General features: G+C 38.5%; 3 protein-coding genes across 7 annotated transcripts in view; 1 reads left to right on the top strand and 2 right to left on the bottom strand.

Annotated features, from left to right (window-relative positions):
* Positions 1 to 800: 800 nt before the first annotated feature.
* On the bottom strand, positions 801 to 91621 carry zdhhc8b (zinc finger DHHC-type palmitoyltransferase 8b). Its single transcript, XM_057831179.1, has 11 exons — positions 91263 to 91621; positions 22429 to 22550; positions 16434 to 16591; positions 12468 to 12640; positions 12261 to 12363; positions 10951 to 11042; positions 6989 to 7121; positions 6392 to 6497; positions 3517 to 3623; positions 2359 to 3431; positions 801 to 1109 (listed from the first exon to the last, which is right to left on the bottom strand). Exons 1-11 carry the CDS (start codon positions 91364 to 91366, stop codon positions 977 to 979), a joined length of 2304 nt encoding a protein of 767 aa, XP_057687162.1. The 5' UTR covers positions 91367 to 91621; the 3' UTR covers positions 801 to 976.
* Positions 91622 to 103191: 11570 nt separating this feature from the next.
* On the top strand, positions 103192 to 113202 carry pgam5 (PGAM family member 5, serine/threonine protein phosphatase, mitochondrial). 2 transcript variants are annotated; one of them, XM_057830901.1, is made up of 6 exons: positions 103192 to 103676; positions 109692 to 109864; positions 109955 to 110080; positions 110180 to 110268; positions 110424 to 110554; positions 112535 to 113202. In XM_057830901.1, the coding sequence occupies exons 1-6, from the start codon at positions 103447 to 103449 to the stop codon at positions 112683 to 112685; spliced, it is 900 nt and encodes a 299-aa protein (XP_057686884.1). In that variant the 5' UTR covers positions 103192 to 103446; the 3' UTR covers positions 112686 to 113202. The 2 variants fall into 2 exon arrangements, with proteins under 2 accessions (XP_057686884.1, XP_057686883.1); XM_057830900.1 differs by having other exon boundaries at positions 110421 to 110554.
* A 4293-nt stretch (positions 113203 to 117495) lies between these two features.
* ankle2 (ankyrin repeat and LEM domain containing 2) overlaps positions 117496 to 121896 on the bottom strand; it is an 18123-nt gene continuing 13722 nt past the window's right edge. For all 4 annotated transcript variants that reach the window (XM_057832134.1, XM_057832133.1, XM_057832135.1 and 1 more), the window contains 2 exons: positions 120963 to 121094; positions 117496 to 119265 (listed from right to left, as the gene is read on the bottom strand). In XM_057832134.1, the coding sequence (XP_057688117.1) occupies positions 119055 to 119265; positions 120963 to 121094 (343 nt within the window). In that variant the 3' untranslated portion in view covers positions 117496 to 119054. The remainder of the gene's footprint in view (positions 119266 to 120962; positions 121095 to 121896) is intronic.

Below are 121896 nucleotides of genomic sequence, written 5' to 3'. Positions count from 1 at the left end.
GAAATACAGTACCGACCTTCATCACGATTCGCATTCATATGATTCCACTACAAGCAAACACAAAATCAGCTAGATATTAAATTCAAACAAGTTGGTGCAATGTTGGATTTCTAAATGTGTTGAGTACTTTATGAGGTAATTGTGTGGTCCAGAAGAAGCCTGCTAACTTCCTGAGTCCAATGGAAGGCAAGCAGAATACTTAAGTCTTTGAACTCAAAGCCACTGAGGGTAAACATTGCATCCAAACCCCTTAAAGCCTATTCTTGTTTATTTGAATGAAAGATACAATTAGAACAATTTTCTTTTATAGTTATGTATTTTAAGTGCTAAACTTAATTTAGCATCTCCCTGGGAGCAAAAAATATATATATAATAAGTTTCAATTTTTTATTCTTTTGGGTTCAGGGGCTATACATCTGCCTGGTTGGGCCCAATCCTGTAAAATTTAAAATTCTTAACACTGTGAAATCTACCAAGGAACTGGCATTAAATTTGTTCTAAGTCTATTTAAAAAGTCTGATATTTCACATGTTGAACCCTGTAGTAACCCTGTTTGAAGCATTGTTTACTTGTTAAATTCTTACCCAAGTAACAAGGTTCTTATACTTGTAAAAATATTGTTCTTAGGCTATAGATGTGTTTGGTTTCTTCAGTGGTATTTGTTCTATAGATTCTTGCCTTGCCTTACAGTATAGGCCATTTCAAAAAGGTCACACGACTATAGCTAAAGAAGACAATCTTTTGGTCCAATCAAACTAGCAAGATGAGCCCCCCCCCCCCCCCTCCTCCTGCCACTAAATTATGACCCTTACCCATACAAAGGGTCAGTTGATAACAGGACACTGAACCACATACAAGCAAAGTGATCCTTTGATTGGACAATATCAACCAAATTGAGCACTTGGTTCTCTATTCTACAGTCCACAAAAATACTAAATGTGGTTCTTGTCACTGAAGGTACACTGAGCATTCCTGCTCACACTGAAATCTCATAGGTGGTGCCTCCCACCCCAGTCACCTTTTTGACGTTACCATGGCGATTGGGACTGGCTGTGACACCCTTGGCACTTGGGTGGCAATCCATCTGGCCATTAACTTTGATAGCCTCTCTGGATGAAAAGAGAAAAGCAACAAATGGGGATCAACTCACAAATTCAACAGAAAATTACCGTAATTTTCGGACTTTAAGGCGCACCTGACTATTAAGCCGCCACCCACCAAATTTGACACTAAAATGGCATTTGTATCAATAAGCAGCAGTTGTCCTCACTGTATTATGGGATATTTCACCAAAGGATATTAACCGGTAACACTTCGACAGCTGCATCATAAAACCAAATTAACCACCGCGAAGCTTTGAACCAATCGACTGCAAAGCTTCATTGCTTCAAGAAGCTTCATTTGGCCATCACTGCTCGTTTGGGGAAGACAACCTATGCTGCCACCTGCTGTCAACACATCAAACATGCCTCCTAGCATGCATTGTGGCACTACAGATGTAACATTCCATGTTCTGTGGTAATTATTTCTTCAGTTACTGTTCCAGTTGTTTCATTAATTGCTATTTACGATATTTGGTAACACTTTATTTGACAGTGGCCCCATAAGACACCGACATGAGCATTAATGAATACTTATAACAGATGTCGTCCGGCAAATTATCTCACTTTTGAATGGATGTAAAAGATCCTAGCCGGACATAAATGAAGCTAGTGACATAATATGCCAAATCACACTTAATGACATAAGCATTCAGTAATGTCTATGATAGTTTCATGTCATAATTATGACAGTCTTATGACACCGCTGTCAAATACAGTGCTACCTATCAACCCAAATCAACAAATAAACCGTACTGCACTTTAAGCCACTGGATTCAAAATGAGGGGAAAATGTACCGACTTATAGTCCGAAAATTAATGTATTCATCTATGGACAGTAAAGAATAATAGATGAAGGGGTGGAGTGACATGCCTCACTTGTCCAGAAAGATTGGGAAAAAATGATTTCTGAAAATGACCAAGAATGTGGAATGAGTATGTAAAAGCATGCAAAAAGAAGAAAGAGGAATGGAAAGTCAAACAATTTTATTAATCTGACAGTGATGGAAGTATATAAAACTTTTTTTTCTAAGGCAAAAAATAATCCATTCATGGAACACACATGGATTTAGACAGATCTTGAGGACAAACAGTATGACAAACACTGTATGCTTATTAATGCTACAGTACATGCTAAAAAAGTACAGACTAGCAGTCATGAAATCAATGGGAGCAGGGCCTCGGGGGTATAGATGTGTCAACTTCCAGGCCTAGCGGCTCCAGGTATGCATGCAGTACCAGAGGCTAGGATTCATACCTTGCCCCACCCAGACGAGGCGAGTCCATCCTCTCCTGGGCACTCATGTATGAATGTTTCTGATGGGAGTAAGATGAGGGAGATCGGGGCAATGCAGGGGAGTGGGGGTGATGGGCAGGGGAGCGATATAGGCCTTCAGTGCCCGAGACCCTTCCGTGGTGGTTGTTGTTGCTAACGTGATCTGTGTGTAAAGAGCTGGATGAAGTCCTGGGTGCTCGACCCAGAGTGGAGCCGGACTGGCACAGTACAGGGGTTCTCTGCCCGTACGTCAGCCCGACCCCCATCAGGTTGTCCCTAGAGCCTCCGTAAGCCGGAGGTGTCGGGCCTCTTGAACCGGCACAGCGAGGCCCATCTGGATAGCAGAGGTTGGGCGGGAGGCCGTATCCCCCCGAGCCTTCAAACACACCTGAGTCCTGGGCATAGATATGCGTCTGGGAATGCCCATGCAGCATGTGTCTTTTTTCTCTCGCCTCCATTTCCTTGCGCTCTTGGATGGAGGCCATGATTGTTTGAGATAGGTTGTCGTAGCGCACTGGAGATGGGTCCCTGTCCCGTAGGTGAGGGGATTGACGGCCCACCCCTCGAGATGACATCACTGGACTGTAGGTGGCGGCAACCTGTTGTCTCTGCATATCAGGTTCCCGCACGTGGCACATTTTGGTGGGCAGGTACGGCGAGTGGAACCCCATTGGAGGCATACCACGGTGGGCTAAGCACTCACTGGCAGTTGGTGGGGTGCCACTGGGGTTTAGCAGGCTGTCATAAGATAGACTTCCATTACGGTTGGAGAGCGTGCTGGGAGAGAAGACATTCTTATACGGGGTAGAGGTGACCGTCTGGGGCTGCAGACCCACAAGCTGCCCTTTTTCTGGTCGTTGGTGAGCCTGCTTTAGGCTGAGGGTCCGAGAGTTTACCGGGTCAGAGTCAAGATGGAATGGGGAAGACTTAAAAGTGCGGTGAATAGGAGCATTAGTGTATTCTGGCAGATCTAAATTTGGCTCGGAACGGTAGTCATGGCCACGAACACCCTCTTCCAAGATGGGAGAGGAATTTTGGTCATCGGGCATGACAATCTGGAAACGGAAGACACAACCAATAAGTGCCTTTATTTTATACAGTTTTGAGAACAATAACATTACAGCTGACTCATCATTTTACCTTGTCCCCTGCAGTATGATAGTGAACTTTTGGCATGGTGCCAAAGGATGGTCTGAATTTGTACATGGCCGGAGTGGAAGGGTGGGTCTTACCAGACAGAGAGCTTTCTATTGATTGGAAGAAAAAAGAGTCAATATAGAAGAATTAATAGGATTTATAAAATAGTTGTAACAATTCTAGTTATATTACAGGGTGACTAGGGATGTCCTGATCACATATTTCTGCACCCGAGTGAGTCACGCGATTTTCAGAATCTTCCAGAGTCCTGATCCAATACCAAGATTTTTTTATTTTATTATTTTTTAAAAATTTAAAATTAACAAAAGTTCCAATCATATTACAGCACAGTGGTTCCTCTACATACGAAGTTAATTCGTTGCAGGACCTTGTTTGTAAATCAAAATGGTCGTATGTCGAGCAGGATTTTTCCCATAAGAATACATTAGAATTCCATTAATTCGTTCCACAGCCTGAAAACCTACACTAAATCTTTAATAAATGCAGCTGGTACTATTGCAAATGGCAATTACACAGAGCAAAACAAATAAATTATGAATAAAAATAGGAATAATATTACCTGTATTAATGTCACGAATCGGGTTCTAATATGGCGGATGTGTTTTGCGAGGCACCGCGTGGCTGACTTGACAGAGTGAAGTGAAGTACTTTTATTTTGTTCAGCTGAGGCGGACAGTAGGCATGTTGTGTAGCACAAGTTCTAAAATAAATGATAAAAACCTGACGAAGCTGGCGATTTTACCACAATAATAACTGTCACTTTAACTTAGAAAGACTGGCGAACGGAGGAGGACCTTCGAGATCGTAGACATTCTACTGCCCAGCCAGTTCACGGACGTGCACACCACGCTCATATTTTTCTATCGTTTCCATCTTTAGTTCAATTGTAAGCGTCATCTTTTCCCTTTTTTCTCCACCTGCACTAACATTTTTGGAACCCATATTGATTTCTCTCACAAGAAATTCCGCTGTGCGTCAGTCTTGAAACTGTGGCGCTGTCATAAGTCGTCGTATTTTGAGCATGTCGTCGGATGTAGAAACAAACGGCGAGTCAAATTTTACGTTGGATGTCAAAAAGGTCGTGTGTCGAAGCGTTCGTATGTTAAGGTACCACTGTACTTCCGCTTTTCTCGGGTGTGTTGCAGAGTATAAAATGTATATACTGTATTTTTGTTTCTTTTAGCAATGCATTAGTATTTCTCGATTATTTTGTTACTTTTTAGCTGTTAAAAAATAAAAAATATAATATTTTTAAAAAATAATAACAGATTCCTTTTTGCCCGATCGGCCCGATCACGTGATCGGCTTGAGGGCATCACTAAAGGTGACCCCCCCCCCCCACAAAAAAAAAAAAAAACGGACCCAAATTTGGATGGGTGTGATTTTTGGATTTTTTTTTTCCCCCCCCGAATAAAACGAGACTAGCTATAACTACTGTATTTAATTTTCTTTGGAGAACAACAAACATTCATTCATTCATTAAAAATAAAACCGTTTTAGCTGCAGCCTCTTTTTATAATGAAAAACGAAAATTAAGATGACAAATTTAGGGCCTATATGAAACCAATTCCTGAAAATAAGAGGTGAATAGAAGCTAATACATCCTGTTTTATTCTTATAGACCTATGTATATAATGTATATTTTGTACCTTATTAATTTTTGTCTTTCATTTTTCATTAGCACTGGAATTTTGTTAAATTCAGTTTGAGTGCCCTTTTTCACTTGTTTATATACCGGTATTTAATTCTATCAACGTTTGTCCCCGTTGTCAGTACAAGAAGCTACCAGCAGGTTGTGATGTTGCTCCATGAAGCAGGGCAAAACGTTCCCTCCCTGACATAATGCAGCAAGTGGAAAAATGATTAATGACGTTGACTGTTAAATGATTTAAAAGCAACAGATCATAACTGCACAATGAAATGTGCATATAAATATTGGCAGGTAAAGAGGTTGTGATGCAGACTCAACAGATACCTCTTGAAGTACATTTGCATAATCTAATGTGATCTGGCACTACGACTTCATTTAAAAAAAACTGCTATTATAAACAGAATTTAATTTACCAGGGATTATTTTGGTGATGGTTATTTTTTCAGTGCTGTGAAATTGAACTGTGCTGTGCAGTTATTTATAAACCTGTTGGTTAAATCTTACAGTACATCTTTCTAGTGTTGTAACAATTAATCGATTAACTCAAGTAATTCGATTAGAAAAAAGATTCAAAATAAATGTTGCTGCTTCGAGTATTTGTTTATTTAAAGTGGCGTTGTAATGGGTTTTTTTTTTTTTTTTTTGGAAAGGGTTTGCATTTAGTTTTATTGCTTTGAGTGGATACACTGCCCTCTAGTGGCAACAGTGAAAATGACAACTCATTTCACATGGCTGAATCCAGCTGCTCCCCTGTTAAAACCAGCATAAACTAAGCTTTTGTTTGAACTAATGGTTTTTTATGCAGTCGTAATTTAGTTGATAGGTACTATATATTTAGCCGTTTTTTTTGTGTGTGTGTGTTTGAACAATTTGTTAACAGCATTGTAAAGGGGGGGGAAAGTGAGCATTTTATTATAGCATTTAAGTTAGCTGACTTTTGCTTTGTAAGTTAGCCAATTGTTCTTTTATACCGTTTGAGGTTCAGCTCAGGTATTTTAATTTTTGATGTTCCTTATCTGATTACCCGATAATTCCAACTAATTTATAGATTAAATGACTACTAAAATATTCCATAGCTGCAGCCCTACATCTTTCAGTTCTTGTTAGTGTAGTAGACAGTTGTTCCAGTATGAGTCCAAATGGTAAATGATGAGTGACAGAGAAGCTGAGTGGAGGAATGAGATGTGATATTTTTGTGGTTCTTACCCTCACTGGAGGTCAGATGGGTTTTCAGCTGGTTGTACCTGTCAGCTTTCGGTGGCAACGGGGGCTGCGTTTCTTTGTCATCCAGGCCATCGAGGCTGCTTTTGGACTATGTGGATAGGAGAAGAGTATCAAGAACATCCTGAACAAGTGGCTAAACACAAGGTAAGAATAGAATACCATTTGCCAGGGTGCAATGCTTTAAGTGAACAAGACAGTGACCCTGAAGGAAGTTCTAGAATCCAGGTGACACGATTGCAGTCACTAACATACCACACTAACTATTACACTCACAAGTCAACTGTTAGAATTACTATGCAGTTGTAATTAAGTGTGATGATAGGCTGATCACACTATTGCAGTATTAAAAGTACCTGAATATTGATTCCTTACATTGTACAATGAGCACTCTGATTATTTTTTGTTATTGCATCCTAATCTGTTCTGTGTACTACAGCTGCCTCCAATGCGATAAAACAGTCTAGTAGTAGAGAAGCATTGAAATGCAAAGCATACAGTAGTGAGTATCTGGGAGGTTACTGCTGCAGTAATGTGAAAATAACAACAAAACAATAAAATAAACTGAGTACAAAAAGTCACCTTGGAGCTTATAATGGTGCTATGGATGCCATTGTCATTGACTTTGATGGTGATTTGCTTTTCTGAGACGTCTGGTCTGATGAATGGAGGTTTTATTTTGATTTGGGGCTTCTTCCGCAGGTCCAATATGTACCTGCATGGGAAGAGAAGTTATGCATGATGATAACATAATATTTAACAATCATTGGAGAAATATACAGTACATACTATATACAATGGTACCTCGACATACGAGCCTTTCGGCATCGGACGTAAAATTTGACTCATTTGTCTCGACATATGACGACATGCTCAAAATATGACGATTTATGACAGCGTTGCAATTTCAATGTTTTCCCGAAAGACGGACGCACAGTGGATTTTCTCGTGAGAGAAATCAACATGAGTCCCAAGAAGGTTAGTGCAGGTGGTGAAAAAAATGATAACGGTTACCATCGAAATTAAGAAGGAAATGATAGAAAAATATGAACGTGGTGTGCGCGTCAGTGAACTGGCTCGATAACACGGCCGAAATATGTCTATGATCCCGAAGATGACTGTCATTATTATTGTAACATTGGCAAGGTAGTCGCCAGCTTCATCAGGTTTTTAATCATTTATTTCAGAACTTGTGCAACACAACACGGTCACTGTCTGCCGTAACCGACTCTAACAACAACACAACACGAAAAGAGAAAATAAATACTACACGGTACGTTCACGAATAGCATGCAAAACACAACCGCCAAATTAGAACCCGATTCGTTACATTATTATTATTATATTTTTCTGATTTGTATTTATAATTTGTTTTGTTACGTGTAATTGATATATGTAACAAATAATACAACCCTTAGCAAAAAGTAGTGAATCACCAGTCTCGGACGAGCACTCACTCAGACATTTTTTATGTAGAACAAATTCAGATAAAAAGCTTGTAAAAATAACGAATTAGTTCAAAAGTGCAACTCCTTGGCATTCAGAAACACTAAAAGAAGTGAATAAAAAACATTGTGGTGGTCAGTAAATGTTACTTTTATCGAGCAAGTGCAAGGAAATATAGAATCACTCCATTCTGAAGAAAAATATATGGAATCACTCCATTTTGAGTAGAAAATATAGACACACGCAGTCAATTTCCTTTTCTTAATTGGGCCCCTTCCTCAGATTAGATCTGCTTGTTAGTCAGCAGTTAAAAACTGCAGTTTTCACACCTTGGAGGGCTGCTGGACCAAGTGGATTCACAAGAATCATGGCTCCAACAAGAGAGATGTCTCTTGAGACCAAGGAGAGGATTATCAAACTTCTTGAAGAAAGTAACGCTACACATATGGTTGCCAAAGATGTAAGCTGTTCACAGTCAGCTGTATCGAAAGTCTGGACCAAGTACAAACAGTATGGCAAGGTTGTTAAAGTTAAGCGTACTGGTAGACCGAGGAAGACATCCAAACGTCATGACAAACAACTAAAGGCCATATGTCTTGAAAACAAAAGATGTACAGCAAGACAAATGAAGAAGAAATGGGAGAAAGCTGGAGTCAAGGTATGTGACAGAACTGTGCAAAATCGCCTAAAGGAAATGGGATTTTCATACAGGAAAGCTAAAAGGAAAGCATCTTTGACACTTAAACAGAAAAGAACAAGACTGCAATGGGCTAGGGAGAGGCAATCATGGACTGTGAATGACTGGATGAAGGTTATTTTCAGTGATGAGTCAAGAATCTGCATTGGACAAGTTGATGATGCTGGAACTTTTGTTTGGTGCCGTTCCAGTGAGATTTACAAAGATGACTGCCTGAAAAAAACATCATGGGGCTGCATGTCAGGCAGTTGTACTGGGGATATGGCTGTAGTTAAGTCTTCAATAAATGCACAAGTTTACATTGAAATTATAGACAGCTTTCTTACCCCTTCAATTGAAAATATTTTTGGGGATAATGAAATCATGTTACAAGATGACGATGCATCATGCCACAGAGCTAAAACTGTTAAAGCATTCTTTGGAGAAAGAGTCATCCAGTCAATGTCATGGCCTGCCAAGTGCCCAGATCTCAACCCTATTGAAAACCTGTGGAGGAAATTGAAAAAAAAATGGTCCACAGCAATGCTCCAACCTGCAAGTATGATCTGGCAACTGCAATCTAAGAGAGTTGGCACCAAATTGATGAAGAATACTGTTTGTCACTCATCAAGTCCATGCCTCAGAGATTGCAAGCTGTCATAAAAGCCAGAGGTGGTGCAACTAAATACTAGAGATATGTTTTAATTGTTATTTCTTTGTTTATTTCTCATGATTGCATATATTTTTTCTCAGAATAGAGTGATTTTATATTTATTTCCTTGCACTTGCTCTATAAAAGTAACATTTACGGAACACCACAATGTTTTTTATTCATTTATTTTAGTGTTTCTGAATGCTAAAGAGTTGTTGCCTGGCACCGCCAGACGATTCTCCCTGTATTTTTCAAACACTGTGAGAATAGTCTGGGAACCAGCCCATTAACGACCTCTCGAGCAAGCACAAAATCAACCGTCCAATCAGATTCGTTTATTTGCGTGACGTGTTCTTAACGAGTAACGTCACTCTTGCGCGCCGAAAGTCGTCTCTACAACAACACAGATGGCGAACGGGAGAGCCGAGACTATGTTCCAATTCGCGGTAAAATCAGTTTTGAATTACCAAAAACACATCGACACAAGTCATTGACAACAGTCAACATGGCTCGCGCTGTGATGTTGAATAAACTTCTCCATTCTCTGCTCACGCTAGTTACTTGTCGCTTTAAGAACGTCACGTCTGCCATGTTTTATGCGCGCAATGGACGCTCGGGGTGATGACGTATCGGTAGTTTGTCACTGTCACTAGACGAACACTAAGGGCAATTCCTTCTACGCGGCGAGATGTCCAACACATGCGCACATTGTTCTAAGCTGCGACTACTTACCATTTGCGTTTTTGAGTCTTTAATTACCTTTTTATTGCCTCAAATTACTTTTTGGATGTGTTTCTCCCTCATACTTTTAAGCTTTGTGTTTTCTAGTGGTAGCTTTAAAGCAGATTGTTGATCTGTAGACCGTATTACTCATGCAGCGTATTTAAACCACCCTTATTTGATATCACTACATTTAAGTATTTTCTTAAGGGATCTTTAGTATGTTCTGTCTGTATGCATCTATACAAAACAAGCTGAAAGCGCACGGTAGTACCTTGGGTGTCAAATTCGCCTCATGTAGCACGTTTCGGCGGTGTAGCACATTTTGGCAGAACATTGTTTTTTTTTTCCTACTCTCGTTTCGTCTCATCCCGTCTTTCCTGTTCATTTTGCTTTTGCTGCTCGTTTTGTGAAATATCGACAATGCTGACATACTCATTAATGTTCCTCTCCAGTTCAAATTGAAAGGGTTGAAAAGATGACATATTTATGTTGCTAGAGTCCTACTCTGGAAGCCAAGCAGCGTAACCATGTGATGTCACCACCCAGCGACATCAACAACAATGGCGACCTATCAGTTAAACTAATATTACAAATTGTATAAAAACAAAAAAATCAAGAGAGGTTTTGATATCAAATTATTTATATTTATCTTTTAAGAACACAAGTCTTTCTATCTGATCCTTTTAATCGAATTACTATATAATGTATTCTATTGGGAAAATCCCGCTCAACATTCGACCATTTTGACTTACAAACTAGGGCCTTGAACAACTTTAATTCGTATGTAGAGGCCACTGTACTAATGTTTATAATGGAGCTGAATTCAGGCAAAAGGCAAATTACATTATCAGTTAGGTACCAATCCCCCACTACACTCAAATTTAAACAATCACGTAAGTTAGAACCAAACACTTGCTTCCTGCAAAGAAGTCGAGCGAGTGAACAATTACACCTCCAGAGACCAATAATACGTATGTATTGTCAACAATTCAACACTCACATGTAGAGGCACACACAAAAAAAGCCAAACAACGCAGCGCATCTTACCTTGGCCCCAAAGGACTACATAAGACATACTCCACGTTGCCGCCACAACCTTTAGTAAAGGGATTCACTCCTCCACGAAACTTGCCTGTTACCTGAAGAACACAAGACCATGTTCAGAGTTTCGACAGATGGTCAAAATTCACACGCACGCATTTAGGGCTGCAACTTATCGAATAAATTGATTAAAACTGATAAATAAATTAGTTGCCAACTCATTTGTTAATCAATTTTTGCCGTCAGCTATGAGCAGTCCCGCTTGGGTCCTTGTTTGTGTGTAATGTGAGGCTGCTCATGCGCCAGTGGTTAAGACGAGAGAGAGTTCACTGCTGCAGCTGTTGCTGTATCAATGATAATATTGAGTGTCAAGAGTTTGATTGTCTTTTGTGTTGTTAGATTCATTGTGCCCCGTTAGAGGTGAGTAAAAGACGCCAATTGTATTGTTTGTATTCTTTGTTGATAAGACATTACTACTTAGCACGGAGCACTAAGCTAGTTAGCGATGATTGTAATTAGTGTCTTAAGTGTCCGTTTGTTTTGTGTTTTGGAGAAGTATATTAGCACTTTAGTGATTGTTAGATAGTAAAGTTGTCTCATTTCTTTTCATACAGAAACCCATTCATATAACAGCTTAGAGTCTGCTTTCAACACAAACTCCCATTCAAACTGTAAACTGTCATACAAGAGAGTGTTCTTTGACATTGGATTAGGATTGTAGTATCTATGAACAACTGCTCAATAAAGAAAACTGATTCATCAAAGTCCTTATTTGATTTGTTGTGGAGTTTGTTCAAAGAAAATACAGTAGTCATTGACACAATATATATCAGCGGTTTGCTCACAAGAAAAAAACTTCAATAAGCAGCACTTTTTTATTTGAATGAACAGGACTTTTTTCTGATTTGTGTACTGAGGAATTCATGTTTTATAATCAGAACCTTTATTAAAAACTTAAGTTTAATGTACTTCAAACAGTACAGTTGGAGACTACTGTACAGTTAATTAAGGAAGCTGTAATAAAATATTATTTTTGAAGGAAATAGTCATCCATTTTGTTTCATTGTTACTTACAACATGCCTAAAACAACTTCAGGTTAAATTGTGAAGGTATTTGAAAAAAGTGACATTTATCCAATTAATCCATTAATTAATCATCCGATTAATCAATTGTAAACAAGTTGTAAGTTAGTTGCAGCCCTACACACATTGGCCCACATGCTTTACTACAGAAAGATAACATTGATAAGAAGGTTTGTGTTCCTTAATTTCGTGGTGGCATGTAAGAGGCCGATTCAACTACTATCTCTCCTCACTTGTTCATTTGTAGTTCGACCTCGAGCCACAAGCACCATGTGGAAACCTGTGAGACCCATGACAGGAATAAAGAAAAGTCCCGCAATACACATCACCACCAATCTGGGAATTTAAGGGTTAAGGCAAAAAAAATATCCACTCACTAAACATTCACGAAATGTTGACAACTGTTTGCTAAATTGCGAAGAAGAGCGTTGAAAGGATACGTGACGGTTGTGTGCAGCGCTCCCAGTCTCTCTCTATGGTGGAGCACAAAGATGAGGCCGAAGGTGAAAACTCCCACCATATGGACGCTTAAAGAGAGCAGGAAGAGGAAGAAGTAACGGTAATTTCTCCGTCCGATGCAGTTGTTGACCCAAGGGCAGTGATGGTCAAAGTCCTGAAAATAAGGAAGCAGATTTTTAAAAATTTCTATTGGTATTTATTATCAAACACTCAACACATTCTGTTAAAAAAGAACGTTGAATGTAGAAACAGCTCTGTAAGCCTTAAAACCTACCCAATGACATAATGTGGTACTGTTACTTACGAATGTCTTAACAAATGGAATTTTCAGGTTAAGACACGCCTCAATTGGAAAATATTGCCTCATGTTAAGTAAGAAATTTCAAGTTACGAGAAGCAAACACACTATGCAGTACTATAAGATACGCATGTACAGTACTTCCTGATTTTAAATGTCGCGCCATAAAATCCTGCTGCACTATTGGTCATAATCTTTCTTATCATGCTTCAGTAACGCGATTCTGCTCTCCTATTGGCCTATTGTTGATGACGTTTCAATTTGGGTGTCGCAGTATGATGACGTGCACAGGTGCAAAGTTGTTGTTGTAGCAGGTCGACGTCCTCGCTAAAAGAACACAAGTCTCCTCGAATTTTTGTCTCACAAAGTTTTTTTTAAGGCTACTCGTGGTTGACTGCATTAGAGCACAGGTCTCCTCGCGTTTTTGTGTCACAAAGTGTGAGATAGGCATCATCTTGAAAGTGAAGGAAGCCATCAAAGCAGTAATACCTTCGAAGAGCGGGACTATCCTTTCATGCAAGCGTCAGTTTCATGATAAGATGGAGAGACACTTGTCCTCTGGATTAAGGAAGAGGAAAACACTGGAAACACAATCACCAAGACGGTAGTCTACCATGAAGCCAACGCCGTTTTCGATCTCATGAAAGAAGAGGACATTGCCACACTCGAATGTTTTTTCCTTTTCATTATGTTCTATTATTTACTTCATTACAGGTACTCACGGTTAGGTTAGGTATATGGAATGATTCAAATGTGTTTGTCTATTGTTTTATTCCGCTTTTACCCCAATTATGAAATTTAATGTAGCGTTTTAGTAGTGCTTGGAACTGATTAGGGCATATACATGGAAAACGCGTCTCTACTTATGGAATTTTCAGGTTACGAGACTACTTTAACAACCAATTATTTCGTAAGTAGAGGTCACAACTGTACATATTTCACATTAAATGGTAGTTAGAAAAATCTGTACATTAAACCAGTTGTAGATTCTGTACATAAAGTCTACAGCATGGGTGTCAAACCGGTCCTCAAAGGGCCGAGGTGGGTGCTGGATTTCATTCCAACCCAAGATGAATACTTTTTCACCAATCTGGTGATTTACAAGTGTAATCAGTTGATTGCAGTCAAGTGTTGCTTGTTTTAGCAGAAACTTCATTGGTTGAACTGTCTGTGCTGGAACAGACCAGGACCCACTGTGGCCCTTTGTGGAATACGTTTGACACCCCCGAGCTTCCAATCCTTAATATAGATTATTTAGAACATTTCATTACTCCTGGGTAAAAAAAACAAAACATGGTACACAGCCAAAGAAAGGTGTCACCCCAAAAAGAACTGCATATATACTGTGTATATACGTGTATATATATCTATACATGTATACATACATACATATACACATACGTGTATACATACATACATATACACATACGTGTATACATACATACACACATATATATATATATACATATCTCAGGTGACTTGAAGTTTCGCTCTGAGACCCCCAATTTAGCCAAATTTCCAAATTGTACGATATGCATGTGTGGTACATCATTGGAAAGCTTAAAATTTATATTTTTGGGGGGGGGAAGAACATTTTTTAACAGGAAGGCATTTTTTAAAAAAAATGTTTTTTAAACAGCAAAACCCTATCTGGAGGTGAGAGCACGCGAGAGCAGAATTACAGACGCCTTGACTTTAACGAGATATTATCATATACTTACCTTGTTTCGATCCAAAAACTCCATGTAGCATTTATCACTGAGTGCCAAGACACAGCTGTGAATGGCCACAGCTGGATTTTTTTAGGGATTTTATGGGTGAAACATGGTAATATAACAAGGGTCGCGACGCAGAAATCGCAGACATCAAGGAGTGGTCGAGATTTTCTTTTTCATATATTTACCCTTTAAAATTTTTTTTTTTTTTTCCCCTTCAATTTTTCGGTAACACTTTATAATAACTATCCGTTTTAGTAGTTAATAGATCATTAGTAAACTGTTGATAAATGATTTATTGTTGATTTGTGAAGTATTTGTTAACAGTTTGTTAAGCATTTACAGAATGTGTTCTTAACCTGAAACACAGTTTGTGTAGAAACGTTTCAAGTTTTTGTGTGTAACGTTTGGCATTTCTATCTTTTCAGGTTAAGAAATGCCGTTCACTTCAAAAGAAAAGGCATTTTGATAAGGCATTTTGCAGGAAGCGCTCATGTTGCACATTTATGAAAATCTGCCATAGAACCAAAAAATATTTGTGCTTTTCTTTGTATATTTAACCAATAAAACTTATGACCCTCAACATAAAGTGTATATAGTTTTATTAAGATCCATCAACTAGCATGGGCATTTAGAATGGGGTCAACCATGTTGGAACACCCTGTAAATGCTTAACAAACTGTTAACAAATACTTCACAAATCAACAATAAATCATTTATCAACAGTTTACTAATGATCTATTAACTAGTAAAACAGATAGTTATTATAAAGTGTTACCAATTTTTCTTTCTTGGATCGACTATTTATCATCTAACACAGGGGTCTCCAAACTGGTCCTCAAGGGCCGCCGTGGGTCCTGATTTTTGTTCATACCGATGAAGCACAGACCTTTTAACCAATGTGGTTTCTCCTAAAAAAAAAAAAAAAAAAAAAAAAAAAAAAAAAAAAAAAAAACAGCACCTGACTGCAATCAACTGATTACACTTACAAAACACCAGATTGGTGAAAAGGTGTGGTCTTGTTTTGTTGGAGTGAAATCCTGTACCCACTGCGGCCCTATGTGGAATAGTTTGGAGACCACAGATCTAACAAATCAGAGAAAATGCGACAGTAACAAAAACAAAAAAATACAATTAAGCGATAATTATGAGGTACATATCCGAGACTTTTTTACAGACGCCATTTTTTTCATTGTGGCATAATTTGTTTAAAAGTTTAAAATATGTGAGTGAATAATTTTTCAAAGTCGATTTTTTTTTGTTTTTTCGTTTTTTTTTAATATGAGACATCAATTAATGAGTCCAAGCAAAAAAACACAGACATTTCGAATAATTTATATAATTAATTACCTTTGTTTTATGTCTGGTCTGAAACAAAAATCGGTTGCGCGACGTCTGTAAACGGGGTTTTTCAGGGTAAAACGGTCAAATTAAAAATAGTTTGGGGGCTTAATGCCCCATAAATCTGCTATGGCAGCATATAGACATATGGTTCTATCAAATACAACAGTTGTTTTGGCTTAAAATACAGCAGTTTCTTTTATAGAGGAGTGCGAGAGCAGAAACTGCTTTTTCAGTCTAATAGTATATACAGTATAATTCCATATCTGACTGAATGCAAATCTATAGTTTCGTTGTATAAAACGCAACAACTCAATATTAATTGTATTTTTTGCCATCAAGTGAAAGAGCATTTAATTTTTATGGTTGTCACTATCCATCAATGGCTTAGATGTACAAATATGAAATATTTTTAGTGAATTATACATTTTCAAACCAATTATGTGACTTTGAATAGTTTCGTAAGGTACACCCGGTGATGCTTCACAGCGCAAGTTTTAGGAATCATTCTATGTCATAACATACTATAATTGATTCTAAATGTGCATAAAAATGCATTCATATTCTCACACATAATACTTATGGACACTCACCTCCACACAATTGTCACAGACACTGCAGTGTGAGCAGCGAGGCGGCCTGTAGAAGTGACAGGTGGCACACCACTTCATCCGGACCTGAATGCCTTTGATCTCCACGTTCTTGTAGAGAGGCGCTCGGAAGTCATCGTCTTTGTCTTCATCCTCGTCCGCTGTGCACAAATGATCACACAATAAGGCAAAACCTGGTTGAGCTGTTTTTTAAATCAAGAATCAGAATCTAAATAAAAGTAATTTTAAAAGAGACATACAGGAATCACATTTCAATTATTCATGAGTTGGCCCTAATATTTGAAGACAATAAAGAGATGTTTTTTTGGAAATACTTTAACAATAGTTTCTCAATAGTTAAGCCTACATTTTCCCATTTTAAAAGTCGATACTCAGCCCATTTTAGTTGTTATTCTTTTGATTCTGTGTTTACAACACACCCTCTACCAATCAGCTGTTCTGTGTCTGCGTCCAGTTTGCTAGCGTTCTATAAGGCTGCTACAACTTTTAAAGTCTGAATTAACTATGTCGTCTACTACTAGCCCCTTAAAACACTAATTGCAAATCTCAAATGAGTCGTGACAAAATGAAGAAATAAGAATATGTATTAAAGTTGCCTTCGATCAATAGAGACAACTGGAAACAAAGAAAATTTTGATGACAGACGTCAAAGTTGCCTATGACTGAATGGAGACCAGTTTAGCATTCTGTCCGCCTTTAGCCTGAAGTCAGCTTGGATAGGCTCCAGCACCCTGTGACCCTGACAAAGATAAGTGGCGTTGAAAATGGATGGATGAACGCGAAAGTTGCACTTTTAGCCTTGATAGGTGATACTTGTATCTTGGTGGTACTTTCTTACTTTATTACATTCATGTATGGTAAACTGACATCCGTAATATGAACAAATATTGGCATGATTGTGTCACGCAGTCAAAGTGGGTACGACAGGATAAAAAAAGGTCTTCAATAGCATATTTTGATTTTTGAGATGATTAGACTATATACAACAATTTGGCAAAGCGCATATGGCGAGAAATTAGTCTTTTAATTTTAGTCGGGCACATGAAGAGGAAAATAAGCCGAGTATAGCACTCTCCCGGCGGGGGTGTGTGTGTGACAAGCCGCTGGTCATCGGATGAGTGGCATTTTCGGTAGACAATGAGCCACAAAATGCGAGCCACCTCCGTATTAAAACGTGTGCCCTGATCCCAGTATTTGACATCATACAAAATACAATGTTTACTCACTTCGTCGTACGGCCAATGGTCCCACAGTAGTAGGGTTTGTTTTGACCTACATCCGTGGTGAACGGGAACCTTTTGAAACCCAAAAAGGCTCACATGCCTCTCCCTGGTGCAGCAAAAATTTTCTGCAGCCGTTTGGCTGGCGTGATGTGAAAAATAAACAAATTAATCCGCAAAATCAGCTGAATCCCCAGTCCATCTACACGCTATAAAGCAATACTATATTGTGAGATGCTGACCTGGGTGACGTCACATTCACATTCATCCTAAACCCGAGACTGATGCCGGAAGTCACTCATTTTCATGACGCGGGATTCAAAAATTGAATATATAAAACGATCGCTTCCACACACATCCAAGCGGTCAATTTCATTTAGGAGCATAAAACACCGCGTGAAATATGAAATAAACATGCTTTTTGCTGTCATACGCACTTTAAGTATGTCTTTAAGCAGGTTGTAGTAAGAGCCCATCTTAAAAAAAAGACCTCACACTTGACTTTCCTTTGTAAAGTTTTAGAAAAAGTTGTTTTTATTCAATTGCAAATGTTCTTAGAGACAAATTCCACCCTTGACAAGTTTCAATCAGGCTTCAGATCCAGACACAGCACTGAGTCAGTACTGTTAAAAGTGTACTACGACATAGCCCTTTCTGTGGATAGTGGAAATCCAGCTGTCCTTGATTTACTAGACCTCGCAGCAGCATTTGATACAGTGCATGGAGCAAATGGTTCACCATACAGTCCTTGTATTTCGTTTAGAGCACATCATAGGTATCTGTGGTAACGCTCTACAATGGTTTAGGTCGTACCCGGAACAGTCTTGCGGGGTGCCACAAGGCTCTATTTTAGGGCCTGTTCTGTTTGCACTTTATCTGCTACCTATAGAATAAATTATAGGAAAAAAAAAACAATATCTCTTTTCGTTTTTATGCCGATGACCTGCAGCTGTATTTGCCCTCGAGACCCAACGAACGAACTTCTCTCTAGAAATTGATGGAATGCATTTCCTAGGTGAAGCGGTGGCTAGCAAAAAAACTTTATATCTTTACGAGAGCAAAACTGAATTTTTTACTTTTGGCACACCTTCCATGATGAATGCCTTTGAGCCCAGCTCTGGCGCTCTAGCTCCCTTTTTTTAAAAACACACAATAAAAATCTCAGAGTGATGTTAGATAGCAGGCTCAACTTTAAAAAACATCAAATTTATGGTCTGCAACTTCTTCAAAATGCTGCTGCTCGATTTTTAACCGGTACACCCAGACGTGAACATATTACCCCTGTTCTGTCCATCGCACCACTGGCTTCCAGTTAATTTTAGAATTGATTTCAAACTTTTACTGTTTGTTTTTAATTCTATTAATGGCCTGGCCCCTCATTTGTCAGAGATTTTAACCCTCCGTAACTCTGGCAGGGTTTTTTGTTCTACCGGCCAGCTTCTTTTGCAAGTTCCAAGGTGGAGACTTAAACAGTGGGGTGATTGATCTTTAGAAATTGCTGCCCCCAGATTGTGGAACAGCCTGCCTCCTGAAATCCACACCATTAACAATCTAGGCCTTTTTAAATCACGTTTAAAGACCCACTTTTTTAGACCCGCCTTTTATCCAGACTAGGGTAGCCTGGTATAATTGTATAATACTTTCCTGCCTTTTATTTATTATGAACTATATCGTTGTTGTAAAGCACTTTGTGGACCTTTTGGGTTTTTGTAAAGGGCTATAGAAATACATTTGATTTTGATTTGAAGTATGTGGGTCCACTGATTAGAGCACAGATAGCATCTTTTACCCAGGTGGATAAGTTAGTAGGTAGTTGAAATAAAAATGGATTAGGAATAAAATCATCTCTGTGGATGCTGCCAATACATTACCAAATGAGATCTTTCTTTGCCAGTGAGTTTATATGTTGAGAAAAGTATGGTAGTTCCCCTCCTGTCAAGGCGTTAGAAACTAACCTGGACCTCCTAACTGGGCACGTTTAACCTACCTCGCTAGAAATCATTACAATACAGTGGTATGAAAAAGTATCTGAACCTTTTGGAATTTCTCACATCTCTGCATAAAATCACCATCAAATGTGATCTGATCTTTGTCAAAATCACACAGATGAAAAAAACTGTCTGCCTTAACTAAAACCACCCAAACGTTTTTAGGTTTTCATATTTTAGTGTGGATAGTATTCAAATAATGACATAAGGGGGAAAATAAGTAAGTGAACCATCACATTTAATATTTTGTGGCACCCCGTGGCAGCAATAACTTCAACCAGACACTTCCTGTAGATGCAGATCAATCTGGCACATCGATCAGGGCTAATCTTGGCTCATTCTTCTCTACAAAACTGCTGTAGTTCAGGCAGATTCCTGGGATGTCTGGCCTGAATCACTGTCTTTAGGTCATAGCATCTCGATGGGGTTCAAGTCTAGACTTTGACTTGGCCACTCCAGAACGTGTATTTTGTTCTTCTGAAACCATTCTGAAGTTGATTTACTTCTATGTTTTGGATCATTGTCTTGCTGCAACATTCATCCTCTTTTTACCTTCAACTTTCTGACAGACGGCCTCAGGTTTTCCTGCAAAACATCCTGATAAATTTTTGAATTCATTCTTCCATTAATGATTGGAAGATGTCCAGGCCCTGAGGCTAAACAGCCCCAAATCATGATGATCCCTCCACCATGCTACACGGTGGGGATGAGGTGTTGATGATGGTGAGCTGTTCCATTTTTCCTCCACACATGACGTTGTGTGTTACTCCCAAACAATTCAACTTTTCATCAGTCGACAAAATATTTTGCCAAAACTTCTGTGGAGTGCCCAAGTGGCTTTTTGCGAACATTAAACGGGCAACAATGTTTTTCTTAGACAGCAGGGGCTTCCTCTGTGGACTCCTCCCGTGAACACCACTCTTGGCCATTGTTTTACATACAGTTGATGTGTGCACAGAGATATTGGGCTGTGCCAGTGATTTCTATAAGTCTTTAGCAGACACTCTAGGGTTATTTTTTACTTCTCTGAGTATTCTGCGCTGAACTCTTGGCATAATCTTTGGAGGATGGCCACTCCTTGGGAGAGAAGCAGTGCCAAACTCTCTCCATTTGTAGACAACTTCTCTGACTGTCGACTGATGAACATCCAGACTTTTAGAGAGGGTTTTGTATCCTTTCCCAGCTTCATACAAATCAACAATCCTTGATCGCAGGTCTTCAGACAGCTCTTTTGATCGAGCCATGATGCACATCAGACAACGCTTCTCATCAAGACCTTTCTTACCAGGTGTGTGGTTTATAGTGGGCAGGGCAGCTTTAAACCACTCATCAGTGATTGGACACACACCTGACTTAAAATGTTTGGTAAAAATTGGTTTCAATTGCCCTTTGAGTCTCCTTAGGCAGAGGGTTCACTTACTTACTTTCCCCCTTGTGTCATTGTTTGCATGCTATCCTCATTAAAATATGAAAACCTATAAATATTTTGGTGGTTTTAGTTAAAGCAGACACTGTATTTTCACCTCTGTGATTTTGACAAAGATGCAGAAATGTGACAAATTCCAAAAGGTTCCGATACTTTTTCATACCACTGTATTTATTTGATAGTTTAATTTTTCATTTATCCTAGAGTGTCAACACTCTGATGAAGCCGGAAGTCGCCGCCAAAACATGTCAGGTAAATAAAACAACCTAAAACAATTGTCTGGAATAAAAGAAAAAATCAACTAATCTATAAGTGAAGACAAAATGAACTCAATACAACATATTTATTTGTGCACCAAGTTAACCCCAGTGCAATTTGAAACCCTTCCATTTGTAGACTGTAGCATATGCTCATTTCATTTAAGTAGACATAGGTTATGTTTATGTGATCATTGCCATCTTTAGTGTGTAGTTTGTTAGCATGTTTTTTTTTCTGATTTAAATGCAACAATAGTAGGATAACCATTTGTAATACAGAACGGACACCAGCAGCATTTTCAACAAAGAGTAGGGGTTGTAGCGCAGGTCAATATTTTGATCCTGGTTGCATACATATGACTATTTGAGCATGCTGTCAAATTTGTGCTACTGTAACTCTAGTACAGGTTGAAGCATTGTTGACAAAGATTGCATTTGATATAATCAGTTTGTGGCATTTTACAATGCCACTAACTGATTAAACGGGTTTGGCTTAGACAACATACAGTGTAATGAAAACTGCTTGTAGAAATTAACCATGCAGATCCGACATGACATCTTGCAATCACTAAGGCAACAATCCCCTCAGTCATTGTGTGAAGCATAAAAGTGTCATCAAATATTTCTCATGTGAACAAATGACAAATGTGTGTGTCATGTTGATAACATAAAATCAATAGCATCCATTTTCCTAATATGTGTATGTCATCAGTGACTCTCCTCACAAGCATTACATTATTAGTGACATGAAATTCCACCATTTGTAATGTGTCTTGCATAAAAGGATAGACAATAATGGCACAACCTCATCTGTGGCCAAGAAGACAATGTAAACTAAAGAACCTAATAGTAATTACTGCTGTGCAGGAAGAGGAAATTGTTCATCTAGACAGATGCTTATCATTTATAAGCTCATTAAACACCCGCTGGGTAAAGTTCAACCACCACTCTTTAGATAGAAGTTAGTCCAGTCTGTTTCTCCATACAGCGAGCAGGTTAAGGAAAACATCTACACAAAATAACCTCTGCATCATCGCCAGATTAAAAAGTAGCATAGTAGAAACAGATGCAGAGCTGATTACAAACCTCTGGGGTAGACACCGGGATCCATGAATGTTGCCATGCTGAAGTTGGCCAAGACAAAGAGGAAGATGAGGCCATTGTAGAGAGGCACGATAGGGGAGATCACCTTGGTCAACCAGGGGCACCTGAAAAAAACAATATAAAGCTCAGTGTTCTTGGTTTTTCATCCAAACACACACACACACACACATACTGTAGACATTTTATGTTTCCTTCTTATGAGTCTCTGAGTGGCCTGCACTCGCAAATGCACTGAAAGTGAGCACTTGTTTTTGTTTTGAAACAATCAATAACCATCATAGGTAACACGATTCCATGGAGTGAAAGAGTAAAGTGGCAGAACACAAACATAAAACAGCAATGATAAAATATACAGAAATGGTCTCATATGACCTCTGTTCAGTCCTACTTAGTGACATGAATGATTGTCCGACTGATTTCAGTTTCTCTGTGTACCCTGTGATTGACATACAGCACTGTTGGCTGTTGGTGTAGTCTACTTTTCACCTGAGATTAGGCCAAAGTATATTCAACTTTAACAGGACTCAATTGATCTTCATCATCAGTAATTTAACTGTACAGTGCAAATCAGCTGCTCAAAATCATGTGACTCGAATTCAGGTGTAAAAAAATATGTGATCGGGAATGGCCTATTTAATATACCGTATAATAATGCAGCACAACTTCAAAATGCATCATCCAAATGACCTCTAATTTTACAGAGCTATGCTGCAACAACAAGTGAGCAAGCTTAAAAAGCTACAGTAATTTCCTTGCTGCCAAAGATTATGTATTGGTGTCTGAAGCAGTGTTGTTTTCATCAACAATGACGGCAACGAAAATATTTTGTCAACGAAAACTTTTTCATGACAATGACGAGACGATAACGAGGGAGACTAAAACCTGACGAGACGAGGCCCGTTTTCGTCTGACGAGACGGAGCCGAAAATGCGCAATAGTTGCAGCATATGTTCACAATGTGTGATGTTTATGTGTAGTTAGCCTGCATCGCTGCAGTGTCTGGTTGTATCACTCGTGACGTGGTGTGCCCCCCCCCCGACTCACCAGTGTGTTGTCTCCAGTCCTCATGCAGGCTTGCACACACGGTATGATTTGTTTTCTTGGCAGCAGGGAATATTTAATGTTGCTCTAGCCCTTAAAGATCTGTGCTGGGGTTGGGCATCGATGGGATCCGGTTCTAACACTCCGATGCTCTCGGAACCGTTCAAATTTTTAAATTTCGATTCCATGTTAGGATGCCCTGACCCCCAAGCAATTAAAAATTGCTGCTGAAAACCACGAAGAAGAACCCACAAGAAGCGTGTGTTTGTGCATTGCAACTTGATTACAACCATGGACACGGTGCGGCGCTCAAAGTTTGGCTCAACTTTCCCCCAAAAAATGACCAGCCAGCTCAGTGCAACATTTGCAACACAACTATATCATGCAAAGGTGGCTACACGACCAATATGATTAAACACCTCCGGCTTCATGGAATACAAGTGCCGAGTAGCATAGCAGAGTACCGCGCCGGTCCTCTAACCAATCAGAACCAGGTAAGTAAAACAACAAATGATGTCTGTCTTCTGCTGTCCCCGCCACCTGACCCCGAATTAAGCATGGATGGATGGACGGACGGACGGACGGAATAGTACCAGAAGTCGTTTTATTACATCGGGTTACGGTAGATGTCACATGTATAGAGAACTAGATGCGAAATGACAGACTCGCCGGTGTTTGTAAACAGCCGCCATCTTAAAGCAGTAGACTTCTCGGTCTATATAGCCTATATAAGCAGCTACTTTATGTAGTGCATTGCCGCCTCTGTTAAAATCAACAGTATTAAAAAATCATCAAATTATAATCAATAGAAAAATTTATACTAATGCTTCGTCGTAGCGCCCCGCTAAGGTATATGTGTGGCAAAAAGAATATGTGTAAATATTTTCTCCATGAGCTTTTGAAAAACAAACATCTTTGTGAAAGTGCTCTCCTGTGGAAATAAACTTCCATCACGTTCAGGTTCAAAGACTGCTATTTACATACAAGTTAAGAATAGCCCTGTGAGAAGTTCATATAATTTAGAAAATCATTGAGAAGTTGAGAAAGTAATATAAACTATGCAATTTTTTTTAACCCCGCCTTTTTTTTTTTGGACCCTGCCTCTTAAAAGAATCGGAATCGAGAATCGTTCGGAACCAGAATCGAAACGGGGAATCGGAATAGTTCAATTCCAAACGATGCCCAACCCTAGGGCTGAGTGATCATTACACACTAAATAACTCGTACCGTTAGCATAGTGTTCACGTTAGCATTAGGCCGGTGAGCGTCCTCTTACACTCTCGGACAACTTTTTTTTACTTACAGTTCGTGGTCTCCAGGTGGGTATAATTAATTGAAAATAATGTACTTTTTCCCCACTGGGTGTGTCCACCAAATCGGCGTTTTCCTTGAAAATAGAAACTAAAATATGTACTCGTCTGTCAATGTTCATTTAAAATAGTTGGAAACTTTTATTTTTTTGTGTAAATTAAAAAAAATAATTTAAACAACATTTTTAGGAAACGTCGACTAAAACTAGACGGAATTGGTCTTGAGTTTTCGTCAAAATCTAGACAGAGAAAAACACATTTTGAGATGACTAAAATATGACTAAGACCAAAATTAAAAGGGCTGCCAAAAAAAAAAAAAAAAAAAACACTGCTAGGAAATTACTTGAATCATTCGGTAACCAATATTTTGTGGAACACTTGACAAATATTCTGTATTATGAAACACGATTCAAGAGGGAGCTGTGATGTCAGTCAGTGATATCAATGATCATCTGACTTTCATTTAGCTCGGGACTTAAACATGAGGCAAAGACCCTGATGTCCAACTTTGTAGTCTGAGTCAGCACCATGGGAGTTGACGGGACATTTTACAAACATTAGTAATATAAACAAGTCGGCCTATATGTGGGGATAATGTGTGCAAGCTTACGAACGTCTCCCATGTTTGTGCAGCTCGAGGAAGTTATCAATCTATTTTCCAATTCAATCATTAAAAGAGGACAGAGTTGAGTTTGTTGAGCATAGTATAATATACCGACAGGGAAAAGATGCATGTGGTGCCTGTTTTTATTGCTCCCAAAATTGGACTAGAGCACATCCGTGGGTCAGCTGGAATAAATCAGGCCAATAAACCAAAGACTCGAGGGTTTACTGGAGGTGTACAGCTACTATGTTCAGGTATTTGAACCCCAGTAGTGAGGCCACTCAACACTGTCGAAGCGCAGCTGGTGCTGGAACATGTGTGTAAATGTAAAGCTCTCCCAGCTAGAAATATGTAACTGTGTGAAACCCAAACTAGGAATTGGATTTGAGAGGGGATGAGAGGCCGGATTGTGACTAGCTGCACAAGCAGTGCTTAGACACGGCTGCTCAGGGAAGTAAATCCAACAGAAGTTGTCTTGTGTCGCATTCCTAAGCTCTCATTCAATAGAGGACTGCAACCTGTATATGTGGTCGCTGCCAACTATTTGGACAGCGAGCCCCCAAAGCGTATTTCAGTGAGCATGTTGTACAATGTGACTTAGACATAAGGTATTTTCTTCGATGGCTTCTGCATATAAAGTAGGGTGACTAAACCCCCTCTTTTGTCCGGACATGTCCACTTTTTACATCCTGTCCGGTGTCGGTACACGATCTGCTCGGGTGCGCAATCTGCTCGGGGGGCCTGCATTTTACAGTGACGTTCGGTTATTCTCGCGATATGATTGGCCGAGGAGTTGAAATGCACGCCTAGAGCCATGCTCTCCTGTAGAATGCCTGTTTAACTTATTCACCCCCAGCCATTTTTACCGGAGTAAGGCCCTTCGCTCCCGGCCGTTTTACTGGATTTTGACTGATTTTGCAAGGCCCACAGAAAATTCTGTTCTATTGCTATATGAACATGGAACCCACCAAAAGAAAGACTAGGCTCTCTTCTTTCAGCAGAAAAATACATATCTTTTTCCATTCTTTCAATCCTGATTGAATCCTGATCGTTCTCCACATTTTTCTGAAAGTCTCTCGCGTCTTCACAAGATCCCTCCAACTTCCGTTTCCTGACTATTTTTCTTCACTTCCTTTCTTGGCCCGAGATGAGTTCTTACCAAATGCGCTACTGACCTCCAGTGGCCAGTTTTATTGCTTTCAAATTGGTTTGAGCTTTGTGCATTATATTTTAGATAGATCGGAACCTATAGATGCGTCTTGTGAAAAAACAAAAAAAACAAAACACGTATAAATGTTTTTGGGGACACTGAAACAATTAAAAATAGAACGTATTTATACGTTTTTGGGAGCATATGAGTTAAAAGTGTGACAGTTGTTCTTGAGAGTCGTAGTAATGCGTTCGCTAAAAAGTGCCTGTTTAAAAATGCGTATGTAAAGCGATTGATGATATCACGCACAGAGAAGATTATTAACAATTAAATGTGAAAGATGCGCACACCTGTCTCTCAGACATTAAATATCAGGGCCCATCACTGGCCATCTCTAAAACTAGTTTTTAAAAAAAAAATCTGTTTTATTCTCTGGTTTTTAACCCTGCGTCAGACTCAACCCTTTTAATGTCTTATGGTTTCTTATTTCATTTTATATTTATTTATTTATTTACTTGGTTGCTTTTGACATCAGTACTGATGTTTTATGTTCCTTCCTTTAAATAATTACAACTTTCTTAATATAAATTGTCCATGATTGACACAATAGAAAAACCAACCCGAACACTTTTGCTACGTTTAAGGAAGTTGGGAAGTCCCACTTGGATGGTCCCAGTTCCGACCTCAAAGCGTTCCAAGCGAATGTAACCAATAAAGATGGTTGATGGCGACAATTAGTTGTTTTATGTTTCTTCCTTTAAATAATGACAACTTTCTTCATATAAATCGTCCATTATTGACCCAATAGAAAAACCAACCCGAACACTTTTACTCCATTTGAGGAATGTGGGAAGTCAGACTTGTCCCACTTGGATGGTTCCAGTTCCAACCTAAAAGCGTTCCAAGCGAATGTAAACAATAAAGATGGTTGATGGCAACATTTAGTTGTTTTTTATTTTGGCCATTTAAGGGCATTTTGACCTCCAGCAAACCTTCCTTTCATAAGCAATCGAAAAGTGGAGGGAAAATTACGGTTGAGATGAATTGCACAAACTGTAACTGGCTTCTTTAGTTACATCCTTGCTGAAAGAAAAAAAATATACATTCATTAAGCTAATTTACTGTATGAGAGAACATACACGGCGCCTCAAATAAACTTAATTTAACTTCATTATTGTGTCATCAATATTTTGTCTCGAGCGCCATTTTGTCGAGTGACGTCAGATTACTTTTTTCCCCCCGACTTCGCGACAAGGATCTTCCAGTTCGAGTGGCGTCCCAATTATATTTTTCCTGGTCAGGGGTTGGAAAAGGCAGACTTCCAACATTCCCCGAATCCTACACAAGCGTTGTTGTGACGTCATCAGCAGTTGCAGGCCCCCCGAGCAGATTTTGCAACCCGAGCGAATCGTGCACCTACACCGGCGGGGCTTGAATAAATACATGAAAATGTCTGGTATTTATTATTTTTCATGGGACCAGTTAGCGTGTGTTGAAATTGACTGATGCTTTGCACAGAATACTATGGTGCTATGCTGCCTGTGACATCAAGAGAGCCTGCCAAATGGTTTGTTCTGCTGTGCTCAGTAACAGAGAAAACAGACGTCGGAGCAGTGTTCCATCATCCCTTAGAGTGCTAAAACAAACACAAAATAAAACTAAAGACTAAAGTGATATTTTTTGTTGTTGTTGTTAAATTAGTATTTTTGTGAGTAGGCATGTGCCGGTTGCCGGTTTCAAGGTATACCGTGGTATGAAAACGTCAAGGTTTCAAAACCACAAACATTTTCCATCATACCGTCCTTAAGGTATTAGCTATTTTTTATGTCCCAAAAATGCAGGGCTCATCCCTCCCCCTCAAGTTGTTCCTCAATGTCAGTAAATCAGCTGTGCTACACGTTGGCTGGAGGACATGAAACACCTGAACTTTTCCCACATCGAAGAAAACTAAGTCGCTCGTATGGGAATACTTGGAGAGTTACAGACAGCTGTGGCTTAGGTGGGCCAACCGACATGTAAAACATTTTTGCGGGTGGCTACCAGAGAAGGCAATATCTCCAGAATGATTTTGCATTTATACAAAATTGATGGTTCGTAAACGCTGTCATGATGGTTTCCCACTAGTTACATGAGTTAACTCCAGAGTGGGAAGTGTGTCTCGCAGTGGTAAAATATACTTTAACGTAAGTTGTTAACAAGGTAGATAACATGGCTAATTATCATGCCAATTTAATTTTATTTTGAATATTTCATTTATTTTTTTGTTATTTTTTATTTATTTATTTTACTTAACATTTTACTTATAATCCAATTTGCTATTAAGTTATTTTGAAAAATCAAAATCCTGTTCAATGCAAAAAATTAAAAAACATTTTTTGTAACCCAGAAATCTCAAAATAAAATATTTTAAAGTTGTAATTGCAATACCGTGATACTGTGAAACAGTGATATTTTCGCTTAAGGTTATCATGCTGTCAGAATCTCATGCCAGCACATGCCTAGTTTGCTTGACATTATTTCACTGGAAAGAGAAAAGAGCTTATTGTTAAAGATGGATTTTCAACAGAATAGGTATTATTTAGAACATTATTTCCGATAATTTATTTGTACTGTAAGAATTGAAAAGAGATATTACAGTATAGAGCAGAGCAGTAAACCGAAAATTTACCGTCACCGAAATTCTTCACGATGACCGACGTAATTTTGACCATGTCGGTAAATTCGGTAATTTAATAAAACAAGAAAATATAGTCTTTTCATCCCGCTTTGACTCTGTGTTGTTCGGCTATGTTCATTCCCCTTTAAGAAAGCAGACAGTTTGCTTTGCATGTGGTTTTCAGGAAGCCAAACAAACAGAAGCCCGGTAGGCTAACGCTAGCGGCTAATGCTACAAGTAAATGAGATGGAGTTGGGCTTAAGTTAGCTTCGCCAAACTTTCAACCGACATTAAGTCAACTCTTGGCAAGTTCCAGACGGGCTCTCACCCGCTGCCCTCCCTGGTTCTTACAATTTCAGGAGAGGATGCTTTCAGTGCTTTCTTCTGGTAGCCAAGCCACAGGCTAACGCTAGCGGCTAACAGCGGCTACAAATGAACATGAAAGAGTCGGATAGCGACTCTAACCTTGTCGAAACGGCTGAAATTAATGAGTGGACTGGGCACGGACTTCATGTAGCAATCATTATGTCGCGTTATTTGCCATCTCTGTGTGATTTCTCTGAAGGCTTTCATGATGGTAAAGCACTCAGCATAAAGTATAATCCAACAATGAAGCCTATATATAATATGACAGTTTAATGGCCACTGCTATTTCTCTGTATGTGTTTGCTTATGCAGATTATACGGATCTACACTGCCACCTTATGTATCGAGTGCACATAAAAATTAGCCAATGCTTCAGGCGTCAATCTATTATCTGAGATCGACTAGTTAAGCCTTGCTTTGCTGAACAACCAATCAGACGTTAGAAACTTTGACGAGCAAACGTGACAGATAAAATTATTTCATGGTTGCACCTCCGGAGGAACAAGAGTGCAAGAAGGAAATAAATAAAAAGTGAAATAAATAAATGTTGAAATAAATAAATGATGAAATAAATAAAAATCGAAATAAATTTTGAAATAAATATAAATCGAAATAAATTTTGAAATATAAATTGAAATAAATAAATAAAAACTGAAATAAATATAAATTGAAATAAATAAATAAAAATTGAAATAAATATGAATTGAAATAAATAAATAAAAATTGAAATAAATATAAATTGAAATAAAAATTGAAATAAATATAAATTGAAGTAAATAAATAAAAATTTAAATAAATATTGAAATAAATAAATATTGAATTAAAAGAATTTAATGACACTTTTAATTATTTATTTAATTGTGTATTTATTTATTGAATTTTTGCACTCCTGGTCCTCCATAGAGGCACACTTTAAATATGTTAAAGTGATAAAGGCATCTGTAAGTAAAATTTAACTATCTCGAGGCCGGGACGAATATGGCCACCCACATATAAAGTAGTGTTCATATACATTCAACTGGTTTAGGTGCAGGCAGCGTGGGGTGAATTCCCAGTCACTGAATGTGTGTAAGAATGGTTGACCTGCGACTGACTGGCGAAAAGTTGAGGGTGATGTCAACCTTTAGCCTGATGTCAGCTGGGAATCGGGTCCTGCACACTTTGACCCTGAGCAGGATATTTGGTCTTGAAAATGAATAGATGGTTGAAAGTTGTGGCAGTGGTTCTGGCATAAATGACTCCCCATTTGCCAGAATGTAACATGACACGTTTTCATGTTGATGGGTGCTTAATTATCCTGTTCAAAATAACGTATGAAAGTGTTTTTTATTCATTTATTTTTTTCATACTCATGCATCAGCAGCCCCAATGAGAATGCAGCCAGTATTAAATACATCCACTGTATAAGAGAAGAGATGAGATTTTTTCAGCATCAAACAAAGGCTACTGTTTTCTGTTTGTTGCAAATACTGTAATTAAAAGAAACAGTAGCAACATTTTTATTCTAAAATTTACATGTGCTTATTTCTAGAGCAAATACAGCAGTACCTCGACACACGATCTTTTCGACATCCGACGTAAAGTTTGACTCGCCATTTGTTCCTAGATCTGACGACATGCTCGAAATAAGACGATTTATGACAGCCAGCGCCACAGTTTGTCTTCCCTCAAGACGGACGCGCGGCAAATTTTCTTGTGAGAGTAATAAACACGGGTTCCAAGAAGGTTAATGCAGGTGGTAAAAAATGGTGATGCTTACCATTGAAATGAAGTCGGAAATGAAAGAAAAATATAAGCAAGGTGCGCATCCGTGAACTGACTCGACAATACGGCCGTAGAAAGGCTAAGATTTTGACGGTCCTTCCCCAACCTCTGTTCACCAGTCTTTATATGTTCAGGTGGCAATTATAACTGTGGTAACATCGCCAAAAAAAATCGACAGCTTCGTCAGGTTATTAAACATTTATTTCAGAACTTGTGCAACACAACACTCCTACTGTCCGCTGCAGTTGACACCACCAACAGCAGAACATTAAAATAGAAATTAAAATCTCTACTGCACCTTTCTCACTCTGTCACGTCAGCCCCGCAGTGCGTTCAGGTACAGCACGCAAAACGCATTCGCCACATTAAAACCCGATTTGTTACATAATTACAGGAATTATAAATATTATTATTATTCAGATTTTTATTCATAATTTATTTGTTTTGCTATGTGTAATTGCCATTTGTAATAGTACCAGCAGTATTTATTAAGGATTTAGTGTAGGTTTTCGGGCTGTATAACGAATTAATGGAATTAGTACGTATTCTTATGGGAAAATAATGCTCGACATACGACCATTTTGACTTACAAACATGGTCCTGGAACAAATTAACTTTGTATGTAAAAGTACCACTGCATTTTAAACTGCCTTTTCGTTGTTCATTAAGACACGGCTGTTCTTGAAAGACGTGGCAGCAAATGAGCTGAAACTCAGACGACATAGTCAAGAAAGATACAGTTACAATTTGAATGATACACAAAGTGACTGAAATTACTGAGCATAAAATTTGAAGAGTCATAGAACTTAAGCCTGAACTGGGACAAGTCCATGACCTAATCCATCCAATCCTCTTCATCTCAATGCAAAACTGTTTTGTTGTCAACTAGTGCCATCTGCAAGCGGTTCAATCCCAACCAGTGACCTCACAGTCGACTGCTCTTCACACCTCCCACGGGAAACTGAGATTGAGCTTGGACCGAATACAGAGTCAGACACGCACACACAGCTCTCCAGAGAATAGAGCAATCCTCTCAGCCCAAAGCTGACACCATGTGGGATGTTGTTGGGTTTTAATAAGGCTGAGCATGCTGTTTGTAAGAGCTGATGAGCACTGAAGTGACTTGTGGTAAAATATGAATGGGACAAAGAGGAACTCAAAGTTATCGTACAAAATGTTTGTTTGTTATTCCTTTTTCACACAAATATAAACAGAAATTGCAACTAAAAAGACAATGTACAGCCACATGATGCTTTATAGACATCTATCACCTCGTCAAGGCCAAGGGTTTGCATAGTGACGGTAGGGACATAACACTACTCAGGATGGTCAAATTGTCCCACCAACTTTTAAGCGAATTTATTGGCATTATATTATGAGTTCAGTTATATGTAGGGGTGTAACGGTACACAAAAATCTCGGTTCGGTACATACCTCGGTTTTGAGGTCACGGTTCGGTTCATTTTCGGTACAGTAAGAAAACAAAATGCAAAATATAAATGTGCTAGTTGTTTATAACACCCTTTATTGCTTTCAACAATAGGAACATTAGCCTATACAAAGCTAGAATTCTGCTCAAAAAGTAGCGGGTATTTAAAGATAATCCAACAACAATTTGCCTTTCAAACCCCGCGTATTGGTCAGCTTTCTTTCTGAAAAAAAGAAGAAAAAAGAAGTCTTGTGCTAAAGAGAAAAGCAATCCCAATGACAAAGACTTTAACATGTATTTTACAAATGAAATGCCTCAATAATTTAAAAAAAAAAAATTTATTAATGGTTTTCAAAAGCTTTATTGGTGGAGTTTTTCAAGTTATAGCGCCACACAGAAATTAATAATTTTAATTGTGTAAGCAGGATGTGTGTATTATTCTTATTATTTAATTAGAGGTGTTTTAGCTCATTTGAATTTATTTTATTTGAATGGGCTATTATTATTATTTTATTTTTTTTTACAAATGTGATGTAGTATTTATTTATATTGTATATTTTATGTTGTATAACTTTAGTTCCTATGTGAAAATTAGTTCCTACTTGTTTTGTTGTGGTAGAAGGGTTTTGTATTGAACACGGGGCCATGTTGGTTATTATTATAGCAGAGAAGACAGCAGTAAATCAACAAAGACAAGTCAACTGTGCCCCGATCTACAACTCAAGAGTTCTGATGGACTCAAAAAGTAGGTTACGATTGCAAATTAGTTTGAAAATCGACCGGATCAACCATATTTTTACACGAGTGACTTCCGGCCCGATCCTAGCCACCGGTAGTAGTATTGACGCAGGAGGGCCGCGTCTCGCGTCAAATAATAAACTCTGCCGTTCTTTTCACGTGCGTCGCGTTGAGCCGCTTCAGGGACGCATCTAACACACGGCCGCACTGCGACTGGTGTGCATTGGCTGATTGACTCTAACGCCCGCGTTTCATTGCGTTCTCGCGGCAGCCACGTTGTCGCGCCGTTGACGTTTCTGGGTTATACTGTCCTACCGTGTTGGTCCTCATTATTGTAGAGAAGACGGAGTAAATATACTGTAATCTACACAATGAAACTGTAACCCGAACGACTCACAGCCTCGAAAAGTAAGGGTTATATTACGTCAGAAACTCGTTCGGTACGCGTCTGTTCTGAATCGAGCACCATGTGCCGAAACGGTTCAATACTATTACATGTACCATTACACCCTTAGTTATATGGGTTATTTAGATTGTCTTCCCCTATGTTGTAAGGATAGAATAGACAGTACCGTTATCAAGTCAATTATTTTCATATTGTTCAGACTCACATTTATCCGTATTGACTTGCTGAATGTGCCCGTCCATTTTCTTCCCCCTCAAACGCACGTTTGATTGGCTGATGACTTGCCCCCCTGCCACCTCCTCCAGCTACACAGACGCACATGCACACTCAACCCGCCGACAGAAATACAACATGTCGCCTCCTCCACTCCCTTCAAACAGGAGAGATATTAGAAGTTTTTTTTCGGCCAGCACAAGCCACTGTAAGTAATGTAAAAAGACGTCAATGTTTGTGCTACTAAAAGTCTGACCTGTATCAGAGTTAGCATTACATTAATCTGTGTGAACTTGCTAACTTGCAAAACTGCTGTGGCCAAGCCAGCCTCCACAAGGAAAAAACAAAGTCAAGCTAGCTGTCACTCATTTGAATCATTGTTTGAATTATGTGCATTACCGTAATGCAACGCAGTGGCTTGCCAAGAATAGGTCCACTTCAGAGGGACACTGACATGAAAAAATAATCTGTGAAATGAAATCACACATCAGAACATCATGAGAGTACTTTGGTTCGAATCTTGGGGTAGTCTGGGATAGCTCAGTTTTTTTTTCATGATTTTTTTTTTTTTTTTTTTTTTACCTCAAAACACTTTTATATTACAATACTTTAGTCTGAGTCTAGTGGTGCTCCAGTGTCCCCCAGAAGTAGACCCATTCTTGGATGGCGCCCCAGTTTTTTTTAATGAAGGGACTTGCACTTCAAAATGTTTCTTTAGCAGTTTTTGATAACAAAGGTTTGAATCGAACGTTGTATCACATGAACCAATTCACATAAAAGTTAGTATAAGTCAATACAGATTTATTTTGCTTTGATCATTTCACCTATCAATTAATTCCGTTCATATTCGTGAGAAATGTGGCCCTGACTCCCGTTCAATAATCTGTTTGGTCTTATTAATGTCCCGTACCCAGCAAAAAGTGTATAGGCACTTTATGCTGTTATATCATCGCTACCAATGTTGAGACCAAACCTACGCCCTTGGTAAAAGCTATTAGTTTTTTTTTTTAGATTTATTCACTACAGTAAGAACCACCCAAAGCAAATAAATCCTTTTAATTTAACATCTCCTTTAATTGAATAACTCGCTTTTCTGCCACCTCTTTCGATAGTGATACATTTGAAGATTTTTCAGCTAATCAGCTTTATGAACAATTCATCAGTCAGTTTAAAGCACACATCAATAAAAGCTGTCGCAAATAGATCAACAATGAAATAGCCGCAGGTGTAAATAATGGTTTAAAGTCAGACTTGAAGCAGATGATCAGAATTAAGTGTAAAAGTCTTGTGCTTCAATTGAGTCAACTGTTGCAACCACTGCAATGTAGTTGAAACTGGAGGTTAGGCCTGTCGCGATAACAAATTTTAGTAGGCAATATATTGTCTCATAAATTATTGCCGATATGAGATATCATATTATTGTCATTTTTTAAACAATTCAACTACTAATGTAGTGACAATACATCCTAACAAATGACCCATTCAAATGCAATAAAATGTTATTCTTAAATAAAAAAACAAACTATATTAGAAATAATATTAAAAACACACACATTGCATAATGAGTGATTTGAAAGCTAGCTAAATGCAGAATATGAAATAGATGACAAACCTAATGCCATTTTTGTTCTCAGCCAATTAGAGTCAATCAAAAGTGTTTACACAGTATTTGATCCAAAATGACTGCCATCTTGTACTGCAAAGTGCATATGTTCGCAAATTTGAAGCCCAATTATTCATTGCCAATCAGATTTTTCATAAAGGATGTAATTTAAAAGCTATTCTTAGTGTAGAATCTGAAGTACCATATTGGTCCGAATATAAGACGGCCCTGATTATAAGACGACACCCTCTTTTCAAGACTCAAGTTTGGGGGAAAAAAAAATACTTTTGACACCAAATTAATTTTTATACAGAAAATAATTACAGTACATCTGAAACAAATGATTATAACAATATATTTGAGAGAAAAAGCATGTTATTTTGCCTCATTCAAATCTTAATATCTGAACATTTAAATATGTAAACTGAAGTGCAATCACATTCGTAAATGAATGACTTCTGTTTTTTTAAATAAACCAATCTATTGTGATAAAACAACACAATTGCAATAACTGCTTTAACCATCAAAGTGAGGTCTAACTGTAACTGTAGTCTTGAAACAAATCTGAATAAGGAAAAACATTGCAATAAAATAATGCAAACTGGTTAAACTTGAGAGTAGCTGAGATCTGTCAAGACAGAACATTACTCCTCAAGTTCAGCATTCGCTTCAATGATAACTGGCGCCATCTAGCGTCGTGAATGGGTATAATGTCTAGACCCCGTATATAAGAGGACTCCCACTTTTTCAGTCTTATTTCAATGCAAAAAACACCGTCTTATATTCGGGCCAATATGGTATGTGTGATTAACTCCAGAAATCTTTATATGTTGAACATGACGTGCTTTTATTTTGAAATGTTCATCGGAAGTACATTCGCTAAGCCGCTAACTGTATGCTTTACACTCCGTAAAAAAAAATGCACTTCTCTATCGTCATGCATGTGGTGTCAATAATATTTTTTCCCCCATTTTTTTTTGTTTTGTTTTTTAACCATCGATCTTTCATGTTTGAAGTCTCACCTTTTAAACACAAGTTTGCGTTTTGGAGAAGACTGCCAATGTTTTATAGCAGGCTAAAGGGTTTAGTATATTGTCCTTTTTACCCCATTAGCCTCAATGTAGCAATGCTAAAGTTTTACAGTGTTTAATATAGATGTGTTTCCTTATTTTGTATGTGGGAACTTTAATTCTACGGCGTGTTGATGACCAATAAACATCTGTGAAAGGAACTGGAGTCTCATATGCCATCAACACGCATGTGTACACGCACGCACAAATGTATACACGCAAGCACGCGGCGATAAAACGCAGCAGTGAAAATTACCACACTCATGTTTATTAACTGTCCGATAAATGGAATTATTGCATATCGCGACAGGCTTAGTGGAGGCCATTTATGTTGACAATGTCACTTCGACTGTTTGAACTAGTTGATGTCTATATCCACCCATAGGTGACATTGGACCCCACCACAATTCAGTGTGATTCATACTCCCCCAGAGAGGTCCTGTCTCACAACAGGACATCACCCACACTGGGTCACTGAGGCCAGGCGAGATAGAATGACTGAAGCCAACACATTGGAGCAACTCTGCCGAGCACTTAGCAACCACTCCCTCTTGAATCGTAAATCCACTAACTCCCTCACTTGATTTAAATGAAATTGACTCTTTCAGGTACAGTACACTACACCAATTTACAGTATTAAGCCGACATTAGTTCAGTGTTTCAGGGTTAAAGTAAGATTAGCGCTCCTGACATGTCAGCCCTGTGAAGCCTGGCAACTTGCACTAAGATAATATTTTTTTTCTCTTTTTAAACCTTCGGCAAGCTACTCTTTCAATTCACTTTTGTGTTAAGCTGCATTAAAGACCCCCCACTCACTCTCAAACCACCCGCCACACTGATTTAGAATGATATAACAAACCCCAGTAACTCTGCTAGACTTGCTCATAGTAAATTATAATTGGATATTCCAAATTGTAATATGAAGTGCTTAACCCTAAGCAATCATATATGATTCTGTAAGGCTCAGTGCATGGACTGAAAGACGAAAAGATTGAGGCCACTGTCAGATTGAATATAGATTTTAACCTAAATACCACAGTGAACTGGGGAAGTTCAGCAGTTAAATGACCCTTGCTTGGATTAGTTTTACTATAACGCAACATTGATAATCAGATGGATTTTACAAATTAAAAAAGACTCTTTAGATGAAACAATGGATGGGTCTTTCGAAATTAGTAGTAATTGTCATTTCGTCAGACAAGCATTTTCAGTTCACCACAGGGTACGCACAAGTCATTAATTTAGGAACAATGAATTTCTGCTTTTAGACAATAGATCACAATTAGAACAAGTATAGGATTGTTGCCCTTAAAAAAACTTTAAAATAAATAAATAAAAATAATCAAGAAGATATATAATAATATATAATATATATAATAAATAATAAAAATAAAAACATTTTAAGAGTAACTGGGGACCCCCCAAAAAATCTACATTTTGGAACTAGCAACAATTTTGCTTGGGTGGTTAATTAAAAGCAAACATACTCTGAACATAGCTCATTCTTCAGTGTTAAAGGGAAAGTTCAGAATTTTGGACACCAGGCTTAATTTTCACATTAGCGAGGGTTAAATTAGTTGGTCGAGTTGATTTTGACAGATTTCCTGTAGTTTGTTAGTTATTTGTTAGTTTCAGGGCTCCGGAGTGGCTAAGCTAGTCCAAGTCAATTGGACTGACTTAGCATGCCAATAAAAAAACAACATATGCACACATGAAAATCATCGAAGGTCCATGCAATCACTAGTGTTGACTAAGGGAGTGCCAAAAAATCGCTTATTAGATGCATCGCGATTCGACACGTAACGATTCAATTACGATTCATAAATGTTCAAAAACGATGATTTTCCCTAATAACTTTATGACAGCCACTCGTAGCGGAATGAAATTCAAGACACTCCTGCCGCCCCGACCCCTTTAAAGGGTATGTAGTGGCAAAGGGGGTGTGAGACATCAATAGAACCGTTATGTGCCAAGATAACAAATACTGATAAAGTTAACAAAAAAATCTGTCACATTAATGAGCAATTATCGAAAATAGATCGATAATGACGAACATTCCCAAAAGTGTTCCGGAAACAGCCGAATGGGGCGGGGACGTCACGACAAGTGATTGACAGTCGAGGCGGAGCCAGGTGCCATTGTTTTTTAACGACGAGAGAGTAGCGTTGGGGTTTGTTTGTCGAAAACATCACAAAAATGGTTCAAAACTGCTGTGCTATGTGGTGTACAAATAGTTATTTATCGGAATATAGTATCCATGAGTTCCCGAACGCGAAAAAAAAAAAGCTGGACTACGCAGACAATGGGTAAAGTTCGTCCGTGCAAACAGGGCTAATTTTCTAGACACAGCCTCCGGCACGCTTTTCTGTGGTGCGCATTTTCCACCTGAAAGCTTCTCGAACTATGGACAAGTGAAATCGGATTTTGCTAAAAGATTGCTGCTCAAAGGAGATGCGGTGCCGACCATACATGCGCAGCTACCTAAATGTCCTGAGATATCAAGAAAGAGGACGATGAGTGGCAAAGGAGGCTAAGGCTAAGCAAAGGAGGGGGCAGCCAAGCTCGAAATGGCCAGAGTGAGTACTCTTTTATAATAAAAAAATGTCACGCATTGGATACAGGACTGGACACATGTATAAATTATCGTTCGTAAAATATATAGAACAAATCCTCTGATCCCATTCATATTTGTGTCTGTTTGCAGAGCGAAAAGCTATGATAGCGCAATAAATGATAATTATTCTATGCATTCCTTTATTTTGCAGTCACGGTGTATCAGCTTCACAAAAAGAAATGCAAAACAAATCATTGGTGTTTCCCACACGATCTGCTGCCGATGTTTCATCAGTGTCATTGCTCCACTCAATGACCGTTTCATTACGCTGCATTGGCGTTCGTTTGGGCTCAAATTGGTAACTTAAAACACCGATTAAAGCTTCGTAACTCTCCTCGTCACCATTAGATGAACATTCGTTTCGTCCTTCTATGTCGGATTCGTCGCTGAAACTAGAAACGAAATTGTCTGCCATCATCGCCGCCATTCAGTATTAAAGCACTGAGCCTTTTTCTTGTTGAAGAAACACCCCTCACTGTCAATTCTGAATTCTCTTTTATTGACAACGAGGGGTGTTTCTTCATGAGGGAACCTGGAATATGTGCAGGACGAACACAATGCATCAGCATAAACAGCTCAAAACACCCCTAATTCTCCCCTCACTAGAAGGAATTATATTGATGCAGACAGGCGCTGCCCCCCTAGTGGCCGGTGGCACTCTCTTCACTTGTCGTGACGTCACGCACACAATCTGCCAGATCTCGGGCGCCGGACGTTTTAGCTTGACAATCGAGCCAAATTTCTCTCATTTTCTTGTGTGTAATTACACGAAGTGGCATGATATGAATACAAAAGGCATGCGTTTATGGATAAATGATGGAATATTAACATTTTCCCAGGGCATGACATACCCTTTAACGGACGCACGCAGAGAGTTATGATGGATGCTGCTGTCACTGAGCGAGAGATTTACTCCTTTTCAAAAGACTGGAAAATAAATTTGTGTATGAGACAGGCAGGGACCCAGCGGTCACACTTCTATGCACAAGTTATTTTTAGAGCGAGAGAGGAAGAGAGATACTTCGTTGCTCCTTGTCTTTCAGTTGTCCAGCAGTAGGTTCAAGTCATGTCAATTGAAAAATGTCCTGAGTGAGTTGCTAAGTCCTGTGTGCGTCTATAAGAGGTGAGTACACGAACCCTCTTGTACTGTTTAGCCTTTATTGTTGTTGTTTTTGACACGTTAACAGTTACCGCCGAGCGCTAAGCTAATTAGCGAATTCGCTATCGTGTATTTCCCTGTCCATTTGTGCGTTGTTTGTTGGTGTACAAAAGTTACTCCATATGCAGAACGTGTAAAACAATGATTAAATACAGCGGTAACACTACAAAGAGAGAAATAAGTACTGCCTTTGAAACAGCTAATGTTTTTGCAACTTTTTGTGAAAAAGAGTATCTCAAGGTCAGCTCTGTGTTGTATGTGCATGTTTCCATCGTTCCTGTTGAATGAGGGTATTTTAAATAAACGGACATAAATTTGTTTGGCCACTTTATTAATTAGTAATGTACGATGCATTGATAGTCGTGATAATCGTGATAACCATGATTATCGTTCAATAATCGAATCGTAGCACACTGAATCGTAATGGAATCGAATCATAGAGTGCCTAAGATGGCACACCCCTAGTGTTGACTACTATGTTTCAGGATAAAGTAATTAAAACTTAAAATTGCATGTCAATCATTGCAGTATGAACAGCAACATTTGTAATCCAGCAGCTCCAGCGCTTTTTTCAACGCTGATTTTTTTTAATGTCATAGCCAGCAGCAAGTAACCAGTTTATATTGTTCCTCGTTCTTCATAGGGAATTTGTGGAAACTTTGCTTTGCCCATTTCTTCCACAGCCTGTAAATGCACATTTCACCATGTTGCCGCTGCTCTGACAGTACACTGGCTGTCAGTTAACTCAGCAGACTGATGTTGCATTCGAGGAAGGTGGGAAGTCAGATTTCCAACCTTCTATCTGGAAAAACATCATTGGAATGCCTCCACTATTTGATCGCTTACGAGAAGGCAGTTTGGCTGGAGGTCAAAATGTCTTTTGATGGACAAAATTAAAAAAAAAAAAATTGTCACGATCAGCCATCTTTGCTGTTTACATTTGCTTGGAAAACTTTTGAGGTCGCAACTGTTACCATCCGAACTAGACAAGTCCGACCTCCCACCTTCCTCGAATGCGGCATGAGCACGAGTGGCCGAAGCACTCCTCTCTATTGTGGTCTGCTACGCGTCTAAAAAAATAGTTCTGCAGAATGATATGAATTATGGCAGTTTCGTGTGACATTGTTTTATCCGCACTGGTGTTTTGGAACAATGATCTGCATTTTAAATTTATTTGACTATGTTGGATCTGTTCGTAGATCTGTATTTTTATATTTTGGTATACTAAGTCAGTCCAATTGACCCGTGCTAGCTTAGCCACGTCGGCACCCTGAAACTAACAAATAACTAACATACTGCACAGAATTTGTTGAAATCAACTCCACCAACTAATTAAACCCCTGCTAACTTGAAGATTATGCTTAATGTTAAAAATTCTGAACTTCCGCTTTAAGCAATGGCAACACAAGGACAAGTCATAAACTCATTGCATGCCATTGACAACGATGGATGACCAGATCATTTTAACGGGGAGGATTGGCTGTGAACGCTCATGTTTCAGTGCCATTGATGACACTAGATGTCCAATCTATTTTGACTGGGAGGGATGGTAGCTATCAGTTTCTGCCAGGCTCCCCAGAAATTGGGAGATGTCAATTAGGAACTTACTGTAAACTGTTCACTGCCCTGCTTGCCTCCAAACTGCTTGAAACACTCCTGTCCTCTTTACACCGATTGACTTATGCTATCAAGTAATCCAACAAATTTCTCTACAAAATCAGCCATTGGCATGCAATGTAAAATCCATTTAATCCAGTTAAGATTCACGGACTGTCAATCTGGTTTAATCTTCTTGCGTGATTACATACAGTGTCAAAATGCGGTGATGATTTATCCACCCATCAATTTTCTGTTCAAATTACTGCTGCAACTTTAAAGCCACTAAATATGAAAATCCGGTAACGGTTGTTCTAAAGGATTACACTAGAGAATTTTATTAATATCTCTACTCGGAAATTATTGAATTGCATAGATTTTAAAAAATTAATTAATTTCCTGTTACTGTAAAACACCAAGAAGTGAGGCAAAAAAAAAAAAAAAGACTTTTATTCCCTTTCAGCATTCTTTTCCTTTATTGTTTCTTTCAATCCATCATGATTCATGAATTCTGAAGTGGAGGCAGGTGCTTTTTTCTCCCTCCCAAAAACTCTGCAATGGCCCCTTTACATCTTCAGGGATTTTAATTGCATATTGTCACATTTTTCCCCTAGCAGGAGGCTGGTGATCTAAATTCTAGATCAGCTGATGGGAGGTTTCTCACATATGCATGGATACACACACACAGTGCAATAAGCGTATGCAAACATATGCATACAGTAAAATGCATGAGCACCCGTCAGCATTGAAGCTATTGCGCATATTCATTCACAGAGGTTTAGAGAAGAAAAACAGAGCGTGGAGTCTCAGTGGAGATCAAGTACAGCTCTTCGATGATGCCTTAGTTCTCCTCTGCTTGGCTAGCTGCAGTGAGATATGTGACTGGATATTTTGCAAGCTTTCTAAAGTCGCAGAAGAAGCAAATGTAGTCTGCTACGTCTTCAATCATGACGCGCCAGTATGAGGTTCGACGTCCTACAAGTTTGCAGAGGAAACAAAGAGTCCCATTGATGTAGTGAGCAGCAACAAGACAAAACAATGATTCTTTTAAGCCACAGAGGCTGGCAGCACTGGGCAGGGTCCCACTACTGTTCTATGGGAACTTAGGAACAAAGAGGGGTCCAGACTGAGAGTGGGGGGCGCGGTCAATAAATTTGGTTGACCTGCTGTCAATGGAAGCTCTGTAGCAACAGCATACAGCAGATTACAGCACAAAACAGCATGAGTGCTCATACATGAGTGGGGGCATTCATGGCAAGTCCGTTTACATAATTGATATTACGACAGGAGATCATCAGTATGTTCTTTCACAATATTAGCCATTTTTGAAAATCCAGTCCATTCAAACCTGTTGCCAGGGGATATAAGTAAATATAAGATTGGCCAGCAAATATAGGCCATTTATTCCAAATCCCCTACTGAGGCAGTGACCAGCGTTCCAGCAACCAGGCATTCAGAACCTCGAAGAACATCCATTTATTTACAAATATGAAGACCGAACATGAATAGGATATAGATGCGTATGGTAGTTTGGCTAGTCAAAATATACTGTAAGTCATTAATATATATATACTGCTCAAAAAAATAAAGGGAACACTAACATAACGCGTTGTAGATCTGAATGAATGAAATATTTTTATTAAATACTTTGTTCTTTCTATAGTTGAACGTGCTGACAACAAAGTCAGACAAAAATTATCCATGAAAATGAAATGTATAGGGCTGTCCCAAACGACTAAATTTCTCCCGATTAGTCAGCCGACTATTTTTACGATTAGTCGACTAATCTAATAATTAATTTCTTTTTCTTTTTTTTATTTTTTTTTTTACCAATTTAGCAATGAAATTTTTGTTGACGCTTATCAATTCACAAAAAACATATTGGAACACTCAAATTATTTATTAAAGTACAAATAAACACGTAAATAACAATAATAAATCACAAATAAACAATGAGTTCAAATGCTGACAGAATTAACTAGTGTAGCATCCCGATTGAAAAGATGGTCTCTTAAACTGATGGTTTACAACTTTTATTCCATCCTTGATGTAAACACACTGTAAGAGCTACGGTGCACACAAATAAAGCAACACAATTAGAAATTAACAAAAACTTTTCACCTTTTTCCTTTGAAACCTTATTTATATATCAATGAATTGCCTATATGAATTGCCTTTACCTTAACTTATTACCTTATCATTGACAATCTCTCCCTTGAGTGCAATCACTGTATATACTGTATATATTTATGACCTTTTAACCTTATATAATTTTCTATACCATAAAATAAACCATAACATGAAATAAACCTTTCAATTAGCATTAAGAACAATACTAATAGCACTAATAGGCCCATTGTCAATGAAACATTATTATTTAGTAAGGCGACAGCACCCTCTGGTGTACAAAAAATGAAAGAAAAATTTTTTTTAAACTGCGTCAAGGCGCTTGAGGCGTTCATTCACGGCCGACGTGCAGCCAAGCTTGGCATTGAAGAGACAGGACAGAAGAGTGTACTCTCCTTTGTTTCTTTGAAATAAGGCAATGTTTTGGACACTCTGGTGCGCTTTTTTTGGCTGTGTGCCGCTTTCCCCGCTTGCAAACAGAGCATCCGACATTCTAACTTTCCACGCATATATTTTTTAAACCCTTCATTAACCGTCGACGGGATGTTGTGCTCGTCGACGGATTTACGTCATCGATGACGTCGACTATGTCGACTAGTCGGGACAGCTCTAGAAATGTATCACCCCATGGAGGTCCGGATTTGGGTTTATACTCAAAATGAAAGTGGAAAAACACACTACAGGCTGATCCAACTTTGATGTAAGTCAAAATGAAGCTTAGTAGTGTGTTTGGCCTCTGCATGCTTATATGACCTCCCTGCAATGCCTGGGCATGCTCCTGATGAGGTGGCGGATGTTCTCCTGAGGGATTTCCACCCAGACCTGGACCAGCACATCACTGAGTTCCTGGACAGTCTAAGGACCAACCTGTCATCCTGTAGGAGATTCCAGGAGACAGGTAGTTACTCCAGGAGAGCCGGACAGGGCCGCAGAAAATCCTTAAACACTCAGCAGGATCGGTATCCACTCCTTTGTTCAAGGAGGAATATGATGAACACTGCCAGAACCCTACAAAATGACCTCCAGCAGGCCACTGGTGTGAATGTTTCTGACCAAACAATCAGAAATGGGCTCCATGAGGATGGTCTGAGGGCCTGACATCCTTTAGAGAGCCCAGTGCTCACTGCCAATCACCGTAGAGCTTAAGAGGCATTTGCCATAGACCACCAGATTTTACAACTATGCCACTGGCTCTGTGCTCTTCACCGATGTGACGGCCCCTGGCCGTTTAACAGTTAACTTCTGAGATTCTTCCAGTCAGCTGATCGTCGCCTCCACCAGCTGGCTGCTTCCCCTCCCACTGTGATGACAGCTGATCGACGCAGGACAGACCGACGACGTCACCACCGCTGATTGGCCACCGGAAAAGGCGCCAAGCTTCTTAAACCTGCCGCTGTCAACATTCTAGGAGGTCGCAATTTGGCAGCATTCTGTCGCGTTCCTCCTCGCTAGCTGTTTGCTCGCCATTCACGCTCGTTTGCATTTTGATTGCTAGTTTGATACACTCCCGCTTTTTCGGTGAGGTCTTTTGTGTTTATTCATTATTGGATCGTTTTTGTTCACCACTGTAAATAAGAGCACTGAAGCAAGTAAGGGTAAGTCGCCATTTCTGTTCAACCCGTTTTCTCCTGTTTTGTATAGAGTAGGAAGTTAGGTTAGAAGCTGTCTTTTCTTTGTTCCTTTTACATGATCAGGGCTTAGTTAGCAGGTGGGGTTTGAGTGTAATTCCTTTTGTTTGTTGTTTTGGCCTGGGCTTACCCTGAAGTCACGCTTCCTCGGCATTTTGTACATATTCATTGGGAGTTTGATTATTGCGTAAATAAATTTGTGTCCACTTGTACATTTGTGTGGATTGTTTTATGTTACGCCTTTCGCGAGCCATCTTTGGCACGTAACAACCGATGAAAGCAGGTTCAACCTGAGGACATGCAACAGACATGGGAGGGTCCGGAGATCCTATGGAGAATGTTATGCTGCCTGCAACATCATTCAGCATGACTGGTGTGGTGGTGGGTCTTTGATGGTCAGTGGAGGCATATCCCTGGAAGGACACACAGACCTATACAGGTTAGATGATGGCACCCTGACTGCTATTAGGTATCCAGATTAAATCCTTGGACTCATTGTCATAGGCTACGCTTGTGAAGTGGGACCTGGGTTCCTCCTGGTCCATGACAATGCCCAATTTCATGTGGCTGTAGTATGCAACAGTTCTTGAAGGAATTGATAACATTGACTGGCCCCCACGTTCGCCTGACCTAAATCCAATAGAACACCTCTGGGACATTGTGTTTAGGTCCATCTGGCAGAGCCAGGTTGCTCCTCAGACTATCCAGGAGCTCAGTGGTGCCCTGGTCCAGATCTGGGAGGAGATTCCCTAGGACACCCTCCATCGTCTCATTAGCAGCATGCCCAGGCGTTGTAGGGAGGTCATCCAGGCACTTGGAGGCCACACACATTTTGGCTCGTTTACGTGAAAGTTGAATAAAGTGTGTTTTTCCACTTTCATTTTGAGTATAACTCCAAATCCAGACATCCACGGGTTGATAGATTTGATTTTCATTGATCATTTTTGTGTGTGTGACTTTGTTGTCAGCACATTCAACTATGGATCGAACAAAGTATTTAATAAAAATATTTCATTCATTTATATCTACAATGTGTTACCTTAGTGTTCCCTTTATTTTTTGAGCAGTGTATATAAAGTGCCACCCCAAAATTCAGTTTTTATCGACACCATCACTGAGACATTTAGGAATACTGTATGTTAGAGTTATTTCTACTGGTTGGAATACATTTTTGGAAACCGTCAGCCTTTTTTTTATATACAGTATATTTAATGCTAAACATCCTTTCAGTCAGTGGAATCTGAAGTGCCCGAAATATGTGCCTTTTGTGAGACATGCAACCAGGAACCACCAATGACTGTAGAAATTTTAATGTTTTCTTCCGACAGGCATCGTCATAAATCTCACAGTTTATCACTGAATATAACGTTCACCTAGTCATCCACGATATAAGTGTTTTTGTTTTTTTTAAATAATGATAATTGTTTGGCTTTCGTGTGTGCAAATCCCTTCAGGTGGTTTCTTACAGTTTGGACACAAACATTGACTCACACTTCTGCCCATATAAACCTCATTAGCGGTTATAAAAGCCAGAGGTGGTGCAACAAAGTACTAGTGGTGTAGTGTTGGAATATATGTATTGTACAGTATATACATACACACATATATATATATATATACACATACATTAGGGCTGTCAAACGATTAAAATTTTTAATCGAGTTAATTACAGCTTAAAAATTAATTAATCGTAATTAATCGCAATTAATCACAATTCAAAAAGTCTATAAAATATGCCATATTTTTCTGTAAATTATATATATATTCTGTAAAATAATTTGTTGGAATGGAAAGATAAGACACAAGATGGATATATACATTTAACATACGGTACATAAGGACTGTAGTGGGCATTTCACTCTACTGTCATTTAAATCTGTCTATGCTGTCCTCACTCCGAAGCGTCTACTTTTTCCAAAGCTAGACAGCTAGTGAACGACGCCTTAATAATCAGACTTCTTCCTTTTTCATCTGATTTATTAATAAAATGGCCTCAAACCATTGTCCTCTTTAGACCGTAGTGAAACTACAAAAAAAAAGTACACAAGCATTGCATTAGCAACAACGTTAGCTTAGCACGCTATACAGGTTCACTACACATAAACAAAAAGCGTCTCATACAAAAAATATAACATTTCGCTTACTAACATAATATGTACATTCTTTACAACAACCATACTTACGGACAAATCTTGTCCAAGGATCATATAAGCACAAAATTACAACGTAGGCGTCAGCCTGAGACGTCGTGCAGCCATATTGAACTGGCAAGAAAGCAATAAACCATGTCGCAAAGCGACCACAAGAGTTCGCTGTTAGACAGCACAAAAAAAATTGCTGTAAAACTTACCAAAAGGCAGAATACTGTCTGAGCGGGACATGTGCGTTAATTGCGTCAAATATTTTAACGTGATTAATTTAAAAAATTAATTACCGCGCGTTAACGCGATAATTTTGACAGCCCTAATATATATATATATATGGCGGAAAACACAGACAAGGCTGAAAAAGCAGTTTCTGTTCTTGCACCATTCTTTAAAATACTGTATTTTAAGCCAAAGAACTGTTGTGTTTGATAAAACAATACGTCTATATGCTGCCATAACAGATTCATGGCGCATTAAGTCCCCGAACTATTTTTATTTTGTCCGTTTTACCCTAGAAACCCCCGTTTACAGACGTCGCGCAACCGCTTTTGTTTCAACCTAGCCATAAAAAGAAGGTAAGTATTGATGATGTATTGATGCAATTGATGTCTAATATTTAGTTGAAAATAATTTAAAAAAAAAAAAAAAAAACTTTAAAAAAATTATTCAATCGCATATTTTAAACTAAATTAAAGAATTTAAATCATTTGTCGTGGGCTAAAATAGCTCGTAAATACACAAAAACTTTCCATTCTAAACTTTTTATTTAATGTTTGTATTAAATTGCGAGTTTCTTGTTTTCTCGACTAGTCGATTAGTCACAAATAAAGTCTGAGACTAGTCGGCAGGGAAATTAGTCGAACTTCCCATCCCTATTGGATACACATACACACATACACACACATACATACAAAAATATGGTGGAAAACGCTCATGTGACTTGAAGTTCAGCACTGAGACCCACAATTTGGCAAAATTTCAAAATTGTCCAATATGCATGTGTGATACATCATTGGAAAGCTTAAAATATCAATTATCTGGGGGAAGAAAAATTTTGAAGAGGAGGGCATTTTTGGGAAAAAAAAAGAATTAAACAGCAAAACCCTACCTGGAGGTGAGAGCACGTGAGAGCATAATTAAAGACACCATAATTTTAACGAGATCTTATGTACTTACCTCTTTTCGATTACAAAACTCCATGTAGCATGTATCACCGAGTGCAAGACAGAGCTGTGAATGGGCACAGCCGGATTTTGTGGAGATTTTATGGGTGAAACACGGTAATATAACAAGGGTCGCGATGCAGAAATCGCAGACATCAAGGAGTGGTCGAGATTTTCACTTTCATATATTTACCCTTTTAAAGGTTTTTTTTTTTTTTTTTTTTTTTTTCAAAATTGTTCTCGTTTGACATCTAAAATATTGGGGGAAATGCGACACTAACGAAAAAAATTGAGAAAAAAAGAAAAAATACATCTGTGACTTTTTTACAGACGCTAACTTTTTCATTGTGACCTAATTTGTTTAAAAGTTTAAAATTTGCGAGTGAATTTTTTATTTATTTATTTTTAATACGAAATATTAGACATGATTTAATGATTCTAAACTAACAATGACAGACATTTCGAATAATAAATACGATTACTTACCTTTGTATGGCTAGGCTGAAACAAAAGCGGTTGCGCGACGTCTGTAAACGGGGGTTTCCAGGGTAAAACAGACAAATTAAAAATAGTTCGGGGACTTAATGCGCCATGAATCTGTTATGGCAGCATATAGACATATTGTTCCATAAGACACAACAGTTCTTTTGTCTTACAATACAGCAGTTTATTTTAAAGAGGGGTGCAAAAGCAGAAACTGATTTTTCAGCCTTGTCTGTGTTTTCCGCTTATCCATACATTTTATACTGTACAATACAGTGGTACCTCTACATATGAAGTTAATTTGTTCCAGGACCTTGTTCATAAGTCGAAATAGTCATATGTCAAGCAGGATTTTTCCATAAGAATACATTATAATTCCATTAATTCGTTCCACAGCCCGAAAACCTACACTAAATCCTTACTAAATGCAGCTGGTAATATCACAAATGGGAATTACACATAGCAAAACAAATAAATTATAAATAAAAATCAGAATAATATAATAATAATAATAATTCCTGTAATAATGTAATGAGTCGGGTTCTAATGTGGCGGACGTTTTTTGTGTGCTGTGCCTGAATGCATCGCGTGGCTGATGTGACAGTGAGATAGAGAGTGTGGTAGAGATTTTACTTTGCCTTTTAAAGTTTTATTGCTGACGTCAACTGCGATGGACAGTAGGCGTGTTGTGTTGCACAAGTTGATGGAATAAATGATTAGAATCCTGACGAAGCTGGCGATTTCTTTGGCGATGTTACCACAATAATATTTGTCACCTTAACTTTATATAGACTGGCGAACAGAGGACGATCGTCGAGATCGACATTCTACGGCCGTATTGTCGAGCCAGTTCACGGATGTGCACACCACGCTCATATTTTTCTATCATTTCCATCTTTATTTCAATGGTAAGTGTCACCTTTTTCACCACCTGCACTAATCTTGGAACCCGTGTTTTCTCTCACAAGAAAATCTACTGTGTGTCCGTCTTCCGGCAAAACAAAGAAACTGTGGCCCTGTTACAAAACGTTGTGTTTCGAGCACGTCGTCGGATGTTGAAACAAATGGCCAGTCAAATTTCATGTCGGATGTCGAAAATATCGTGTGTCGAAGCAACCGTATTTCGAGGTACCACTGTATACTGTATATATTCCAACACTCCGCCACTAGTATTTTGTTGCACCACCTCTGGCTTTTATAACTGCTAATGAGGTATAGATGGGCAGAAACATGAGTCAATGTTTGTGTCCGAACTGGAGGAAACCACCCCAAGGAAATTAGATTTACATACAGCAAAGCAGAACAACAACCTTGAAAAAAAAAGGCTAATGTGGGATGAAGATAAGCAATCATTTATTGTGGTTGACTAGGTGAACGTTATATTCGGTGAGAAATTGCAAGATTCATGAACATGAAAACACTGAAATTTTGACTTATTGATTATTTCTGGCTGCATGTCTCATAAAGGCAGGGATGAGTTAGCACTGCTGTCATTACTTCTTCAATAAATGCACGTTCAGATTTTGGACACTTCAAATTCCACAGATTGAAAGAATGTTTAGCACCCACCTTAATCTTAAATTATTTTGCATCTTGCCACTGAGCCCCAAATTTTGAAAACTTATTTCAAGAAAGACAGTGTAAAGATCGTGGCGTGCAAATACTGCAGTCTAGAGCTCAATCGAAAAGCTATGTTCAAAATTACAAAATGAAATTACGAGGGGAAAAAAATAGCTGACAGAAACACCAATATTACTTTGTGGCAGCAACTCTGACTTTTGTACTAGATGCGTGCCTCAGATACCTCAGGCTATTATAAAAGCAAGAGGTGGAGCAACAAAGTACTAGCGATGTAGTGCTCAGTCCATGATTTATTCCTCAGAGGTTTGTGATTCCATTTCCCCCCGCTCTAATTGATCTAAAGGAAAACCATTGTGTATTATGAAAACAATTGTAGTTTCCCTTTTTGTGGATAGTGCTCCATAAAGACAGAAGTATGTCATTTTGAATTAAAACATTAGGAAGCATCTGTGAGTTGTCGTTTTACTCAAAAATTAAACATTTAAATGACCATCACCAGGGGTTGCACAGGCTGGTTTGAGACATACAAGGATCTGGTTAACAATCATAAAAAAATCAAGAAAAAGGTGAGCTGCAGGCTACTTTCTTCCCTTATCACGAGGTTTTCCCACTCAATGCCCTCGATACTCGGGTCATGCCATCTGCTTTAGTTACACCGGGGACTTCAATATGATGCTGAAAGTTCTGTGAATTGTGCTCGAATGAAATGAAATTGCGCTACTGAAGGCACGGCAGGCAGGAGATTGTGAACCAGAGCTTTAACAGTATGCAGATTGACTTTGCGGTCTGCAGACAGGTTGGCATTGCAAATGAGAACATCCTCTCAATTCCCTTCTAACCCCTGCATAAATAAATGTTAAATAAATTAAAAGAAAACTATCACTTTGTTGGACAAGCTATTTGGAGAAGGTCACATTAAAATGTTGTTCCCGTTTCTAGCCTCAAGTCAGATAGAATACATTCCATCTCCCCAAATGGGACAAATTGTATAGCAATTGCATAGTATATCAATCCAAACTTGTCCTAGCCATAGAGCACTTTTTTCTTTTTTTCTTTTATGTTTCAAGCACAATTTCACTGGTTTGAGGATCACTGATTTAGACCAAAGGGTGTGCGTTTGCAGAGAATGAATGCGTCTATAAATACACATAGTGTGTGTAGTCACATGTGATTTGGTCTGTTTGAAGCCTGACTAAAAAATACCCCTAGGTAGCCTGGGTGGAGCTAGCCAATATTCTGAAGCAATTACTTCAGTATATTTAAGGATACAGTCGAAATGCATTATAGGCTCTTTGGCCCACTGTCCGGTGACTTAAACGTAGACATCTGACTGCATTTCAAATAAGAGACATGGTGACAGTATGAGAACTTTTTAAGCCCAGAAGCATTATATACGGTAACCCAAAAGCAAACATGAAGAATGTGCAATTTGCACATTAATAATAGTAATGTGTGGAATTGTACTGAAGTTGAATTAATGTAAATGAAATCATGAACAATTATGCTCAGTTTGCATTTCAGTTCATTATTGCAGACTTTGGGACAAAACTCTCTTTATAAAGAACCATTTTTTATCATCTTTGTCAACCACGACCTCCATCTACCAAAACAATATAATTTCCCATTAACATATTATTCACAAGATTAAGTGAGTAAAAATATCTATTGCCCCAAAAAATCACCAATATTTAATTTGTGGGAATTTCACAGCCTCAACATTGAACAAGTAGTTTTGAGAAATCCTGCTAATGGACAAACGTGTTAACTAAACAGTTTTGCAATCAATAATCTATTCTATAATTCAAACAGCCATTGAAAATTACAAATGAATGAATGAGTGAAGCTTTTTTATTTCGAGCATGCACAAGGAAACAGAAATATAGTATAACTTATTTGCACTCGAAAGGGAGTGGAAAAAAAAAAAAAAAATTCATCCCACCCCTGATCTCATCGTCCAGCATTCTTATTTCGTGGGATATTCCTGTCCTTTGACTTTAAGTTCACACAATGAAGAGAGAGAGAAAAAAATACACGAAAACTAACAAAAACAACTAAACCAATAGACAACCAACTAGACCAACAAATTCAGAGTTGGCTCATTAATGATAATTTTCATTATATGCACACCATTTTTACAAGAACAGCAACACAAATTGTCAGTAAATGTAATTATATTGTGTTCAGACCAGTGGCATCGTTTGGCCTAAAATATTCTTAAGCCCCCTAAATATTTTGGTGTTGTTTTATTTTAAAAAAATAAATAAATAAAATAAAATACAAAAATGCTGACATATTCACTATAGGCATGCGAAATTTCCGATTCTTAGATTATTCGTGATTCGGCCGTGGAAGATTCGAAAACGATTCACAAACATCCAAATTCTGATTATTGAATTATACCAAGTAAAGCGGAACTAAAACACAGTCAGTGCGGTCTTCGGGACGTAATGAGGAACGGACTGAGAGTAAATATCATGTTCAACTCATGCCGCTAGATAAAAAAAAAAATAATAATAATACCTGACTGCGTCCGACACTCGCTACAAACAACGCCGAGTTGCTAGTTGCTACAAACGTACGGCCACGGTAGACATCACATATATGTAGAACTACATGCGAAATGACAGACGACGGCGGCGTTAGAACATGTATAGAGAACTAGATGCGAAATGACAGACTTGCTGACGTTAGTCAACAGCCGCCATCTTAAAGCAGTAGACCTCTCTAGAAGGCTCTGTTGCAGCGAACCTAAATAACTTTTATCTAAAATACTCCTAAATCGGCAAAATCTTGACTTGAATCTATCTTTAAATGATTAAACGTTTTAAAACTTTGACACGTCGAAAGTAGACAGAACAGGAGCGATGTTATCAACTTTAACGGTTGATTCACAACATTAAATTAATTGAATGTAGTTTAAAGCTGCTGATCCAGAATGGGGACTTGAGTATTTTATGTACTGTTTCGAAGTGATAACGAAATAGTAGTTTGGTTTAGCCTGAGTGGATTTTTGAACAATTTTGGAACAAATGTACAAAACATTAAAGGGGGGGGCATCGATAATCGATTTATAATCGATTCAGAGCCTTTGAATCATAATCGTAATCGTATCGTTGAGTCCCGAAGATTCCCACCTCTAATATTCACTATAAAGTTGCCAGAATATAACTTTAAATCATTAATCATATAACCTGTCATTATTAACTTAAATATGATAATAAATCTGTCAGTCTCCCCTTACTTCATAGAGTAAGGTAGCAAGCCCCTTCAGTGTGTCGCTATCCAATCCATTCCATGCTATATGGAGTTTTTGGATCGAAAAGAGGTAAGTACACGATAATATTTCATCAGAATCATGGCATCTTTAATTATGCTCTCTTATTTTCTCACCTCCAGTTAGGATTTTGCTGTTTAAAATTTGTTTCGTTTAATTTAAAAAATGCCCTCCAGTTCAAAATGTTTTACTTTTCATTTTAAGCTTTCCAATGATGTATCACACATGCATGTACACTGTAGGACAATTTTGAAATCTGGCCTAATTGGGGTCTCAGAACGGAACTTCAAGTCACCTGAGTGTTTTCCGCTAATAGATAAATTATCCGTCTGTGTTAGCTGTTTGTGAAGTTATGTGCTTGTACGCTATATTCACTGATACCCTGTATAACTCTTGGGGGCTAAGCCCCCCCTGTTCTTAAAACCAAGTGACGCCCCTGGACCAGACCATATCTTTGTACAACAATTTAAATTTTTAGATATTTGACAGTGCTTGAAGTGTTTGTCTAATTAATTCCACAGTTTCACTCTACATACAGACACAAAAACCTTTACGAGTTGTTAGAAATCTGGGTAAAATGAAATCTTCAGAACCTCGCAGATTATGCGTACTTCCCCGGAATCTTAAAAAGGTTTTGGTTTAAAAGGTTTATTATATTCTTTAAACAACATTATAGATGTATAATATTTGAGAAGATCTTCCATTTTAAATAGTTTTGAGTGAGCAAATAGACGATGGAACTGATGAAGAAATCAAACTTTATGTATAATCCATAAAGCACGTTTCTGCTATGTGACTAATGGATTAATGGTAGATTTATAACTATTTCCCCACACTTCAATATAATATGTAAGATATGGGAGCACCAGGGAACGTTATAAGGTGTGGAGTGCACTACTATCAAGGTATAATTTAACTTTATTTATTAGTGAGAGGCTTTTTGAGATTTTGGTTTTGATGTGTCTGATGTGGGCTTTCCATGATAATTTATAATAACTCCTCATAATTTTATTTCATGCACATTACCGATTGGGATCCAATCAATCATTATTTGTAATTCTGAGTCATATTTAAGGTTAGTAAAGATCATTAGTTTTGTTTAAGTTATATGATAATTTAAAAATATCCATCCACTTATTTAATTGACTTAATTCCTCATTTCCAGTAGTTACCTGTTCATTTTAATTTTCACTACAATAGAAAATGTTGGCGTCATCTGCAAAAAGTATAAATTTCAATTAGTTCGACATACAGTACATGTAGCCCGCTACCCATGCGGTTATGAACTTGTACTGCCTGGAATATACAGTATATTGCTTCTTGATAATTTTGACCTTATTATCAATACACCCTGCCTCAGGCACAGTCTCATTAAGGATATTCACCTCTTCACCTAACCTGGTTCCATTCAGAGTGTGGATGCTTTTCATTCCATCTGTACTTCTAATTAACACAATTAGGGTATAACATTTCGACGTACCACCAGCATGTTGTCCCAGTTGGTCCAGGATAATGAGTTCTACAGGCCATAGCCCAACACCAGAGAATCACTTACAGGATATACAGTACATATGTACACTCTGAGCTAGTCATTAGGGCACAGGGTGTGGTGGGAGTACATCCTAGCGGAACCAAAATAGAGCTCTGCTCTCTACTAATCCCAGATGAACAGGTGCTTCTATTTCAAGGACCAAATCCTCTCCAATCCACCCACTGGAATTCCAATGCTTTATCTGCTCTTCCACCATCAATGGGTCTCATTCACGAATCATGCAAACGCACAAATTTCTGCTTAAATTGTGCACAGGTTTGACGCTTACTTGTATACAACTGTACATGTACAGTCGAATGAAAAAGTATCTAAACCTTTTGGAATTTCTCACATTTCTGCATAAAATCACCATCAAATGTGATCTGATCTTTGTCAAAATCACACCGATGAAAAAACCGTGTCTGCTTTAACTACAACCACCCGAAATTGTATAGGTTTTCATAATTTAATGAGGATCGTATGCAAACAATGACAGAAGGGGGAAAAATAAGTAAGTGAAACATCACATTTAATATTTTGTGGCCCCCCTTTGGCAGCAATAACTTCAACCAGACGCTTCATGTAGCTGCAGATCAGTCAGGCAAATCGATCAAGACTAATCTTGGCCCATTCTTCTCTACAAAACTGTTGTAGTTCAGTCAGATTCCTGGGATGTCTGGCATGAATCGATGTCTTTAGATCATGCCACAGCATCTCAATCGGGTTCAAGTCTGGACTTTGACTTGGCCACTCCAGAACGTGTATTTTGTTCTTCTGAAACCATTCTGAAGTTGATCTACTTCTGTGTTTTGGATTATTGTCTTGTTGCAGCATCCATCCTCTTTTTAGCTTTAATTGTCTGACAGACGGCGTCAGGTTTTCCTGCAAAACATCCTGATAAACTTTTGGATTCATTCATTCATTAATGATTGCAAGTTGTTCAGGCCCTGAGGCAGCAAACAGCCCCAAATCACAATGCTCCCTCCACCATGCTTCACGGTGGGGATGAGGTGTTGATATTGGTGAGCTGTTCCATTTTTCATCCACACATGATGTTGTGTGTTACTCCCAAACAATTCAACTTTGGTTTCGTCAGTCCACAAAATATTTTGCCAGAACTTCGGTCGAGTGTCCAAGTGCTTTATTGCAAACATTAAACGAGCAACAATGTTTTTTTTTTTTTTTAGACAGCAGTGGCTTCCTCCATACAGTCCTCCCATGAAGACAATTCTTGGCCATAGTTTTACATATAGTTGATGTGTGCACAGAGATATTGGACTGTGCCAGTGATTTCTGTAAGTCTTTAGCAAACACGTTCGTTTTTTTTTACCTCTCTGAGTAATCTGCGCTTAACTCTTGGCGTCATCTTTGGTGGACGGCCACTCCTTGGGAAAGAAGCAACAGTGCAAAATTCTCTTCATTTGTAGACAACTTCTCTGTCGATTGATGAACATCCAGACTTTTAGAGATGGTTTTGTATCTTTTCCCAGCTTTATACAAATCAGCAATCCTTGATCGCAGGTCTTCAGACAGCTCTTTTGACCGAGCCATGATGCCCACCAGACAATGCTTTTCATCAAGACAATTCCTACCAGGTGTGTGTATTATAGTGGGCAGGGCAGCTTTAAAACACTCATCAGTGATTTTACATCTGTGGGATTTTCATAAAGATCAGATCACATTTGATGGTGATTTTATGCAGAAATTCTTTTTCATACCACTGTATATTGCGTAATATTGAAGGTTTAAAAAAATGTATTCCAGCTAGTAGAAATAACTAAAATGCCTTAGTTATGGTGTCGATAAAAACTGAATTTTGGGGGAACTCCATTGAAGTGCATTTGGTAATAAATGCATTCATTTCTAGAAGTAGAAAAAAAACATACCAAGTTTCTGGGGAGAGGAAAGTCTGTGTTTTCCTTCTGAAGCTTCTAGCCCCGCGATCCAACCTCGGATAAACTGTAAAAGATAGACTGAAGGAATGAAGGATGGATGGATAGACTGATTGCTAGATTGCCATTCTGGTGATTCTGGAGCCCAGAAACAGTATTCTTCATAGAAGCAGCCTAGTTTGAAGCTCAATATAACTTTCCCCTTGAGTCAGACACCAATTTCTCTCGTTTTCAGCACCACCAAGTTTCTCCATTCACTCTGACAGAACCGCTCAAGGCGCCATTTGAACACTTTCCCAAGAACGAGTGAGTCTGGATTTAGCTTGGATGCAGAAAGGATAATCACACTTCCCTATCATCATATAAATATGCACATGAGTAAGACAGAGGAAGTAGACATACTGTAAATTCTATTGTAGCAGTCCAAAAGACTCCAAACGTTGTAAAAGTAGAAATAAGGTTGACAGAACCCTGGGGCTGGTCTATGAATTCAGCTATTCACACAAGCACAATCACAACCTTTCTGGATATGAATTTTGTCCTGCGGCTTTTATTGCAGTGACAATACGTTGGCTGAAATGACCCAGCAGCATTCAAAAACTATAAAAAGGGCAAGACAACTATAAAGCCACTGTTTGCTTTCTTTGCTTTTCTTTCTTCGGCATAGCTTGATGAGCAAAATAAATAAATAAATAAGAGGCCAAGACAATAAACAGACAAAGGTGCTTTAGCATGCCTATGTTTTAAAACCTAAAGTTCACAAAATAATCCATCAATTTTCTTAGCAAAGATAATTAAATTACAAAATATAGGTCATGAAACTGCCACAAATGTTTGAAAAACTAAATACAACTCCAAACCAACAGCTATTCACTGAATACCCCATTTTGGATATTTTCACAATGCATTTATATTCAGGAGTTTTCACCCATATGAGGCTCTCTGATCGGTTTTCATCAGAGGTGGGTAGAATAGCCAAAAATTTTACTCGAGTAGCGTTATTTCAAAATAATATTACTCATGTAAAAGTATTCATCCAAAAAATGTACTCAAGTACAAGTAAAAAAGTATCCAGTGAACAGAATACTCAAGTAATGAGTAATATTTTGAGTAACTGCTCATTTTTGTTTGATTTCTCTCAGCACAAACTTATCTGAACTTATACTCTTATATGAACTGTTGTTATTATAATACTGTACTATAGACCCTACTCACGTGACGTCACAGTCACGCCCCCGCGCCATGTTGTCCATATACTTGTCATGTTAATGCATTAGCGCTTCGTAAATTCCTCCTATTATGGCGTGTTTTTCTGCTCGTTAATATTAATAATCAAAATGGTGAAGTCGTGTGTGGCGGTCGGTTGCAAAAACAGAGAAGATAGACGGAGAGACTTGAAGTTTTATCGTATTCCGAGAGACCCGGAGAGGAGACCGAGATGGACTGCTGCAATTCGACGAGAAAACTGGGCTCCAAACGACTACCACAGATTATGTAGTAGTCATTTTATATCTGGTAAGATGCATTTAATATATATTTAGAGGGTTTTGGGCTGACAACCACAATTAAGATCATTGCAAGGCTAATCGCTGACAACATACAGTTTCAAATTCAAGATGTTTATTTCTTCCGCCATCATTATTTTTTGAATAATATTTAGCTGGTACCAAGTGAAAGAAGCTGGCCTCGTCTACGGATCATCAGTTAAACAGGGGTGTCCAAACTTTTTGCAAAGGAGGCCTGATTTGGTGTGGTAAAAATGTGGGGGGCTACCTTGGCTGATTTACGGAGAACAATATATTTAAACAATTTCTAGCAAGCCCTTCTGTGTGTGACATTTGCTTTATTATTATATTTTTTAATTCATAATTTCAACAATCTCGCCTTTGTGGCGTTCTCTTTCGACACTCGGGCTCTTGCGAAATACTGCTGCTGTGAAATTAAACTAGCTTCAAGTTGCTATAATTTCTCGCTGCGTATCTTCCTTGTAATGTTGTCGTACATGTCAGCGTTACATCGAACTCTTTGAAAACAGCGACTGTCTCTTTGCAAATGAGGCAGACACAGTTGTTGCGTATTGTATTGAAGAAATAGTCCAATATCCACCTATCCTTGAAGCTTTGGCCATCGCAGTCAACTTTTTTTTTTTATTGATTGTCGCCAATTTAAAAAATTGTAAGTAAAGGGTCACACGGGGTAATGTTGCTTAGAGTGCTGCTCTTAAAGTTTTTCAAAGTTTTGTAAGAATAGGCTGAGTTTCTGTGGACAAGTTAGTTGTAAATATCAGGGTAGCAGATGTCAGGCAGAGACAGCGAAGACAGCGGGTTGAAAAATATCGATTTAGGCATCAAATGTCGATCTGGCGAATGGATAGACAGAAGCTTTTCCACATAACGCCTTTGATGCAACGCATCTAATGAGTTTACAGCGTCTGAAAGCACTGGGGCTTCCATGAATTGCACTATAAATTGCACGACAAATTGAAACCATTGAGAATACGGATAAACAATGACAGACAATATGGTGGCCGGATACAGCGATACGTCATTGTGTGACGTTGGTGAGTGGGGTCTATATTCGCGGTCTAGACGCATTCACGACGCTAGATGGCGCCAGACATTATTGAAGCGATGTTCTGTCATGACAACTCTCAGCTACTCTCAAGTTTAACCAGTTTGCATTATTTTATTCCAATGTTTTTCCTTATTCAGATTTGTTTCAAGACTACAGTTACAGCTAGACTTCACTTTGATGGTTAATGCAGTTATTGCAATTTTTTGTTTTATCACAATAGATTGGTTTATTTACATTTCAAAAAGCAGAAGCCATTCATTTACGAATGTGATTGCACTTTAGTTTACATACTTAAATGTTCAGATATTAAGATTTGAATGAGGCAAAATAAAATGCTTTTTCTCTCAAATATATTGTTATAATCCTTTGTTTCGGATGTACTGTAATTATTTTCTGTATAAAAATTAATTTGGTGTTCAAAAAGTCTTTTTTTCAAACTTGAGTCTTGAAAAAGAGGGGGTTGTCTTATAATCAGGGCCGTCTTATATTCGGGCCAATACGGTATTTGCCCCCAATGACCACGGACAACCAGTAGTAACTATGAAGGAACTACAATATTCATTACTCAGACTAGGAACTATTTTTTCAACTAGAAGGCAGGGCACTCATGCTCTTTTGATGAATAATGCTTCATTACTGTTTTATTTCTCTTTCATTTAATGATTTTTTTTTTTTTTTTTTTTTTTTTAATTTCTTTGGCTTAATGTGGTCATGTAATGGGTTATAGACCCTACTCACCTACGTCACAAATGACGTGTCGCTGTATCCGGCCGCCATATTGTACCTATTTTTTAGACCTATTCTCATTGTTTTCAATTAGTCGTGCAAGTTATAGAGCAATTCATGGAAGCCCCGGTGTTATCTGACGCTGTAAACTCATTGGATGCGTTGCATAAAAGGCGTTACGTGGAAAAGCTTCAGTTTATCCATTCGCCAGATCCGTATTTGATGCCTAAATCGATGTTTTTCGACCCGCTGTCTTAGCCATCTTTGCCTGACCCTGATATTTACAACTATCTTGTCCACACAAAATCAGCCTATTCTCACGAAAGTTTGAAAAACTTTAAGAGCTTGGAGGCTTATAAATGCTACGTTGCTGGTTGGGTGAAACAGGTCCTTGTACATGAAAATTCGGCAGGAATCTTGTGCTCGGAAGGTGAGTTACGAAATTTTCAATTCAAAATCTTTTGTTCTTGCTAACATCCACTGTCAAGTCTAATGTATTTCATGTCATTTGTCAATGGAGCTAGGGCTTTTAATGTTTATATGGTTTAGCGATAGCACTCTCACTACATACATATATAATATGTAATAAATATGAAGTGCGATAGCACTACTCCAGATTGTCCCTAGTTGAATTTATTTTTTGGCTTTTGACCTCAATAGTGAAATTGTAAATTAATTGTATGACAACTGTCTGATAGTATATAATTATATATTTTCAGGTAGTTCATTCACAACGTCTGAGTATGTTGTCGGCGATTAGCCTAGCAATGATCTTAATTGTGAAATTGTAATTAATTAATTAATAATTAATAATTAATTAATTGTAAAAACCCTCTAAATATATATTAAATGCATCTTACCAGGTATAAAATGACTACTACATAGTCTGTGGTGATCGTTTGGTGCCCAGTTTTCTCGTCGAATTGCAGCAGTCCATCTCGGTCTCCTCTCCGGGTCTCTCGGAATACGGTAGAACTTCAAATCTCTCCGTCTATCTTCTCTGTTACTGCGACCAACCGCCACACACGCCTTCACCATTTTGATTATTAATGTTAACGAGCAGAAAAACACGCCATAATAGGAAGAATTTACGTAGCGGTAATGCGTAAACCCGACGAGCTGACGGACAATATGGCGCGGAGGCGTGGTTGTGACGTCATGTGAGTAGGGTCTATAAGACAACCCCCTCTTTTTCAGTCTTATTTCAATGAAAAAACACCGTCTTCTATTCGGGCCAATACGGTAAAAACTGGGAGTTTTAAATCCGCAATTTCGATTCACGTTGGGGGCAACGCTCTACTAGTATGTCAAATACTTCATTTGTCACGGTGCTGTAAAGACGCATGATTGAACAGGTTTGCGTAATCATAGAACAGCAAGCTTGCGCCTAATTGGTGTAATGGAGTCATGTGATTATTGTTGCAGCGTCTCATTGGAGAAATTAGTAGCACTTGGCAATAGCATCGCTAGCTAAGAAAATAATAAATCTAATATGTAGAAAAAAGACGAAAAATGTAAAGACTATTGCGTAGCCCAAAGTAACGGCGAAAGGGTAGCGTTTTTTCTTCACAAATCTATTCATGTTAAAGTAAAAAGTATGGCTTAGTAAAACTACTCTTAGAAGTAGATTTTTCTCAAAAGGTTACTCATGTAATGGAGTACATGTAACGCGATACTACCCACCTCTGGTTTTCATAAACCACTGTTTTATGTGAGAGCTCCAAACAGCTCCATTTTACTACAGTAAATTGCTGTGTTCATCAAATATCTACTAATTTCACAACAAAATTTTCAGAGGTATGACCAAGCCAAATGCTTTAAAATAATAAAAATGCAATACACAAAAATCAAGTATTGTCCAATTTGCTTGAGATGTACAGCTAAACTCACTACTAACGTGTTAAGTGTATGTGTGTGCGCATGCTTTTCACAAGTGGCTCTGTCAGAGAGAAAATGTCACATGATGAGACGCCTTTGAAGTGGAACTATTCCTGATCAGTTGGTATCCACCTGGCTGGGTTAAATATAACACATTGTTTTCGCCCAAAAAAGGCTTATTTGCAGAATAGTTCATCTTCCTGACTGCCAATTTTCTGCAGTTTTTTTTTTTTTTTTTTAAAGGTAGTGGCGGTAAGAGTGAGAGGCTCATTCTATTTGAGGTGTTAATTGTTCCACTTGCAACCTCCAGCTCTTATGTTTGAGCGATTAATCATAAACGGAGAGCTACACAGAGGACTAAAATCACCCATACATGATTTGTTTTTCAGTGGTTTTGATCAGACAAGAGCTTATTTTGATCATTAGGATTGCCACATCAATAAATAGATCTCAATGAGACACCTTCCCTAATTGCGTACCCCAAGCAACACGTCACTTCCGCTCATTAATATTCATGACATTAGCTACTCTTGCTAAGCGGGGACACGCGGCCGTTTGTCCCTAATAGGAAATGAATGGAAATCGTGTACGAAGGAGATGTTTACAGAGCTAAACCTACCAATTCTCTTTGAAAATGATGGCCCTGGTGCCAAATTCACTGGCAAAGATGTGGAAGAACATAAAAATGTTTAGTTAAACAGATGGCTGGAGTATCGAAGGCTGAAAAAGACGAAAAAAATGACCCGACCTAAGCATAGCCTCAGCTTTTTTTTCGAAGCGACTGACAATGACATCCTCCTGTTTCAACAAGCTATCCTTTGCAACCAGCCCTGTATTTCTTATATATTATATCCTCTGGTTGTCCTACATGTCTGACCGTTCTTGGGGGTAATTTAGTTAGTTTTGTGTAGCGATCGCAAATGCTACTCAGTGACAGCCAACGAACACTTTTAATTTTTTCATTGATAACAAATCTTAAGTCTATAATTTATTTACACTTCCCCCTTACTAAAGTTGTTTTTTTTTTTTACAGCGGAAAGGGTAACTAGCAGTCAGATACCATTTTAATTCTTTTCAGGTCATTCATTGTCAGACAGAAGCAGCACGGCACAACTTCACGCTAAAAAATAAGTTGAAAATATCAAAATGGCTTACCTCTTTGTCCTCTGAAATACCATGCCAACCCAACAAAATGTTTACTGCATATGAAATGTGAATGGATTCACCGAGCTGCTGTTAAAATCTGGGCAAGTTGATTCATTCTTCACATTTTTTCCTCCGAGTTTTTGGTTTCGGGAAACGTATGAAGAAACCATCCTTCATATGTCGTAATAGCTAGAGTCGTTTCTACAACTTCCAAAAAAGCAATGTGTGATCGGCATGTTCGTTTTTGGAAGATTACCAGAGAAATGTACCAGAATTAACATCGTTTCTATGCGAGGCCAGGTCTATAATGTCTCATTTCTACTTTACTTCCCACTTATGACGTCACTGTTTAAAAATAGCATGCGTGCGGTACGCCATTCACAAAACAAGAATGAAACCGTTACTGTAAACATATTTAATAAGAGCCACCATTCTCCTAAAGTAGTACTTAACTCAATTTCCAATATTTTAAACTCTTTAATGCATCAGATAAGTCAAAATGAGAGTGTGCCCTGGTTTTGCAGTTGTCTGTTGTTGTATTTTTTTTTTTTTAAATTAGCAATAGTGTTTTTAGGTTAAATCGTTCCACAAACGGTATGTTTGGTAGAGCACAGTGTGACGTCACATCAAATCTTATTATGCAAGTACATGACAACTTGAACTGAAGATGAATGAATGCATATAACGTCATGAGCTATGCTACTTTGTTTGCATTGCAGTTCAAAATTGCAGACTTTATGACAATAACTATTTATTAATGGAGAGTTCCTCCATGTCCACTAATATCAGAAGCCCTGAACAGCGAGAAAAGCCATCTGGAGGTTGCCACTTCCTGGTTCTAAAATGTACGATTTACAATTCTTTGCCACATTTTTTCCATGCCCTCCACCCCCATGTCATTGTTCACCATTTGGCTTGCAGAGAACCAGTTTTCTCATCTTGCGCACTGTCAAAAGTTGGACCCCTTGCCTGGTTCTCGATTTTATTTATGTATAATTTTGAAATAGTGACGCTTGGTGTTATTGGAAAACCGTTGTAGTCCGGATCTACACGATACTGTATGTAAAAGTCACCACACACATTTCCCTAGAGCATCCCATTGACACACCCACTCAACCGACAGCCAATCAGAGCAAAGAGTATTCTAATTACATCCAGTCAGCTGCACATTATTAAGAAACCACACATCTTCAGAAGAGCTCCCAAATCCTAACTAAAGTGGCTTGGAAAATTGGATTCTTTGCACTTTCAAAGCAAATTGTTGCACAAACCTGGTAAAACGGCATCTAAGGTTAGAAAAAAATGAATGTAAAGAAAAAAGTATCAATTTAAAGCAGGCTGTAGACACAGAAAGTCTTTCACTAGGCAACAAGTCTCTTTTTCATTTTGCCTAACCTCCAGGGAGTCTGGATTAACCCCTTTCCCAAATTGCTCGTGCAAAGTGAAGAAAATGAACGCTTCTTGAGGGGGAAGGTTTTGTGTGCACATGTTTTTGCCCGGAGAGGAGAAAAGCAGACGTAAGGGCGCAGCCGCCCTCAACACTCCCTCACTGCCATGAATGGAGGTACTATTGAGACCGGATGGTCAGCCCGCCATGGAAAATATGACAAGCCAGCAGCAGGTAAGAGAAAGAGGCTTGAAGTTGTCAGAGAACACTTGAAGCATGTAGAGCTCACACCATATCATTGTAAATGTTAAACGACTGTATCACATTATTTTCACCTTCAAAGATAATGGCTGCTCTTAAAACTGATGAACTCAACTATCACAATAAGCCACAAGAAATTAAAATTAGGACTAAAGCTGAGGTGTAATTTATCTATTTTTTTTTTTTTCAACTGTCTAGGGCAATGTTTTATGAACGACTATGTTGGGAAATCTTAGATGTAAATTCAAGGTTCAGTGGAGAAGCACAAATCCTAGCAAAGCTGGTTTGAGTAGCTCACGCTCCTCATTCAAATATATGAAAAGGACTATTAAATGGAAGTCCCCTCAGTGAAAGCTAAAATGCCACATTACGAGAGTGAAGGTCACTTTTAAAAGCTTGATCTTTTTTTCCTTCTCAGTACTGATGGAAAATGCCAGACAGTCATGGGGGACAGACCACTCATTAAATCAAAAAATATATGAAAATGTAATGGCTGGTGATATTCGAGTAAAACACACAAGACACCTTTGGTCAAAAGTTTTGAGATGCTCTCATTCAAATGAATGGGGATAAGTCTCAAAACTTATGACCGGGGGTGTACTTCAGTCCAACTTCACTTTCACACACTGAGGTCTTTCAGGTAGAGAGGTATACAAAATGCTTTCATACAAGCAGATCCTACCGTTTACATTTTAACTATGCAGGAAGTCCTCAGGTTATGACGTCCTCGACCTACAACGTTTCGACTTTACGACACCCATTTTTCATCCGCCATTTAGTTCCCAGCACCATAGTTTTTGTCTAGTTAGTGCAAAGTGCTTGTCTGTATTTGTGCATCTTTGCCTATTTTGCCCTCCTTTTTTCACATTATTGCCCCAAAGAAGAAAGTTCTGTGTTATAGATACAGCAAAAAGAACAGCAATTATCATGGGAATGAAGCTTAACATCATACAAAAAAAAAAGCGAGGACAGGAGAGACACTGACAATCGGTAAAGATATGCTGTGTTCAAATCAAAGTAAAACAGTCACGCGAAAATGACTTGCTCGTCGCTAAATGCAGTTTTATCTTCACACAGATCTTACATCGCCAACAGTCGAAGTCTGCCAAACCAAACAACTTTCTGTTTACGTAACTTAAAAATAAGGACAGTAATGTAACGAATCTGGTTGCATGTATGCTTCAGGTTGCTATGTTAATGTGTTGAGTGTTGTGTTTTCTGGTCTGTCCCTAAACACAGTACATGACATTTCTTTTAATGTATTGTACTATTTTGAGGTACAATTTGACTTTAACAGTGAAATCTGACTTATGCAGAAATTCGGGTTACATCGCCAGTGTATGAATGGAACTTGTTCGTAACTGGAGGACTCCCTGTATCCCTATTAATGTAGCAAACAAAAACGGCTAAAGATGTGCGTCTCCTGTAAAGAGAGCATTTCACATTTTCTTGACCGAGTACAGATATATGGTACAATAAATAAATTTGAGTACAGTAATCAGATGAGCTATCCTGAACCGATCGCACAGTCTCACTCTCCCTCCCGCTCCCTGTTCTTTGTTGGTCAGGCAGTGAGTGCACTGGAGTTGCTTATTAAGGTTAACAATGACTAACAGACGGTGATGTTTGATGTTGCCAGAGAAACAAGCCTCAAAGTGCCGCATGCGTCAATCATCGTTAAAGTTGTAAAACGGTTGCTGTGGCAACTCATTGTGTTTTCACTGTTTTTTTCCCCTGTAAACTCTTATGTTGATGCATGTTCCCAAAAAGCGCTACTTTTGTCTCATCTGACCAGAGAACATTCTTCAAAAACGCTTTTGGCTTTCTCAGGTAGGTTTTGGCAAACTTAAGCCTGGCTTTTTTTTTTTTCATAAGTGGGGTCTTCCTCCCTTGTCGTTCAGACGCCGACGGATAGTACGGGTTGACACTGTTGTACCCTCGGACTGCAGTACAGCTTGAACTTGTTTGGATGTTAGTAGAGGTTCTTTATTCACCATCCGCACAATGTTTTGCTGAAATCTCTCGTCAATTTTTCTTTTCCGTCCACATCTAGGGAGGTTAACTACTGTGCCATGGGCTTTACACTTATTCATGACACTGCGCACGGTTAACACCGGAAGATTTAGGTCTTTGGAGATGGACTTGATGCCGGTGTTCCTTACAATTTTGCAACAGTTCTTTGGTCTTCTTTCTTTTCTCCATGCTCAATGTGGTAAACACAAGTTCACAGGCCAGAGGATGAGTCAACTTTAATCCATTTTAACTGGCTGCAAGTGTCATTCATTCATTTTCCATGCCGCTTACTTCTCACGAGGGTCGCGGAGGTGCTAGAGCCTATCCCAGCTAACTATGGGCAGTAGGCAGGGTACACCCTGAACTGCTTGCCAGCCAATCGCAGGGCACAAGGAGACATACAACCATTCACGCACACACTCATACCTACGGACAATTTAAAGTGTTCAATCAGCCTACCATGCATGTTTTTGGGATGTGGGAGGAAACCGGAGTTCATCGGAGTAAAATCATACTGATTTAAGTTTTTACATTCTGTTTTTTTTTTTTTTTCATTGCAAACAAAATAAATGAAGCTATTACTACCAAAGCATTTGTAATTGCAATCATTTTCTGGGAGAAATTGAGCATTATCTGACAGAATTGCAGGGGTGCTAATACTTTTGGCCAGCACAATATATTAGGGCTGTCAAACGATTAGAATTTTTAATCGAGTTAATTACAGCTTAAAAATTAATTAATCGCAATTCAAACCATCTATAAAATATGCCATATTTTTATGTAAATTATTGTTGGAATGGAAAGATAAGACAAGATGGATATATACATTCAACATACGGTACATAAGGACTATTTGTTTATTATAACAATAAATCAACAAGATGGCATTAACATTATTAACATTCTGTTAAAGCAATCCATGGATAGAAAGACTTGTAGTTCTTAAAAGAAAAACGTTAGTACAAGTTATAGAAATTTTATATTAAAACCCCTCTTAATGTTTTCGTTTTAATAAAATTTGTAAAATTTTCAATCAAAAAATAAACTAGTAGCCCGCCATTGTTGACGTCAATAATTACTGACACAATGTTCATGGGTGCTGAAGCCTATAAAATCAGTCGCACCCAAGCGCCAGCAGAGGGCGGCAAAACTCCATAAAACACAACAAGTGAGCGTTTCACTGTACTGTCATTTAAATCTCTCTGAGCGGGGCATGTGCGTTAATTGCGTCAAATATTTTAACGTGATTAATTAAAAAAATTAATTAACGCCCGTTAACACGATAATTTTGACAGCCCTACTATATATATATATATATATCTTTCCAATGCTAAATCTAAATAAATACATTGATTGCACACAAAAAAAAAGAAGAAAAAAAACAATTGGGTGTGGGGGCGCTGCTTGGCAGTTTTTCACTTATCGCAGCGGATTCTGGTATGTATTAACTGCGAAAAACAAGTGATCACTGTACTACAACCAATACCTAAAAATACTATCACAACAGGTAACTGAGATTAAAACGTGTTATAATATTGTTAAAAACCCACAAAATCTTGAATATGTTTTACTGAAACATATCAACTTGTCATTACAATGTTAAGTTCTACCACAGAGAACTGACGTTCTTAGAAGTTATGAACTAACACCCCCAGAAGAAAATAACAAGGAGGACACCCCGAACAGTAGTTTTAATTTCACCTTGAACCTAAACAGCCATGCTAATATATATGGACTGCAGAACTACACGAAGATTTCAGGTCATAAAGCTGACAGCAGTTACTTCTTTACAGCACCATCTCATTGCAGCCGCATAGAACAAAGACAAAGTGTCCAATGAAGACTGAAATATTTATAACTGCTAAATGTAAGAGGACCTTGTTCTATTTCAGTTAGACACCTAAACTGTCATTCAGCAATATTTAACTGACACACATTCAGGCACTTGCATGCAATGTAGCACTTTTAGACCACACCACAAGAGGTGTTGCTAGTTAGTTTAAGGCGCATTCATTCCAAACCCATATGAGGAAGCAGACCTGTTCACGATGCATTCAAACTTCAGCCACTGCAGTCAACACATTGATTTATTCTGGCCCTGTGATACAGTGGAAGAGTTCAATAATGCTAATATAATTACATGCAGATGACGCAAACTTTGCTGCCCACTGGTGAGTAATCAAGAGCTGCAGTGCTTCAGGAGTAATCTGCGTTATACGGTTTGAAAAGGCACACACTCATATTGTGGGCTGATTGAGTTATGTGAACAAATCTAAGATTCATAGGAAATCCAGGTTTAAGAGATCATTTGCTCAATACACGCATGCACGCACACATTTTCTAGCGCTTAGCCTGTTCAGGGTCATTTTAAAACAAGTGACAGTGGTTCACTTTGTGCAAAACAGAATTCATAACGTTGATGGTGGGTCCAATAACTATATACTAAATATACTGTATACATCCCTCGGATTAAAGCACTTTGGGACTAAAGTAGTCAATTACAGCAGGCGTCCCCAACCGTCCACAGGCGAGGGTCCTAAGCCGGCCGGCCTAGGACTTCCAACTGCGAGTGCCAATCAGTGGGAGAAAATTTAATTTTATTGCTCATCAGCCTTGAAATAAGTTTTATTTTGAAAGTCGGGTGCATCCACCTGTGCCTCTGTCATGAATTGCTATCAATTACTCCTGTTCAAGATTCAGGTGGGTTTATTGTCATGTAGACCTAAGTATGTTTCTGTATGGTGTTTTTTTTTTTTTTTTTTTAAACAAACATCCAAATAGTCTGGTTCAGCTGTTTCAGTTTGGTCTGCAATTGTCTGGTTCTGCTCACAAACACACACATGGACTTGCATACACAATCACAAACAAAGACGACTAAAACCAGTTAAGCATAACTTTATTATGCGAGTCAACTTTTTCCTTTAAGTGTCCCAATTATTTCACACGTACTCATAACCATGCCGAATGTCTCAAAAGGACTGCATTTGGATGCAAAGACAAAGGAAAATGGCACATAACAATTCTTTCTCAATACTGACTACGCTTGTTTTAGACCAAAAGTTCACCTCTGCCCTATGGGATCAAACTAACAAAAGCACATACAGCCACAAACAGTTCCAACTATTTTATGTTGACATGTTTGTGTTGACAAATTGAATAACGTGTCAAACAAAAGCCGCATTAAAAACAAAAGGCAGGTGTAATACTGCAGCAGAGAATCAATGTCATCATGTTCGTCTCCAGCTCAGTGTCAGTTATGACAAGAAGACTATAGTAGGCCTTGTAGTGAAGCAAAAAATGCCCAAATCCAACTATTTGTTATTCACTGACTTGATTTATTAGATAATCCCCTGCAACTATTGTGTCTCAATGTTTAAATATAAAAACATGAACTACACCAGGTTTTATCTAGTGTATAGTTATTAAACTTTGGCAGCTCATGGGGATTTTATGTCATCCAAATCAATGCCTTACAAACGCAGCACATTATTGTGGCTGTTGTTGTTCGAGTCTGGTAACAAGCTAAGTTTGAACGTAAACAAGCAACTGTAGTTCACGTTATGAAAACATACTGTAAATTCAGTTGAAAGGTAAAAGATGGGTTTGAAAAAAATCAGTCAGTGCAGAAAAGCAGATTCAGTTCCCAGTCCTTGCCCCGATACCATTGTTGGTCTCAAATAGAGCTGTCCCTCCTAGTCCACATCATTGATTACATAAATGTGTCGACTAGCACACCATCCCGTCGCCGGATATTAAAGGGTTAAAAAATATATATGCGTGGAAAGTTGAGAACAGCGGACACTCGGGATTCAAGCAGGGAAAGCGGCACAAAGCCAAAAAAGCGCACCAGAGTGACCAAAGCATGGACTTATTTCAACGAAACAAAGGAGGGGGTACACTGTCATGTTCAGTCTCGTCAATGCCAAGCTTGCATACCACGGCAGCACATCGGCCGTGAATGAACACTTGGAGCGCCATCACCCAGGTATAATTTTCTTTTTTTTTTTAAACCTGTCCTGTTCAGCTGTTTGACATGGAGAATGGAAGTCTAAGTGCCCGGTTGGTCTGAACAGTTTTAATGTTTCACATTGATAGTTTGACATACTCCCATTGTGATCATTCAACATACCTCGTTTATTATGACAAAGCAGCGAACAGGAAGGGGTTATGGGGGAACAGAAGAAAAGGAACACAAGAGAAGAAAGAAAAGAAACACAAACAACAACAAGAAATACATTGTCATACATTGAAATACGTCTACACTTACTACTAATATGTTGGTGCTATCGTCAGCTAGATGTATTTCCGGTTGACACCATGTGGGGGGGCCTGTTGACCAGGGAAAGAGGGTGACGGGGGTGGGGGAGTCTATAAGCTAAGTGATTGAAAGGGGTAGAGTGTACACAAATCAGCTCTGTGATCGAGAACCCAGTAATTGAGTGAATCCCTTGTGAGTGTAAGCCCGTTGGCGACCGCCCCTACACCGCCCCATCGCCAATCCCGGCACCGGAACCCCCCCACCCGAGCGCGCCCTATCACATCCAGTCGCACGCGAGCCCCACCAAGTGCGCAACAGCCACGCAGACTAGCGGAGACGCCACGCGGGTGCAACCCAGGGCCACGGGGTTCAGCGCAGCCCATCCCTCCTCCCGCGCCCCAGCAAAGGAGCCATCACCCCCCCGGGATCTAGGGTGGTCCCCCGGGCCACCCGCGCACCCATCAACCGGCCTTCATGGATGGCAAGTGGGGGCGCACCACCAACCCCACGTACAAGTATGATGTGTGTGGTGCATTAAAAAAGGTGCAGGGATGGCGGAGCCTGCCGTGAGGAGGTAACCGTGAGGCACCCCCCTCCAACAGGTCCCAACCATCCCACAACCTTGGTGTGTGATGCATTAAAAACAGGGGGGAGCCGGGCCGAGACTGTATGGCCCCGTCCCAACTCTCCCCGGAGAAATGAATGAGTATGTAAGTGCCAAGGTGAAATATATTTACAGTGTTGAAGTGAGAAGTGCGTGAGTTAAGAGGCAGGCTCATGTGGGCATGGCCCCGTCCACCGGAACCACCGGCCGCAGGGCGGGAGAAGCACCAGGGCCCCGATCACCCCCTGCTCCAGGTATAATTTTGGAAAACGACAGGAGACAAGAAGCTGGCGGATCGTAAGTCCATATAACAACATTGTTTTTTATTGAAGTTGCCTTTATGTGTAGAGGAATGCAGTGTAAATATTGTACTAAACAAAACCATTCAAGTGACTTTCTGTGGCGAACCCTGACAAGAAAATAGTCAGTTCCTTTTTTTTTGCGGCATCTATACTGCATGTCTGTATGTAAATGCCACTCTAACTTATTTGATTACAATATCATGACATTTCCAAAACTACTGCTCCACTCCATAGGTCCTGTAGAATATGGTGATGTGCATTCCTACCCTAGTTCCATCTACGAATTATGGCCTCAATTCAAATCGACTGTAAAAATACATATTCAATTCCAACTTTTTTAGGGATTTATGTATGTTATGTATGTAATATGTACAACTCTTTTGCCACCCTTCAACAAACATCAATGAAAAGTATTCCGGCAACCCTCCTCCTGACAAACTAACATTAGAAGGCGCAGGTACAACTTACAGTATCTGCCAGCAAAGAAAAGGTATTGAACGTGCAAGGCTGGCAGATGGCGATTTAGAAGTTTTACTGCCAAGATAAACTTCTAAATGTGCCCGACAGACGTATTAACAGTATTAATGACTTTTTTAGGAACCCTGAGGGAAGGATATACTACAACTATGTGTGTAGTCACAGATGGACAACTACCTCCAAGTTGTGCTTTGTAACTCATTTAAATGAGACCTCAGTGCTATGCTCCAGTTACGGTGGAGGGAGTGGTGGGGAGTTAAAAATAGGCCTCAGTGATCATCAGTCACCACTTAGTCGGGCAATGTGGAGAGCAGATTGTAAATGAACACACTGAAGTGCTTGAATAGTGGCCCTTGTCGCCTGCCCACACAAAGTGAATGTAAAGCAGTAACACACTAGTGTGGATACACATTACGCTTTAAGGCCTGCATGCAGTGCAGATAAGGACATCAGTAGAAAAGATTCAGCTTTAGTAAATAGCTCGGGGTTCTTATGATCTGATCCGCGAACAAAACATAAGACGGTTTTGAGACTTTTTGTCTTTCTTGGCCTGAAGTTGAAGAGATGAGGACCTGTCACTCTCTGTAATGATGTTTGACAGATGACACAAAACTAAAGGGATGGCAAATTGCTAGCAGCTATTTTATAGTCTGTGGATTTATTTATTTTTTATTTTTTACATAATTCTTAATTTCAGATTAAGGAGACATCTTGAATAATTTCTGTGCTTAATTCGGTAACCACTATGAATAAAAAAAACAACAACATTTTCTTCGCATTTAATGTCAGCATTAACATATAATTCTTAGCTTTTATTGAGTTAGCCAATCTTGGAAAAATGTCACCCATATCCAACTAAATGAATAATCATTCAAATGTTGCTTGAAGATGAAACGTCTATCACCAACTGTAAATGGCATAAAAAACAAATAGTACCTTTTGGTTTATGGTCTGCATCACCAGAAAAAATAACTGACGTGTTTAACACAAGTGTCAAAGTCGGGGAGGTTGGAGGTTCTAATTGGCCCTTCAATTCAAGTAAGGAAAGTAAATTCTCCAATAAAAAATGTTGGTTGCAATTACACATGTGCCGATTACCGGTTTCAAGGCATAACATGGTATGAAAACGTCACGGTTTTAGAAACATTTCTGTCATACCGTCTCTACGATATTATATTTTATGTCCCAAAAATGCAGGGAGAAATCCCTCGCTTGCAGCTACAAGTCTCAACACTCCCCCACCGGTTGTTGCTCAGTGTCATTGCGCAATTGTCAGTGAGTCAGCTGTTCTACACAATGGCTGGAGGAGGTGAAACTCCTCAACTTTTTCCTCCATCGAAGAAAAGTTGCAGACAGCTGCGGCTTAGACGAGGAGGGCCAACCGACATGGTAAATATGTTTGCAGAGGATGGCTGCCGAGGAGCCAATACCTCCAAAATGATTTTGCATTTATACAAAATTAAAGGTTGGGAAAACACTGTCATGAACCACCAGCTATTAATTACCTCCAGCGTGTTTAGTGTGTCTAGCTATGGTTGATCATGTAGTGTTTTTCTCCCTGGCAACTGTGTTGCGAAAGACTGTGTATAATGTAAACATGATAGGAGTCATACACACGTGCTTTTTGTAGAAAGTAATTCAATTATTTTTTGTTCTGATGGTTATAATGTTGAACTGTGGCTATGGGTTTAGGCTCACCTAAAGGACTGCATTTATTTAACTTTATTTCAAATATTTCAGTTATTATTATAATTATTTTTATTTATTTATTTTAACTTAACATTATACTTATGTTCCAATTTGCTAATGTTTTGAAAAGTAAAAATCTCAAAGTAACACATTTTAGACCTGTTTTTGCAATACCGTGATACCATGAAACCCTGTTGTTTTGGCTTAAGGTTATCATGCTGTCAGAATTTCATACCGGCACATGCCTAATGTCACAGTTGGCGTAGATTACTTTTCAAGACAAACTCTTAACGTTAACCAAATTAAGGCTACAAACATACACCTACCATTTATAAACACTCTCAAAGATAATATAAAATCATTTTTAATCATTTCTTTAAAATCCTTTTATTACTTTATGCTTGAATAGCTTGTAGTAATGTATTTCTAGTGCAGTTCCTCTTTCCTGTCATCATAATAAATTATGCATCATAAAGATTTTACACACCTCAGACTGCGGTGACAGACACATTCGCTAAGGTCAACAAACGACACATGATGACAGAACAGGACTTCAGAACCTAAAACAGATGCTGCGATTTATACCTGGTGGTCTTAAATATAGGCTACACTAAGTCATAAATGGAAGCAGCATGAGAATACACAAATATTTTGGGAAAATGCATTTCCCAGAAAATCTCACCATCTCTGCTGATATGAGAAAAACACATGCCAATGAGAAAGTGGTAATATGAGCCATCTTAGCTTTAAAAACATAGGGGTATCAAATATATAATATTTGCAAAAGGTCATTAAAATTCTTCACCAAGGCAAATGGTTTTCAGTGACCTGAAGTGCAATTAGTGTGTGGGTGACTGGTAAAAACGCATATAAAACTATCGTATTTGACAGAGAGAGAAGGTGTTGGAAAGACGTGACCTCCGTCTTCCAGCTGCCACCATACCTCAACCCATGCCACTTGGAAGTATATGCAGCTGCTGTCACATTTCCGACACCACCTCCATCTGAGATGGTCCTTTTTACTATCTTCCGTAGAAGAACAGCAACGCCATCCATCGTCCATCACTGCCAGGGGTGAGCTGATATTTAGGCGCATGTGATTTGACATTTGAGCAACACAGTTGCCACTCCTTTTGAATCTCCACTCAACTTGATGACAGCAGTGTTGCCCTACAGCCAATTATATCCTCAACAATTGTTTTTGTTGGGCTTCACAGGCAGGTGACATTTCTTGACCATCAGCATGTCTTCACGACAGTTCATCTGGCGTGGGAAACTAATCAACTGAGCTTCCCATTGTGGCTTCGTTTTCCCACGTTGACTAACTTGTTTGAAAAATCACACTGAACACTGTCCCATGATGTATGTAACTAATAAATCTTTGCCAACCCACAAACACTTCAGTCTCTACCAAGCAGAACTAACTCAGGTCTTGAATGCATAGCAACACTAATAACATCCTGCACACATTCTCAGGGAGAGCATCTCGATTCCCGGCATGTATCACATTAGTGCGAGGAGGGATGTACTTAGGAGCATTGGCAGATAAGCACCCTGAATGATTATCTTATCACAAAGTGGGCTTAATTATGCAAGACACACTAAACCCACAGGCGTGTATCAGAGGAGTGCTAGTATGCAATCGTAAGAAGGTGTTAACATTTTTATTTTTTTGGACAGAAAAACAAGTGCATTCCATGATCTTAAAGCAGAACCAAAACCAAAATCCTGATGCTTGAGAACTGACATGATGTGAAAATTCTTCTTGCGTGGTTTTCTGCACCGTAGCATTGATCTCAATTCTATGGTAAAACGAAGACACGCAGAGTGTAAAATGAGTGCATAGCGGTGTAATAAAAATCAATACATCAAGGTTGTTGGATATTCACAATACCGTGAGTGATAGTAAGTCATGGGAAACGCAAGGTCATATCATAATGTTAAAATGTAAGTTATATGCACTGCATTATTAAGGAAGCTCAAGAAGAGATTGTCTATTTTCAAAAGACTGACAACAGCCAAATTCATAGCAAAACAATGTAATAGTTCACCATTAGTAAGGGAAACTCCCCTAAAATTTTGGCTTTTAAATCAGCATGTGCTGGACTGTGGATTGGTGTTCTTACTGTTCCATATGGAATGAAGCATCAATGACTGTTTTTTCCAGTCACACTCTATTCAACCATTTGGCTAAATTTCAATAATTATATTTAGCTCCACTTTCTAGAGTTGTCACCATCCTCAAGTTTGCACTGAAATGTCAGTGTCATTGGACTGCTAATGCCGCAACATTGTCACATGCATCTCACTCACACATCTGTCTCAATCTGGGTACTGCATAATCTGGATACTGCATATGCAATATTTGCACAGTGACATTATTAGAGATGTCCCGATCCGATATCTGGATCGGATCGGACGCCGACATGGGCAATAAAATGTGTATCGGTATCGGATCGGCCGACACGGAAAAATTCCAATCCAGACTTCCGATCCAGTTTTTTTTTTTTAAATCCGGTCCGGGTTTTCCAGTGCACCGACTTACATAATCCATTCCAGTTTTTGCTTCGGTTTCCCCAAAATCCAGTCCGCATTTTACACACACCTTCAACACACTATATTACAGTCTCCCAATTGACTGAAGAGACTATCGGTAAAAATGTCAGCTGTGTGGGATTATTTCACTTTAAAGGATGACAAAGACGAAGAGGCAGAGTGCAACATATGCCACAATAAAGTCAAGCGTGGTGGTAAAGCTGTAAGAAGTGTTAATACAACCAAACTAATCAAGCATTTATCGAAATACCACCACAAACAATACAAGGAGTATGAGGAGTACAGTATATGAGGAGTATAAGGAGAAAACCGAAGACAGAAAGAAAGGTCATACGCAACGAACACTGGCAGAAACTTTTGCTATGCGTGAAAAACTGGCACTTGACAGTCCCAAAGCCCAGGGAAGAGTCATTGCCGAAGGAATCATTCTGGATGACGAGCCATTATCTCTCGTGAGTAAAGTGGGATTTAGACGCATCGGGCAGACTTCTTTCCAAAAATATATATTCATATATTTATACTAAAACGATGTATGTATGTATGTACTTTTCCAGCGTTATTTCGCTGTGTAAATGCATTTAATATGTAGAGTATTTAAACATTAAGAAAACTTGCGTTTTTTTTCTGCCAACTCGAGATTAAAATAAATGTCAAATCCACTATCCACCTGTTAGAACACACATGCAAATATAAAATATATAAATGTTTATTGACTATCCATCTTACAGTCTTGTTTAACTGGGAGAATTTGTTACAAAAGACAGGCTATAATTTGTTATCATTATGCATATATGCACTGGCGTCACCAAACGTGATCACACAAAACGTAACAACGCATCGCTCCTGAGTCCTCACAAATAAACCATAAAAAAAAAAATTTCGGGCTCGTGCCTACAAATAAAACATAAAATTTTGGGTTTTTTTGGGCTGGGCAAGCAAATCAAAGGGAGTGTGTAATAGTTAATAGTTTGAGGTTGTTTGTGTGTTTTGCTTTTTTAAGACAGTTTACAATATTATTAGCATGTTTTACTGTCTGAATATGTCATTTCTGTTTGTTATTTATAATGTTTTGTGTTTATCATTTAATAAACAGGTCAGTTTCTTGTTACCAACCATTATGTGTTATTCCAACTCACCTAATTAAGCCGGCAAGTTGTTATCAAGACTACTAAAACCCTTTTCAACATGAGTCTGACAACTAAGTAAGGAGGCTAAATAACTTTAAACTTTAATACATGCTCAGAGAGGCCGGTATCGGTATCGGCCAGGATCGGTATCGGATCGGAAGTGCTAAACAATATCGGTATCGGATTGGAAGTGCAAAAACCTGGATCGGGACATCCCTAGACATTATAGGAATTTTGCACTGTTACATCAATATCTATGTACAAAATTTTATTTGCATCATATCAAGTCAGCCATCTGCCTCCGAGTCTGACTACAGTAAATTGTCATATACAGTTATATTACCACTACATCAGCACTTGCTGCTTATCACTTATTCACTTTATTCCAGTGTTGTTCTCGTCAACGATGAAATATTTCGTGAACGAACAATTTTTTCATGACGTCACAATGATGCGCTAAAAACGTGTCTTAATCGGGAGACTAAACCATAACGAGATGGATGCCAGTTGTTGTCTGACGACACGCGAACAAGATGAAAAAAGTCATAGTTTCCGTCATAAATTCACAAAGTGCGAAATTTTCTTATTGTATGTGTAGTTAGCACACATTTAGTAGTGTTTGGTCGTGTCACTCGTGTGACGTGCTGCACCTCCCTCCCGACCCACACACACATGCCTGTATCCATTCCAGGCTCCTTTTGTGAAACATATGTCGGGTGCTGCTTGGTAAGTTTTGCTTTCTTATCTTGGTTAGATATGCCATGGTGCTTTAGTCTTTGAAAGTCTGTGCTGAGTGATCATCACACACTAAACTAACTTGTAGCGTTAGCATAGCCTTCGATTTAGCATAGCGTTAGCGTTAGCATTTGCATTTAGCGAGGTGAATCGGTGTCTTAAACTCTTGGAAAACACTTTACATACAGTTTGTGGCGTCCAGGTGAGTTTAATTAATTTCAAATAATGTGCTGTTTTCCTGCTGAGTGTGTATTATCATCATGAAAATGGTGATGTCCTTGTAGACTAGTTATGTGCTCGTCTGTCATGTTCATTTGAAATTGTTAGAAACCTTTTATTTATTTATTAATGGACTAAAACTTTCATAGACAAAAAACATTTTGGGAGCTGTCGACTAAAACTACACGGAATTTGAGTTTTCGTTGAGTAAAACTAGACCAAGACGAACACATTTTGAAAGGACTAAAATATGACGAAGATTAAGTTTTTCGTCCAAAAGACTAAGACGAAAATTAAAATGGCTGCCAAAAAATAACACTGCTTTATTCCCAGTCCGTGTACACAGTAACTTTTTTTTGTACTTTTGAAAATAATAGCTTGCCATTCTATTCTACGATTAAGCAAGAAATACAAGGTTAAATTTGTTAGGTTGTGTGATTGCTTGTTTGCATTTTGTTGACTTGTAAAGGCGAATTTTATTATTTCACGAAAAGGCATCATTGGGTAGCATTTTTTCCCCACAAATGAAGTATTTTGGTACCCCAAACATGTCAATCATTCAATTAGAGATGTATTCATGTGTAGGAGAGTACCTTGTTAGATCTAGCACTACGAGCTATATATTAAACTATTTTTCTCAATCTAGACTCCTCCACTGCTTTGGTCGAACTCCAATAAACATGGATTATCATTAGAGTAAATTGAAGGATCAACTGCATTTAGGTGTAAATGAATATCTTCCATAGCAGTTTAAATCCACGGTTCAGTAAATATTCTGTGCACAATGGTCTTTGAATGCTATGACTTTTGTTAATGTCACCATGGATTAAGTGTTTAATGTTATTTAACTAATGGTTGTGTGCTGGTCACTGAAGTACAGGAGATGCAGTCATGTGCAAGTTCACACAAGACTTCCATTCAGCTATTGATTTTCAAGAGTGCTTGTCCTCATTAGGGTCATGGGTGGTGTGTCTTGTGGAACGTTAAAATTAATCATATAATCATCACTGTATAACAACATGGACATGCGAGATTCTTGATTATTGCACATACACAACCATAATGGATTACAACATAATTTTGCTAGTTGATTTTCTGCAGGCAGCATAAAATTATTGTAGTCCGTCTGTCAATGAGAGTCCAACACATCAATCTGAATGATGATTAAATGCCAAAGGACCCTCGAAAACCTTGTAAAAAATGGTTATCTGGACACAATTTACACAATAAGAACAGACAAAAAGACGTGTATACTGCACAAGTCACTCGCTATTTAGTAAAGCTTGTCACAAAAATAAAAATAAAACACCACCAACTAACGGATGCTCTTAGTAGTTTCCACTTGTACTATATTACTGTTGATGATTCTGGCAAATATATCACTTCTTTGGATCTGGACTTCTTTATAAAGCAGTATAAGACCACAGAGGTTAGGAAGGAGCATTGTTTTAGCAATGTAAAAGCTAATTGTGAGAATATCTGATGTCATGTGAAGTAGAAGTGTGTGTGTATTGGGGGGGGGGGGGGGGGGGGGGGGGGTACCGATATTGCAATAAATTGTTGTGCGCACTGTCACAATAAATCATCAATAAACTGATGGCAAGTATCGATATTTTATTACAACACACATCAAGGATTTACCCCATTGTCAACATCAGTACCTTATCTCTCCTGTAGGGCGTTAATCCTGGAAACGGATGTTATCAGTTGACAACGGAGGAAGACAAAAGACAATAGAAGAACAGATGCAAGAATGGCAGAAAATGCAATCACAGAAAAACAAATCAAGTACCGTATTTTTCGGACTAGACTATAGGTCGCACCTGAGTATAAGTCGCACCAGCTCAAAAATGTGCAATGAAGAGGGAAAAAAAAACATAAATCGCACCAGAGTATAACTTGCAATTTGGAGGGAAATTTACTTGATAAAATCCAACAGGTAGAACAGATATATCATCTTGAAGGGCAATTTAAAATAAAAATACTAGGGCTGTCAAAATTATCCCGTTAACGCGCGGTAATTATTTTTTTAAATTAATCACGTTAAAATATTTGACACAATTAACGCACATGTCCCGCTCAGACAGTATTCTGCCTTTTGGTAAATTTTACAGCAAGGCTTTTTGTGCTGTCTAACAGCGAACTCTTGTGGTCGCTTTGGGACATGGTTTATTGTTTTCTTGCCAGTTCAATATGGCTGCAGGACGTCTCGGTCTGACGCTTACGTTGTAATGTTGTGCTTATATGATCCTTGGACAAGATTTTTTCGTAAGTACGGTCATTGTAAAGAATGTACATATTATGTTAGTAAGCGAAATGTTATATTTTTTGTATGAGACGCTTTTTGTTTATGTTTAGTGAACCTGTATAGCGTGCTAAGCTAACGTTGTTGCTAATGCAATGCTTGTGTACTTTTTTTTTGTAGTTTTACGACGGTCTAAAGAGGACAATGGTTTGAGGCCATTTTATTAATAAATCAGATGAAAAAGGAAGAAGTCTGATTATTAAGGCGTTGTTCACTAACTGTCTAGCTTTGGAAAAAGTAGACGCTTCGGAGTGAGGACAGCATAGACAGATTTAAATGACAGTAGAGTGAAATGCCCACTACAGTCCTTATGTACTGTATGTTGAATGTATATATCCATCTTGTGTCTTATCTTTCCATTCCAACAATTTATTTTACAGAATATATATAGAGAATTTACAGAAAAATATGGCATATTTTATAGATGGTTTGAATTGCGATTAATTGCGATTAATTACGATTAATTAATTTTTAAGCTGTAATTAACTCGATTAAAAATTTTAATCGTTTGACAGAAATACAATAGAGAACAACATGCTGAATAAGTGTACAGTATGATAATGTTACATAATGCCTGAACAACGAAATGCAAACGTGGCCGGTATGTAAACGTAACATAGCTATTAAGAGTTATTTAGCTAACTATAGCATAAATAACATGCTAACAAATTTACCAAACCATCAGTGTCACTCCAAAACACTAAAATAACATGTGAAATTATATAATAATGTGTTAATAATTTCACACATAAGTTGCTCCAGAGTATAAATCGCACCCCCAGCCAAACTGTGAAAAAAACTGCGACTTATGGTCCGAAAAATTGGGTAAGTTGCCACTAACGTTTTATTTTCAGAAATTTCAGTGAACTGTCCAGGCTTACCTTATTAAAGCTCATTAAGTTGATACTGACTGTTCAGTAACAGAAAGCAGAGCAAACATGTTATCATTGTTATTGCACATTAATTATCCAGCTATGCAGTGTTTACGTCTACAAGACGAGTACTGTGAGGCACTATGCAAATGCACATTTCTTTGTACATTGTACAAGTTGTGGAATTGAACAAATGCATGATTACCTTTTTATGGGTATTTTTTTCTTTTTCAGTCACATTTATCGTGATTTATCGTTGAAGAAATGTCTTACAATATATCGAATATCATAGAAATTGTGTATCATTATTGTGAACCACATATCATCACAGTATTGAATCTTGAGTTACATGTATCGTCACACCCGTAATGTGAAGTCACTGTCTCATATTGACAAACATAGGTTCACCCTTTTGTAATGCATATGTTCTACATAGAGAGAAAATTCAAGCTCGGCAGACCCGTCTGTGCTTAGCTACAGTTGTTAAGCATTGACAGGATAATTCATGCTTGTGGGCGGAAATTAGAAAAGAGTTAATACTCCTTTGACAGGATGCTAATAAACTGTAAACATCCTTACAGTTAAAGGTATGCTTTACTGAGCCTTCATGTGTGTTTCATTCCTTATAACGGTTGGGGAGTTCTCACACTTATAGAATTCCTTCTTAAAATTCCACATATTTTGGTCTGCCAACATTAATATATATCTTAAACAGTGCCTTTTAAGGTATCTTTTTCCATATATAACCCAAACATTGCAAGTGTAAAATATTTCCGACCGATTCTCACAAGTTATTATAGAAAGCACCTTGTATTCCATCTCCATCTGGTATAACAGTACTGAATGCCAAACACTTTTTTTTTAACATTGTGTTCGACACTTCTGAGGTATTTTCAAGTACATTGTGATTTGTTGTGGAGTATGTGGAACTAGCTTATGTACTGTACAGTGGGGCAAATAAGTGTTTAGTCAACCACTAATTGTGCAAGTTCTCCCACTTGAAAATATTAGATAGGCCTGTAATTGTCAACATGGGTAAACCTCAACCATGAGAGACAGAATGTGGGGAAAAAAACAGAAAATCACATTGTTTGATTTTTAAAGAATTTATTTGCAAATCATGGTGGAAAATAAGTATTTGGTCAATACCAAAAGTTCATCTCAATACTTTGTTATGCACCCTTTGTTGGCAATAAATGAGGCCAAATGTTTTTTTTTACTCTTCACAAGCTTTTCACACACTATTGCTGGTATTTTGGCCCATTCCTCCATGCAGATCTCCTCTAGAGCAGTGATGTTTTGGGGCTGTCGTTGGGCAACACGGACTTTCAACTCCCTCCACAGATTTTCTCTGGGGTTGAGATCTGGAGACTGGCTAGGCCACTCCAGGACCTTGAAATGCTTCTTACGAAGCCACTCCTTTGTTGCCCTGGCTGTGTGTTTGGGATCATTGTCATGCTGAAAGACCCAGCCACATCTCATCTTCAATGCCCTTGCTGATGGAAGGAGATTTTGACTCAAAATCTCTCGATACATGGCCCCATTCATTCTTTGCTTTACACAGATCAGTCGTCCTGGTCCTTTTGCAGAAAACAGCCCCAAAGTATGATGTTTCCACCCCCATGCTTCACAGTGGGTATGGTGTTCTTCGGATGCAATTCAGTATTCTTTCTTCTCCAAACATGAGAACCTGTGTTTCTACCAAAAAGTTCTAATTTGGTTTGATCTGACCATAACACATTCTCCCAGTCCTCTTCTGGATCATCCAAATGCTCTAGCGAACAGCAGAAGGGTCTGGATTAGTTTTCAGGCAAACCGTATCAGGCATAAAGCTTGTAAATGCTATTGAACATCACATACTTTTTGACAGCAATTAAAGTAATGCTTGATACTGCGGCATCGCTATGAATAATGGTTTAAGGAAATAGCTGATATATTACTTTTTCAAGAATTCCTTAGTGCCAGCTTACTTTAACACATTGTACTGGCTGACTGTTGTTAGGACCAGCAGCACAAGCTCATTATTACTAAGATTAGCTCGGCACCAGTAAATATTTCACACTTCAATATGTGCATTCCAACTGTGCTTTTACAGAACATGACTATTAGCAGAGTGGAAAATTAACATTCATAATAAACATTTTTCTGTGTATTCAAAGGGCATCAACTAATCAGATGCCTAATTGCCTAATCAATGTAGAACATATCATGGCATCGCATGAAGTAACTGCCTCATAAAATGAATAGACCCACAATATTCTTCTCCATACTCCACAGTAGAATCTTGTTAATTGCTGTAACTCACATTCATGAATTCCAGTAATATTTCAGACAACATATTTAAAAAATTAAATTGATTTTAAATTTTTTATTGTGCTCTTGTAAAACTCATTTTGACCTTTTAATCACAGCCTATATCTGCCTGGTCTCCCTTAAGTACTTCTACTTGCCCTAGACACCTCGAGAGGCCTCCAGCAGGGAGTGTTAGGCTGTAGAGTCACTACTATTACCAGTCGCTCTGTGAAAAACAGTGTTAGGCGAAACAACGTGGGGAGAGGCTGGAAGTCTAAATGATTCCCACATGTTCACCAAGAAAGACACTTTCCAGGTGGCCTCAGTCTATCAACTTGCAGGGGAGGAAAGCACCTCGCCGGACTTTCCCGCACACTGCTATGCACAGAATCCACATGGATCTACTTCGTGTAAAGATGGCGTTTCAAGGGAGACTGTACCCCAATTAAAAAAAAAAAAAAATCACTACTTCAGCACAACCAGTAAGACATTACAGAAACAAAGAAACTAGTTGCATATCATACTGTATTTATGAAAATCAACAATTCATTTGCTGGCTGTAGATCCTCTGCCCTCGAGTGCCATTTTAGTTATGTAGTATGTACTGTATATATTTACGGTAAAACCACCTAAGAACTATTTGGAAGTATTGAAATTAAAATCAAAGAGGACCCACACTATCAAAGTGCACCAACTTGTAATTTGCAGTTGGCATTGCCTGTGTGGAGCATAATGGCACATATACTCTACACAACCACATAGTCCAGCGTGCCAGGAACAAGATTTCAGTGTTATCTTAAACTACACCCTGAGAGTTATCGTCACCTGGTTGAGAAGCAGTGACATGATAGCTCGAAAGGAGATTAGAAAGATAGTCTTTTTATTCACGGAGCTCCATTCACGCAACACTACCAACATGGGTTGATCGCTGTGATTGCTTTTCCATCGGACTGCTGTTAGTTGAGCCTTGCCTCAGGTTGACTTTCAGCAATATAACATTGCCTTTGTAGTGCATCAAAGATAACAGGTCCCTCATGAATACAATATAATATCACTCTTCTCTTTTAGTAAAAGGAAGTAAGAAATAAACAGTATAAAGGTGACTCTTTAAATTTTGAAAAGTAAAAAATAAAATAACCTTTAAAAACTCATTAAATCCACACTATTGTGAAAGTCAACTGAAAGCAGGCCCACAAGCTGCTGATGGATGAGATCAGAGAAAAAGTTATCTGACAAAGATGAAGTCACACTACAGCAGTCTGCTACTGGTCTTACCCTAAGTGATCACTGATGATGATCAATAAAAAGACTATATAGTTGCAGGCCATTTACAGAATGAATATGTATAACAAGTATTTTGAGCTACTTTAGGGTTCATAACCTTTAGCCAAGATAATAAAAATGCCGTGTTCCGTGTGACATGAGTACTTTATCTTAGGACATGCTCGCACTTCATCTCTCCAAACCTGACCGACTTAGTCAAAATGACTCCTCTAACTTCTATCTCTACTGGACTCTGTTCACATTGCTCATTGAAATAAATGTTTTTTCTGGTCTAGGTGTTTCATGATGATTTAATTTTGCACAGCTGAATTATTTTTATCACACAGTAGCTGCTATCATTTCGAGAAAGTGATAATCATGAACTGTTCATTGGTAGAGGCACAATAGCATTCCTGTCCTATTTAGTCTGATTATGCAAAGGTGGAGGGTATCACAGTTTTCCTACCTTTTGAGTCTTAGATAAAAGTGGTCATAAGAGTCACAGTAAACCTTACGTTTGTTGATTGATTCCTCGTGCCTCACAACGTTCTAAATTTACGAAATATCTGGAATCACATGTATATGAAACAAGTGTCTTATCAGCAACACTTTAAAATTGATGATTGAATCGCAATTAAAAAAAAAACCCATCTATATATTACCTAAAGATGAGAGCAAATCAGCCGTATTATATATGTATTTAAAAAAAAAAATAAAAAAATAATAATTTTAAAAGACACCAAAATAGCAGGGTAAAAAGAAAGGAGCAATATACACTTAATAGTGTTGCGAACATGTAAAAAATATGTACATTTAGTTTTGCGTAATGTATATGTACAGTATAGTTATTCAAAATTATGAATCTCAGAAATAGGGAACTCATATCACTACGACAACACCAAAATAGAACTCTCACAACTATGAAAGAAGATATAAATTATTCTTCCATTATAATTCTTTTTGATAATGTTATTTTGTCAAAAATTATGATGAAAAAATATGCATTCTTTATTGAGCACACTATTATGATTAACTTTTATTGGATGTACTGTACATCTTACAGAATACAACACAGTTTATTTAATGAGCACTTGAACTACCTTCACAGAAAACTGTACATAAGATCGGAAAAATAAATTATATAAAAGCACAATTAAATTTGAAAAAAATAAAGCAAGTAAAATTATATATATATTTTTCAGATTAAAACAAGACGAGCTCCCTTCCATATGGCATTTGCCATACATACTAGATGTTGTATAAAGCTCTCAGTTGATGAGAGAAGAATGTGAGTGAAGTATGATGAATGGAGGAATGCCTAAACTGTAATCCCACCAACACGTCTTCTATGACGTTACTCTCATAAGCTGCTGGAGTTGACATTGGAATGTACACAGACGCAGTTTACAAACAGGCTTTTAGTGCGTTTTTTTTTTTTTTTTTTTTAAAGTAACCATTAAACAGAAGGAACATTTCACAGCAAATCTCATTGTCCCCCTCTATAAGTGACATTTGTTATTTTGTATGTCACTGAAAGGATACGGTCACTGCAGAGTTGGCAACTGTCCGTGTACAGGTGAATTTTCAACCCGGTGTAGCATCGTAAACTAACGAATCATTGTATTATTTCCTGGGGGTGGAATAAATCACCAAAAAAACGCTGTAATAGTGGAAATTCTGGACATTGCCCACTCAATCATGTGAATATTCAGATTAAAACGGAGGCATACCACAATTTATGTATCATTCCCCTGCTAGATTAAAAGTCTATCTTTATTCTTAGAATTCATAAGTAATAGGGCTTCAGACAGCAACTGACTTTTTAATTTAAGTTGAGTACGTCGCTACAAGAAAATGATAGCTAGACCATACATCTCAAACTACCCTCTTTTGGAAAATTCCACTTCACTCAATGTAAAGTTCAATGACATTGCGTAACCAATGTTTTTTACCACCATAGCCTGCACATGCTACATTCTATTGTTTTTCGGTTAAAATGTTAGACTCTACAGTGAGAAGTAAGACTGCTGCAGCTACTTTTTATGTCTGCATATCATTTAAAAGGAACAATGCGCCCCCTCTTCAAAGACTCTTTAAAAGCAGATATCTAAAAGTGGTTGTAAGACCTTTTACAGTAAACAGATGCTTCAACTAAAATAAAACTATAAATAGCGTTACATCAACAGAAAAGGTCACAACCAAAAAGAGGAAGAATCTACCAAAAGTTCAGTATGAATGAAATATTTTAAACGGCAATAGAATCCGACCTATTTCTGCCACTCTGCAGTCCATCAACTACTATGCCGGACATACCTAAAGATTAAGACTCTAGATGAGATTCAAGGCCAAACAATGCTTTCTGCAGGATCTGAATGAAGTGTGACTGAATGGATGTACTATGAAAGGGAGGAAACAGATGTGGAAGCTGAAGATTAGATCCCTGTCAGGACTGCTCATACACAGTTCTCCTCTCAGGCTCAGATTGACTGGTACCGCATGCCAACACTCACTCCTGCTTTCATAATTCAAAAACAGACTGCAAGAAGCGCTGAACAAAGGTTATTGCCAAATAATGAATTTATAGTTTCCATTTATCCAATCATGCGTGCCCCTAAGCGTTTCTATGAGAGTCTTGAAAACAAAAGACAACAAAACAATATTTACTTCCAGCTAGTTATTCACCAAGTGGCCTTTCAAAGAGTAGCATTGAATAACAAATTTAGCAGGATTTATATTATGGCACAGAATCCTGTTTTAGATGCATATAAAACATGGATGGTGTTATCCCAACTAATCCATGAATAAAATCTTAAATTATTGGCATTTCATTGTCATGCTGTGGTATTATAAATAAATCTGTCCTAATGTGTTGTAATATTAATCTCAGTTGCCAACACAAGCTGTTAGAAAGCCAAATACAGAAACACCATGAAAGGTATTGGGTGCCAAAGATGGCCTCAATTCTCACTCCACTAGGCATTCTTCTGGCAACTGGAAGATAACAGTATAATCTAAAAATAAAACGAAACAAAAAATTGTGATCTGTTTATTTTTTGATTGTCCCATGTGATTCATGACATTATTTTTTCAATTAAACAATGGACTGTGTCATTTATTGTGAAGGTTCAATTTATTCAAGACATGACTAGTCTGGGATCGACATAATGGACTCTTATGTGTGTTTGACGGTAGTGGGACATGCCCTAGTTTAGATGTGTACGACTCCCCAGGGAGTTCCATTATGCTCAAATCAATCCTCTAGGTCTTTAACTGCAAAATGAAGGAGCAACCGAGTAAAGTCTTAATCCTTACCCTTGAACCATCTGCTAGGGGATGAACCTTTGTGAACACCTAATTGATCTACACAATTCTGATACTGCTTTGAAATGCCTTCAGATATGCTAAATAAGTTTTGATAATGAGGGGCAATAGTCTCTTATGTGATACCCAAATACAAATCGCAGTATATTGAGTATTGACATTTGATCTTGCAAAATAGGTTATTTGTCTATGCAAAGCCAAAACACCACTGGGACCTTTAAAACTACCGTCCAAGCGACCTGCACAAGCTGCAAACACCATATGTTTGCTTCCATCTCAAGCATTGAGCTTAAGAGTGCAAAATCAACAGGGTTGAAGACAAAGTACGTTCACTTGTTCATGCACCCAACAGACAATACAGTGATCAGTTAAATTGTTGAAGTACACAAAAAATGACATATAGCAGCCGTGATTCTAGAACATCCGACTGGAAAAATGTCCATTTTAATATTGATTCTAGAGGGGATAATGTAGCAGCAAATAATCCTCAATTTAACTATCATACTGTACATGCAAAGGGAAAGATTAGATGCCTTGGTAAAAGTCAAAACATGATGTACAACTGCAGCAGTCAAGACACGATGGATGCCTGGATCATAATAAGAGATGATGGAAACGTGATCAATAAGTGTATAAAACACTACAAATTACCACAATAATAAACGCTTGACTAACCTCTATGTCACTCCTAATTGAACATTGAAAACGGGTTTGTAGATATAGTGTGTTGAGGGGAAGGAGTCCTTAGATGATGGTGATGCTGAGAAGTCATAATTTTCATTGCAGTCATGTCCATCCTTGATTTATACTGACTCCTCAAAACCTCAGTCCAAATTCATACACCCATTCATTATCTAACATTGGCTGGCGGTGTGAGGGGGATCATTATGACTATTCAAACACGGTCAGTGACTATGGTAACCATTCTAATACGTGTTTTAAAGGTGCTGGCCTGTTGAGGCAATTAAACCATTTGGATAAAAGATCAAATAAAACTGATGTTCAAATGACAAGTGAGTTTGGGAGGCCCAAGTGGAGCATGCAACTCATGCTCGATGGTTGCTCTCTTCAACTTGCAAGGCTTTATAGCAAGTTCATCTCCCACATGCAATATGAAGGCTGAATGGCCACTGGAGGCTTGTGCAAAGCAACCTCGAAAGCGCAAATCTACGGCGGACACAATCTAGTGAATTATTACCACCCTGCTGACCAAAATCCGCGTGTGAATAGAGACACACGAGAAGAAAACCACGATATGCAACTCACGTGAAAACGAAAAATAAAGTGGTCGATCCCACGAGGAGAGTGGCAGCTGTAGACACCGGGATGTATTTGGTGGGTTTAAATCTCTTTCCGGCGCTGGTGGGCATTCTGTAATTTCCACATTCCTTAATTGTTTATCCCGGGTGCTATGGCATGTAGAGAAAAATGGATCCGGTATCGCCTTTCTGCTGTGATTGCAACCAGTCCACTTTTTGCTAGTGTTGAAGCGGCATAGATCCTTGAAGGCAGGAATAGCTGTGACTGAAAACCTGGAAATCCCACCCTTCCAATCCAGCCCACTGGTGAGGTCACTGGGCCGCAAGAAAAGGTGGAGCCTCCGTGTAAGTGCATTCATGAACACAAACGAGGTGCCAGTGCAATTCGTCGCTGGAATGAGAAAAGTTGCATATTTTAAGAAAACACTTTACTAAATTCAGAAGCTAATACCAGTTTTGCACCGTGAGTTAAATGTCATCGTAAACGGGACATATTAAGATTAAGAAGAGTTTCACTGTTTAGACTGATTTTATTCTAAGTTGTTTTATAATATAGCCTCCAGTATGTACAGTATTAGTAAATCTGTCGCTAGTTGCATTTTCCCCCAGACAGCTGAGCTACTGACGAGCATTAAGAGTATCAGTTGGTTGAGCGCACCCTCAAGTGGTCACTTAAAATATTAATTTGTTTGAATAGTTTGTGTAATACGCACCGTTTATAACCCTCCACCCAAAACTCATACCCGTCACCAAATCCATTTTGTTCGATGAAATTCATAGATAGTTTTCAAATGTATCTTATTCCAGCAGAAAATGTTACTGAAACTATATTTAAAGCAATTAGGCAACTATTAATCAAGAGTGTTGCATAGGGACCGTAGTGACATAACACTCCCAATTTTTCAGAATGTTCAAATTGTCCCTACCAACTTTTAAGCAACCTTATTTGCATTATATGAGTCCAGTTATATATCTACAGTAATTTAGATTGTCTTCCCATATGCTGTAAGGATAGAATTCTATATATTTCTATATTCTAGAATTTAGAAGACCCTACCATTATTAAGTGAATTATTTACATTCAGACTTAAATTTACCCTTTTCTTTCTTTCTTTCTCTTTCTTTCTCTCTTTCTTTCTTTCTTTCTTTCTTTCTTTCTTTCTTTCTTTCTTTCTTTCTTTCTTTCTTTCTTTCTTTCTTTCTTTCTTTCTTTCTTTCTTTCTTTCTTTCTTGTCATCATCATCGGTATCATTGACAGTTTTCACATGCTGGATGTGCCAGTCCATTTTTTCCCCTCAAATGCTAGTTTGATTGGCTCATGACTTGACACAACACACGCACTCACAGCCCTGACAGAAACACAACATGCGTTGTTTTTTTTGTCCCTCATTATTTCCCCTCAAATGCTAGTTTGATTGGCTCATGACTTGACACATCACACGCACTCACAGCCCTGACAGAAACACAACATGCGTTGTTTTTTTTTTGTCCCTCATTTTTTCCCCTCAAATGCTAGTTTGATTGGCTCATGACTTGACACAACACACGCACTCACAGCCCTGACAGAAACACAACATGCGTTGTTTTTTTTGTCCCTCGGCCAGCAGCAGCCACTGTGGGTAATGTAAAAAGTAGGGCTGACAAAATTATCGCGTTAACGCGCGGTAATTAATTTTTTAAATTAATCACGTTAAAATATTTGACGCAATTAACGCACATGTCCCGCTCAGACAGTATTCTGCCTTTTGGTAAGTTCTACAGTAAGGTTTTTTGTGCTGTCTAACAGCGAACTCTTTTGGTCGCTTTGCGACATGGGTTATTGCTTTCTTGCCAGTTCAATATGGCTGCACGACGTCTCGGGCTGACGCCTACGTTGTAATGTTGTGCTTATATGATTCTTGGACAAGATTTGTCCGTAAGTATGGTTGTTGTAAAGAATGTACATATTATGTTAGTAAGCGAAATGTTATATTTTTTGCATGAGACGCTTTTTGTTTATGTTTAGTGAACCTGTATAGCGTGCTAAGCTAACGTTGTTGCTAATGCAATGCTTGTGTACTTTTTTTTGTAGTTTCACTACGGTCTAAAGAGGACAGTGGTTTGAGGCCATTTTATTAATAAATCAGATGAAAAAGGAAGAAGTCTGATTAGGGTTAGGGGTTAGTTATTAAGGCGTCGTTCACTAGCTGTCTAGCTTTGGAAAAAGTAGACGCTTCGGAGTGAGGACAGCATAGACAGATTTAAATGACAGTAGAGTGAAATGCCCACTACAGTCCTTATGTACCGTATGTTCAATGTATATATCCATCTTGTGTCTTATCTTTCCATTCCAACAAATTATTTTACAGAATATATATATAATTTACAGAAAAATATGGCATATTTTATAGATGGTTTGAATTGCGATTAATTGCGATAAATTACGATTAATTAATTTTTAGGCTGTAATTAACTCGATTAAAAATTTTAATCGTTTGACAGCCCTAGTAAAAAGACGTCAATGTTGTGGAGGTGGGGGCACCACTAATTTTGCTACTGAAAGTCCAACCTGAATCAGTGAATTTACTAACCTGTAAAACTCCAGTAGGAAGCTGCGTGGAGAGAAGTGTCCTCCTGTATGTGTTTTTTACTGTTAACGTTAAACTGTGAGAAATGTAGTGAACCGAAGTTTACCCCCTTCTCTGCAATTTTCATTTTTATTTTACTTATGTAGTCTTAAAGCAGCCCAAAGGAGCTTTCATTTTTTGTTGAGTTTGGCTGTCTTGTGGCAAAAAGCAAAACAAAAGCAGTAGTGTTTTAGCTGAAGGAAACCTCCGTTTATTTATTTATTTTTGTTATTCCCAGCCTAAGAAGTTTTTTCAGTTATATTGAATTTATTTAGATAGATAATGTTGACAGATAATGTGTGTTCTTGTGTGGTCTTAAGACAAATGTTTTTGTTTTTTTTGCATTTTTGGATAATTAAGAGATTATCATCAAGTTTGTATTTATATTGTGTTTTAATATAATTTTTGAAAATTATGTTCAAATATTGCAATTTAAATTTGCTAATAAAATCCAGACATTTATTCTGGAAGTTTTCAAAATGTTTCTTGAGTAGTTTTTCAAAAGTTTGAATTGAACGGTGTATCACCTGAACCAATACACATGAAAGTTAGCCTAAGTCAATACAGATTTAATTTGCATTGATAATGTAACCTATCAATTATTTAGGTTCATATTCTTGAGAAATGAACCCTGACCCCCGTTCACTCAATCTGTTTGGTCTTATTAATGTCCCGTCCCCAGCAAAAAGTCCAGATTATGCTGTCATGTCGTCTCTATCAATGTTGACACCAAACCTACACCCTTGCTATTCATGAAGTGTGATTAGCTCACATTTTAGAGGTGCTTCTTTTTAAAATAATTATTTAGGCACAATTTGGATTGTCATCCTCATGAGATTATGCAGCAGAGATGGTGAATCAATTTGGATTGATTTTTTAAGTGGGGTATGATTGAAATGAATCTTTAACCCTAAAACAAGCAGAGGTGGGTAGAGTAGCCAAAATTTTACTCAAGTAAGAGAAGCGTTACTTCAAAATAATATTACTCAAGTAAAAGTAACCATTTAAATAATGTACTCATGTACAAGTAAAAAAGTATCCAGTGAAAAGAATACTCCAGTAATGAGTAACATTTTAAGTAACTGTTTTGTTTTTTTTAACAATGGTACAGTATTTTTCTTCTCTCAGCACAAACGTATCTACTAGTATATGATATGAATTGTTGTTATAATGATACTACGCTTTTGAGTCATGTTGAGAGCACCGCTCTTTGTCAAATACTTCATTTTTTACAGTGCTTTACAGACGTCACGTGATTGAACATGCTGGCGTGATCATAGAATGGCAAGCTTGCGTCTGATTGGTGTAATGGAGTCATGTGATTATTGTTTCGACGTCTCATTGGTAAAATTAGTAGCGCTATTCTTGGCAATAGCATCGCTAGCAAAAAAAATATAAATCTAATATGTAGAATAAAGAGGAAAGTACCGCCCAAAGTAGCGGAGTAAGAGTAATGTTTTTTCCTTCACAAATCCACTCAAGTAAAAGTAAAAAGTATGGCTCAGTAAAACTACTCTCAGAAGTAAATTTTTCTCAAAAGTTACTCAAGTAAATGTAACAGAGTACATGTAACGCGTTACTACTCACCACTGAAAACAAGTGACTGTTTTGATTTCCATCCACCTCTTTTGGCTTTCCCTTCAGGGGTCACGTCAGCGAAAAACTTGATTTGCATTCAAAGGTGGGGAGAGCAGCAAAAAAAAAAAAAAAAAAAAAACCATATTTTTTTCCATTTGTTTTTTATTCCCTTCACAAAACCAATCACAATCACACCCAGCGTATTGAAATGACAAACAAACAAAAAACCAAGGCAGGACACAACAACACATCAAGAAAAATAAAAAACATGCATATATAAATAAAATGAAAAAATAACTCTAATCTACAGTACCGTGGCCCAGCCTTCAATCTCTCCTAAATAATCAAGTCCACATGTCAAAGTTCTTGTTTATCATTTGAAATTGGTGTCCTCTTTTTTTTTTTTCAAGTCTCTCCATTTCTTCCATTTGTCTTCAAATTGACTTTCTTGTAGTCTTAATCTAAACATAATTCTCTCTATTTCACATAGCTCTTCCACCGTGCACATCCACTGCTCCTCAGTTGGCTGGTCCACTTTACACCACAGTCTTGTGATTACTTTTTTATTTGCCGTCAGCAACACCTTGACAAGGTACTCATCCTCCTTTTGAATCATTTCCCGGGTTAAATTCCCCAAATAAAGCACCTAGAATGTTTTTAGAACAGCATATCCTATTATTTTATGCAAATCCTTCCAAATTATATTCCAATATTCTTTTATATTTTGGCAAGACCAGAATATATGTAAGTGTCCCACATTCTTATATCCACATGCTCTCCAGCACGGTTGTTGAGCGAGTATCATTTCTTTCCTTTGCAGAGCACGTATGAAAAAACGTATGATGTTTTTCCAATTAAATTCTCTCCAAACCTCGGAGCTAGTGGATGTGCGCTACGTCTCACACATCTCTGACCATTCTCCCTCAGTTATTTGTGCTTTGCGTTCTTTCTCTCATTTTTCTGTAAAGCAGAAATGTGAAGTAATTTTATAACATGCCAAATAGGATCACAATTAAAGTAATTAATCATTGTCCAACAAATAAAGCATGAAAAAATAATTTATATGTTGTATATTTGACAAAATAATCGCGTTTCCGAAGTTCGAGCCTGAAAAGGAACGAACCCGGAAGTGATACGTCACACCGAGAACAGCGATGGCAGCGCTCCATACAAAGCCCTTCAAACAAGGATTCAAACAGCGATATAAGCGATAGATCGAGGGCAAGGGAGGAGATCCAAGTTTTTGAAGAGTTGGAGGAAGAAGAGGAGGTTGGAATTTCATGTTGGACCTAATATGTATTAGCCAGACGCTAATCAGGATGCAAACAATGTGCCTTGACTACCTGACATGGAATTGGAACAAGACCCATTGAGATTACAAGATTGGTAAGATATAGGCTGTTATTATTTTCATGATTTGAAGATGCAGGCATTTGCACATAATTTTATGTTTTTGTCTATCTGATGACATTGTTTAAAAAAATGATAATCAGACTTCATGTTCATTTTGGCAGATCCAGCAGCTCTCGTGCATATAAAATAATATTATAAAAACGTTGGGGGGAAAGAAGGAGATGAGTCGTTGATGGCTTTCTCCACTTTATTGTGGCAACAATAAGAAAACAAAATAATAGCGGACTGCCGCCATATTCGACCGAGTTTTGCTTCTCGCTCATCTTCCCCTCGCCTCCTACTACTCACAGCTCTTCAGTCCCAGCGTCTATTTAACGGATCGTGCATAGTGTCTTGTTATGAGCTTTTTGTTGACAAAGGTATCGAACACACGACGTGCTGACAACTTTGTTTCTTTATTAACATATGGAGCTAACAGTACGAACACAGCTTGGGGCTCTCGGCAGGAAGTGGGGTCTAATGGTGTGAGGAAATGTAGTTTTTTCACAAAAGCGAACAGATTACAAAGCACCACTTCAGTGTTGTCCCGAGACTACATTTCCCATGATTCACTGTGTGACCTGCACGCTTGCTGATTCGCTGCGAGACATTAAAGCCAACATGCTTGTTGTCAACTGTCACCTGTCAGTGGCTCTCATAAAACACAAACTAGAAGGCTATCACCGTGAAAGAAACGCCAAACCGTACAAATCCAATGCAATGCTTTAAGCATGAAAGTGGAAATACATAATACAAATACAAATAAATGTGCACAAACTCACCGGCGTTGTGTGTCTCTTACGGCAACATGACTGTGAATTACAAGATCGTAGATGACGCACAATTTAAACATGCTTAACCTAGCGAACGCAACAACAACTATGATCGGTGATTCCCACGCATACTCATACAACTTTTCGTTTGAGTGAGAACAAAACATCGCCACACACCGCTGTGGCATCTTACCGAGAAGCAATGCAACAAACAATACTGTTCTATGGCGGACTTCCCTCGCACTTCTCAGTGTGACGTAATTTCCGAAGAAAAGCATTTTCGTTGTCAAGGGCGTTGCTATGGGTTAAACAAAGAATCTGGAAGGGTTGTGTTAAAAAAAAAAAAAACGAAAATATGCTTATAATTGTTTAGCCATTGATAGCCATTATTAAAAAAAACTCTTGGCCAACCTTAGTTCACATGTCCGCTTTAATATACAGAGATGTGTGCATCTGACATGACATGAGTGCTTTATAAAGTTCAGAAATAACTTTACATTTTTTCCCAACATAAGCTTTTTTGAACACTTTAATGATTTCATTTTCAGTTACACCCTTGACCTCTTTGTCATAGTAGTGTTTTAATTGTATACATCTATAATTGTCCACCTCCTCCAGTCCAAGTCTCTGCCTTAATTTTTCAAAACTCTGCAGCTTGCCTCCTTCCACCACTTTACTTATTGCTCTAATGCCTCTTTTCGCCCACCTCCTAAACCCTTTATCATTTAATCCTGGTGTAAAACCTTCATCAAATGCAAACCAACTCAAAATTTTTGTTTCCCTTTCCAGATTGTACCTTTCCACCACAGTTTTCAATACATCCATTGTATTCTTAGTTATCTCCTCCAGTTGGTTATGCAGTTTTTTAATCCGTTCCTTGTGGGCTATTAAATTCTGGATCTCAATATTTGTTTTTCCTAATTCTATATTTTTCCATTTTACAGAATAACGTTACTTGCACCAACAAATCAAAGGTCTGATTTTTGCTGCAAAGAAGTATTCTTGCAGACTTGGCAAAGCCAATCCGCCTTTCTCTTTTGGCAGCTTGAACCTTATTCTTGGTCTTTTCCCCCTCCAGATAAACCATGAGATCCACTTGTCCACTTCTCATTCCTGTCAAGTTGTATGGTTTCGGCGTAATTTGTACAAGTGAGCACTGATTTTTAAATGTGTACTCTGTACGTTTTTTGTGCATTGTTTTTTTTTCTCCATTTGGATTTTGTCACCGTTTCAGCAACGAGACAATGCACCGAATAGCATACCACATGAATGCTATTTTTAGACCGTGACATCGGATCGTATAGCGGAAGTGGGACATTATAGACACGCCCTCAGACACAAACCATTATATTTTTGCTAGTTTTCTCCGATAATCTTTCAAAAACGAACATGGCGATCAAGCACTGGTGATATGGAACTTGTAGAAACGACTCTAGACATTACGATATATGAAGGATGTTTTCTTCATACGTTTCCCGAAACCAAAAAATGTGAAGAATCGATCAACTTGTGCGGACGTTTGACGCCAGCAGGTGAAGCCATTCACATTTCATACGCAGTAAACATTTTGTTGGGTTGGCATGTTCCTTCAGAGGACAAAGAGGTAAGCCATTTTGACATTTTTTACTTATTTTTTCGCGTGCCGTTTTACCGTGCTGCTTCTGTCTGACAATGAATGACTTGAAAAGAATTTAAATGGTATCTGACTGCCACTGTTGCATTTTCTGTTGTAAAAAAAAACCAAATTTAGTAAGGGGGGAAGTGTAAATTATAGAATTAAGATTTGTTATTAATAAAAAAATTAAAAGTGTTCAATGGCTGTCAACAAGTAGCATTTGCGATCGCTACACAAAAATAGCAATGTAAATTGCCCAAAAGAATGGTCAGAGATGTAAGGCAACCAAAGGATATAATATATAAGATAGACAGGGCATATGGTGGTAAAGGATAGCTTGTTGAAACAGGAGAATGTCATTGTCAGTGGCATAAGAAAAACGTGTCCATAAAAAAGCTAAGGCTAAGCTCAGGTCGGCTCGTTTCTCCCGTCTTTTTCAGTCCTCGACATTCAAGCTATCTCTTTAACTGAACATTTGTATGTTCTTTCACATCTTTATCAGTGAATTTGGCACCAGGGACATCATTTTCAGACAGAATTGGTAGGTTTACCTCCGTAAACATCTCTTTTGTACACTATTTCCATTCATTTACTATTGGGGAAAAAACGGGAGCTTTCCCAACCCTTAGCAATAGTAGCTACCGTCATGAATGTTAATGAGCGAAAGTGACGAGTAGCGTGTGGTACGCCATTGGTCTGTAGCCGTTTGCTTGCGAGAATGGCGTAGGTCCGCGCAAGTTGATAGATTCTTCACATTTTTGCCTCCAAGTTTTTTGGTTTCGGGAAATGTATGAAGAAAACATTATTCATATGTTATAATGTCTAGAGTCGTTTCTACAAGTTCCATAGCAGCAGTGCTTGATCGGCAGGTTCGTTTTTGAAAGATTATCGGAGAAAACTAGCAGAAATACAGTAGTTTGTATGTGAGGGCGTGTCTATAATGTGCCACTTCCGCTTCACAATGCGACGTCATGGTCTAAAAATTTGTGCGGTACGCTATTGCGCGTTGAGTTTAGCATCTGCTTCTCTCAAACACATGACTGCACTTGCACTTCCGACACCATTTGGTGACCCGTAGTCGACAAAGTTGATACAAACGTGATAAAAATATGTACGAACCAGCTCGTAAGAAAAGAAAAACTGTTGCCCACGGACGCCATCTACCAGAATGAGAGACAAAAACTGGTGAATCCGCTGGAAGGATAAAAGTGTCTTTGAAAGGACTACAGCATTCATTTTGCGTGCCGTCTGGATTGAACATTCAAGTTTCGGCACGGAAATGTTACCTGACTCAAATATTACATCGGTAAATTAATTTTATGAATAGGGAATGGGACGTACTACGTCATTGTTTGGACCCGCCTCCATGCTGGCAATATAATTCACTTCCGGGCCGGCAGAGTCAATGCGGATTGTAACGTGTGATAGTGCTAAGCTAACTCTTTCGGTGTTTTAGAAAGAAAATATGGGTGCTTTATTGTTGCGTTACCGGGTGCAACAGCGTCTCCTACGACAAAAAAAGGGGTGAGGAAAAATGGACTCACTTTTCACCGTTTTCCTGCATGGAGCGAGGACCAAATATCAGATCACGAAGGTACGACGGATGGCTGGATTGCAGCGGTTCGTCGGAAAAGCATTTCTTATGATCATATTTCTGCTGGAATGAGAGTGTGTTCCTGTGATCTCTACTCTTGTAAGTTGAACGATTTATCCACTTTTGGTTTCAATACGTTTTTGTTTTTTTACACCGTTGTGTAAATCTGCCTCGGTAGCAATGCTCGCCTACTACGACTCCCCTACCTGTTGTGTTCCTAGGTAAACCTGCTGACAACACATCCCGATTGGTCACCATCTCTCTTCTTGGATCATTTGACAAAGAAAATTTGTTCAATGGAGTGGTTCCATTTGTCCTGTGTCGGACTCAAACAAGCCCCTGCAGCAGACGCCATCTGGGTCTGCCCTTCTCGTCGATGAACTGCGGGCTTTTAACTTGTGAAAATGCAAGAACTTTAATGCACATATTTATTCTGCCTGGCTATTTAACTATGGCCAGTGACGTTTTTTTTTTATTTTTTTTAACCACTTTGACAAAGACACCTTTCATTGTAATGTTGAATTTATATATTCTATTATTATTTTTAAATTATAATATTCTTATTTGCACTTATGTAGACTTTAGACTGTCAATTCAAATAGTGTTGGAAAAGTTGCAATACCTAAAATAGAAATGCAAGAACTGTAAAGTACATATTTATACACCTTTATTTACCTAAGGCCACTGGATGTTTTTTAACTGCTTTGAAAAATACAGGTTTTGTTGTGATCTTGTATTTATATAGTATATAGCTTTTTATAATGTATTATGTATTATAATATTTGCTGCCCCCTGCCAGAGTGTGGGCCATTTTGTACTAAAATGATTTTAAACTGTCAGTTCAAATACTGTGTTGGAGACTAGTACTTGCAATACTTAAAATGGAAATGCAAGAACTTTAAAGCACATATTTATCCTGTCTGGCAATTTACCCAAAGCCAGTAAATAGTGTTTTAAACTGCTTTGACAAAGACACGTTTATTGTGATCTTGTATTTGTGTATTACTTATAATTATATAATATTTGCTGCCACCGTCAGAGGGTGGGCCTTGTTTGCACTAATTTAAAGATTTTAAACTGTCAATTCAAATATCGTATTGGAGAAATTGCATTACTTGAAATAAATCTATTGCAACTTATCAGTCCCAGTTCTTGTCTACAACACTGTCCAAAAATTGTCAATGCATATTCCAAATAGAATAACAAAATTAAGTCACCTGACTTTGTAATTATTACACCTGTTTATTATGAAGACCTGAAGTAAACAACAAGCAGTTACAGTTTGTCAAGAAGTTGTTCAAGTCATGTTTTGGTATTCATATTTTATTGACTTTTCATAACACTTGGGATCGTGTTTGTAAGAGCAGAGCAAACTGAAGTTTCAGCGTGCACTCTTCGCCTTTCCAACCTCTCAACGCTCCGATGTGGTGCGCTTGACCTCAGAATAACCCAAGAAGAGATATGGTGACCAATCGGGATGTGTTGTCAGCATTTCATATGCAGGTTTTCCTAGTAACACAACAGGTAGGTGATGAGGAGGAGTAGGTTAGCATTGCTACCGAGGCAGATTTACACAACAGTAAAGAAAAAAACAAAAACAAAAAACGTATTGAAACCAAAACGGATAAATCGTTCAACTTACAAGAGTAGAGATGAGGGGAATACACTCTCATTCCAGCAGAAATATGATCATAAGAAATGCTTTTCCGACGAACCGCTGCAATCCAGCCATCCGTCGTACCTTCGTGATCTGATATTTGGTCCTCCATGCAGGAAAACGGTGAAAAGTGAGTCCATTTTTCCTAACCCCTTTTTTTGTCGTAGGAGACGCTGTTGCACCCGGTAACGCAACAATAAGCACCCATATTTTCTTTCTAAAACACCGAAAGAGTTAGCTTAGCACTACCACACGTTACAATCCGCATTGACTCTGCCGGCCCGGAAGTGAATTATATTGCCAGCATGGAGGCGGGTCCAAACAATGACGTAGTACGTCCCATTCCCTATTGACCTTTTTAATTTATAATTGGACACACTAACGAACTTCTTCCAAGTCAAACTGCAGAGCCAACTGTCGAGCTGTAGTGCCATGAAGTGCAGCCATCAAAAGACATGACAGAAATTGCCAAAAGTGCTACGTACAATTATAACAAAAGTCACTGTTAAATTTTTAGTAATCATGATGTAGCTGAAGTTATTGTTCTTTGATTGCACCAGGTTATTTGTGACAATACTGAAAAAAATTGAGTTTTATTTTTGTTTCATATTGCACTCTATATAAAACGTTGTAAGATTACTCACCATTTTGCAAGTCAAATAAAAAAAAAAAAGGGGCTTTTGTTTTCTATCAAATACGACCCAAACCGGCCGCCGTAGTACGTAAAGCATCCTGCTAAACATTAGCTTTCTATCTCGTTTGCCTGCTGTTTTTGTAGTTTCTGAGGTACGACTCTCAACTGAGTGATATTGAAGTGTTTTTTTCCCCCCCTTCGCCTGGCTGACATTGAATAACAATCTTTTTTAACGGCAAAAGTCGTTCCTTTGTCGTTGGCGAATATTTGGCATTTTTAAGCAACACTCATTCACTTAAGCTAATTTGCTAGCATTCGTCAGCCGGTCGGTGGGCTAACGTAATGTCTTACAGGAAATCTTTCAAACTAATTTGCGCATTCGCCGGTGGATCAGCCGCGGTGGTTTTTGCAGCCGCCGCTGCTGACCTTCGCGGCTATTTCGGCGAGAGAAAAAGCGAGACGGGAGTACGCTTGTCCAGACTATCTGTGCTTGAAGCCGCGCAGCCGGCTTGGACGGCGGCGAGCATTACCCCACTCCCGACAGGACACGCGTGGGACGCCAACTGGGACAAGTAAGATAGTAATATCTTATATCGTATCGTGTATCCTTTTTAACCGGGGCTGCCCACGCCATTGAATAGTGCTGTAATATGTAGCGAGGTGTCCGAAGACAAACCGAAACTACAAGGACGGATCCCGGAAGAATCCTTCCTGGAGATGTGGCAGAAAAAGCTGGGAAAGTGACTCGATGGGATTTACTTCGAATAGGGAAAAATGTACTTTGCTTTGGTATACAAGATAGTGTTATCATTCTTGAAACATTTCTGACGCACCTTATTATTTACCTCCCTGAAGGCATCTTTAAAAGGCATGAACAACGACAGTCACTTAAAAATTAGGGCTGCGATTCAATCGCGGTTTAAATGTGCCCTCGCTCATTTGACCTACACACTCCCCCTTGGAGGAATCCCCGCCGCCATCTTAAGGGCTGTTCCATTTCCCTAAAGAGCGAAGTGAACTTGGTGAGCTCGACCCTTATAGACCCAGAATGACGTGTCGCTGTATCCGGCCGCCATATTGTCCGTCTCTGTTTAGCCCTATTCTCAATGGTTTCAATTAGTCGTTCAGTTAGTAGAGCAATTCATGGAAGCCCCGGTGCTTTCAGACGCTGTAAACTCATTGGATGCGTTGCATAAAAGGCGTTATGTGGAAAAGCTTCAGTCTATCCATTCGCCAGATCCATATTTGATGCCTAAATCGATATTTTTCGACCCGCTGTCTTCACCCTCTCTGCCTGACATCTGCTACCCTGATATCTACAACTATCTTGTCCACACAAAATCAGCCTATTCTCACGAAAGTTTGAAAAACTTTGAGCAGCACTCTAAGCAACATTACCCCGTGTGACCCTATACTTCCAATTTTCTAAAATGGTGACAATCAGTTAAAAAAAAAAAGTTGACTGCGATGGCCGACGGTTCAAGGATAGGTGGATATTGGACTATTTCTTCAATAAAATACGCAACAACTGTGTCTGCCTCATTTGCAAAAAGACAGTCGCTGTTTTCAAAGAGTTCGATGTGACGCGATATTAACAAACAAGACACGCTGACATGTACGACAACATTACAGGGAAGATACGCAGCGACAAAGCAACTTGAAGCTAGTTTAATTTCACAGCAGCAGTATTTCGCAAGAGCCCGAGTGTCGAAAGGGAACGTCACAAAGGCGAGATTGTTGAAATTATGAATAATAAAAATAAAAAAAGCAAATGTGACACACAGAAGGGCTTGCTAAAATTTGTTTAAATATAGTGTTCTACGTAAATCAGCCAAGGTAGCCCCACACATTTTTACCACACCAAATCTGGCCCCCTTTGCAAAACGTTTGGACACCCCTGTTTAACTGATGATCCGTAGACGAGGCCAGCTTCTTTCACTTGGTACCAGCTAAATATTATTCAAAAAATAATGATGGCGGAAGAAATAAACATCTTGAATTTGAAACTGTATGTTGTCGGCGATAAGCCTCGCAATGATCTTTATTGTGGTTGTCAGCCCAAAACCTTCTAAATATATATTAAAGGCATCTTATGCTTATCTTATGCAATGCAAAATGACTACTACATAATCTGGTGATCGTTTGGTGCCCAGTTTTCTTGTCGAATTGCAGAAGACCATCTCGCTCTCCTCTCCGGGTCTCTCGGAATACGGTAGAACTTCAAGTCTCTCCGTCTATCTTCTCTGTTACTGCAACCAACCGCCTCACACGCCTTCACCATTTAATTATTATTATGTTAACAAGCAGAAAAACATGCCATAATAGGAATTTACGTAGAGGTAATGCGTGAACACGACGAGCTGACGGACAATATGGCGCGGAGGCGTGGTTGTGACGTCATGTGAGTGGGGTCTATAGGGCTTAGTGATCGAGTCAACAACGTTGGTCACTCCAGAGCTCCCTGTATCCCACAATGCATTGCAGTGGTGCACGGAAAATATGTCCATGCGGTGGTGATAATGAAGCTCAAGCACCGTTGGTTGCTGTATATATACCACCAAAGAAGAAGAAAATGAATCAAGCTGCCAGCACGGTCTTTGAATGACATACCAAACTGCCTTTCGAATTGTAAAATTCATCATTGTTGTTAAAAAATTAAAATTTAAATAATTAGACCAGGGTTCACTAAATCCGGACCTTGGTGCCACTTTTCCTGTCGTGTTTTCCACGTCTCTCTCCCCTAACACACCTAAATCAAATGATTATGTTATAAGCAACCTCTCCAGAAGCCTGATAATGATCCTGATGATTTTGATTCAGGTGTGTTGGAGGAGCGAGACATGGAAAACGCGACAGGAAAAGTGGCACCGAGGTCCGGATTTAGTGAACCCTGAATTAGACTGTACGTGGCAGTTATGACAGAACGTATGGAATTTCACAGGAGTGCCCCAAAAAAAAAAAAAAAAAAAAAAAAAAAAAACATGAATAACTAGCTATAAAGAGAAAGAAATGTATAAATAGAAAGTAAGGTTTTTTGTTGATTTTCACTTTTGTCATTAAAAAAAAGGGGGAAAAAAAACAATGTGTTGGGAGGGACTGAAACTAAACTTCAACTAGGTTAAATTTGTTTAAACAACAAATCTGTCTGCAAATTAACGTATTGGCTCAAATATACGACGGCCCTGATTATAAGACAACCCCCTCTTTTTAAAGACTCAAGTTTGAAAAAAAGACTTTCACCACCAAATTCATTTTTATACAGAAAATAATTACAGTAGATCTGAAACAAATGATTATAACAATATATTTGAGAGAAAAAGCATGTTATTTTGCCTCATTCAAATCTTAACATCTGAACATTTAAATATGTAAACTAAAGTGCAATCACATTCGTAAATGAATGGCTTCTGGTTTTTGAAATGTAAATAAACCAATCTATAGTGATAAAACAACAAAATCGCAATAATTGCATTAACTGTCAAAGTGAAGTCTAACTGTAACTATAGTCTTGAAACAAATCTGAATAAGGAAAAACATTGCAATAAAATAATGCAAACTGGTTAAACTAGTACCTGAGATCTGTCATGACAGAACATCGCTTCAATGATATGTGGCGCCATCTAGCGTCGTGAATGGGGAGAGTAGCTGAGATCTGTCATAACAGAACATCGCTTCAATGATATCTGGCGTCATCTAGCGTCGTGAATGGGTATAATATCTAGACCGCGAATAAAAGACCACCCCCTCTTTTTCAGTCTGATTTCAATGCCCAAAAAAAACCCGTCTTATTTTCTGGCCAATATGGTATAAGGTATAGACAAAAAATAATTAATGAATTACCCAAATAAAATTTGATACAAAAATAATAATTCTGATAATTCCCAGGTACCGACGTATTGCCATCAAGCACGGAATACGTCTCCGTCCTATTGACATGAGTCGCCGTATATTTTGTGTGATTTGGAACAATGTTGCCGCCAGGAGTTGGCCAGGCCTGGCCAAGACTCCCCCCAATGAATGTGTTGGCAACCCTTTTGGTCACCCCACTCGCCAGTATAATGTCAGATTGTAGGAGGTGCGGAACTCAAAATGTTGACTGGACTATTATGGACTATTTACATTAACACAATATAATGGTATACATTATAACACAATCAACCAAAGTATATCAGTAGGCGTCTCCTGAAGTCTTTCTGACAGTTTCCTACTGGCCTGTTTATTACTACAACATAGTAAAAACCTAAAATTATAGCTTTTATCTTTGCTTGGGCCACCCCAAGGTTTTAAGAGGCCCCATTTGGCCACCCCATGAAGAATTTTTGGAGGCGCTACTTGGAATAGGCAGTATAGTGCTACTCCAACACCTTGGGGTTGTGCCATGATTTTCTTGCTTGTGAGTGAACGAGGGCAGGTGTGTTCCATTTACGTCTTTTGCTCCCCCTCCGCCCACTTTCCCTCCACCCTCCAAGTGGCCTGCGTGTGACGTCATAGCAAGTGCTTAGGGCAAGTGAGCGAGGGCAACTCAAACCGTGATTGGAACACAGCCTAAATGTATTATTGGTGTCAATACAGAGAAACAATTTCTGATTTGTTTTCGGCATGAGAGAAATGCAGTATAATATTGCACATAATAGTTAGACGTAATATCACAAATAGGGCTGTCAAAATTATCGCGTTAACGGGCGGTTATTAATTTTTTTAATTAATCATGTTAAAATATTTGACACAATTAAAGCACATGTACCACTCAGACAGTATTCTGCCTTTTGATAAGTTTTACAGAAATGCTTTTTGTGCTGTCTAACAGTGAACTCATGTGGTCGCTTTGCGACATGGTTTATTGTTTTCTTGCCAGTTAATATGGCTGCACGACGTCTCGGGCTGACGCCTTCGTTGTAATGTTGTGCTTATATGATCCTTGGACAAGATTTGTCCGTAAGTATGGTTGTTGGAAAGAATGTACATATTATGTTAGTAAGCGAAATGTTATATTTTTTGTATGAGACGCTTTTTGTTTATGTTTAGTGAACCTGTAAAGCGTGCTAAGCTAACGTTGTTGCTAATGCAATGGTTGTGTACTTTTTTGTGTAGTTTTACGACAGTCTAAAGAGGACAATGGTTTGAGGCCATTTTATTAATAAATCAGATGAAAAAGTAAGTCTGATTATTAAGGCGTCGTTCACTAGCTGTCTAGCTTTGGAAAAAGTAGACGCTTCGGAGTGAGGACAGCATAGACAGATTTAAATGACAGTAGAGTGAAATGCCCACTGCAGTCCTTATGTACCGTATGTTGAATGTATATTTCCATGATGTGTCTTATCTTTCCATTCCAACAATTTATTTTACAGAATATATATATGATTTACAGAAAAATATGGCATATTTTATTGATGGATTGAATTGCGATTAATTACGATTAATTAATTTTTAAGCTGTAATTAACTCGATAAAAAATTTTAATCGTTTGACAGCCCTAATCACAAATGGACAAATTGTTTTTTTCTTTATACATTTTGTACCCAATTTATGTGCAGCTCGGATCTTTTACATCCATTCAAAAGTGAGACCATTTGCCGGTTGACCCCTACATAACATCTATAATAAGTATTTGTTAATGCTTATGACCGTGTCATGTCATAATTATGATTTTTTTTAAATGACAGTCTTATGTTGTCACCGTCAAATAAAGTGTTACCAAATACCATAACTAGCAATTAATGAAACTGGAGCAGTAACTGAAGAAATAAATAGCAAAGAACATGAATTTAGATTATTATGTATACCTGTAGCACTACAATGCATGCTAGAAGGCATGTTGGGCGACAACAGTGTTGACAGCAGGTGGCAGCAGAGGTTGACTGTCTCCCCCAAGGGAGCAGTGATGGCAAAATGAAGCTTCTTGAAGCAATGAATTCATGGTGGTTCATTTGGTGTTAAGACAGTTTTAGGATGGTCGGTGTCAAATAAAGTGTTACTGGTTAATATCTTTTGGTGTAAATACAGTATCCCATAATACAGTGAAGACTGCTGCGGTTTATAGTCCAGTGCGGCTTATCTATGAACAAATTACGTTTTCGTGTATAGTTTGGTGGGTGGCGGCTTATAGTCATGTGCGCCCTATAGTCTGAAAATTACGGTAACGGTCCAGCAATTTTCTATCCTGTTTATTCTATTTTTTTGGCAGTTAAACTACTATTATAATTTATAATGTTTAAATATGTACTACATTGTAAGAGGTGAAGATCCAATAAGCAAAGACGTAATTCATGGTGTGCCCAAGCAGTTATTACTGTCCACTATAAAAAAAAATGCCAATGTTGTCGTCAAGGAGTGGCAAATGAGTGAATAGTCCCATTAATGCCTTAATTAATATAGCCGCAGCAGCTCACAATTTTTTTCTCCTCAATATGCCTTCTATTGGTGCAGTTTGCCCTGGTTAAGCCAGGGATTCTAATAGGAGATAACTGAGAAATGTGGCCATTTTGTATTATTAGAGTAGGCTATTTCCAGCTTCTATATATGAACCATTGTTTTAGGTTTAATTAAGACAAAGGCACATGTTAACCCCAGCTCACCTCTGTTTGCAGGAGAGACCCTTCTACGCTGTCCAATGGCAAAAAAAAGGAGAGTACAACGGAAGATCCCAGCTCAGAGCAGGACAATGGCAAACCTAAAGCCACACGCAACATCCTTCTCATCAGACATTCTCAGTACAACCTGAGCGGGAGCAGCGACAAAGAGCGCATACTCACTCCTTTGGGTATGTGGCTTGGTATTATAACTTTTTTTCTGGCTTGATTAAGCAAATCAAACTTTTCTTTCCCAATGTCCCTGTCGTGTTTTTCCTCAGGCCGAGAGCAGGCCGAGTTGACGGGTCATCGCCTCTCAGCGTTGGGATTGAAATATGATGTTCTGATCCACTCCAGCATGGCTAGAGCTACAGAGACGGCGCACATCATCAGCAAACACCTTCCAGGTATTCATGCGGCGTTCCAGACATGCTCAAATAAATCACCTTTGATGTGTTTTGGCAACTGGATCTACAATATTTCCTTCTCATCCACATGGGTTTCAGGCGTGGAGCTTCTAAGTTGTGACTTGCTCCGAGAGGGCGCGCCAATAGAGCCTGTTCCGCCCGTTACCCACTGGAAGCCTGACGCTGTGGTGAGAGAAGCATCCCTCTTTCTGTTTTTGTTAGCTTTCTACTGCTATTTCAGGGATGCAAGGTGGAACACCACATAGTTTAAAATTGACGCCAGCAAAAACACTCCCATCATATCATATGTCACTGTCGCTTTCACCTAACCGTCCTCTAGCAGTACCACGAAGACGGCGCACGCATCGAAGCAGCCTTCCGACGCTACATCCATCGGGCGGAACCCAAGCAGAAGGAAGATAGCTACGAGATCATCGTGTGTCATGCCAATGTCATCCGCTATTTTGTATGCAGGTTTGTATCGTAGCTGAGCTAACCCTGGGCAACCATAAAGAAAGAATGCTTAGCAATAAACAGCCTTTGGCCTGTTTGCAAATACTGCAAGAATCTCATTATATACAGGTCCTTCTCAAAAAATTATCATATTGTGATAAAGTTCATTTCTTCTGTAATATACTGATAAACATTAGACATTCACATATTTTAGATTCATTACACACAACCTAAGTAGTTCACACCTTTTATTGTTTTAATATTGATGATCTTGGCAAAAAAAGTCAAGAAAAAACAAAAATCCTTATCTCAAAAAATTAGCATATCATGAAAAAGTACTCTAAAGAAGCTACTAACCTAATCATCTGAGTCAACGAATTAACTCAAAACCCCTGCGAAAGATTCCTGAGGGTTTTAAAAGCTCCCAGCCTGGTTCATTACTCAAAACCGCCATCATGGGCAAGACTGCCGACCTGACTGCTGTCCAGAAGGCCATCATTGACACCCTCAAGCAAGAGGCTAAAACACAGAACTACATCTCTGAGCCAATAGGCTGTTCCCAGAGTGCTGTATCAAGGAACCTCAGTAGGAAGTCTGTGGGAAGGAAAAAGTGGCAGAAAACGCTGCACAACCAGAAGAGGTGACCACACCCTGCGAAAGATTGTTGAGAAGGGCCGATTCCAGACCTTGGGGGACCTGCAGAAACTGGTGTAGAAACATCCAAAGCCACCGTGCACAGGCGTGTGCTGGAAATGGGCTACAGGTGCCGCATTCCCTAGGTCAAGCCACTTTTGAACCTGAAACTGCGGCAGAATCACCTGACCTGGGCTACAGAGAAGCAGCTCTGGACTGTTGCTCAGTGTTCCAAAGTACTTTTTCAGATGAAAGCAAATTTTCCATGTCATTCGAAAATCAAGGTGCCAGAGTTTGGAGGAAGACTGGGGAGAAGGAAATGCCAAAATGCCTGAAGTCCAGTGTCAAGTACCCACAGTCAGTGATGGTCTGGGTTGCCATGTCAGCTGCTGGTGTTGGTCTACTGTGTTTTATCAAGGGCAGGGTCAATACGGCTAGCTATCAGGAGATTTTGGAGCACTTCATGCTTCCATCTAGTGAAAAGCTTTATGGAGGTGAAGATTTCATTTTTCAGCACGACCTGGCACCTGCTCACAGTGCCAAAACCACTGGTAAATAGTTTACTGACCATGGCACTACTGTGCTCAATTGGCCCGCAAACTCTCCTGACCTGAACCGCAATAGAGAATCTGTGGGATATTGTAAAGAGGAAGTTGCGAGACACCAGACCCAACACTGTGGATGAGCTTAAGGCCGCTATCGAAGCATCCTGGGTCTCCGTAACACCTCAGCAGTGCCACAGGCTGATTGCCTCCATGCCACGCCGCATTAAAGCAGTCATTTCTGCAAAAGAATTCCCGACCAAGTATTGAGTGCATAGCTGATATAATTTATTGAAGGTTGACTTTTTTTGTATTAAAAAAAACTTTTTTTGTATTGGTCAGATGAAATATGCAAATTTTTTTAGATAGGGATTTTTGTTTTTTCTGGACTTTTTTTTGCCAAAATCATCAATATTAAAACAATAAAAGGCTTGAACTACTTCAGTTGTGTGTAATGAATCTAAAATATATGAAAGTCTAATGTTTATCAGTACATTGCAGAAATAATGAACTTTATCACAATATGCTAATTTTTTGAGAAGGACAAGTATGTGTTTATATGTATGAATATAAATAATGATTGGTGTCTACAAAAAAAGATTAAAAACAAATCTTTGTTTCCCTTCGTCTGACATCGTAATGCTTACAAACTAAACTGCATTGTAATCGAACCGTTATGTCCTCAAATATGGTCTTTGAATTCAATCCTAGCCCAAATAAAATACCGTATATTTTCTTTTTTAAAGATTGTATATATTTAACTTTTTAAGTGGTGTGTGTGCATCCCACTCCCCGGTTAACACAGGTGTTTTTGTGTTTTGCTCAGGGCCTTGCAGTTTCCACCTGAGGGCTGGTTACGTATGGGGTTAAACAATGGCAGCATTACATGGCTCACCATTCGTCCCAGCGGCCGGGTGGCCCTACGAACTCTGGGAGATGCAGGATTCATGCCTCCGGACAAACTAACGCGAACCTGATCGCCCAACTTTGATTGCTTCCGGGATCTGAGTCGGAATGACGGATTGGTTTGCAGGGTCAGAGCTGAGTTTTCTCCTCAAGTGTCTTTCTACCGATGTTAAGTGTTTAACTGCCGCTTTATCTGCACGAGGGACTGCAGTGGGTGTTAGTTTTGTGACTGCAGCACCACCAGAATATCATTCAGGATTTTTATACGAGAGCAGTTCCAAACCAAAAAGTTTGTGTAGCTGTAAATATTGATAGCATAGAGTAGAGAAGCATTGTTGTCACTCTAAGCAGAGCAAAGAGAATGAACAGTGCAGGGCTTTGGTTGTTAAAAAAAATTTTTTTTTTTCAAATGTGTTCAATTTTTAAGTGTTTTGTGGTATCTTAATGTTCAAACATCAAAGTTTGAACCGTCCTTGTGTGGTGTCAGCATTCATATGAACCCGCAAAAAGCACTTTACAGGTATTTGTACTGTTGTGAGCGATGTCTGCTGCACCTTTTATCATCAATAAAGGCAACAACAAATGGCATACTTTTTTGTGTATTAGTTGTAGTGATGCAACATGAATGACAAGATGTCCTTTTAACCCGGGACCATCACCTACACCGAAAATCAAGTCCTCGCTCCAGGAGCAGATTTTGGTATTAAAAGCGGAGCTAAAACCGATAAAGAGCATCACATCCAATAGCTCTTGAGGCGTTTATGGCGTCTCAGTGCAGTCTGAGTGGGTTGTATCCTCAGTGGAGCGTGATTGAGGAGGCACTTCAAATTGACGGCTCGTTCAAGTGCTGTAGGCGAGTGCGTTGGATGTAGTTGGCTGGACTGTTGAGGCAATGGATGGAATACTAGTGAAAATACATTAGCTTCAAATTGGGCAGTGTTCTGACTTTACTTTGCGAGGCTTCAGTGTTTACACTGCTGTCGCCCATGTGATTTACTGTATATGGGCCTACAGTTGTAAGCAGGGCCGGAGTGGGACTCATTTTCGGCCCTGGAATTTCATGCCTCAGACCGGCCCACTCATTTAAAATAATGTCACTATGCATACACGTGTTAAGTTCAGTGTTCTCTAAAGCCGTGTACTGTAATTCTGTGTATTCCAATTCAGTGCAGGTAATGGTTGTTTAACAAGGTGGCTTTATTTTAACAAGTGCAACACAACATCATTTTGAACAAATTTAAAAATGAATTTTAAAAAAACTATTAAATGATACATTTGAAAAATAAATTAGGGCTGTCAAACGATTAAAATTTTTAATCGAGTTAATTACTGCTTAGAAATTAATCGTAATTAATCGCAATTCCAACCATCTATAAAATATGCTGTATTTTTCTGTAAATTATTGTTGGAATGGAAAGACAAGACACAAGATGGATATATACATTCAACATACGGTACATAAGGACTGTATTTGTTTATTATAACAATAAATCAACAAGATGGCATTAACATTATTAAGATTCTGTTAAAGCGATCCATGGATAGAAAGACTTGTAGTTCTTAAAAGATAAATGTTAGTACAAGTTATAGAAATTTTATATCAAAACCCCTTAATGTTTTCGTTTTAATAAAATTTGTAAAATTTTCAATCAAAAAATAAACTAGTAGCCCGCCATTGTTGATGTCAATAATTACTTACACAATGCTCACGGGTGCTGAAGCCTATAAAATCAGTCGCACCCAAGCGCCAGCAGAGGGCAGCAAAACTCCATAAAACACAATTAACAAGTGGGCATGTCATTGTACTGTCATTTAAATCTGTCTGAGCAGGGCATGTGCGTTAATTGCGTCAAATATTTTAACGTGATTAATTAAACAAATTAATTACCGCCCATTAACGCGATAATTTTGACAGCCCTAAAATAAATCAATAAATAAGACCTTTTCTGCAACATCAAATATTAACAAAATGAGTGCTTACAGATAAAACAAACATAGCAACATAACAATATGAAAAATAAAGAATACGTATTGCATATTGTAACAACTTCTAATGATACTACTATCCATTTTCAATTTCCACTTTAAAAACGCCACGTAATTGATTATTATAATTCTAATGTTCACTCGCTGAACGACATGGCAATCCTACCTTCCAGCTCTGCACCTGTGGTGTGTTCATTATGGCTAATGCTTGCTGCTACATATCCCTTGTGAGGTGCTACAAGAAGCCAAAGTTTCCACAATTACATATTGTCGTATCACACGGTGCAAGTTGCATTTTATTTGCCATCTGGCCTTACCACTTTCGTTGTAATCCTCTGTAGTTTGAGGCAGCGAGGTCGTTGCATGAAAAAAATTAGCTATTTTCTCGCATTTTGCCGATTCTTTCACGAGTGCTTTTCTCTTTTTAATTCTTATTTTTCAGCGCCACCCTTGCTGTTATTTATCCATCCGAGCACCGACATAGCAGCTAATTTGGCTCAATACAGACTACAATTAGGGGGCGGAGCTGCATGCTGTATTTTTCGTCTGCGCACGTGAGGATGAGTCTGGAAAAAAATAATACTGTATATATATATATTTTTTTTTCAGACGGCCCACAGGGACAGCAGTAATAGAATGTAAGTTATACTCAGTGACACTGTCATAAATAAATACCAAAGAAAAAATTATAACAGTCTAATTTTTTTTTTTTTTTTAAATAAAACCCGGACCGGCCCATCTGGCCGGCCGGCCCTTCTGGAATCGTCCAGAAGCTCCCGATTAGTCACTCCGGGCCTGGTTGTAAGTGATCACTAGAATTATCTGGATTTGAAGCCATCCTTCCATCTTCCGTTTTTTTTTTTTTTTTTAAATACAATCCATAAACGCTTGAATTTTCTTCTATACCTTCATTTTATTTGTATATACTTTACAACCAGGCTTTTCACCAAATTTCTTAGCCAATATGGCTGAAAATAGGGTCTCTGGCAGCCAGCTGTCCCTTTTTCTCACTGCTGCTCTCCGTTGCACCACTCAACGTCATCGTCCTTGACTTTGGGAAGGCCCGAAAGGTTTTTTTGGGGGCCCCGCTGATATAAAATCTAACGTGATTGGTTATTACTAATTTCTCCCTAAACCAACACAAAAAGCCTGGCCTTGCCTCAGGTTCATGAAGTCCTAACCAGGTCTTGTTAGAGCTTGACAATTCGGAATGGATATAGAGTACTTTCAGGATAGTAATTTACAGTCATGGATGAAATTTTTGCCACCCCTGGATTTTCCCCAGAAAATATTTTCTCACAGACATTAACGCAATTACAAATATTTTCAGTATGAATGTGATTATTTCTTGGGTGTGCATTGGAAAAACACAAAGCTGAAGAGAAAAGCCAAAATGTGCACAATTTTACACATAATGCAAAAAATGAGCTGGAAAGAGTTGTTGGCACCCTAAACTCAATATTTGGTTGCGCATCCTTTCGAAGAACAGAAAGCAATCGCTTCATATAACCATCAACAAGTTTCGTGCACCACTCTTCTTTTGCAAACTCCAGGTCTCTCAGATTTAAAGGGTGCCTTCTTGCAACAGCAATTTTGAGATCTCTCCATTGTTGTTCAATGAGATTTAGATCCAGACACATCGATGGCCACCTCAGAAATCTCCAGCGCTTTGTCTCCAACAGTTTCTTGGTGCTATTTGAGATATGTTTATGGTCAGACCCAGTTTTCTGACACTACATCCTACATTGCGGCCCAAAACGTTTTTTTCCCTCAAATTTCTTTTTATTAGTTTTGCAAAAATACAGAACTCAGAAATACAAAACTCCCCCTTCCCCAAACTAAAAAAACAAAAACGTTTCACTCTAAGTTATCCAACACAACCAACCATGAAGTCTGTCTAATCGTAAATGCCCAAAGAGCCATAGAAACTTCTTCAGTGCCATCACTCCCAAAACAAAATGGTTACAGAATCAAAATAGAATACAATATAGTCAAATGTCCCACCAAAAAGGTGCAACATGGAAAGTGACCGTACCGTTGCCCATCCCCCATAGCTAAATTAACAATATAACAATAACAATATAACAGTGCATACAGTATGTCATTCCTGAAGTTGTGTAGCGGTGTTGTCAAAGAATGAAAGAAAAGGTCCCCATGTACTATAAAATTTCTTTGCAGAACCGCGAAGAATATATCTGATTTTCTCGAGCCTAAGGTTCATCAGCACATCCCTTATCCAATGCGACGTTGTGGGTGGGGCAGCCTCCTTCCACCTCAGAATAACCAAACGTCGCGCCAAAAGGGTGGTAAAAGCAACAATCCTACACCCTCAAGTAGGCAGTCACAGACCCTCTGGTAAAACTCCAAATATTGATATTAAACGATGCGGCCCAAAGCATTTTGTCTCCAGATTTCATGACTCCTTGCACACTGTCAAGGCACCCAGTGCCAGAGGCAGCAAAACTACCCCGAAACATCATTGGGCCGCCACCATGTTTGACTATAGGCAGTGTTCCTTTCTTTGTAGGCCTCATTCTTTTTTCTGGCAATTGGTGCCTTGACAGTGTGCAAGGAGTCATGAAATATTGAGACAATCAAAATGTTTTGGGCTGGAATGTAGAGTATAGTGTCAGAGAACCAAAACATGCATCAAATAGCTTAAAGAAATGGTTGGAGACAAAGCGCTGCAGAATTCTGGGGTGGCCATCGATGAAACTGGATCTAAGTCATATTGAACACTATGGGGAGATGTCAAAATTGCTGTTGCCAGAAGGCACCCTTCAAATCTGGGAGACCTGGAACAGTTTGCAAAAACAGAGTGGTCCAATATTCCATCTCAGAGGTACACGAATTGTTGATGGTTATAGGAAACGATTGCTTTCTGCTATTTCTTCCAAATGATGTGCAACCAAATATTGAAGTGAAGGTGCCAACAATTTTGTCCAGCTGATTTTTTGACTTTTTTCCTTAGCTGTTTCGTCTTTTTCCAATGCACATCCAAGAGATAAACACATCCATACTGAAACCTTTGTAATAGCATTCATTTCTGTGATAAATGCTGTGCCAATAATTTCGTCCATGACTGTAGTTGCGGGTCTGAATTGGAGAACAGACACGACTAGAGCACAGATAAGAAATATTAAGATAGATATTAAAGAAATCAACCTCACAAAACAGAAATCATGGGAAGAATCTGAGACCAAAGTAAGAGTAATGTTTTATTGACTACTTCAAATCAAACAACTTCTTGACATACAGGAAGAGAATTCGTCAAGAATGAATGCAAAAGCACAAGAAGCAGGGTTGAAGCTTTCTGGGGGACTTTTGCAAAGCTCCACACATTCAAAAACATTCAAAGAGTAAAATGTTTTCCTCTTCTAACCTGAGAGCACAAGTGTGACAACAATCTCCTCAGCAAAGTTGTTTGTGCTCTCTGAGAAAGGTTGAATTCACCAAAAATTACATTCAGAACTGATCAAGTGTATGTGGAAATGGATTTTATCAAAATGTTTAGTCATTTTCAACGTGAAATAACGTAACACCGTTCAATAATTTGTAACTTTCCTCCATTACTTTCATTGGATGGGGGAAGAATAATCATACACATTTACTTCAGATTCCGCTTCTAAAAAATTAAAACGTTTGACACTCCCGACTTGTGCATATTTTGTCTGCGCTATAATTGCAGTTTAACACTTGACTCCTACATGTGCGTGCCACACACAATAGAAGTGGCTTGAGACCTTAACAATAGTCAAGAAAGGTTGCAGAAAGTAAAGTTCAAGACATCTTGGATCCACTGAGAAAAGATAAAAACTTTTTTTATTAAACCAAGTAAAAGCATTAAAACATTGATTTTAAACAAATGAAAACATTGAGTAAACCATTCAGTAAAACCAGTTATCCCGGGTTTACTGTAATGCTGCAGCCAGTCAGGTTATCCAGATGTGAGCTAGAATATGTGCCCAAATTGACAGAACACGTCCATCACTTCAGAAAATTAAGGCAAGTACTGAACTGAGGAAAATGCAGGAAATGGCAGTCGGTTTAAACATCTTCGATAATAAAAAACATTTTTGTGCTACTGACCAACATACAAAAAAATAACATTTTAAAATATTGTCACCCTATTCCCCCTTTTTAAGAATACAATTAGTATGGAGAACCCCACGCTTAAAAGTTTTTTCATGACAGACTTTGGGGAGTGTTGCTTGTATTCACAATATCCAAAAATGTTGATCTGGGTTATGATACAGGGGCTTCACACTTGTCACAAATAACATCACTGCCAAATTACACGGTCGGCACTGATGAATTACATACATGACTGAGGTTTCTTCTTCTTTTTTGAATGTGTGCTGTTTTTAATAATAGAACCCTCCCACAACATTTCAGTCTTTAATTTACGATTGTTCGAAGAGGTTAAGGACAATCTGCCAGGGGGAGTAAACCCTTTAAATTGACGCCTCGTTCAAACGGTTGAGGCGAATGCGTTGGATGTAGCTCACGTTGGCGGGGCTGTAGCGACCGGGGCTGAAGTCCGGTGAGGCGGCGTGGCGGGCGGGACTGAAGCGACCCGAGGGAGACATGAGGATGCTGGATGGCGAACCGGGAGTCTGATGCTGCGTCCTGAGTCGCTGTTTTACTACTGCAGGGCTATGCCAGCTGGACACATCAGCAGCAGGCAACAATAAATCTCGTTTGAGTATATGTGTATTCGTAAACAGGTTCTTTGAGCAACATTGTCGATTAACTATCCCGCGAAAACACAAATTCTTGTATCCTGTTCAATAGGAGGATATTGTTGACATATTTTCGGCTCATGCAAAATTTGTTGGGTGGCTCAAATTCAAACATAGTGAAGACGCGACCAACCGTTAGAGAGTGGAATCTCCGACATACAAACCCAAATCCAGTGAAGCTAAAGTTGAAGAAAAAAAAAAAAAAAAAAAAAAAACTATTTCCAAATCATGTTTAACCCATATTTAATTAAATACACTAAGACATTACATTTAATGATCAAACGGATAAACTTCATAATGACAATACTCATTGACTAAGAATTAGAGACGTCCCGATCACGTGATCGGAAATCGGGCCGATCGCGCCATTTTTTTAGAGGATTGGAATTGGGTGAAAAGGATCAGGTTTGGGTTTTTCATTTTAAAAAAGAACAAAAAACATTTGTTTCGCTGTGTCATGCTCGCACAGCCTCTAACTCTCACTACTGCTGCTTTTCTTGATTACCAAGCAGCTGCTTGTTAAAGTTCTCAAAATCAGGTGACTCGGACACGGGTGCAAAAATATGCGATCGGGACATTCCTACTTAGAATTTTATGGCTGGAGGGATGCCTACGATTATTTTGTGTTATGGTTGTTGGACCAATTTCTTCTGCGAACCACAAAAACGTGATTGTGTTGAAAGTGGATTATATATTAGTACTACGCTTTTTTTTTTTTTTTTTTAAAGTTATCTTCTTTCAATAACAAAGAATAGTCACTAATATGACTGTAATGCTAGCTGTGTCTGTGCTAGCAGGAATTCAGGCTTTCTTCAGGGCATCTAGTGTTCTGTCAGAATAGACTACAAATATCTTTACATAGTGCTTTTCTACGCGTTAAATGCTATTCAAAGTGCTTTATAATACTTATTAAATTATGGATGTAGTTGTGCACTTAGCCTGCGTGGCGTATACTGGACTGGATATTTGTTAAAGTTGTGTGGCTGCCAACTATTTCCATATTAAAATGCAGATTTATGAAACATTTATGTCACCGTCATATTGAACATGATGTACCGTATACTTAAATACAATGACACCCATCAAATGGTTATTTAAAAAAAATGATACAACAACAATGCTGAAAATGTATCTGCATTTTAATACAGAAAGAGTGGCGGCCACACAACTTTATAAAATGCAGTTGAGTGTATACCAAACCTGGTTACTAGTTAGTTCACAATTGCATCGATAAATCAACAAGTACAAGTATTTTTAAGGACTTTCAGAAACATTTAATGTGTGGAAAAGCGTTATGGTAGTTATGGTAATATATCAGAACACTGCATTTAATCTCCTGATCGCTTGCAGTTATCGTGTTTTTTTTGTGTGGTCTTTTTTATGTAGAGTTCGAAAATACTTCTTGTCAGGCCCTCATTACGTAGGTCGTACAATCGACCACACAGCAAGAGTACCATCTACCTCGATAAATCTTCCTCCAAATGTACAAAACAATTGAACTAAAGGTAAAATATGTCATTTCTTGTTTCACACGACCATTTTCTTGTTAGACACGACCATGATGAAACGTGAAGAATGTCAACAATAATGTCACAAATTGTATTGAGCATATCTACTAACCTTTGCATTTCTGAGAAAGAGTAGGACCTTATCGTGCTCATCCACTTGTGAACACTGGGATATTTTTGGACATCCACCTCTACATCTCCAATTGCTGACAACACATCTCTGTCCAATTTGGTAGGCGAATCCCTGAAAAAACGTCAAACATTATGAGTAATTTTATATCTATGGTAATGTAATCTTTAATAAATCGGATTTACAGGTTTGAAGTTTTTTCCCCCCTTTAGTGAAACCACCATTTTTAAAATCATTATTTTATCTTTACTAAGTTTGACAATCGGATTTTAAATTATTATAAATATTACTGTCTGGTAATGATTTTAAGACGGGACAAACATTTTCACTCTGCCATATGTTCTTAACAAGAGGAGGAAATACGGTGCCGCAACTTATGACTTTTTCGAGTCATGTGCAGTCAATGACTTAATTAAACTTGTAAGTAGTGCTATACTCTATATGCGCCATAGCAATTTTCTATCATAATTCCTGTTTACCATCATGAATAAAGCTTAGACCAAACATACTGACTGCACACTATATTGAAGGGCTCATACCTCTCTCAGCAATACCATGGAACGGCCTCAAGATGTTTATAAATCATCAAACCAGATGTGTCTTAAATGAAGAAAAACCATAATCTTTAGGTGCATTAATAAAACAGTTATTAAGTCAGTGAACATACATAGCAACTACCACTACATAGCGGATAAATTTGCCAGTAACAAAACCTACAAACCACATAATTATTAATCATTTTTTACAAATGGCTCAGGAAACACATGCTGGGAATTCCAGCGTTAATTCCAGTGCTATGACTTTCTCTCCCATCTGTCAATAACCCTCCCAATCAGTGCTGATCAGTGATGCATTCAAAACAATTGGAAATAAAAGTGTTCAACAAAATAGAGCATGGCATGTACCCACATGAACA

Source organism: Corythoichthys intestinalis, chromosome 3, assembly GCF_030265065.1.
Source record: "Corythoichthys intestinalis isolate RoL2023-P3 chromosome 3, ASM3026506v1, whole genome shotgun sequence".
In the NCBI taxonomy this organism is placed as follows: domain Eukaryota; kingdom Metazoa; phylum Chordata; class Actinopteri; order Syngnathiformes; family Syngnathidae; genus Corythoichthys; species Corythoichthys intestinalis.
Note: the sequence above shows the minus strand (reverse complement) of the source record. Positions and strands in the feature narration are given on the sequence as shown.

Bases quoted from the DNA above. Each gene is read 5' to 3' on its own strand.
- zdhhc8b (XM_057831179.1), bottom strand. From the start codon at position 91,366: ATGCCCACCAGCGCCGGAAAGAGATTTAAACCCACCAAATACATCCCG. The intron at 12,641-16,433 runs GTGAGTGTCCAT...CCTTATTTTCAG, and splicing joins TCTGTGACAATTGTGTGGAG to GACTTTGACCATCACTGCCC. The intron at 11,043-12,260 runs GTGAGGAGAGAT...TGTGTTCTTCAG, and splicing joins GTCGAACTACAAATGAACAA to GTAACAGGCAAGTTTCGTGG.
- pgam5 (XM_057830900.1), top strand. From the start codon at position 103,447: ATGTCTTACAGGAAATCTTTCAAACTAATTTGCGCATTCGCCGGTGGA. The intron at 103,677-109,691 runs GTAAGATAGTAA...CTCTGTTTGCAG, and splicing joins TGGGACGCCAACTGGGACAA to GAGAGACCCTTCTACGCTGT. The intron at 110,555-112,534 runs GTTTGTATCGTA...TGTTTTGCTCAG, and splicing joins ATCCGCTATTTTGTATGCAG to GGCCTTGCAGTTTCCACCTG.